Source organism: Galleria mellonella, unplaced genomic scaffold, assembly GCF_026898425.1.
Source record: "Galleria mellonella isolate WM207_F2 unplaced genomic scaffold, CSIRO_AGI_GalMel_v1 utg1432, whole genome shotgun sequence".
Lineage (NCBI taxonomy): Eukaryota > Metazoa > Arthropoda > Insecta > Lepidoptera > Pyralidae > Galleria > Galleria mellonella.
The window spans coordinates 128,790-246,320 of NW_026441998.1; the positions used below are offsets into that span (position 1 = coordinate 128,790).

Here is a 117,531-nt window from a genome sequence, read left to right on the forward strand (position 1 = left end):
AATATTGACTCATAGCAACGTGTGAATAAAAAAAAATGTGTTAATGACTTAGTACATTTCTTATTAATAATTTAAGATTTAAAAAAAAATAATTACCAATTTCAATCATGGGAAAACCTTACCTAACTTTGCCTTGATTTAAAAACTAAACTACTGAACCGATTTTGATAAAATTTCTATGGGACTAATCTAAGAGTATCCTTTCAGATAAAAAAAAAGATTTTCCAAATCAGTTTTTAACTGACAGGGTTATGAGGTAACAAATATTAAAAAAAAACTACAACCGAATTGGAGTCTATATTATATGCCATCTACGTATCACAAAATCCAGTGTTAAATAATAATTATGCAAAAAGAGATTTAAACATACCTTTTCCCATTATACTCGTACACATTTCATTCTTATAGAATATTTTTTTATATTTCCTTTTTCTATATCTTTTCTAATAATGCCTATTAGCTAGATTTATTAGTTTGATCGAAAATAAAACTCAGAAATCACATTATAAATATAAACAACCAGAAAATTAATTTCTTTTTATTTTACCGAGAAGATTATCTTACAAAACCAAGTATGTAATGTATACGAAAGAAATAATATACTTAATTTACTTTATTAATTGCCTAATCTATGGCATATCTACTTTAAAGGCGAAAATGTATATCAAATCAATATGACAACTAAATTCTTAAAATCCTCGAGCAAAATAATTCAATATTAATGATCTTTATGCTACTTACAGCTGAATTTATTTACCCATTCGTTACCTATGAAATTTATTACCTATTTATTTGTTCAATACAAATAATTTTATACAAAACAAAATTTACAAATACAATATTTCAAATTCAATAATGTCTAACTAAATACGAGTATATTCGGATTGTACATAATTCCTCGTGAGACTTATGCGATATAGCATATTTGTGAAGCAGTTAGACATAATTATGGGGACTAAAGATAACTTGGTGTTAAATGACCAGCCGAGTACTATTGACATTTGCAATAAATAAAGACACGTAAACTACGTGTTTTGGATTTTCATTTTCAGTTTCAGTCGCTCTCAGTCGTGAACCGATCGAAGGGAGCGATCCACGTTTTACGGTTCCGGTGTACAGCGCTACGAGTTTGCCGACCACATGAAAATGTTTCCGTGTACTTAATATAATATTTAATAAAATACATTCTATTTCATATTTAATAATACTTATTAATGTGCTTATACGAATAAAATAATATAGTGACATCAACTTTATTTTTAAAGACGCACTAATAATATTGAAAATTATTATTATAATAAAAATTATTACTTACTTACACAATGATTCTTCTGTGATTAATAAACAGATATTGAGATGAAGTGCTGAACATTATCTTTACACTTTATCTCTAAATCTGATACAGCATTACAATGAAAGGTAAGGACATCATTTATCATGACATCATTTTCTGATTTGGAAAAGTTTATAAAAATAGAATGTTTGAATATATTATTTTCATTTGGGTAAGTAATTACTGTTTTGGAAAGACAAAAAAAAAGTAAATTATTCTCTTAACTCTTCTATGACCGTTCTATGAAATAAATGTCTATTAATAAGACAATATACTCGTATACAATCCGTAAGAGTCAGAAAGTTTGCATCACACCTGACTTTTTACTATTAATAGGTATATAATGTTGTTACACCAGTAAAAATTGTAACTGAAAGTTCTATATAGTGCCACAGAATTCCTTTGTAATGCACCGAATTTACAGCTATGAAAAGCCTTTGATGTACCGCCACTACATTTGTGCGACTTCGGCAAGCCTTTGTGATACCGCTTCGGTAATTTTATTTTTTAATAGGTTTTTTTTAAATGGATGGTAATGGAATGGTAACCCCGCCTGCGCTAACGGTATACGCTGATGGAGCACCAGTAAGGGATGATAGGTGGCGATGAAAAGGCAAGTCAGTTAGCCTATCGTGATGAATTCACTTAAAATAGAACACGACAGTTTTCAGGGGGAATCGACCTGATAGAGTCTATTGCTAACAATGGGGCTACTAATCCCCATTTATAACAATCCATTATCCCCCTTTTTTATAGGTTGAAAATAGAATAGTAATCCCGTATGCGTTATTAGTATACTAGCGAGCCATCAGCGAATAGTGATAGGCGAGGATAAAGGCAGTTTAGACCCACCGTGACGAATTTTTTAAGAACTAATCACGCCGGTTTCCGGAAGAGACCGCTGTAAAGTCGATCTAATAGAGTATAATATTCAATAATGGGGATAAGGGATTATTATTAATAGGGAAGTTAGTCCCTATTGCTCTCAATATACCCTGTCAGATCAACCTCCACGCGATTCCTCCTGGAAACTATCGTAACCAATTTATTGTTGAATTTGTCACGATAGACTAATTGATCTGCCTTTTTATCCTCACCAATCGTCCCTCACAGGTGCTCCGCCAATGTACACCGATAGCACAGGCAAGGTTACCATTCCATTTTCATAAATAAAAAATTCTCACTACTAAAAATCTCCTTCACTCTTCGATATTCCTTATCATGATACCGTAGCCGCTTCGGCAAACCTTTATAATACCACTGCTATTTTATTAAACCTTTATGACACCGCTGTCGCTTCGACAATATTTGTAATGCGTCGCCGCTCAATACACAATAAATATGTCATGAAAAAATAATTTAAAAAATGCCAATGTACATACTTTTAATTTTATTATTAATTCTACTAAAATTATCTTACTATTATATTCTAATAAAATTATCTTAATTATCAACTCAGTTGGACAAAACTTAATTGCAGGTCAGGCATTTTAATATCGAATTCCAATCTGAACTTTTCCATTTTCAAATTCATGTCTGTATTATTTAAAAAAAAATATTGTCGTTTGCACTTGATAAGCCACGCGAACACCTTCACACGAGTAGTAGCAGTAATGATTGACACCACCTGCCTGTTACAATTTTTTTTTTATTTTTACAGTAATAGAACGACTTCTATTATTAAGTTTTGTGACTGCGGTGACTCCCGGCCCGCATTACCGACGTCGAAACAACTCTGATTATCTGGTGAATAAACTTTGTTCAGTCAGAGAACACATCCGAGGCCATTGCGAACCCACACATTTTAAACTCACCTGCCGAAAAGGATTCGCTGACGAATGGTTAAATGGAATCAAGTAAGTTAATTTTATCATTAATCAAATTTTTGTTTTGTTTTATTCTCTATAATCACAGTTGGTTATATATACGTATTATTAAACAAAAATAATGTATTATATTTTTCCTACTATCTACAATCATTAACAAAATGTAAGTTTAATACAAGTCACTTTTAAATGTGTAAATCTTTTACAAAATATTGATATGAGCTGATGATAATAATTTATTAAATTATAAATAAAAAGTAATGCGTAATTTATTCATTGATTTTTCTTACACTGATAGGAAAATATCTATTTTAGCTACCCAATGATTTAAACGCTTACCATCAGGTGGACCGTATGCTTCATTGCCACCTCAATAGTATAAAAAAAATCAATTTTTAAAGTAACTTGCATGAAACTTACATTAAAAGAACTTATTTTAAAGTCTAATATTACTAAATTTTAAAATTATAAATTTCTTATTTTACAATATTATCAGACTAGTTATAAAAAATACATTAATAATTTATTTTTTTATAATTTATGCACTTTTTATTTTATTTTTTTCTTCAATATTATTCTACTTTTGCGATTGTTGTTTTAATATAAATTTGACGTAAGTTACTTTAATTATTAATCAGTAGTAAAAAATGTAAATCTATTACATTTTTACTTAATTATCAAATTAGATTCATATAGCTTTAAGACTTTTATACTTTTGCCTTCAGGGAATAAGTCTTTTTTCACTATTAAAATTATTCTAAACCATATTGTTATTTAATTATAAAGTATTTATCTATTTATATTTACTAAGCAATTACGTAAATGTATGTATTATTGAAATACATAAAATAACAACTGTAAAAGCTGACGAGGGGAACTAAGCACAATTCAGTACTACAATTAAACATGGAAGATAAAAAGAATTCGAAAAAAGCCTGTAATAAAAAGCTTCGCTAGCATATAAAATAATTTTATTTTTATATATAAGTAAATAAAAATAAAATTATCGTTATCAGTATTAGGTTATGTTATTAAATGAATAGAAAAAATAAATTTTACCAATTAAAATAGATTTGTAAGCGATTTTAATTTTCATGAATAAGGGAGTGAGTTTATAATAATTTAAAAATTTAATTTTTTAAATTAAAAGTCTATCAAAATTTAATTCATAATACTCCTTAGATGATGATTACATTTGACTGTGATATCAAATTAAAAATTTGATTTTAACAAGACTTTCAGAAAATGATGTCTCAGAATCGAATATATTGTTTCACCCTCCATCATGTGATGTTCGCTTGTAAAAGACTTTTATATTAAGTTATTTTTATGTTATCAATTAAAATTTGTAGGTGTACCTTAATTCTTACTAATATTATAAAGGTACATATATAATATTATATAGGTATATATATATATATATATATATATATATATATATATATATATATATATATATATATATATATATATATATATATATATATATATATATATATATATATATATATAGTCGAAGTCGGTTAAAAGCTATTACTTACTGGTCCCTCGATATTGTATACCATTAGCGTAGGAGAATATATCATTCCATCTTCATTCATAAAAAAATATACACGTATATATGTTAATATATAATATACACTCGTATATTTAATAATACATCTCTTTATGATTTTTTTTTGTGTACATATTTTCATTTATTCATTCATTCACTTTATTTGCAGACACGAAATATCACATTTGCATGTAATTGAATGGCCTGGCAAATGTTTAAATGTAGGTCAAATTCAGGAGCATTTTCCTAACTTGAAAAGCTTGGAAATAATTAACAGCACAGTGCTACACTCTTTCAAAGAGAACTTTAAAGCAACAAGCAAAATAGAGGTAATAAAACATTTAGATATCACTGCGATAACATAAAACACTTTAATAGGACCTTTTTGTTATTATAAAAGACGAGGTTTTTCCAGGCAGAAAAACTTGTGACACTGCGACCTTTTGTGATGATGATCTTTTATATTCTATAGTGTGCCTTTTTTATGGTCATATTTAAAAAGCTTGAAATGAAAAATAACCTACAAAAGTCTTTATATTATACTAATACTATAAATGTTACTTTGTAAGAATGTTTGTATGTTTTTTACTCGGATAAAATATATCCTAATTTAATATTTTATATACTGATCCATGCGGGTGTAGTTGCGTAAAACAGTTAGCGAATGAAATTTTCAACTATAAATTAATACAAATATGAATCCTTAGAATCCTAAAACAGAAAAATTGTCTGTGAAGAAAAAAAATATATTTCTTTATATTTGCAGTGATTCTAAAATAATTCAAATTTTTTTTCATAAAAACTTATACTTAGAAACTGTCCTATACTGTACTAAAGGAATTTTTTACAGAATTTAACAGTACACGGACTAACATCACTATGGGAAATACCGCCAGAAATCGTCGAGAACATGAAAGAATTACGCATTATAGATCTCAGAGGTAATATGCTGAGACACATCAAGGCAGGACTGTTAAGAGGACCCAAATTACAGAGAGTATACTTAAGTGGTAAGACATTGATATTATTAATATTACTTAATAAAATACCAGCTTTTATCCCCGCTACTTCGTACGCTTAAATTTCAGTAATAGAAAACCAATGGAACTGACTACTTTTGAATAGCGTATCAAAATAAGACATATACCAGTTTTTAAGTTAGACCTACCGAATGACAAATAAAAACTATATCCAATTTGTCACTGTAGTATTTGCGTGATAACAACACTGGAACAAATAAACAGGCAGACAAAAATTCTACACGTTACTGTTTTAGTATTTTTTAATCTTAAGGCGAGACTTTGTGTGTTCTACCGCTTGTGTAATGAATTGTGTTCTAAGGAATTGTTTGAAATAAAAATGCGGTTTCAGAGGAGTTTTTTCCTGTAAATTCTCAGGTTGTGGAATTAACTCCCTGCCGAGGTTTCTCATAGAGAATACAGTAGGTATGGGATTCTTCAAAAAGGGTGTATTAAGGTTTCTTCAAGATTTGCAGCGTGCACGTGATATTCCACTAATATTACAGATACATAGGCTACAGTAAACGATTACAATCAGATGGGCATACAGACAAATCCAGAGACAGCATGGAATGCTTGTTTACCACCTTACAAATATAACAAAATCTATTAATCTTATTAAGATCCCCTCATAATAATCTTTCTTAAATATCTCCCATCTACAAACATCGTCTAGTTACAATCTTGTTATATTAGTAAGATAATGAAGTTTTCAATAGGTGAAAGAATTTTTAAAGTCTGTTAAGTATTTTTTGAGTTTATCCAAAACAAACAAAAAATCAAATCCTTTATCAAAAATCCAAATCAAATTAAAATATAGAAGTAGAAACATTTTATACAGGTAAGAAGGCAAACAATCATACGGTCCGCCTGATATATAAAATAGCCTACGGACATTTGTATTATCAAGAATATTGCGTATACGTTGCCATACCATGCACACTATTTACTCTTGGGAAAATCTCAGAATCAGAAAGCTCATTCCATAATCCTAAACACCCGTGAGGGAAAGCTTCTCTGAAACCAATTAAATTATTTGTATTTGTAACTTTAAAATTGCATAAAGATATAAAATTAAATTTATTCTTTCTTTAATAAGTAAGTTAACATTTACCACAGAGATATGTTTTTAAAAGTGGCCTGTAGTTGCAAGAAACTTTACTTACATGCCTGTGTTTCGGTTTGAAGAGTGATACATATATGACAATGAAATGACTAAATGGATAATATTGACCTGACAGGATATATTGTTAATAGTATTGCTACTTCCCCCCCCCCCCCCCCCCTCTGTATCGTAGATGTTATCGCCTGACCTCTTTAATGTCTTTGATGCTGTTCAATTAGTGCTTCAGACTTTTATAGAACAAGAAAAAAACGTGCTTACTTTGTTCTCAGACACTTGTTTCCCGCTGATGTATTTACAATGCCTACCTAGGTATATAGGTACCTAACGACTTTTTCTTAACTAAGCCACTATCACCAGCTGTTACCGGATTTCACAACTTTACCACTTAGCAAACTTATCCGAGTCTTGTTATAGATAAAATTATTCCTCAGGCACTTTCTTACTATGTAGGCACCTAGCAAACTGAAAAATGAAAAATATATTAATTTACCTTCGCGACTTCACTTATATTATGGCCTAACTAATATAAAATATAAGATATCTAATGATAAAGTAACTTAATGGGTTATGAACGCATTTTAAGTAGTGTAATAAATGATAACATTTGAAATGTTCGCACTCAGGTGTAAAAAAGTAACAACAATTTATTTTAAAGTTTTTTTATTTATCTTTCGATATTTAACACTGTATTGCAAAGTTATAATATTATGTAGCTGTAAATAACCTTCCACGAATTATAGATTAGTATTAGACGGATACACACACTAGGTAATTATGTAATTTCGGTTCAATGCGTTCAGAAATGTCCTTGAAATATTAAACTGAAAAGGAGGGTTCAAACATCAAATATTTGAGAGTACTGTGAGCTCTAATCTAGCCGTTACAACAAAACTTTTTATGTCAATTTAAATTTCCAACTAATTCACTAATTCACGGATGATGAAAAATATTTAGAAATTTCTTAGTCAAAGCGGTTTTAAAGCCAAAGTTAAAAGCAAGTCGTACGTAATATATGTGTGCGACTTACTTGCAGCAGTGAATATACGCACACAATTTGCTACGATAAATCTTTATAATCGCATTGTGCACTTCGCACCAGCGATATATTTTATTTAAATTAAATAGATATTTATTGTTAGATGACTACACTATTGTCCACATTGCACACAAAATACCTATTTTAACTCATCGTGGCAAGAACCAAACCTGATGTTTATTGAATTAATAACTAACAAACCGTTGTCCATTGTTAATTTTAAACTTTCGCGATTTTTACACATATTTTAAATACACAATCAGGACTTAAATATATAAAAAATATTACCTATGTACTTAAATACTAGCGGCGCTCACTTCAGTCCTGTCATCACCACGACGTGGTGCAACCCACATCGCAACGTCGGCTATGAAGAAGCAAGTATATATGTAGGTACTATTTACCTGTAAAAGGTTTTACATTACGTTAAGTCCCGATTGTGTATTTAAAATAATCGTTGTCCAATCTAAGCGAAACTATGTTCATAGTGTATGTACATACTTTCCTTGAATTAGTTATTATCACGAAAAATAAAAACATATATATATATATTTGAAAAAATGTAAATAATCAAATTGTATCATTTTATTCATTAATTTACGTGTGTTAAATGGCTCAAATAAAGTGTTTATCTATCTATCTATCTATTCAACAAAAAAACAAAATAATACAGCTATGGATAGGATCTATTAATCATACGAGTATAAGGGTCTTTATATTATGGATATCTATGTGAATCATATTTTTAAAAACCAATTTCAACCACAAACTTTGTATCTTTCACGCAACGGATGATTGAAAAATTTTTGACTCGAAATGGGAAAAGCATTGTTTAAAATCAGTCTTTAAATGCTCCGTTTACGTAAAAATAGTCATAACCGTCGAAACATAAGACCAAAAAGTTGTAATAAATAAAACATATTATCAATTACGCAATATTTAATACAGGGAATACCACAAAAAATTTCGCTTAAACAGTGCACTCATATAAAATATGACAGGAACTGCTTGTACAGAGAAATAGCACTTAAAATTAAGAATTATTCTACCTCACGTTGGACCATACCACTGTTCGCAAAAATATTGCTACTTACGTCAACAACAATTCTAAAACACGCGCCACGGTAACTAGCAACCATCCTAATAGAAACTATGACACAAACTCGACACAACACACCAATATAGCAAACTAATACAAACAAAGGGGTGGGATAGATATCCTTATAGCAGCAGTCAAATATTATCTTGTTAATGTTATAGTTTACATGTTTGAACTTAACAGAACTATAGAGCTAATAACTATGAAGCTCAAAAATTAAAGCGACACCTAAAATAATATCTATTTACTATACAATGGTACATACAACAACAGTATAGTTATTGACAAAACAAAAGCCGAAGTATAAGAATCAACACAATATACTAAAAATAAATACACACAATACAATACAATAAAGGAAATCAAATATCTGGATACAGACATAAGTTCAGAGCTCAACCGGAAAGGTATACTCGAAACACATTTTACTAAAAAAACAAACATGCAATGGCAAACAGCACGACTGCTATACAAAATGTTAATCGAATACGAAACCGAGACATACGGACTAAAAGCAACTGCGATTATAAAAACGAATAGATCAGTTCTCGGAAGAGCCGATATGACATCAACTCGAGAAAGCCATTAAGGATCAAAAAGTCAGTGACAAGGGGAAGACAGCCACCAAACGAGTAAAATTTTTAAAGATATGCTTCTACGGTCATATTTAAAAAGAGAGGCTTCACACAGCGATAAATTACAGTGCTAATAAACTAAAAATAGGAAGACTAATGTTCACTTGAAAAAATTCCTTTCACCGAGTCCTTAAATATTATGATAAATCACAAAATGAAAAAAACAACAACAACAACAACAAACCAGGGTCCAAACCAAACTTAAACAGGAGATAAGATAAATATTTTAGCTGCCAGAAAAGGATAAATTTGTTATCCTTTTCTGGCAGCTAAAATATTAAAACGTTTTAAATAAGAAAACGTCTTATCGACAAAATAGTACATACTGGAACACGTTAAAGTCACCTAGAAACCAACCGAAAATCAGAAACACCATACAACAACGAAACTACAGCTAAACTGCCCACCTTCATTCAATCTGCTTATCAATGCTCATTATTGACTGACTCCGTCTTTACCTAGTCGTCCTATACTGCCTTTTTAAGCTGAATATTCAATCGATTTTTTTAAATTCCGGCTCGCCTAACTGACTAAGCGATCTGTCCTTGCTATTGGATATAGGCTCGAAATATGGGAGATATTTCTATATATATATATATATATATATCTTCTTTTATCGAATGTCAAAGAATGAAATATATATATATATATATATATATATATATATATATATATATATATATATATATTTATATATATATATTTATATTATATATATTTATATGTTATATCGCAGGGCGCGCGGTCCAAGCAATCCAGCCACGCGCCCGGCTATCGACCAACCACGACTTCAGATCTGACAATGTTTGACGGTTAGGATTCCTTCAGTCATTTGTTTATTTGTTTATTTGCTTGAGCTTCCCTGCTATATATGTGCAGAATGCTACAAATGAGTCAATTACGATTTCTTTAGTTCGGTTTTTATTAACATAATATGGCGTTACCCTAACTATAACGCAGCAGCTTTCGTGCTCCAGTCACGGGGTTTAAAAAATTGGACAAACTTAGAGTACGTGATGCACTGTCTTTACTGATGAATTATTACATGGCCATTTATTGTTGTCTGTAATATGGAATCTTTGTAAATATACTACGTCACTACGTCCTTACTCGGCAGCTGTCCAAACTTTTTTTTTATATACGCCAGGATTGAACATTGAAGTACATACCTATATATAATAAGGATATATAGATTATAAATTCACAATTTCAATTTTGATTGTAGACAGTGATCAAATAATTAATTAATAATACGTTGTTTGCTCAGAGTTATGCCCGATCCAAGTTAAATTACAGTTATTCCATTTCATTCAGATTATTGATAAAAATATTTTACTCTTTGTTTCATCAATGTTTCATTGTTTGAACTTTTCGAGGACTGCTTATATTATACAAATGGTTTTAGATTTATAAAATTTTGTCGTGAAAAGTTGATTCATACAAAATATTTATTCAACACGTTTTAATTAATTGAATTACTATATTCTTTTTTAGAATTAGAAGACTTGACCATGTTCCACCAAAATTGTTGTCACTTTTTTTTAACGCAAACTTAGGTTATTTATTTATTCAGTGTTTCTTCTGCAACTTTACAGAATACTACACCACAGGTACGCAAATTAAAAATTCAACTCAACTACGGAGTTATCGAGAGGATTCTTTTATGACTTTCTCATGAAAATTTTATCTTGTCATTCCAAACGACTTGTGAAATGCTATTGACTATATTCTCTTCTTTGAAGATAAACTTACAGATTTGTGTAATGCTATCCCCATTATCATTTACTAGATGTAGCTGTAAATGAAAAAAGTATCGAGATACACTTTCTCAGAACTGTGAGTTCTGTGAAAATAGGTACATCGTTTTTACTGATTACGAGAACTCACACTTTCTTGTGTCTAATACCTTTCCCAGTACAGTCCAAGTACAGGCAGTACTTAACATATTTTTTTCTGTTTAATAATAAATATAGTAAATTACAAATTGTTGAAATGATTAAAATCATTGTATTGAGGTGTTGTTTTTTCTCTAATTTCGGGATTATATAGTGCTACATTAATAACTAACAAATTCGCTTAATCACGTGACTTCGTCCGCGTAATCAGGATATATTTATTGACTGGGTTAAAAAGTAACGTGTATCTTACTCAAATAGTACGCTATAGCCAGCAAACTTCATAATTTTTTATTAAAAAACCTATACAGATAAACTCACATAAAATAGAATTAGTAAGGATTATCTAACTGTCAATCAACAAATAGAATTAGAGAGTAATTGCCATAAGCCTATGAATCCTGTTCATCCAGAGACTACGAGTCATTTGGATGAGAGATTATCGTTACCTATTCTCTGACATACGGTTTCAGATTAATGATCAGACACGAATAAATTAATCTATGCCTACGATACTGGTCTTTGCGTTTGTTGTATCATGCATGCAATATAGTGACTGCTCCGATCTTGTGGATATGCATTAGCTGCATCAGATGAAGCTGAATATGTATCTGTTAAATAGGTACCTAAAATAAAGTGGTATCCCACAGCTATATAACAGCCTCGACAATATGGTTTCATACATCACGGTCCACGAAGTTATAACACTTTTAGTGGAATAGGTACTCCGAACAATAAATAATTTGTGACTGACACACTATCAATCATTAAAGTAATATATATATACCATGTACCTTAATAATATATAGCCGTTTGGTCCCGGCATAGAGCGGGCCACCCCTTCCTTTCCCGTGAATGTCGTAAGAGGCGACAAAGGGAATTTAATTGTGAAGAGATAGGCAGCAGCGTTCTAATTAAAACGTGCCAACCTGCCTGCCAAGCATGGCAACTAGTGGCAAAACCCACCAAGGGGAGTGCCTATATTTAGCAATGGACAGTTAACAGCTGATATGATGATGATGAAGAAATATTTATACCCCAATTTAAATCGTAGGACGAATATAGTTTACGATATGTAATATGAACTTAACATTTACTTTTAACATTATTGATTTGAGAAGGCTATACTCGGAGTTTTTTTGCGTGACGGAATCCGAAACGAAGATATCCGTAAAAAGCACCAAAGTATCCGATATAGCCCTAAGGATAAGTAAATTGAAATGGCAATGGACTAATCACATACCTCAAAGAACTGCCAACTGATGGGTAAGAAAGGCACTTGAATGGCGACTCCGTACGGGCAAATACAGTGTAGGACAAAACCCCTACTAGATGAAGTAACGATCTAAAATGCATTGTAGGGAGTCAGTGAACGCAAGTGGCTCAGGACTGTTACTTATGGCAGTCTATGGGCTATACCTATATTTAGCAGTGGACAGAAGAATTGCTGACATGATGATGATGATGATGATTATTGATGTAAACAACTCAAGTGTTTATGATTTGTATTGCAGACAACAAGTGGGATTGCTCTGACGGTGGCCTCGATTGGTTAGCAATGGAACGTGATAACAACACACTCAGAAAACGTATCATTGATTACTACGACTTGATGTGCCACCAACAACTTTATAGAGGGAAACCTCTTCACAAGGTCATGGATATTATTTGGGTAAGTCAATTAATCACTTAAGTTACTTTCTAATGTCAATCATTTGACGTGACAATGTTTGCCGAAAACGTTCGGGAAACCATTTAAGTGATAGCAATTAGGCAGTCGAAATTAATAAAAGCAACTACATGATACGAAGCTAAATGACGTAGTTTTGAAGTGAACTTTAAATATAATATAGATATACTAGTAAATGTTTATTATATCAAATAAGTTTCACGTAATTTTTAGCGTGTCTTATAATTGAACGACCCTTATCATAAAATACGGCACTGAAAATGATTTAACCGATAATATCAAAATACTTATATGTATGTACCTAGCAACCATCGACATTTATAGTCAGACATGCTACGATGAATATCTATTGTACCTACTCTGCTCAAGTCTTGTTCTACGAGAACTGTTTTTCCTTTTAATTTCACTACGGGACAGTTTTAAACGTATTTTTTTAAATGAGACTATAAATTAAAATTTTATTACATTATCATTACTATTACTTTTTTTTAATTTGTTTTATATCACTATTATTTACGTACATAATTACGATGTGAATATTATACTGTATGTAATTCCCCAGAAACCGCTAAGAAACAGGTAATGTATCGTGAAATTAATTCACAAAATAACAAATTTCTGGAACGTAGGTCATTGATTTTTAGAACCACGTGTAACAAAATAGTCATGTTTGGTTTAAATTTCCCTTATATTATGTTTAAACAAATAACGTCCCAAACTTGAGTAGTTTATTAAAAAAGACATAGAAAACAAATATGTATACATATATATGTACTAATCTTTACTAATATTATCAATAGAAAACGGCGATTTGATAGTATTACCTAATCGTTTTCTTGCGGACACTCTGGACATGTTCTAGCTAACTATTATCAGAGACCGAAAGTTACTTCCAATATGAGTAACTCTTTCATAGTTAGACAAACATCTGGGAATGAAAAAAAACAAGCAATCATAAATGTATGGATGTTATAATTATAGTTACATAAGGTATTTCTGTAAACGTTCTGATTGATAGTGGTTCTACTATATCGCTAATTTCATCGTCATTAATAAAGCACTTTAATAGCCTCTGTAAATCAGCATTTTGTAACCTTGTCAATAGAATTTAATGATGTTATTCTAAAAAAATATTTGTTTTAATGGCAACGGAGGATATGAATACTTCAGTCATATTAGAAACAGATGTATTAAACCGCAATTATATTATATATGTACAGTTCTTTCTTCAGAAATAAAGTTCACTCGATTCGCTTCGAAGTTCATGGTATCGTGAAAGACCATATGGACCCCTGATGTGTGTGCTTTGAGAGTAAGTCTCTTGTTTCATTCCATGTATTTTTTTAGTAGTGGAGATATTAATTTATGGAATTCACCCAAGCGAATAGTGATTTGTTGTTCCGACATAAAAAAGCTACCCTGTTCTGTTACTGTGGGTGTCATAATAAACGACTAAAGGAACTAAAAGTGAAGATAAAGGGAATGGCAGTAGCGTCTCTCTTAAATATCTCAAAAAGCCTAACTATGGTTACCAACCCGCCTGCCAAGCGTGGCAACTACTGACAAAACTCACCTTATGGGGAAGGTTTATGTTCAGTAGTGGACAGGTAACAGCTGAAATGATGCTGATGATAAATAGAGATTTAAATACAATTTTCATAGCATTCACTGCATCCTTACATATAACTAAATACTTGTTATATGTTATATTCAGTGTTCCACATGGTAATTGCCTTTAATTTAGGTCAACCTGCAAAAATGAATTATTTACAATTTTAATAACTATATGGTATTTATTATTCAATAGCATGAATCTACAACTTCATCCGTTCTCTAAATAATATACGTAAATGATACTAAAAATAAAAATACAAATATTTTACAACGTTATAATAAAATTAGAATCCAAATAAGTAAACAGAAAAACCATTGAATACCTCAACATTTTGAATAACATACAGACTACCATTTTATATACGTGTTTATATCATTAACAGCTATTTAGGTCAAGTGTGGTAAATTCCATGACACCATGTTATCGTAAATAATATGGCCACATCACAATATTATAAGTGGCAATAGCACTAAGTGGATAGATTTTGTTACTTTTTTCGTAAGTTTGTAACGACTTGTACAAAAATGTTTCCAATTTTTTGTTTCAATTTCGTAAATTGAAATCCAGTCAGTGTAAAAATGAAATAAATTAACGTCGCTTGTCAACTTATAAATCTACCCAAATAAATGAGTGATATGGGTTCGAATCGAAAATCTAATCCGAAATGTAATAAAAAATTTACCATCCGTCACGTACAACCTCATTGATATGATATTTCTAATAAAAATTTTGTATTCAAATTGCCGAAATGTGCCATCAATTTTCCTGTTCAAAGTATTATTGAAAATGACCGAAGTAAGTATTTAAAACAATAAAGCGCATAATCTATACTTACTTTCCCAAAGAGAGTTAACGTCAGGCAGGTGGCCGGTCGTAAAACTAAGTCAAATCTTTTTGTAATATGGAAAAAACATATTACAATAACCCTATATAATAATTGGTAAAATAATGGGAAGAAGAAGAATCTATACTTACTTAGATACTAATACTTTAAATGTGAAAATTAGTTTATCTGTATACTTGTTATCTCTTAGCCCTTTATCGACTCAACTAATCCTTACTTGGGATAAAGAACAACATAAGTATACTATTTGTCCCGGTAAATCAACATATATTCACGCGGACGAAGTCACAATTAAAAGCTAGTACGTTAAATAAATAGTAACTGACTGCAGAGTACTTAATTATATTTATTTATTATTTTATTTTGTAATTAAATTATTATAACTGTAATTATATATTATATTAACTAATATCAATTGTTTACTAACATTATTGTACTAAAATTTTGCATACCATTGTTTTGACAAAACACGCATGTACATAACATATTGCTAACATCTGTATCTTGTGTTTTTTGAGCAAATAAATTATTATTATTATATATTAAATAACGCTGACAAATGAACTAGAATTGAAAATTGCACTATCGCAAATAAAACATGCTTATTTGTACAATATCCATCAATACGTGCGTCTACATACTGGAATCGATATATGACACCAGTGCTGTTATATTCTACAGATCTGCAATAATATTGCCTACCGACTCACATCAAGTTGATGAGTGTGTGGCCTAATTATTATTATTATTTTTGTTAGACAGTTATGTCACTTATTCCGATTGCTTGGGTACCTGTCTCATTCGTGTTTCAACCGTGAAGCAATTGTGTTTGCATGGCTGTGTTTCGGGTTGAAGGGTGGGATACGGCGTGAATTTACTGAGTACAGAGGAATAACACCTGAGTCTTCAGGAATGGCACCGCATGGGGGTATCATGGGCGAAACAGTATACTCTGTTATGTCAATGGTACTGCTCATGTCTATAGGCGACGGTTACCTCTTTCCAGCAGGTGGACCGTCAGCTTGTTTTTCATTCTAAGTTGTAGAAAAAAAAATTCTGAGTCGATTTTGAGATTTTGATTTAAAATCAATCATTTTTTTTTCCCAAGTTGAGTGTATTAATTTTAGCATAATTGTATCGGTCGGTTTTCTTTGCGCAGTGAAATATACGATTACTTGTTAATATTAATAATTTAAGTAGCTCAAGGGTAGGCACATTGCTATGTGGTAATATTGTCTTAAGTTTGTCCGATTTTTAGTCTAGTAATCAAACCGCTAGAAGAAAAGATCGGCGCAAAATATTTATCGCATTTAATGAAGAGTAAGTATATTAGTTACTTAGGCTAGGTATTCGCAATAAAATTACGAAGACAATTTAGCTCAGGCGAGAATTAAACAGAATTAACTGACAACTGACAGTAACATATACAATGAACAAATCGTAAAGAACTTGAATAAACTACGTTACGTACAACTGTCATGAACATGTCTGTCATGAACTTTTCACGGGTGGTAGGTTCTATATACGGCTTTGAATGTTGTGATATCCAAATGATCATTAGAGAAATATATAAATATGAAAATAACGTATGTATACTAATATCACAAAAGGAAAGATTTTATTTTTTGTATTTTTGTCTGTTTTTAATGGATAAACTTAAAATACTAAACCAATTTTAGTAATTCTTTCATTCTTAATATTTATATTGCTCGTTGATAATGCAGTTTAAGAGATGGAAGTATTTAATATTTTCGTCTTTATATACCTACTTACTTATAAATTGATCAAATTCCCAGCACAAAATAGGTCCCTTTCTTTCCCGTGAGTGACGTAAGAACCGACTAAGGAAGGACGAGGAATGGATAGTAGCGTCCCTCTTAAAACATCTTTAAAGCCTGACTGCAGTTACCAATCCGTTTGTCAAGCGTGGCAATTACTGGCAAAACTCCCCCATGGGGGAAGCTTATGTTCAGCAGTGAATAGTTAAAGGCTAATATGATGATGATGATGATGATACTTATAAATTGTAGTATTTAATAATATAGGACCTATGTCCTATATAATTTAAATAAAAAAATAGAGATCCCTAAAAAAATTACAACAATGTAACCCAAGATATCAAGAATTTGCTTATTAAAGCGAATATACTCGTAAAATACTAGTTCATCTTTTTATCCTTCTACTCGTTCATAGTCTGGATATATCGGATCGCTAGTTATTTAATAATAGCAAATATCCGATAAGAACAATAAACAGTCCGGCACTCAATTTGATTATGATATTATTTTTATACTGTTTTTTATTATATACCTTTGTGGTATAAAAAAATCTATTCTAATGATATACAAGTACCATCATTAGAGTGTACTTATTATTTAAAAACTTTGCGCACTCATTGTTACCACTTTTTATATTTTTCTATTATCCATATTTTAGTATTATGTGGCTCCATAAGTGTATAATGATTTAAGAAAAAAGTGAAAAGTTTATAACCAAAATTTTAGATAATGGACAGTCAATATTATCTTAAGTGTATACATAGCTTTGTATTTTATTTACCAAGCACTATTTCTGATACGTATCTACATTATGTACGTAGATATCTTTAATACCCGAAATTCATTAAACGTCCTTTTGTCTCGTTATCTTTTTGTATTGTTTGACCATACTTATGCAAATGTCGTATTCTATTTTAGGATTTATTGCTTTTGCTGATTACCGTAAATGTTATCAACGTTCAAATTCATTGGAAAGATTTTTTAACGTTATCTTTCACATAAGACTGGTCATGAATCTTTGCTATTTTACGGCTAAAAAATAACGATATGTACAACTTACTCATGTTTTATATTACTATCTGTAACCATAGAAACCAAATTAAATCTATCGCTCTACCTCTACTTCATGCCCAGCCAATGAACAGCTGCATATCTATAGTTGGGTTTCATTTGAAAAAGATATGGCAGTGAAATTACAGGGTATAGAAGTACATTATCTTACAACACGATGCTTATGATTATGAATGATCGCAGTATATTCTGTTATGTCCATGGTGCTGTTCATCACTACAGATGACTCTTAACCACTTATCATCAGTGGACAGTCCCTTCAACGTGATTGCTAATTCTAGTTGCATACAAAAACCTATTTAAATCCATTAAATTTTAAAGTTTAAATTATTAAATTTGACTTAAATTATAAACAGAAAAATAAGTATAGTAAATTAGTACCTGTGGTATAATTTTTACAGGCTTGGTAGTATAGTGCTTTTTTTTTAATGGATGATAATGGAATAGTAACCTCGCCTGCGCTAACGGTATACACTGGCGAGGCACCAATGAGCGATAATATGTGAAGATCTAAAAACAGATGTTTTAGCCCATCAATGGATACGCTTGGAATTCAGCACGATGGTTTCCAAGGGATCCACATGAAGGTCGACCTGGTTGGGTATATTGCTAGCAATGGGAACCTTAGTCTCCACCATTAACAATCCCTTCCCCCCCCCCCTTCCAGTAGTATAGTACTATAGTGCACGCTGGTTCACCATCAGGTGAACGTAATGATCACATTACGATACTCAATACTTGCTTAATACAAACCTTTGTGGTTATAACTGTTTTTTTGTTTGTTTTAAAACCTAGCTGCGGTTGCCAACCCACCTGCCAAGCGTTACAACTACTGGCAAAACTTCCCCTTATAGGGAAGGCTTATGTTCAGCAGTGGACATATAATAATAAAAATAATAATGGTATGGATATGGTATACACCATTGTAACTAAATAATATATTAACACAGAAAATTCGGCATACATGTCCAATGCCATGCGCATGCACGATGACACACGTTGTTTCGGATGCAGCTGGTACGGTCATACCACTGATTACAGTCGACTGTGCTGGGAGAGAATTGAACCTGCCACCAGCGAATCTCCCGCCAAGTACTACCACACTGCGACTAGAAAACAATAAGGTAATAACACTACAATATTATTTGTTGTCTGAATGTGTTGATTATAATCAAAATTTTTTGAGTTTGACTTTTGTCGACAAAAGTCAGTTTCTTCTATAGTAAAAATTTCATCGATTGGTATCTTCATAAATTTCATTCGGATTGCATGATTAGAGTAAGCTTTAATATATTTTTATATGAATATGGAAAAAAGCTATTTATTTTTTTCTCTCGATTTCGTTAAATTTGCACCAAATCAGAGAAATACCCATTACGTAGATGTATGTACATAGCGAATTCTACAACTTACCTCATTATTTTCTTTTATCGTGACATCTTCAATAACTAAAAAAGGTTAAATATTTTTCGCATACTTTCAAAATAACGAACTGCAGTGAAAGAGATTAAAAGAAAGCATTATTTTATTATGGAAGCGGGTATAATAACATTAGCAAGAAAGCTACTAAAGTGAATAATGTACGTAATTGATAGTTTTCTTTCATTGAATATCACTATGTATTTATGATCTATATATTTATCTATACATATTTGTTTACCTGCACACTTACTACATCAATATGTCTAAGAAGTTGTAAGTAAGCACTATATACATACACTATGCATACTTACATTTATATTGACACAAGTCAGTGATATTTTTAGACAGTGGAAAACATTAGTAAACATTTCTAAGAACGCTTCGAACTAATATTACGTTCATATTGTATATATCTATACGTAAATGAGTTGCCATTTCGTCAGTAATATATTGTCTAAATTGTCTTAATAGTCTTAGTTTGAAAACTAGGCGATTAGTTTGATTGTGTGAACGTTATTACTCGTAAGCATACGTAAACATGACTTTTTAAAATAACACATTGGTAATGAAACGGTAATGAAACGTGAAATTGGTATTACAGTTCTAAAAATCATTATTAATAAACTACCTGATTACTATTAATGAATATTATTATATAAATTGATCTGTTATATTTATTTATTTACAATTGCTCTTTTAACAGTGACCATACAAATGTATCTGAATTTCCCATTAATCTCTAACAAAGTCGTAAGCACATTTATTTTTAAATTACATATTTTATCATTTTTAATTTCTTTATATCAGCCTACAACATAATTTTTAATAAAGATTGCTTAATATTACTTAAGTATCTTAGCCTCAGATATTAATAATAAATACGAGTATTAAATATTTTTAATAATAAGGAAGAAGCACAATGGGCAGCCGTGTCCCTAACAGCAATCTCTGTCATTATACTGAATCAAAATCCTTTTTTGAGAAATAAGAGGCGGGATATTGAAAGAAAGCTAATTTTACTCAAAGGAAACCTTCTTTTATTTTGAAATAAGAGCAACTCAATTAATTCACAGATTTAATAAAAAAAATCGCTCTGAGGCGGGAATCGACTTAACTAAAAATAAAATATTCTTTCTAAATTCTTTTAAATAAGTAATTCTATATTCTTGTACACTAGAAATGGGTAATATGTATCCACAGCCACAATATGTATCTGCATATTGGCATAATAACAAATGAATTAAATCACGGTTATCCAATATATAATACTGAAATAAAAAACTAACTGGTGTGAACAATATCGAAATAGGTGATGACCTTTTTACCACCATCAATGTCCAGAGGATCCCAATATATAGATATCGGAACAATACCGATATTAATCTTGCCTTTAGGAAACAATAATGTTCGTATAAATAATTTTTATACAATAACTAATTGAAGAAGAACGTACTACTCCATGGTCACTTATTGTCAATAAGTGACCATGGAATATTAAGTTCTCCTTAGTAGTTGTAGTGCTAAATTAACAATAATAAAATTATCTACTTAGCAGAAACGTTTCCCATTGCATAACATGCTAACTATTATGAAAACTCAAAACGAATAACTTTAAAATCGATCATTTCTAACAATAAATTTATACTTAAATAAATGTTATCTATTTATATAACAAACTAGCACTTTGCAATGAAAAAGTTTATATCTCGCAGTGGAATGTTAACAAATTATTCCGATAATAATGATTAACTGCAACTAACCTCAATTGTAACAAGCATTTTGCGGGAAATCAACCTACACAAATAATAATACTAACGTTATATCTATATATTTTAACTTTATGAACTAATTATTATTTCCTGAGCATTCTATCAATAGGTTCTATTAATAATACGTTGTTGTATGTGAATATTTCGCGGTGTAGTCCTGGCATGGTAAGGTAACAAAAGAGTGGCCCACACTCTTGTTCCCCGTGGGTCTCGTAAGAAGTGACTAAGGGAACTTAATGCTCGAGACATGGGCAACAAATCTTTAAACATCACCAAAGCCTAACTGTAGTTGCCAACCCGCCTGTCAAGCATAGCAACTATTGCAAACCGCCTTAATAAGGGGTGGGGGAAAAGGGATTATTAGTAGTGGAGACTAAGAATCCCATTGCTAGCAATATACCCAACCAGGTCGACCTCCACGCGGTTCCCTCTGGAAACCATCGTGACTAATTAATCATTTGAATTCGTCATGGTGGGCTAACTGACCTACATTTTCATCCTCACCATTCATTCCTCACTGGTGCCCCGCCAGCGTATACCGTAAGCGCAGGCAGGACAGCCATTCCATTTTTTTCATCCATCAAAAAAAGCCCCTTGATAAAAGTATGTTCAGCAGTGGACAATTAACTGCTGATAGGATGATGATATAATTGATACATTCATGTTTGCATGGCTGTGTTTCGATTTGAAGGGTGGGATATGGCAGTGAATTTACAGGGTACAGAGACATAACACCTTAGCCCTCAAGAATGGCAACGCATGGGGGGTATCATGGGCGAAACAGTATACTCTGTTATGTCCATGGTACTGAGCATGTCTATAGGCGACGGTTATCACTTTCCATTAGGTGGGCCGTCAGCTTGTTTGACATTCTAAGTTGCATAAAAAAAACATTAATGCACACACATATATTCTACTTATGTATGTACATTATAATTGTATGTATTTTAAAATACAATAACTGTTGTTTCACAGATTAATACTATAAGAAGTATAATCCAGAACCGCGAATACCAGAAACTGGCTGATCTATACCTGGATAACAACAGTATTTCTGCAGTTAAAGAGCTTGAGGGGTCCGAATGGTTCACGACATTCCGCGTACTCAGCCTGCGTGGAAACATGTTAAAACAAGTACCTATTTTTCTTTTAAATTTTTGACCAATAGGTATACAAACTACTGGTTTTTTATGGATGATAATGGAATGGTAACGCCGCCTGCGCTATCGGTATACGCTGGCGTCGCACCAGTGAGACATGATAGGCGAGGATAAAAGCATGTCAGATCATCATCGTGACGAGTTCCACAAGAATTAATCACGATAGTTTCCACGAGGAACCATGTAGAGGTTGACCTGATAGGGTACATTCCTAGCTATGGGGCCGTTAGACCCCATTACTGATAGTCCCTTCCCCCCACAAAGTACTGTTAGTAATGCGGACTACGAGTCCTACAGCTAGTTGTAAACCCGATCAGGTCGACGTCCACGTGGCCTCCCTGGAATCTATCATGCTGGTGTTATATTCCAGGTGTAATTATGTATTTATCACAATGGGCTAACGGACCTGTATTTTCATTCTCACCTATAATCCCTTACTGTTGCCCCGCCAGCTCATACCGTTAACAGCTTATACTTATACAGGCGGGATGATGTGTTATTATCCCTGAGGATTAAAAGATTATTTAATGAATGATAATGAAATGGTAATTTTTTATACAACTTAGAATGGCAAACAAGCTGACGGCCCACCTTATTGAAAGTGGTAACCGTCGCCTATAGACATGAGCAGTACCATTGATATAACTCCTAATAAATACATATTTAAATTTTCTACAGATTCCAGTATATGCTTTTGACAAAGCTTTTCAAGCAAACAATAATATAATGCACGTATTTCTGGGCCGTAATCCTTGGAGATGCGATTGTCATTTCATACCTCGGTTCCAAAGTCTACTCCTCAAATACAAGAGAGTCATTCGCGATTTGGCCGACATAAGATGTTCGAAATCTAGCGACAAGACAACATCTTTAATGCAGGTAATTTATAATACTTATTAAGTCTTAATCAAACTAAATTAATCCTATAAATAAATTATTTATTTATAGAATCACCAACATAGGATAAAGCGATGTATTGCTATATGTATATGTATATTTAAATATAGAGAGAGAGAGAGAGAATTCCAAGATTGTTATCGATCGTTAATTTGCGATAGTAGGTCTCTAAATGTTTTAGTCTAAGTTTTTAGTATACATAATTAATACTTTGAATAAAATAACAATATTATGTCCAAAGGCCGGACTAGTGACCTAATATAACGAATACCCAAGACTAAGGGTCATTTTTTGCTTCAGACGTATAAAAAAATAATTTATTCTCGTAATGCAATCCTATGTTTACATTTGTATTTCTAATTTACATAAATGTGTTCCAAAAATAGGTGCTGATATACATTTAAAATATTTGAATTTAGAACACAAATTCACTACGGAGTAGGTAGATATTACGCAGTATGCAATCTTTTGCTCCGATTTGAAAAAACGGGGATTCAATCGTCAAACAATGTATATGGGTCGACCACTTGAGTATACTCTAAATCTTGTCGATATTTTTTATAATAGGTACTTAGAATGACAAACAAGCTGAAGGCCCACCGGATAAAAAATTATAACCGACCCATCTTAAGTCCCATATAGATATGAACAGCACCATGTACATTACAGAATATATTATTATGCCCATAATACTCCCCCCCCCCCATGCGTTGTCATTCCTGACGATTACAAAAGGAATTGTGAAAACTACTTCAAAAATTATATAATATTGCATTGAAAGTAATCATCTAACATAAACTTCCTTTTTTTGGAAGACACTTCAAATTACATGCATCTACTTCTTCTGTATACAGCTTAACCTACCTAGGAAAATACACCACTGAAGGATGACATTGAAAATTTTAAAATCTCTCGGATTTCCGTGTATGGTTTAAACCTTTGATCTTCATTACAAACCAAGTTATCACCCTCAGTTTTAGCAAACTAATTATAACTGTAACCCACGTTCATTACGAAAGTATATTTGTACTTTATTAATCTACGCAGTATATAGTCCGCCTACGTAATAAATTCATTTTAAGTATCAAATATGAAACATATTTACTTATTTCAATATCATATTTAATAAGTATTGTAATTAATTTAATTTTGGCTGTTTAAAAATTGTACACTGCTGTATCTGCTGACATTGATGCTCCTTTCCACTTTGGGTTTGCTGGAAGAAAATTCTATCAGAGTTAAGCTCACCTTTGTACTTTTGTTTACCTCTGTCATATTTTTATAACTAATGTGTACAATAAAGTATTAATTAAAATAAATAAATAAGTATTAACAATAATGTTTGTCTAATACAAGTAGTTGCAAATGGATTTTAGGATGTGACGTTCTAATTTACTTGTACTTGTAAGATACTTGGATACTTAAATAAAACAAGTTACTTGGAAGGTTGCAGATGACAATATGAATATTTATTTAAAAACCAGTACCTTTAATACACAAAATTCATGTTGTTTACTTGAGATGCATCTATGTCGCTATCTAATATATGAAAGCCTTTGAGACACCGCCGAGTAAACAAGATCATTAATGTATGTTTCGGCCACAGACTCTGTAATGAGGTCGCTATATCTAGGTATCGCTATAGTATATATACTCGAACCCAAAAATTCGTAAATATGTCTGTTTATTGTTTTTTAACGATTTTCAATAGAAGGAATTTCTCAATTCGCCGTTAAGCCAACTATGACGATACCTTTTTCGAAAATTATCATATCATATCAGCCGTTTACTGTCCACTGCTGAACATCTTTCCCATAAGAAGAGTTTTGCTAGTAGTTGCTATGCTTGGCAGGCGGGTTGGCAACCGCAGGTAGACTTTTAAGATATTTTAAAAGGGACGCTGCTGCCCATGACTCTACCATTAAGTCCCTTGAGTCGTTTGTTTTGTTTAGTTAAAAATTCGGTATATAAAGACATTATACACGGTAAATATTAAACAGTTTAATGAAATGTTTTGTTAAAAAAGTTTATGTATTTAAAATATATTTTTATACTCTTATTTCAGATTAGCACTATGCCCCTCGGACATGTTTGCAGCAATAACGACATAGAGATGCCAATAAGTCCAATAAATATTGTCAATTTGGTTTTATTCGGCCTTATATTGCTGATCATGGGAAGGTTTTTTTATGACTGGCATAATTTCAAAACAACAGGAAAATTGCCTTGGTTGTCCTCCATTCTACCATAATGTATTTATTTGTGATAGACAGAAATAAGTAAACAATTGATTATTTTTTTTATTAAATTAAAATAATAATATAATTGAATTTTATTTTTATACTACTTAGAATGGAAAACAAGCTGACGGCCCACCTGATGCAAAGTGGTAACCGTCACCTATAGACATGAGCAGTACCGTGGACATAACAGAGTATACTGTTTCGCCTATGATACCTCCCATGCGTTGCCATTTCTGAGGATTCAGGTGTTATTCCTCTGTATCCAGTAAATTCACGCCATATCCCACCCTTCAAACCGAAACACAGCCATGCAAACACAACTGCTTCACGGTGAAACACGAATGGAACAGAGGTACCCAAACAATCGACTTTTGTAAAAAGTCTTCCTATATATATATATATATATATATATATATATGCTCGTTCGTGGCATTATATATATGTTCATGGTGGTATTGTTCGTGGGCCAGCGGGATGTCCGGGACTTCACTTTGGTTTTCAATTTGTTGTTTTTGAATTCGTTTGTTCATTAAGAGTTTATTTTATACATGTAAAGTTGATTTGGTCAATACGCAGACTTTTAGTTCTCTTTAATTTTCACATTTATTAGATTAGAAGTGGAATAGAATTTTAAAAATGCATCTATCCCGCTTCTTCTTTTGCCTATAAATGAGAAAAAGAATCTAAAACAATATTATTTTGACATGATTACCAAAAAAAAGTAAGTAATTTTAAGTTAAAACTAAAATTGCACTATATATATATATATATATATATATATATATATATATATATATATATATATATATATATATATATAGGTATATTTTTATTTATGCAACTAAGGTGACAGTCAAATTAATCATATCAGCTTTTCTTCCTTCTTGTGTTTAGCAATTTTAGTTTTAACTTAAAATTACTTACTTTTTTTTGGTAATCATGTCAAAATAATATTGTTTTAGATTCTTTTTCTCATTTATAGGCAAAAGAAGAAGAAGCGGGATAGATGCATTTTTAAAATTCTATCCCACTTCTAATCTAATAAATGTGAAAATTAAAGAGAACTAAAAGTCTGCGTATTGACCAAATCAACTTTACATGTATAAAATAAACTGTTAATGAACAAACGAATTCAAAAACAACAAATTGAAAACCAAAGTGAAGTCCCGGACATCCCGCTGGCCCACGAACAATACCACCATGAACATATATATAATGCCACGAAATTTATTATTATATATATATATATATATATATATATATATATATATATATATATATATATATATATATATATATATATATAAGTGCATATGTAATAATAATGTTACACTTCAACAGAAATGTCCCACACATCAAGAATTCCGATTGTAACTTTCTGACGAGATGACTTCGCAAAACGTGATTCAATGACCAACCCGGCTCAAGTGTTATAAGTTGCAATACTCATGCCATACCTATCTACTTGTTTAATCAATAAAATATTCTGATATTTTTATTCTAGCTTTTACCCGCGACTTCGTCCACGTGACCTAAATATGTATACTGACCAGGACAAAATGTAGCCTTATATCCTCCATCTAATATAGTTAGAGATGGGCAATCCACCTGGGTGGGTTTAAAGTCTGGTGGGTAAAAACCGGGTGTTTTGGGTTTATTGGGTTTAAACCCCATAAACACCCAAATTTTTGGGTGTTTATGATTTTGTACTTCATCATCGTCATCTCAGCCGCAAAACGTCCACTATACTGGACATAGACAATATTATTATGCAGCCTACAGAATAAAAAACTTTTAATTTGATTTTGAGTTTATTAAGAAAGAGATGAAAGTAAAATGTAAAACTACAGTCAATCACTGTCAGATTCAGAGTTATTACAAGCAATGAATTGTATAGGTTCGATAGGCTCTATTTCGTCTAAACTGTTATGTTCATTTACTTGCTCAATGAAAGCTTCTAAGGTATTTTCTTCATTAAACTGAATGTCCTCGCATTCAGCTTTATGTTTAAGATTCCAGTTATAACAAATGAATGAAATTTTTTCAGTTCTTTCAGTTGTAAGTCGATTTCTTTTGTTATTATGTATGTAGCCTTGGATACTAAAGGAACGCTCAGTGGCTGCCGAAGTACAGGGAGCTGATAGAATACGAATCGCTACTTTGCTTAACTCAGTGGAACCACAAATACCTTTCCACCATATTAGGGGCTCAATGCTATCTAATGAGCTCCATACAAATCCTCTGGCCCAAAAGTTTTCTTTAGCTTTATAACACGCCAAATCTGCCATTACATTTGACAAACTTAAGTGTTGGCTTAAATTGTAGATAAACTCCATACCCTTAAGTTCTTCCTCTTGAGTAAGTTCGACTCCTAGAGTCCTGGGGTCTAGAATATATGCTGCAAAATGTATTGGCCTCATTGCCATATTGCATCTTGAAGATACTGATGTTAGAATCTGCTGTTTGCTTTCTTCGCTCAATGTCGAAATCTCATTTAATGCAAAACGTATCTTAGCTTGTACATCTCTAAATGTAATGTATGTGCGATGCAAACGATTCTGGTCGCTCTCTAAGTAAAATATGCTTTCAGTGACTGGTTCCAAAATACTTATACATTCCCCTGTCTTCGTCCAGAAATCATCACTTAGAATTAAATCTTTAATATCTCTTGAAATTACCACATCTTCTCTAACTGTTAATATTTGCAAAGCTATCTTATTTGCTTTCAAACTTTTTAACGAAGTAACATGACTTCCCCATCTTGTAGCACAAGGCAATTTTAGTGTTTGTGTAGAATCTTCACCCTGCCTTGATTTTATCAACAAGGAACTTAATCGTTGACTCCTTTTAACAGTTTTTATTATATTTATGGCTTGCATAATAAACACAGTTACTTCTTGTATCTTTACAATATCTTGGCACAACAAGTTAAGGATATGTGCACAGCAACCGAGAGGAACAACATGTGGATATTTGAGTTTTGTTAATTCGAATGCCTTTTGTATATTTCTAGCGTTATCGCCAATAAGTACAAGAAACTTATTTGCTCCATACACTTTCATTACTTTTTCAACTTCTTGGCTAAGGTATTCACTAGTGTGAGGATTACTTTCTGTATTCAAACTTTTAACGTATGCAGGTTGAGGTTTTGATATAAGAAAGTTTATTATTCCTTCATTTCTTAAATTAGACCAGCCATCGCACTGAAGGTGTAAGTAACTACAAGCATTTAGTTCCTCATTTAACTCAAAACGCATTTCTCTATATATTTTATCTAAGTATTTTGTCGCTAAAGCTTTACGTGAAGGTATTTTAAATTTTGGTTGCAATTTTTCGAAAAATTGTATCCATAAGGGATGTTGCACCATCGATAATGGCGTCCCTGTTACAAATATAGCTCTCGCTAATTCTGTTTTTATATGATCATCGGTGTCTTGAAACTCAGCATTTATTGTAGTGTTAGCAGACGACGAGGGGCTTATAAAAGAATCATTTGTCTCTATCTCTGACAGTCCAGACATTTTGGTTTTGGACGAGCTATCTTTTATAAGTTTCATAGAGTCTTTTAATGTTTCTGGAGATTTTGGACAAGTGATAAGATGTTGAAGCATTTTGGCAGCATTACTGAATTTGTAGACCTTATTACAAAGCTTGCAAGAAACAGACTTGTTTGGTAAAGTACGGTAGTGCTCCCATATGCGTAAATCTTTAGGTCTCCCCATTGAACCTAAAAAAATGAACGATGATTAGTTGGTCTGACGAAAATTCAACAATAGAGTGCCTATTTTTTTACAATGATTATTTCTTGTTATTTACAATAAATTTATTAAAAAAATAATAAAATAAATACAAAAACCTTTGTAAAATTACATCTCCTCGGAGGATTAAACGCAGACGCTAGTTTATTATCGTATTGTTCTGTATTTTTCTCAGCAACTTCTTTAATTCGATTAGGTACTTACGCATATTATGTTAAAAATAAATATCTAGTACACATCTTAGGCTATCCACCATTATTATCCAATGACGACTCTCAGCTAACTATGCACTATCATCCAAAATAAACGTGTATGGAAAATTTTATCCCAGTCGGTTGAGGATTGAGGATAATTGCATCAACATACGAACATACCTACATACTTTTATTTACATAACGCAAGCTAAATAAAAGCTTGTAATAATACATCTAATTTTAAGTTAAAATTGTTAAGTGATCATGATATAATTGTATCATTCAAAAATCCACTTACCTTTAATTATTTCTTGTTAAGTATAAATATTATTTCAAATCTGCTCCCTTAATATGCACTTTTTTACTGCTTTTCCTACCTAACACGTTACCAGGAAGTCACGTTACCAGAGTCAGAGTAATAGTGAACACGTTTGACAGTGATTGTCGTCGCCTCATATTCAGCGTCGACGAATAGGGGAATACCCAGTCATAATGTATTGCATGCGTGGCGGTCTTACTTCAAATCCATAAACAAAGAGATAATTACAGAACTCGATACTAGATGGCGCTGTTTTTGTTTGAAGAAAGTTTGCGGGCTAAAATACATAGAATTTCATCAATGACTTTCACAAAGAACAACATTTCTGTTTTTTCTAAGTCCGTATCTCTTCCGTATATTTCATAAGATATAAGCTTGGGCTACATTGTTATGCAACGTGATTTTGTCGCTGTCTTGCTAGCAGGGTTGACAGATATACGATTTAAATCGTACTCATACTATTATTTGTCTATTTTTTAATGTACGATCGTAAAGATTATGATCGTAATTCGCACAAAAACATACGACTTTTTGGTTACCTGGCAACATTTTTATTATGAAACGAACATGCTCACATCATCAGTCACATGCAACAATTTATTGTATTTAAAATATATTTCCCCTTCACATCTGGCAGTCCTGCTTGCTAGAATATAGGTAAGTCAGCCACAGTTACTGACGATCGATATTTAAAGGGTATTGTTTTTGTGCTAAATATTTCATAAAAACGTTATTTAATACTTTGTGGATTATTAATTTAGTTGATAATCACTGGAAGTAAAATGGATGCTAATTTGAGAGATCAAGATCTTCGTATAAAACAGTTAATAAAAGAAAATCTACGTAAGTACTCTTTTTATACCTAGGTAGGTAAGGTATAATAAACACAAAAGGTACTTAGATCGCGTGTGTTCGAAGCATTTATTCTAATAAATTTAATTTAAAATTGTAGAAAGAAAAAAATGTCTGCCAAGCCGTAGCCGAAGCCGATCTCCAAATATATTTGGCGATAGTGAGACCCAGTGTCCAGATGATTTACCCAGCGTCGTCGCAACAAAGAAAAAAAACGAGGATAAAGTAAAAGAAAATTTACTGAAAGAAGAAACAAACTGTTCTAAATGCTTAATTTATGGAGAAGAGGATAAAAGAAATGAGTATTTCGGACTGTTAGTGGCTCAAGAATTTAAATATATACGGCCATGTGTGCGAACGAGGTGTTATGAAGAAATTTTAAAGTATCTACGGGAAGCAAAAGGCCAACATGTTGATCAACTGCAACATGAAAACACTGAAAATTAATTACTTTCATTTTATTATATATATATTTTTAAAATTTCCTGAAATATTATTAGTTAACGTTTTATTTAATATTGTAGAATTGATCAATACAATTTATAAAAATAATTTATTGGTATTACTTACATATTTTCAAAAAAATACGTAAAAACCTATTTTTTGGGTGATTATGGGAGTTTATGGGTGTTTATTGGGTTTTTACCAAAGCACCGGGTTTAAACCCGGTGCTTTGCCCATCTGTAAATATAGTACGTGTTAGAGGGAAAGGGATTGTTAGTAATGGAGAGAATCCTATTGCTAGCAATATACCCAACCAGGTCGACCTCCTCGCGGTTCTCCCTGCAAACTATCATGGTTAATTCCTGATGAATTCATCATGATGGGCTAACTGGCCTGTTTTCATTCTCATCTATCACCCTTCACTGGTGCTCCGCCAGCGTATCCCGTTAGCGCAGGCTGGGTTACCATACCATTTTCACCCATCAAAAAAAATATATATAGTACGTGTATACCAAATTTCATAATGATAGTTAAGCTATTTAATTCTATAATAAACAAACTCAATTTAATATTAATAACATTAGTAAGGATTAGTAAAGATTTTTCTTGCAACGACTGTAAAAGCACGAATTATTCAGATTTATTCTGACAATAACACGAACCTGAGAGTAGATTTTTAAAGAATGATAATTGAATGGTAACCCCGCCTGCGTTAACGATATACGCTAGCGGAACACCAGTGCGGGATGATAGGTGAAAATGAAAAAGCAGTTCAGTTAGTCCATCGTGATGAATATATCTGGAATTCAGCATGATAGTTTGCAAGGAGGACCATGTGGAAGTCAACTTGAGAGGGTATATTGCAAGCAATGGAACCGGTATATAGACTATATTACCAACAATCCTCTCCAACCTGAGAATATAAGATCAAACGATATTGATCTATACAATAGGTCCCTTTTTTGTGTGATGAGACTTACACTATGATTTTTGCAAAGATAAAGACGTGTATTTGCTTCAGTTATTTTATTGAAACTAAGTTCACAAGTTGTTGTGCGTTGTCTAACATCTATGATCAGGTAACACAGTATAAAGTTAGCCGTACAACAAGAGAAATAAAATTTGAATATGATTTAAACACAAACATACCGCCCACCAAAAGGGCGCAAGACCTTTTTAATACAAATATACAGTAATAACAAACATTTGAATCTAAATATATTAAAGTTTAAATTATTTTGACATAATTATAATGCAAATGTAAGATATGTACTTATAGGAATACACGTTCAACAAAAAAAAACTATAGAATACATTTGTACTAAAAAATAGAATTATACAATTGAATCATCCAATATTAACATCACTTATGTAATTAATCTTTAGTTTCAGGTAAGGTTCTTCTCTAAATCTTCAGTTACAGGTAAAAGACACAACTTATTTATAGATCGTTTCACAACGTTATTTCCACTCTTTACGCTATAAACTCTGGTGATACCATCTGCTCCTGGATGTTTATCAACGAGGCGTCCAAGTAACCATTTTCCAGGAAATAGATTTTCCGTTTTAATAAGTACTATCTAACCCCTTTCGAACTCATCTACTCTTTTTAACCACTTTGGGCGCTGCTGTAGTCTAGATAAATACTCCTGTTGCCAACTATGCTAGAAATCATTCAATAACTTTTGAGTGAAACGCCATCGTGATAAGTTACTCATAGACACGTCTATCAGACTCGGCGAAGGTGACTGGTGTTTCGCCAATTAAAAAATGCCCTGGTGTTAACACCTCTAGGCTGTCTATATCAGTGTCATCGATTGGGCACAAAGGGCGTGAATTAAGGCAAGCTTCTATTTGGCATAAAAAGGTTGTCATTTCATCAAATGTTCGATGAGAGGTCAATATACGCTTCATATGGTGTTTCAAGGATTTGATCCTTACCTCCCAAACCCCGCCAAAATTGGGGCTGTAAGCTGGAATAAAATGCCACTGGGTACCCTCTGCTATTAAAGTTTCTGCAATAGAAATTTTAAACTCAAGTGTGTCCAACTCTCTACGAACTCTTTATTCGCGCCAACAAAGTTGCGACCTTGATCACTCCACATATCACTGCTTTTTCCTCTTCGTGAAACAAATCGTCGAAATACACCAATAAAAGCTTCAGATGTTAGATCGCCTACAAGTTCTAAATGTATGGCTTTAGTAGCCATACATATGAATAATGCGATGTAACCTTTATTGGTCTTGGCTCCTCGACCCTTAGACATGAGAATATCATACGGACCTGCGAAGTCAACTCCGCTGTGTAAGAAATCTCTCGTATTTAATTCTGGTAATAACATACCTCTTGAAGCCACATCAGCTGGATTATCTGAAGATTGTACATGGAACCATTTTTACCGATATTGTCTAAAACGGTAACCACTCTATTTCTAACGAAAGTATGCCATCGTGAAGGATCTCCTTGCAACCATGACAATACTATAGTGGAATCTGTCCATGCATATGTTTGACTAACAGGTATACGTGTTGCTTCACTAATTTGTTTCAACAATTTAGACAATAGAACTGCGCCACATAATTCGAGTCGGGGAAGTGATATGGGCTTAACTGGTGCGACTCGAGCCTTGGCAGCAATTATACTGATCTTAAAATCTCCGTTTTCGCTTGGAACCTTCATCAGGTAAGCTACTGCTCCATATGCCTTTGTAGAAGCATCACAGTACCCATGTATTGTGACATTATTCATATTTGCCGTTGTGGTGTGTACCCAGCGATTTATTTTAATATTTTTAAGATGTACCAAGCTTTGTTTTATATTTAACCAATCCTTTTTTGTTTCAGGTTTAACTTCATCATCCCAACCAACTCCTTCCATCCATAAATTCTGAATCATTATTTTTTCAGGTAATATCGCCGGAGCCAGCCATCCGAGGGGATCGAACAGCCGTTGGATGTCAGCTAATATATTTCTTTTTGTTATTTTTACAGGTGGTGATGGAGCTGGCGATGGAAGACTAAGGTAATACTGCAGTGTGTCTTCGCCCATATCCCAAGTAAGTCCTAGTGTTCTTACTGTTCCCTGTACCTTGATATCTACCTTGATATTGGAACTTCTCTCTTACGATTGAAATTGTTGCAGAAATTCGGCATTATTGGAAGCCCATTTCTGTAAGGTAAAACCTCCCTTCTTTAGAATTGCAGCGACGTTCTTTGCTACATCGACGGCTTCGTATACAGTATCCTGTCCTGACATCAGGTCTTGCATATAGAAGTCTTGTTTTATTGTTTCAGCAGCGATAGAATGCTGCGCACCTTCGTCCTCAGCTAATTGATGGAGCGTTTTAACAGCTAAATAAGGTGCACAGGGTGCACAGGTACCAAACGTCACCCGAAGCAAACGATAATCTTGGATTGGGTTCGCAGAATTGTTACGCCATAAAATACGTTGGTAATCAGCGTCCATTTTTGAAACCATTATCTGGCGATACATTTTCTCAATATCCGCCACATAGCATACTTGTTTCAATCGCCATCTCATTACTAGATATCGAATATCTTCTTGCAACTGTGGTCCCACTAGCAATTCGTCATTGAGAGAAATATTGTTAGTACCTTTACAGGAAGCATCATAGACTACTCTAGTCTTCATTGTCGTTAAACTCGCTTCTTTCATTTGGTTGGAGCTTTGTGAATTCTTTGCAGTGGCATAATGTGTGAGTTCCGTTACACATTTTGCATTGTTTCACCGGCGCTGAAGAAATATAAAAAGATTTTGTTTTTTCTCTTGTCGTTATTGTAGAACTTGTAGACGGTGTAATTAGGTCCAACGTTCGAAATTTAGACTCTAGGAATGATTTTAAATCTTTCCAGCTAGGCAAGTCGTTAGGATTGTGTGTATGTGCATATTCTTCCCAAGTCTTATGTGACTCTGGGTCCAATTTCTGTACCACCAGAAATATAATTATTGGGTCCCAAGAGTCGGTAGGTATGTCTAAATTTTGCAAACTGTTCAAACATTCTGTAGTTGTATCAAGTAGTATTTTAATTGGATTTGCAGTTGGAGTGTTAATTTTCCTCTGTCCAGTTAATCTTTTTAGTAGAGAATTTACTATTAATCTTTTATTTCCATACCTCTGTTTTAAAATGTCCCATGCTTGTTCATAATTATTTTCAGTAATCTTCACATGTTTCAACAAGGATTCAGCTTCACCAGTGATACTCGACTTTAGGTAGTGCAGTTTTTGAACCATACTTAACGACGGGTTGTTGTGTACCAAAGATATAAATAAATCATAGTAACTGGTCCAGTCTTCATAATTACTGGAAAATTCCGGAAGCTGGATCCTAGGGAGCTACACTTGAACTTCAAATAGATTACTACTCGTGTTATGCGGCGTACTGGCTGTGGGTGACACGGTGTGTTTATTTGCGTTTTTTGCAGTAAAGTAGCCGTTTCTTCTAGTGCACTGAGTAGTTGAGGGCATGACATACTAATTTTGACACAAAATAACTTTTAATCCACTTCCAAAATCCTGTTTTTAAGCTCAGTAATTATGTTGTTTTAGTTTGTAACCACGTCACAAATTCAACATTGCTATTCATTAGATAAATAGCTATAGAAAAAAAGGTCGGCTGTGGAATGCGGGCACCTATTGTATTCGAAGCGGCCGGTTATTATTCACTCAATCGCGGCTCGTGGACCATATGATCTATATAATAGGTCCCTTTTTTGTGTGATGAGACTTACACTATGATTTTTGCAAAGATAAAGACGTGTATTTGCTTCAGTTATTTTATTGGAACTAAGTTCACAAGTGTTTGCGTTGTCTATGAAAAAGAAATAGTTCTTAATTTGAATATAGTTCTTCTATTGTTTTTTGCAGTTGTCTAAAATTGGTATCGAATATACGTTGATACGGAAATAATTCTTTATTGTATTATTTCGTAAAATCACAGGTTATGGGCTAGTTTTTGCGTTTCTGCGCGTAAAATAAATAAAATATAGTAAGAAATAAAAAAATATATTAAAAGTAAAAAGTAAAAGTAAAAAGAAAAATTTCAATCTGAAAATGGCCGTCGCTACAGCAGAAGAAATCCACCGAGTCACTATTTTAGATGATGTAACATCATTTCAGTTATGGAAATTCGAATTAAGGATTCTGCTGGAAGCGAAAGGATTGATACAATATATAGACAGCGTAAATATAAAACTAGAAAGCGAACAATCGAATAAAGATGCTTTGACTAAGCACATCATCCTTCAAACAGTATCGAAAAAATATAAAACACAACTATTTGATTGTACGACTGCTTATGAAATGTATAAAATACTAAGCGATTTATTCGAAGGATCGGAAGAACGAAAAAAGATGAGTTTGTTACAAGATTTCTACAATTATAAATTTGAAAATGATATGAAAATGGATAAAAATTTCTCAAGGCTTGAAAATTTGGTACATAGATTAAAACAACTAAAAATGCCCTTTGATGACGCGTTAGTAGAATCCAAAATATTAAACATATTTACGAATATTGACTCATACCAACCGTTTGTTACTGCGTGGGAAAGTACTCCTAGAGAAGAAAGAACGTTAAAGAATTTAAGATTGAGATTAGTAAAAGAAGAAGAAAGGAAGAAGGAGAGTGTGCAATCCCAAGTGGCCCTAGCTGCAGGAAATAAAGGTAGAATGCCGAAAAAAGAAGGTAATAATAGTCAGACAATAACCTCACAGTCTTCTAATAGGTGTTTTAAATGTAATAAGTTCGGTCATATAGCAAAATTTTGTAGAAATTCTTTATACTGTAAAATTTGTAAGAAAACTAACCACAAAGAGAAAGATTGTTTTTTTTAGAAAAAATAAGTACGATAATAATGTTGCTTTTTTATCCTCTAGCCGTAATACAATTAAAATGTCAGAAAGTTTTGTTCTCGACTCTGGTTGTACTGTACATATGGTCAATGACAAAACTTTACTTTCTAATATCAAACCTAAGACTATTGATGTTGGTATAGCTAAGAAAGATGTTAGTATGAAGTCAGAATATGTAGGTGATTTTATTGGAACTAAATGTGATGTAACAAATGTATTATGTGTGCCGGATCTTTCGCGTAATTTATTATCTGTTCCAGAGATTGTTAGGAATGGTGGTTCCGTTCTATTTAATAAACATGGTGTAGAGATTCGCAGTAATGCTAAAGTAATAACTGGTAAGAAAGAAGACTCAGGTTTATTTGTAGTTAAATTAGAAAAAGAAGTAAAAATAGAAGAACAAGTATATTTATTAAAGGAAAATGATAATTCTGCAGAAAATTGGCATAGAAAATTAGGACATCCAGGTGAGAATATTTTAAGAATTTTACCTAATGTAGCGGATGGTGTAAAAATAGAAAATAAGGAAGGTATGAAGGCAAGTTGTGAAGTATGTATAAAAGCTAAACAAACTAGACTGCCTTTCAATACCGTAAGAACTAGAGCCAGCAGAAAACTAGAAATATTACATACAGATGTATGTGGTCCTTTTGAGATGGAAACGTGGAATGGTAATAGATATTTCTTAACTGTTTTGGATGACTATAGCCATTACACTAAGGTTTTTCTACTAAAATTTAAAAGCGAGGTTCCTACTTGTTTAAAGAATTTTATTGCAGAAGCAGAACGTGAAACCAACTTGAAAGTTGTGACAGTTCGTTGTGACAATGGTGGTGAGTATACTTCAAATAATTTTAGAATGTATTGTAAGGAAAAAGGAATAAAACTAGATTACTCAATACCATATTGTCCTCAATTAAATGGTAAAGCCGAACGTTTAAATAGAACCTTAAATGAAAATATACGTTCATTGCTGTTTATGGCTGAAATGGAAAAAGAAATGTGGGGTGAAGCTCTTTATTGTAGCGTATATTTACTCAATAGACTACCAAGTGAGTCTATAAATAATAAAACTCCTTTCGAACTATGGAATGGAAAGCTACCAAATCTTTCGAATATTCGTGAATTTGGGTGTGATGCCTTCGCTAAAAAATTGCCATCAACTAAAAAATTGGAAACCAGAGCAATAAAATATAGGATGATCGGATATACAAATAACGGATACAGACTTTGGGACGACGTTAATAGAAAAGTTATAGTTGCGAGAGATATCACATTCGTAAGAAGAAATAGTAAAAATATAAACACCGAAATAATTACAAAACCAGAAACTATTAATGTAAAAGTCTATTCAAATAACCAAGATAATCAAATTAAAGAAGTAATACCACAAGAAGAAAAAGAGGCAGAGGAAAGAATTTTAGAAGAAACGGGACAAAAAGAGGCTGAAGAAACAATAATAACATCAAAAAGAACTAAAAAATTACCAGAAAAATACAAGGATTATGTTTTGCTTACTTACGAAGAAGCGTTGAAAAGTTCTGAAAAAGAACAATGGGAAAAGGCTATAGAAAGTGAACTGAATTCTTTAGAAGAAAATAATGTCTGGAAAATAGTAGATAAAACTGAGACCAAAGGACATAAAATACTTTCTAATAAATGGGTGTTCAGAATTAAAGAAAACGGAAAACATAAAGCCAGACTAGTAGTTAGAGGAAATGAACAACAAGAGGTAGATTATGATGATATATTTAGTCCAGTTGCATCTCAAAATGCTATTAAAACTTTGTTTGCTATAGCTGCAGCCAAGAACTACAAATTAATGACGTTCGATGTAAAAACAGCGTTTCTTAATGGAAATTTAAGGGAAGATGAGCAAGTTTTCATGAAAATTCCTAAGGGAGTACAATATGATTCAAAAAATAAAGTTTGTAAGTTATTGAAGTCATTATACGGACTTAGACAGTCTCCTAAAAGATGGTATGAAAAGTTCAATGAAAAAATAAAAGAATTAGGATTTAATCAATTAAAAAATGAGCCATGTATATATAAAAACCAAGATGCGTCAATTTTATTAGCTATTTATGTTGATGATGGAGTAGTAATTGGTAAAACAGAAGAATTAACACAATTGCTACGTAAATTGAATGAGAAATTTGAGATTACGTCTTATAATGAACCCTCTTTGTATCTAGGTATGGAGTTAAAAGTAAATGAAGTAGGTTGGCATTTGACTCAAACTGAATATACAAAAACACTTTTAAAAAAGTTTCATATGGATAAATGTAAACCAGTTCCCACACCCGTAGGAGAGGGTGAAATAGAGTCAGATCCATTTAGAGTACTATGGAGAAAAAAATCAAATTATCCTTATAGAGAAGCCGTAGGAAGTCTCTTGTATTTATCGACCAGAACTCGGCCAGATATAGCATTTGCTGTTAGTAAAGCTAGTAGGTGTATGGAGAATCCTGAAAAGAAGGATATAATTGCCATAAAAAGAATTTTTAGATATCTTTCTGGTACTTTAGAAGAAGGTTTGTGCTACAAATTCGGTTCAGATCTAAAACTTACCGCTTTCTGTGATTCAGATTATGCGAGCGATCTTAAAACAAGGCGTAGTACAACGGGCTATGTTTTAATGATGTCAGGTGGTCCTATTTCATGGTGCTCTAGACGACAGCCAATTGTATCGTTGTCTTCTACAGAAGCAGAATTTATATCTGCAGCTGAATGTTGTAAGGAGGCTATGTTTATAAAATCTCTTCTTAAAGATCTGAATATTGATATAAAACTTTCATTTCATATTGACAATCAGAGCGCTATTGCATTAATTAAAAATGGTGTGTTTAATAAGAGGTCCAAGCACATAGACGTTCGTTATCATTATATACACGAGTTGTATCAAAATAATGAATTTAGCATTACCTATTGTCCAACAGAAATACAAATTGCAGATATATTTACAAAAGCATTAAAAAAAATAAAATTTAACAAACATAAAAGTTTATTGATCTCAAGTATTTGCTAAGTTTGTTATTTAATATTGTTTTTTGTCATTATAGTAATGTTACTTCTTATATATAATAATACTTGTATTAAGTTGTGCTAATTCGTAAAAAGTTAAACTGTCATGTGAAAAGTGTGAGATTTATTGTAATAGTAAAATGTATGTTTATCTGTTATAATTTTCACGTAAACGTAAAAATTAGGAGAGGGTGAAAAAGAAATAGTTCTTAATTTGAATATAGTTCTTCTATTGTTTTTTTGCAGTTGTCTAAAATTGGTATCGAATATACGTTGATACGGAAATAATTCTTTATTGTATTATTTCGTAAAATCACAGTCTAATATCTATGATCAGGTAACACAGTATGAAGTTAGCCGTACAACAAGAGAAATAAAATTTGAATATGATTTAAACACAAACAGATATCTTTGTAACAATTCAGATATGTGTACATACTACTAAATGCATAGATAAGTTATAATAGGTACATTATTATTTCTTTACTACGAGAATGCTTTGCTGTTCGCGAATTGCTAAATTAAAACAAAACCGGTCAAATGTGAGTTGTATTCACACGCCGGTTGCGTACATAAAATAATCTGTAAATAGATTATATTTTACTTAGACAAAAAAAAATTGAATTATGTGTATAGGAAATTTTTACTTGGATATGTAGATATGAGATAAATAACCTTATTTTATTTTTATATGAAACAGACACTTTATAATAATTATTATAATTGTTAGTAGTAATTTCTTATTTTACGACATAGCCTAAATGTGGCTAAATGTGCCACACCATAATACATGAAGACAATACTGAAAATGAGATACAGATATCCCATAGCTGAGTTATATAGGGAAAGCAAAATTATTGGCCCATAGATCAGTATTGGGGTTCAGTAATTATGAAAGTTTATTAAAGAAACGAGTCTTTCAGTTACCATTGCCAGTGATTCGAACGGTTTTCGCTAAGCGTTTTAGCCTATGTATAAAATAACTCTACAATACAATAACTAAATCAATTAATATCATGAAGTGTTCTTTTGCTAAGGCCAGGATAAGGAGAAAGGAGTGGTTACAAAACCTGAATTACGATGAATACGAGAAACTGCTTCATACTACATGCTAATATAAGCCTCAAAGTTATAGAGTTTTTACCGGATATATTAATGTTATTATTGTATTGTGTTATTTGTAGTAATTCCATTATAATTATTATGTAAATGCACATAGTATGTATATATTTATATAGAATATATATTATATTTTTCACGTCATAATTCAATGTTTGAAGAAGTACTGAATCTTTATTACTTTCATCGTTATTTATATTAGATTTTTTTACAGTAGATCCAAATGTACTAAAATTGGGCATAATTATTGGTATCGGTTGACAATCTTCTCCAGTAAAGTGAAGATATCTTAGCAAATTTTATAAGTATAATTTTTTTTTCTGTTCTTTATGTTGTGGCGTATATATATATTGTATATATAACAAACCTTTATAAATACCTTTTGAATTTCTGTAGAAAAATAAATTTTAAATAACAGAGCGCATGCGAAGTTGCGCGCGCAGTATAAAATTTAGAAATTGTCATTCTTTTTAAAAAATATATAGACGTTTGAATATTGAATTAAATATTTTACTTATTCATTTCCCATAATGTTATTATTCAAAACATTTGTATTTCAATGTTTAATCTTGAAATCAAACTTGTTTTTTTTTAATGGATGATAATAGAATGGTAGCCACGCCTGCGCTAACACTGACGGGGCACCAGTGATGATAGGTGACGATGAAAGTGACGAATTCCACTACGATTAACCACGACGACTTTCAGGAATAACCGCGCGGAGGTCGACCTGACAAGATGTATTGGTAACAATAGGTCAACTAGACCCCATTACTAACAATCCTTTCCCCCCAATACTTATATACTGATAACAAATGTTTGAAAATGTAAATAAGGAAGTGAGTAAACAATATTAACTTATATGTAATGAAATATTTATGACTGAAGAGTACACATATTATTGGAAGAGTCATAACATAACACTGTGTGATAATTATTATTCTTCTTCTTTTTGGCCTTAGCACCGACTTCAAACAGATTATTTCCTTTCAATTAAAATCTAATATTAGTGGGAGGGAGCCTTTGTACAAGTCATTTGCTTAGACACCTCTGTCTCATTTGTGTTTCTACCGTGAAGCAGTTGTGTTTGCATGGCTGTGTTTTGATTTGAAGGGTGGGATATGGCAGTGAATTTACAGGGTACAGAGAAATAACATCTGAGTCCTCAGGAATGGCAACGCATGGCCTCGTTTGCTAGTTTAGTTGTTTAGTTACTTATTTACATAAAAAAGAAATTAGTTTATTTAGTTTTTGTTATTTTTTTTTAAATAAGTTCAATTTTTTTGGTGATAATCGATATATATATATATATATATATATATATATATATATATATATATATATATATATATATATATATGTATGTATATATAAGTTTTATAAATGTTTTTTTTATTAATTTCCACTACAATATATGTGTACAAATTTGAAATCGATATTATTAATAGAGCATTAGTAACAGAAACAAATACTATAGCCCTGTGTCCGAACGGACGAACGCATGGCATACGGACAAAATCCCACCTTTGTCCATTTTAACGCGAAACCTTGACGACGCATTTATAACACGCACGCAATAAACTTTAAACCTGTTGCTGAATAGCGGACCAATAACTCAATTGCATTTGACTTTGACTATATTTACTCTTTTTGTGTGTAATCGTCTGGCACACCGTACTCCATTACTGCATGCATACAAACAACTGATCAACTGAAACAACCAACATTATAGCATCATAGAAGGTACAGTTCAGACGTACGCTGCGTCCACAGACTGACAGTGTTCGAAACGATTGCGTTGTTGATTGTGGTGTTTTTTGTTGTGACTTTTGTGAAACTGTTTGTAAAAAATTATTAACTGTTAATTATTTTGTGATTAAGGTTGATTACAACTTATTTAAAAAAGTGTACAGGTAAGAAATAATTCAATATGCAAATTTTATTTTGCAATAGAAAAAAAAGTATATACGAGGTCTGTCCGGAAAGTTCGTATAAAAGTGTTCTGGAATGCGAGAAAGAGGAGTGGGGAGGCCAGGTAAGCGCAGGACCCCTTCCTTATGTCCCTAACAATGCTTCAGTTCTGGTCTGACCGCCGTGCGGTGCGAACTGGCTTGTCACGCCATCTGTGAAGTTACCTCTTAACGAAACCCCGTCGGCATGGAGCCCGCTTCCGTTGAAGAGCAGCGCGTCGTAATCAAGTTTCTCTCGAAACTCGGCAAGAATGGCCGTGAAATTTTTGCCGATCTAATTCGATAAGACATCCGGGGAACCACGAACAAAAAAATCAAGAAAATCCCGCTCAAATGTCAAGACAATGTTGATTGTTTTTTTCGATGTTCGGGGGATTGTCCATATTCGTCCCTCCAGGCCAGACAGTTGATGGAAAATTCTACGTCGATGTGCTCAGACGCCTCAAAGCTCGTGTGGCACGAGTTCGTCCAGAATTGGCGCGAGAGGGGCGTTGGATTCTTCACCACGACAATGCCCCTGCCCACACCTCTCTTGTTGTCCGTGAGTTTTTGAGTAAAAATTCCATTACGGTGACCGAACACCCCCCCTATGCGCCGGATTTGGCCCCGTGTGACTTCTTCTTGTTCCCAAAAACCAAATTGGTACTTCGGGGGCGGCATTTGGGGGACATAAATGAGATAAAAAAAGCTACGACGGGGCAGCTGAGAAACCTACAACCAGAGGACTTTCAAGGAGCCTTCTCACAGTGGAAACGGCGTTGGCACAAGTGCATTATGTCACAGGGGGAGTACTTTGAAGGGGATAAAATTGATTTACCTGAATAATTGTAAAATAAAATTTTTAAAAAACTTTTATACGTACTTTCCGGACAAACCTCGTAAATTAACGACAAAATAAATTACCCACAAAATTAATAAGTATTTAGTCGTAAATATTAACTACCAATAATACACAAATAATATCTACACACAAAATTATTGTTATAGCCTTGAGGTTTCCAGAATAATATTTTTTTATATTTCTATAACAATTCTGACCAAATTCAGCAGCAGTTAATTCTCTGAATGAACTAATATTACGATTAATAGTAGCGATACATATATAAATATTATTATTAAAGGTATCTCACTCGTTTATAAATGCTTAGCTTAAAAATTAAATATGAATAAATAATTAATGATATTGTTAATTTTTTTTTATACAACTTAGAATAGCAAACAAGCTGACGGCCCACCTGATGGAAAGTGGTAACCGTCGCCTATAGACATGGGCAGTACCATGGACATAACAGAGTATACTGTTTCGCCCATGATACCCTCCCATGCGTTGCCATTGCTGAGAACTCAGATGTTATTCCTCTATACCCTGTAAATTCACGCCATATCCCACCCTTCAAAACGATACACAGCCATGCAAACATAACTGCTTTACGGTTGAAACACGAATGGGACAGTGGTACCCAAGCAAACGACTTTTGTACGAAGTCTCTCTCTGGTAAAATAATAAAATAATTAATAAGTTTAAAAAATGCAAATAATTAAATAATAAACGGACTGTTTTAAACTCCTTCAGAATAGGTACTTACTTGTTTTTTATAGATTCTAATAGAATGATGACCCCGCCTGTGCTGTCGGTATACACTGGCGGGGCAGCAGTGAGGGATGATTGGTGAAAATGAAAAGTCAGGTCAGTTAGCCCATCGTTACAAATTCAACGGTAAATTAGTTACGATACTTTCCAGGGGGAACCGCGTGGAGATCGACCTGTTATATATATATAACAGTTCCGTCAACAAAAATCTCCGTTGAACGTGTTCATTATGACCTCTTTTTCTCCTCAACCGATAAAGAACGACTTATTTCGTTTGGAAATCATTAAGCTTTATGACTAAACTTTCGCTTCAATTGGCTACATGTTATCGGAGGAAAGGGATTGTTAGTAATGCGGACTACCATTTCCATTGATAGCAATATACCCTGTAAGGTCGACCCCCACGTGGTTACCCCTGGAAACCATCATGCTAAATTCCTGATGTACTTATTACAATAGACTAACTGAACTGCTTTTTCATCCCTCACTGGTGCCCTGCCAGCGTATAGGTACTGTTTTTTTTTTATACAACATAGAATGGCAAACAAGCTGACGGCCCACCTGATGTAAAGTGGTAACCGTCGCCTATAGACATGAGCAGTACCATGGACATAACAGAGTATACTGTTTCGCCCATGATACCCCCCATGCGTTACCATTTCTGAGGACTCAGGTGTTATTCCTCTGTACCCAGTAAATTCACGCCATATCCCACCCTTCAAACCGATACACAGCCATGCAAACACAACTGCTTCACGGTTGAAACACGAATGGGACAGAGGTACCCAAGCAATCGACTTTTGCACAAAGTCTCCCTCTGGTTTTCTTTTAATAGGTGATTAGGGAATGGTTACCCCGCCTGCGCTATCAATATACACTAGCGGGGTACCAGTGAAACATAATAGGTGAGGATGGAGTAGGTCAATTAGCCCATCGTTGATCAATTGACCTGATATTGCTAGCAATGGGGCTGTAAAACCGCATTACTAACGATTCCTTTCCCCACAGCGTATACCATTAACACGGGCGGAGTTACAATTCCATCGTCATCAATTTAAAAAAAAGATCACATGTCAGTTGCAACTTGGATTAACTGCGGTTTAACCAGAAGTCCACTTCCCTTATTTTAGAAGTTCCCTTATTTTAGAAACTAAACCGATGGTTTTTAGACATGACAAAATGTACTGTTACCGCCCATAGTTTCTTTTACACTACATCCTAAAAAAAAGGCTATGGCGATGAATATCCCCGTCAATGCTTATTTCTACCTGCGTTTATTCGCCACATGGGGCATATAAAAAGCTGGTGGTCGTGGAATCGTCTTGGGACCGTGGGAGTCTCCCAGTGAATTCATAGTGTTGTATTGTGGTAGTTATACCAAGTATATTTCAATTAGTAGTGATAATAGGATCACGATATTGTAAACCTAACACTAATTCTGCTAGTGCTGACTCAGTTCAAAGCATAGAACTTATTATTAATTGATTATTATTGTTTTATATTTATTTGAATAGTTTAAGCAACTTGTCTATTGTTAATTACCAAACATTATAGATATTGCAACCACGTGTTTCATTTCTAAAAGTACTATTTATAAAAAAAATCCATACAGCAAAAAAGAAGCGGGTGTTATGGGGCAGGGTTTTAACACAGTTGGTGTTTTTGAAATGACTAGACTCGTAGAGTATTCTGAATTGAACTATTTTTATTATTACAAATCGTCCATATATATAGTAGAGATATCTTAATTACTATTTACAATTACAATAGTCAAATACTTCCATTGAAAGAGTGACAACAAATACAGATAATAACTTACTAATGGAAACTTGGATGAGATAGACAAATATACAAATATGAATATTAAACAATATAATGATTTCGATATCAAATGGACAAATACAAATATACAAATAGGAATGTCAAATATTATAATGATTAGGTCGTAGGCTGACTCATGGTCTTAGGTCACGTACTCTTAATATATGTAACACGGGTTATCAATTTTATGTTGTATTTTTTACTTCATTATGCAGTATTTTTGCAAATTCTAGGTCGATTATGATAATTCTTTTTGCAAGCAATAGAATTTTCCGTAAATTCATGAATGTTTCTGGTATTAGATTTTTATTATTTTCTCAATCCTTGCAAATATAAATAAGTACATATAACTTATTTTTTTTAAATGAATTTCTTTTCAATGAATCGTGGCCGCAAATCAAAGTCACTGTTAAAAACTAATATTCTATAAACACATCAAAGAAACTTAAACAAGACCTTTGCTGAATTAACAAAAAAATTTTTTTGTTCATTTATGCTCGAGTACTATTAGTGGACATAATTGCACAAAAACAGGCCTAGACTCGATCACTATTTGGAAAAATGAACTTTAGTATGGGGTAATGTGTTGTTGTAAAACTTTTCTTTGTTAATTAAAACTTAACTAATATCATAAAGAAGAGAAATTTTACTTGTAATAGAGAAGTTCAAAAATACTTAACTGATTTAAAAAATCCTTACCAAAAACATTGATTTTGCAACGATTTTATAATTTATTTATCGTAACAAAGACTTATTAGTCATAGCATAACAGTCATAACATAACAATGAGCACCCACGAGGTTTCTTAGAAACCGACGCCTCTGATTCAAAATAAAAAGTTCTATTATATTCATTATTAAGCCAATTTACACAGTTTTATCTTTTAAATACTCAATAACTGGATAAAAGCATTTTTAAGGAAAAATTAAACAACCTTGCTTTAAATCTTTTTATCAGAAGATCCTTTATTTCCGGATGAACCTTATTGTAGACTCGCCATTGAGTCGCTACATAGCAGCATTCAAATATTTCGCTTACGTTTTGCGGGGAATACCCCAACTGTATTGTATGAATCGATGAATGAATGAACTCTTTATTAATCCTTTCAAAGAATGATACAGATTGTAAAGATTAACAATATGTACACAAACAAAGTACTAAATTTATTATTATTATTTCAACCGTTAACTGTCTACTGCTGGACATAAGCCTTCCTCATAAGGGGAGTTTTGCCAGCAGTTTCAACACTTGGCAGGCAGGTTGGCAACCGCAGTTAAGCTTTTAATGATGTTTAAGAGGGACACTGCTGCCCGTCCCTCACCCTCCCTTAGTCAACTCTTACGACATCCACGAGAAAGGAAGGGGTGACCTATTATATGCCGGGACCACAGGGGAAGTACTTAATTACATACACTTAATTATATAAAAGCAAGATAAAGAGGCAACAATAGGCGGCTTAATCGCTAAATAGTGATCTCTTTCAGGCAAGCTTAGGATGGAGAGGAATTGTTGTATTTTACGTCACTTTTATTTTGTTTTCATTATCAGTTTTCGTATAGTATTCGTATAGTATAGTCATATAGTCACTTGTATGTTATGTAACGTTGACGTCAGAAAAATGTTATGGAACGTTGACGTCAGAAAAATGTTATGGCGCTTTAAATGGGGGGGGGGGGGGAATTTAATTGCCGGGTAGCTATTATATCGACTAGGTCTTTGGCGTCGTAATTACGTATACCCCTTTCATCTAATAACGGAGATACGAGGGTCGCACTTTGATGAGCTGTCAGTTTAACTCGTAGAGATTGGTATCGTTCTGGCCGCTCTCCAAGCTCTAATTCCTCCGAAGGGTTAGAATATAGCCACTCATCGGCCAACTGCCACCGACCAATCAAATGCGTCCGTGACCCACGTGACCAATAGTCAACATGCGCGAATTGCACTAAGCCGCACACCAAGCAAGCCAGCAAGGGAATTCATCCCCACCCTACAACCACTCCCGCTACAATAACGACATGGCGCAAGCGTCTGCTGCAAGTGCAATGCACCGGCAAGCGCCACAACAATCGATACCCTTGCGCCACGTTGTCACGCAGCTGAATTTCCTACCTTTGGCTCTCCTTCCGGTAACTACGATTGCAGCTAATATAGGTAGAACATTAATGGCCTCTGCCAAAGCCGCCACTGAACGTAGTACCAAACTACCAACTCGGCGCTAACGACGTAATAGCGCTCGCAATAGAAAGCATAGGAATTGGCCAATGGTAACTTTAATACCCTTTCTGGAATTCGCAATTCATTTACGACGTAGAGGTGGGCCAACTCATTCTTGCTCAACGTATCGAGCTGGGCGTAGAAGATGCAGCCGGAACGCCCGCGGCGCACGGGAATACCTCTCACTAGCTGCAATGCAAAATTTAGTTCCTTTAGAGCTCCGATTATAGTCACGGTCTGAATATCCGCAGAAAATCCCTGCATGTGGGAAGTTCAGAAGTCGGGCTGTAATAATACCAACAGGTCATCATACTACCATAATACCAAATTTTCGGCACTACTTTCGACCAGGTATTTTTAGATGATACGAAGTAACTTTTCCGCATACATTATTTCCACACGAAAGGGAATCCCGTGCCGAATGGGTGAATGCGGGGCGCCTCACCCAATATCGAGTTAGCTGCGAAAAATGTTGTTAGCTAATCTAGATATTGCGAAAGCTTCTGATCTGATGTGGCATAAAGCACTGCTCTCAAAATTACGTTCACTTACCTGCAAAATTGTGCAGTTGGGTCGCCAGTTTTCTCAAGAAACGAAACATTAAGGTCGTAATCGACGGAGCATGCTCTGATTTAAAAGCTGTGAATGCTGGTGTCCCGCAAGGCTGTGTACTATCCCTTCTGTTTCTTCTGCATATCAAAGATATGTTATAGATCAATAATATTCATTGCTATGCGGATGACAATACAGGGGATGCATTATATACCGGTCATGCAAACATCTTACGAGCACATACCGATAAATGCCGGAATAGACTTGTGTCTGAAATAGAAACTTCACTCGATCAAGTTTCGATCTAGGGTGAACACAATCTTGTTCAGGTTAACTCTAAGAAAACAAATCTACGCAATCACCGCAAAAAATGACGCCGTTTGTCGTATTTTCTCACTTTCAAAACACTACCCTTGATAATAAGTCGAGTCTATGGATCCTTGGCGTATATCAACGCCAAGGAGAAGGAAGATCAGCAACGTCTGAAGGAGAAGGCTAAGATGGTCTCTAAAAAATTAGGAGTGCTCAATAGAGTGAGACGGTATTTCACGCCGGATCACCGCTTGCCATTGTATAAAGCTCAAGTTAAGCCACATATTAAATACTATTCTCACCTATGGGCAGAAGCGCTACAATAATAGCTTCTTCCTTTGGGCCATATTTAAAGTCGGGCGACTCGAATTAATAATGATCAGTGTCTTACTATCTGACTCGACCCACTGAAACAGCGCAGAGATGTTGCATCTCTATGCATCTTTTACCGAATTTATCATGAGTGTGAGGAGTGTTCTGAGGAATTCTTCGGATTTATACCTGCTGCTGATTTACACCACCGTACAACCCGCCACAAACCAAAGTTCTATCCGAATGATTGGAGGTCCTCTACCGTCCGTTTTTCAAAGCACTTTCTTCCACGCACAACAACGCTTTAGAATCAACTTCCAGTAGTAATATTTTCGAACCGATACAACATCATAACCTTCAAGAAAAGATCATATTCCTTTTTAAAAGGCCAGCAGCATATCTGCAATGCCTGTGATGTTGCGGATGCTTATGGGTGAATATAGTCACTTACCATCAAATGAGCCGCATGCTTGTTTACTCCCTGTATTATAAAAAAAAAGTACACATCCAATTAGGGAGGCATTCCTCGTTTATGAGCGCGTATTCCCTTGCCTAGCGAGCTGCTCGACATCCATATCGGGAGCGCCGTTGTTAATGCCTACTCTCGCCGATCTTGAGGCTGAGTAAAAAAGCTTTAGCGTCCTATTTTTGCCACCTCTGATAGGCGACGTAGACGCCGGAGATGGGGGAGTATGCCGTTTTAATGGAACGAACTGTATGCAGTCCCTACTAATTGTCACCACGCCAACTGAAATATTGTGTTCAATGAGGGCGGGCGACGCGCCCTTCTTGATGGTGGGGCACAGTAGAAAGGTCCCAACTCTGATGCCGGGACAATACAGGACTTTGTCAGGTCTATTAAGTCCCGACTAACTATAATTTATAGCAATGGCTTATGCTTACGGTTTATTAGCAGAGTCGGGTTGTTGAAGGGAGAGGTCAGAGTGAGGAGATAGTTTGCCCCTTCCCCCCCCCCCCCCACTTTGGAGCGTCCCTGATGAACAACACGGAAAAGCAAGAGAATGGAAAACGACACAATCCTGTAAATCTGTGTACTGTACAAGTTGGCCACCCAAACGGACATGCCAAGAAGGCGTACCCCAAATGCTTATCGACTGCGCTCTATGGCAAGTTATCGATGATATACTAACTTCCCCGGAGACAACCAGCTGTATGCTAACGACGTAGCCTATATTGCGTTGTCCTTATCACCAAAGCATGCAACCTGTAGGGACAGCCTGTAGGGACTAGTCTGCTCTAGTCATTGCAATTGATTTATTTTATTGATTCGTTTTAATTCTATACTATATACTTTAATTTTTGTAATCTGATACTGTGTAATAGTTTGTATTAACATAAATTCATTATTTATATAATTAAACTTTTTGAAAAAAGCAGCAGGTGGATTTCTTGCCTGTACTTCTTGACTAAAATTGCGTTCCAAAGGGGCGATAATAAAAACAATACTATTTGAAAATGCTCAAATCTAAGTTTACTTAAATAAAAATATTTTTTTAATACTTTCCTTAATACTCGACATCCTATCCCGGTGGCTGAACTCCTGGAAATTATCGGCGGGCTAGCTACAATCATGATAAAATGAATATAGTATATCGTAGTAGAATATAGAATATAGTCTATTATCACTACAATCATGATAAAATGTATATAGGGTAACCTAGGATTACAAAAATAAATGTACAAATACACTTTTATTTCTTTTTCACCTTTAAATAATAGTTATCATACTTACATAATGATGAATCATAAGCTATTGTACCTATTATTATTTACTTTACTACTTTAATAAAGTAGACTTTAGAAAATAATATTTTTTAACTCTTATCTGTATGCAGATAGATATCTGTATAACACTATCGCGGAGTGAAGACTAATATATAAATATATGAAGAATGTACATGACAATCTACCACTACACTCTCCATACATATTTATAATATTTCGTAGAGTAATAAGAACAATAAACTTCGTAAAAAAATGTATCACAGTTTAACATATATTTTCTTTTGTTTACAGGTCTCATGAAAAAGAAAAATTATATTCAACATGGGCACAGGTATAAAGCAAATTTAAATATGGTCCTTATAAAACCTACTAGATATATCAACATTATATTTTTCTCCCATATCCTTCGTGGTAACACATTCTAATAACTTGAACCATTACTACATCAAAAAGTAACACAAATAAACATACTGACACGTTTATAATATTAGTAAGAATATAAAGAATTAATTAGCATACCTGGTATTCATGCGGTAACAATGGTTAATAAAAAATCATAAATATAAACAAACTATTATAATAAATGCCTAAGTGTATATGTACACCGTAGTAATAATATAAATATTTTTGTTGCAGATTATACTATATTCAATCATATGGCAAAATATGATTTTACAGCACCTATTGATGTGGAATATTTTGAAGAAAATGATGAGGGAATACAAAATACAAACAAAACTTATGATGGTGATGTAATATTTGTTAGCGAGTTAAAGACTAATGAAAGTGAAAACCATGGGAATAATACAAATGCATTACAGACTAATAATACAAGAGAACCTAATAAAAATATTAATTGTGATACAACAAACGAAATTAATTCTGAAAAAGATGTTCCACAGTGCAACTTAGTTGTTACTGATAAGACTTCGGTACCTACAATACAAGATACGGAACATGTACAAATGACTAATAGCTTTTTATCCAATCCAATAGACAGTATGGGGACTAAAACTACTGACCCATTAAATATAGTTTCTGAATGTTTATTATTTATTACGGATAGTTACGGTAGTCATTTGAAAATAAGATATGATAAACAAAGTACACCATCTATGATTGAGCAATCAATGAATCATTATTTACGAATTAAAAACCATTTTTTCAAAATTTGCTATGACATAGTCATTACTAAAATTGTACCACAAGAAAATAATTACGCTTTTATACAAACTTTCTTAAATAAAACACTTCCATCCACCATTAGCAAAAACGATAATTATAAAACTTTATACTTGAAAGCTATCTTTCGGGAAATGATATATTGGGCAAAATACAGAAAATACTTAATTGATTCGTACCGTAAAAATAATCCATCTGTATTAGTACAACAATTAAATAGTCCACCAATGACGGCAAATTTTAGAAGTCCAAGTACAATTCAACCTCAGCAAACAAATACTACTGGACCAAATTTACGTTCATCCTGCATATTTACATCTGGGCCACCTGGAAGAGAAGTCAGTATTAATGTTATACAAGGGACATTCTCAAATAAAAATGCACAATTGGTTCCAACCAACACTTTATCTACAAACAATGGAACAAATACAGACTATCAATCTCAATATACATTAAACAATTTTCGTACTTCAAATAGGCTAGAACACACAGAAGGTATGGCCTCCGGTAACTATCAAAGTAATAGCCATGTTAATACCACAAACACGTTAATTCGTGGAGCTCCACCTGATTATTACAGTGCTATAAATCGGAATAATCGACGTAATATGTATTTGAACGTTGGTACCATAATGGAAAAAAATATTTATAATGACAGAGGTATTATAAGACGTCACGATAGATTTAACGAAACTCCTCAAAAGTCACCAGACTGTAACAATAGCAGTTTTGTTGTCCAATATCCAGCAAAAAGAGCCCGACATTCTTCACTGTACAGCGATGTAAGACCCATTAATATGGATAATGTACTAGAAAATAATGCGAGACTACGTAACGTACAAACTGCTCCTCCAAGATATGAAATGAATTTTCAATATACTCAAACACAAAATAGTAACAGCATTAATGGCATTCAATACGAATATCAGCATAATGTTAGTTCCAATTCTGCTGGAGTTGTGAATAATGAAATAAGTAAATCGAATTGCAACACCACCGAAAGTAGAGTGGTAAGGTTTTATATTTAATATATTACTACTAAAACCAAATAAATTCCGAGGTATTCACTAAGTTTAATTAGTAACCTAATATTATATGAATTTGCTCTGACCTATGGATTCACTCAGCTGGTCCATTCTCCAACAAGAATACCAGATATAGAGAACCATACAAGCTCCTTGCTGGACCTTCTGCTGACAACACACCCGGATGGATACACTGTCAGAGTGGATGCGCCAAATGGCTCATCCGACCATTGTCTTATCCGGGCTAATGTCCCCAACACTCGACATGATCCACTCCGTCCTATTGGACGACGTCGCGTGTGGCACTATAAGTCAGCAGACTGGGATGGATTGCGAGAATTTTATGCATCGTACCCGTGGAAGCAGCTCTGTTTTGCATCACATGATCCTAACAACTGCGCAATTGCCGTTAGCAAGGCTATCATTGAAGGCATGAAGCTATTTATCCCTAAGCCGCTAGTGGCAATGGGATCGAAGAAGCATCCGTGGTTTAACCGGTCTTGTAAGAAAGCCAGATTTGCTCAGCAAGCTGCATACAGGGCTTGGACTACGGCTCGCACTAACTCTGATCCTGGAATCACTGATCCTGCTTCGAGGTACAGTAAGAGAGTAATTGCCAGAGCCAAATTTGAATTTGTGGGCAGAATTGGTAGGCGACTATCAAACTTTCTTTCTGGTAACCGTGCTTTCTGGTCGCTTGCTAAAGCTGCCCAAGGAAACTTTTATCAGTCGTCTTTTCCACCACTTCGGAAACCGAATGGTAACTTGGCCTACAGTGCTAAAGAGAAAGCCGACTTATTTGGCATTCTCTTTGACGATCTCATACTCCAAAGGGCAATTTCCTTCGACAGGGAAAACCACCCTTGTACATCCTATACCTAAAAAGGGCGATAAGTCGGACCCTTCAAATTACAGACCAATTGCGATCGCTTCCCTTCTCTCTAAGGTGATGGAGCGTATAGTTAACGCACAGCTGTAAAAATACCTAGAAGATTACGATTTATTTAGTGACCGGCAATATGGCTTTCGCCATAGTCGCTCAACTGGTGACCTCTTGGTATATCTTACGCACCGATGGGCATCAGCCATTGAGAGTCAAGGTGAGGCGCTCGCTGTCGGTCTTGATATTGCAAAGGCATTTGACCGAGTCTGGCATCGGGGTCTTCTATCGAAATTGCCCTACTATGGACTTCCCGACAGCCTCTGTAAATAGGTCGCCAGTTTTTTGTCCGGCAGACGCATAAAAACCGTTGTAGATGGTTGCTGCTCCGATAGCATGGATATTAACGCTGGTGTCCCGCAGGGCTCTGTGCTGTCCCCAACGCTGTTTCTGCTGCATATTAATGATATGTTAACCTTCGGTAACATTCACTGTTATGCGGATGATAGCACCAGGGATGCCCTTTATACGGATCGTACCAATGTCTCCCGTTCCATCGTGGAGAACAATCGTGAACAGCTTGTGTCTGAAATCGAGAGAACATTAACTGGAGTCTCTGATTGGGTACGACAAAACTTGGTCCAATTTAACCCCTCTAAGACAAGCTTGCACGTTCACCGCTAAGAAAACCCCATTTGCAAGACACGTCTCTTAACATCTCTAATAGCATTGGGATCCTTGGTGTCGACATCTCTAGTGACGTACAGTTCCGTGGCCACCTCGAAAATAAGGTGAAGCTGGCATCCAAAAAACTCGGTGTGCTTAACAGAGCGAAGCATTACTTCACGCCGCTTTGCTTTAATACTTTACAAATCGCAAATCCGGCCCCATATGGAGTATTGCTGTCACTTATGGGCGGGAGCACCTAGATACCAGCTTGAACCCTTCGACTCAGTGCAACGACGAGCTATGAGAATTGTCGATGATCCCAGACTTGCAAGCGGTATCGAATCCTTAAGTCTTAGGAGAGATTTTGCCTCACTCTGCGTGTTCTACCGCTTATACAACGGATTGTGCTCAGAGGAATTATTCAATATGATGCCTACAGGCACTTTCTATCATCGTACGGCTCGCCATCGACAGGGAGTTCACCCTCATACCTTACAGCCTAAATGATCGCGTACAACGCGGTTTCAGAGATGCTTTCTCCCACGAACACTCAGGTTATGGAATGAGCTCCCTGCCGAGGTTTTCCCAAGAGACTACCGCGTGGTGTTCTTCAAAAGTGGGGTAAAGCGGTTTCTTCAGGGTCGGCAACGCGCGCGTAATAATACCTTTGGTATTGCAGGCGTTCATAGGCTACGGTAACCACTTACCATCAGGTGGGCCGTATGCTTGTTTGCCACCTCAGTGGTATAAAAAAAATTTATTTTACTTTAGAATAAAAAAGAAATATAAATTAAATAAAATAATGTTCACTTTACAGAATACTCTGCTCAATCTAGAAGAACAAACAGAAAATTTATACGTTGACAAAGAAAAATGTTGCGTCTGTAAATCGTTAACAAAAACAAAGTGTTCCATCTGCTACAATGTATATTATTGCAGTCTAGACTGTCAGGTATATTTATATTTTTATTATTAATTGTATTTTGTTTGTTACTTCGTACACATGGATTTTAGAAGTAGAAAAATCAATAAAATAGACTACTTCTAGATTACGTATCAAGATAAAACATATATCAAATTTTAAGTTAGCATTTTACCAGAGGGAGACTTTGTACAAAAGTCGATTGCTTGGGTACCTCTGTTCCATTCGTGTTTCAACCGTGAAGCAGTTGTGTTTGCGTAGCTGTGTTTCGGTTTAAAGGAGGGGATATGGCGTGAATTTACTAGGTACAGAGGAATAACACCTGATTGCCCAGGAATGGCAACGCATGGGGGGTATCATGGGCGAAACAGTATAGTCTGTTATGTCCATGGTACTGCTCATGTCTATAGGCGACGGTTACCACTTTCCATCATGTGGGCCGTCAGCTTATTTGCCATTCTAAGTTGTATAAAAAAAACTCAAAACACAGTTGTAAAAACTGCATCCCATTTGGTTCGGAAGTTCTTGCATGATGCTGGAGCAAACAAACAGACAGACAAAAAGTTTTAAAAAATTGTTTTGACTTCTGTTGGTTATAAATAAACCTTACGAGTACATAGATTTTCTTAAATATAATATATTTAATATGATAGGAAGAATGGTAATAATGATGATAGATTTTTATGATATACCTAAATTGTAACTTTTTTTAGCGTTCTCACTGGACTTCACACGAATCAAGTTGCCAGAAATAGAAGAAGAAGATCAATCAATTTAACCAAAGTTAATTAGTATAAAATATTTTTAATTACTTCGTATTTGACTTTTTACCTCCTTGCTAGGATACCTAATAAACAAAATTAACGTAGATTTTATAATATATTATAACACCTATCCGGAAAACAGTATTCAATTAAACAAAAACAATTTGCCAATCAATGATACATATAAATAAATACAAGCAGTATATTTTACTTAAATCAGTTCATTATTTTTTGCATAAAAAACAATAAATATCCATTCATTTTAATTTAGGAGGATATGTCCTAATTTACTTGTATACAGTACTTGAATACCTACTTAAATAATACAAGTTCCTTTAAAGATTGTTATTGATAGATTGAACAGTTATTTAGAAATCCATTCCCTTTCATACACGAAATTTGTATTGATTGCTTGATATGCAAATGCGTTTCTTAAGAAATGAAACCAAATAGTCCTGGTACCGAAATCCCCGGTTCTTGTTTTTTACTTTTTGGAAATTCCCGTTTCTTTGGAGCAGCCACCAGGATTTACGGTACTTTCGGGAATGAAAATGATTAATTTTATTCAGTTCAATTCACAATAATAACATAGAATTTGGCAAATAACGTGTATATGACCTACTAACAGCTTAGTAGATGTAAAAACCAACATTTTATGTTCATCACGCTATTCCATCTTGCCAGCTCGTGGTTCCTTTACAGCCTGAGTTCCTTTCATTACTCGTATTTATGATAGGATTTTAGTTCTGGTCATAATAATTAGCAAAACAAAAACGGTGAGGTGTCTGGAGGCTCTTATCGGTGTATCTGTGTTTCTTCCTCTGAGACAGTTAAAGACGAGTCAAATCTCTACGTATCGTCGCGTCATCTATTTGTCTCACTGCAACGTCTCCTTAAATTTTCACAAAACTTCATAAAATTATCATGACAGAAATGTTAGGAATTATTGTTAAATTTGATGTGGACTTCAAATTTTTAGAGGAATTCGCCGCAATCTCAATGTAGTCCACCTGATTTAAAAGCTGCACCAGTAGTCCATCTTTTGCTAGTGAAAACACTAACAAAGACTGGAGAGTGTATGTACATCAAGTTGGATATTTATTTTAGCTGTCTCCGTTACCTAAAGGATTCATCTTTTCTTGTTCTGTGAGCGCTCGTAAACTTGAAAGCAAAATCCTGCATATACGATTACTTTTATTAGTTTCTTCGTGGTGACAATGAGAAAAGTATATTGTAGAGAACCACAATCAATCGACCTTGTAATTTCAATACTCATATCCACCGTTTAGATTAATTTATGCTGTACGGACTATGCAAGTAGAATCGTCAATGTTATCACTTTGATTTAAAGTCTGGTTTCCATCGTTACTAATATTTCAGATATTATCATCATCGACTATGAACTCTCCTTGTTGGGTCTTGATGGTAAGTGATTCAAACGAATACGAGATCTTAGTCAAGATTCCTTTAGGGAAGCAAAGATCTAGGCTAAGCTTTAGGGGAGCTAAGATCACTGTCTGGTCATTACTACTGTGTTGTATCCGCCTTCCAACAAAACTCAACCTTGAGAGCATTGCATATGGCATTACGCGTCTACAAATCAAGATGTTATGCGAAAATATGTTATTTATTAGAGACGTTGCTTAAAGGATCAGTATCAAATTGTTAGGAAGATTCTCTCTAAAGAAAGCAACTGTCTATGGTGCAATAGGAAATGTGTTGATAGTGTTCCGACAAAAAATTTGACTCACCGTGCGACTACGGCGACACTTTTTACTGACTCAGCGCTCTTAAGACTTAGGTAAGCGAATCGTATGTGTTTATCTAATAGTGTTTACGATACATTTATTATATTTACATTATCATAATTGCTTTATTTAGTTTCTTGTCATTACAATTCTAACGTTATAACCCTTCATATAGTGTAGATGGAAGGCGCAAATTTTGACATTAGTCGTGAAAGAATTCATATGGAAGATGATCTTGAGTTAACTTTGCTTGGCGATAATTTAATTGAAATACCATTAGAATAGCATTTAGGGACAAATAGTGACGATAGTGACATAATAGTAGTTAAAAAAAAATTAAGAATTTAATTATTGAATCTGATTCAAAGGACTAAGATACAGAAGATGCAGCAATGCATGGAGTGGCTTTACGGGAAGCGACATTCCCTACAAAAAATCAACTTTTCAACAGTAAATAAAGTACCAGGGCTACAAGTTTTCAACATCGAAGAACCACTACAATTTTTTAAGCTGTATTTCACGGAAGATTAGGTCGACTAAATTGTGTCAGAAATCAATAGTTACGCCAAGAACAAATTAAGAAACAAAACTCTTTCCAAAAATTCTATACGGCATACATAGCGCGATATAAATAAGGATTTTTGGGTCTTTATCGATGTAATCTTTAATATGGGTGTGATATACTCATTAAAGTTTAGACTGCAAGCTCCCCGCTCCAGGCCTCTCCTTTGGGTGACGTCCAGGAGGATGGTCACATGAGTCGCATTGTGACATATTATTGTTTATTCTTTCCTATACTTATCTACCATACCAAATTCCAAAATACCATTTTTTTCTAATGTGTTCTCTAGAAGATTCAACTATTTTTTTTTATGTAACATAAAATGGCACACAAGCTAAACGGCCCATCTGATGGAAAATAGTAACCGTCGCCTATAGACATGAGCAGTACCATGGACATAATAGAGTATACTGTTTCTCCCATGATACCTCCCATGCGTTGCCATTCCTGAGGACTCAGGTGTTATTCCTCTGTACACTATAAATTCACTGCCATATCCCACCCTTCAAACCGAAATACGAATAAACAAACGAATGGTAACAAATACCTTAAAAGTAGGTAATCTCGCCATTATCGGCGATCAATTTAGGGACCCGACAACAGGACCGCCGTTGATTTTTGCTCTGCCATCGATATACGGTGTCTCGATTGCCAACAGTAGTATTATTCTTAAAACTGTAATTATTAGCATGTAATAGTTAATTATGCTCTGTAAGAACAGTTTATATGTACCGAAAATCCCGGGATTTCCCGGTTTCTGCAAAGGCTGGTACCGAAAATCCCGTTTCTCCGAAATAGGTCCAGAGGGCCTACCATGAAATATTTTCTGAAATTTCGGGGACGAACGAAACAGAAAATTGATGTTAAAATTTCATTTTTTAAAAATTAAAAATGTTTTCATTCTTTACACAGAAATATGTTACAATTAAATGTTTTACATTTATGAATCGGTACGGAAATTGAGCCCAAAAATGGAACTGTCATGGTCGAACTTCTCTTGAGGCTTTAGTATTTATATGAATAGGTGAGTTTATCGGAGAGGGGAATTCTCGAGGTCATTAATGATAACATGATGCATATATTTTAAATATACAATCAATTTGCGAATACAGATAAATATATACTCATCACGTTTCGTAATAAATAATTCTAATTTACTGTAGAAAGGTTAATATGACACCAATATGGAAAATCATTATGCTTGCAAAAAGAATCATTATAAACGATACAGAACTGGCGAAAATCTGTATAATAAAGTAAAAATAAATTACTAACGAGAACCCGCTTCTTTTTGGCATATGGTGAATTATTATTATTTGTTTTAGTAATAAAAAAGGTGTTTAGGCACTCGGCTTTTCTTAAAAGATCTTTTACATTTATATTTATTGTTTGTTAGAATATCACCCACTTCAGTACATCCTTTCGTTTCGCCTTTAGTAACACTTCTTATAATATTCCAACTGATTAGAACAGGTAATTTTGTAGTAGTATGACATATATTTTTTGTATTTACATCTTTTCATAAACATTACTTATAGGTGTAATAATAAACAATAATAGACTTGTTAGTCATTACTTATCAACTTTAATCAATATATCATAGTTATCAATAATTTAGAAATAGAGAAAAGACTTTTATTTTTTATAATGCGTCACAACATAACGTCATACACAATTGTAAATAATATCGTTTTATCTACTTCATAACATAACAGTACCCTTAATTCTTACGAATGAATTACAGAAAATAAAGTAACATGTATCATCGCCTTTTGTATATATTTTAGTATGCTCTTTATTGCATAAATATTATGCGTCATTTTAAAACACGCCTATTTGTGACAACGGTCTTATGTATCTTAAGATTCTACTAAAAAAGTACAAAGGAACCCTTATGTTGTTTTATGTTTCGGGGAATGATTACTAACTTCTTAGTAATGGTTCCTTATCAGGTCGATCTTCAAAAAGTGAACAAGAGTATTCACCCTTATGTTCGTTTTCATTCTCACCTATCATCCCTCACTGGTGCCCCGCCAGCGTATAATGTTTCGGGGAATGATTACTAACATTGTCATTACTACTATTAATGCGAACTCACACAGTCCCATTATCACTAAAAAGCAATATACCTTATCAGGACCCCGATCGACCTTCGTTTATTTATAATGTGTATGTCCCCAGGTGAAACTAGTGCTGACTGTAACTTCCATCTTTGATTGAACCGTGAAATGAACACTTGTGCTTATTGTAATGATTATGATATATGAAATTGTAATTTAGTTCTAAACCACGATAGGCTTGTTATATATATATATATATATATATATATATATATATATATATATATATATATATATATATATATATATATATATATATATATATATATATATATAACTGTCTTCGTTTTCATTCTCACAGTAGAAACTATCATCCCTCACTGGTGCCCCGTAAAATCCAGCGTATAACATGAGCGCAGGTACCTAATAATCGTAAATGGGAGGAGGGACGTTAGCTAATCCATTGTCATTACCATACTCATACATTATCATACCATTATCATCCATTAAAAAAAACCCTTGTTGGCAAATAAAAAAAAAAATCGAAACACCGCGTGCCGATGAACAAACAGTGAGCTTTTAAGTTGTTTTGTTTCTTTTTTTAACAACGGCTGTCTAAGCAAATCCTGTTGTCGGATCCCCATTTGAATTGGACCCCGATAATGGCGTGGGAGATTTTTTAAACTACAGAAACAATGATTATATATATATATATATATATATATATATATATATATATATATATATATATATATATATATATATATATATATATATATATATATATATATATATATATATATATATATATATATATTTATAATGTGTACGTCCCAGGTGAAACTAGTGCTGACTGTAACTTCTTTGTTTTGGGGTTTAGGGGCATTCTTTGATTGAACCGTGAAATGAACACTTGTGCTTATTGTAATGATTATGATATATGAAATTGTAATTTAGTTAAGGACTAAATCATCTAATTCAATGTTTTAATCATGTAGACTTGTATATATATATATATATATATATATATATATATATATATATATATATATATATATATATATATATATATATTATTTATAAAAATAGTACTTTACCTCCAAAACACTCGTCTAATATATATATATATATATATATATATATATATATATATATATATATATATATATATATATATATATATATATATATATATATATATATATATATATATATATATATATATATATATATATACACTCGTCTCTAGTATCTAATACCCTTCAAATCGAAATACAGCCATGCAAACACAACTGCTTCACAGTAGAAACATGAATGGGACAGAGGTGCCCAAGGAAACAACTTTTGCACAAAATCTCCCTCTGGTAAAATCATATGTTATGAATAAAAAATATTATATTCTAGTATACTCGTACTATAAATACATTGGGAGGTTTCTAATTTACACTGAATCCAACTTTATTTGGAAAGCTATACACCTATAGGTACCTAATAATCGTAACTGGGAGGAAAGGGATCGTTAGCAATAGAGTATAACAGCCCTATTGCTAGCAATATGCCTTATTAGGTCGACCTCCAGTTGGTTCCCCCTAGAAACCATCGTGAACAATTCTTGTTGAATTCTTGTTGAATGAATCACGATGGGCTAACTGACCTACTTCATCCTCACCTATCTTCCTTCACTGGTGCCCCGCCGGTGTATACCGATAGCGCGGGTGGGGTTACCATTCCATTGTCATCCATTAAAAAAAAATCATAACTTCTAACAATAGCTCTTTCTTATCAAATAAAAAAAAAAATACCCAACATCCTTATCTTTCAGTTCAGGCAATGCTTTGGATCGTATTATTTTTATGAACAAACAGTTTACATGAGTTCTTTTATTCTTAGTTGTTTTGTTTCTTTTTTATTTTTGTTTTGTATGTGTCTGCACTGCATCTTTTCTGATTTCTGATCTGTCTAAGCAAATCCAAAAAAATTTGCAATATAGAGCACTTAATTATTCTCATGAATCATCAATGAATCATCCTTTACTGTCATTTGAATTGTTATCTACCGAGTTGTTTTAGATAAGGTGGCCGTGGGCGGCTATTATAAAAATAATTCATTCTCATACCTCCAAAATCACATTGTAATGGGCAAGGTAGATTTCTAATATTGACCTCCCTCGAATACCAACTCACATTATATTATAATCTTATATATTCAACAATATTATTACCATCGTCAAGTCTACAATGTTACATAATTATTTCAAACGCACATAATAAATTCACACAGTTCTTTTATCGATAAAGCACATTAAGGAGCATAGTACCTACCTACTCATATTACACTTCAATTTGCTGACGAAAGTATCGGGTGACATTCACAACGTTTCAAAGAATTGTTTATAATACTTATAGGAACACATACGTATTACAATGAATGACATTGATACTTACATATATTCCTTATTTAAAAAATCTGTTCGTGGAAGAGTAGGTAAGGAACTCAAGTGTAAGAACAAATGATTTGTCGTCTTTACAATACCTATTACTTTTATTGACTGTACCATAAACGAACAGTCAAAACATTAGTTACTAGTCAAAATACCGTAAAAAATATTCTATTTAACGTACTTTCTACCTTATTTATAATATAAAAACGTCAAACTTCCAATAAACCCATTTAGCTATTGAACAAAGATTTCGGAATGTTATTAGCTATAGAATTCTTTTGTCTATTTCTTTTGTATTAATTTGATAGAATGTGTGATAGTTAACTTTGTGATAGTTAATATGTATTTGTAGGTTTTAGTTTCTTTGAATGTCGTCTAAAAACAAACCCCCTTAGGGTTTGTATTTAGACGACATATAGTACTTTCCATCATACTAGAGGTAGGTAGTTGTTAGTAATAAAATGCAGCTAGTAACCTCATTAGTATTAATAGTCAGATCAACCTCCACACCTTTAGGGATTGCAATCCGGTGTCATTTTCAATCCGATCGAAACTGGCCTAGACCTGCCGAGTTCGGTAGAATTAAACAAGTTTTTTTTAAAAATATGGTTTATTACATAGGTAGTTTTTTAAAATATAATAATAACATTATTAATAATAACATTTATTTATTGGAACCATAAAAACAAATTACAAAAGTAGAGTAGTGTACGATAACAGCCACATAAGTTAAAACAACTGTGTCGTGACTGTCATCATCACATCTGACGTTAACTGTCCACTACTGAACATGGGCCTTCCCCTTGGGGGGTTTTGCCAGTAGTTGTCACGCTTGGTTAACGGGCTGGCAATCACAGTTAGCCTTTAGACAGTTAAGTTATAAAAATATAAATATATATAAAATCAACTTATTTTCGATGATATAATTTAACAAATAAACAAAAATTTAATACAGTGTGGGTACGGTAACTTGTAAATATGTTCGGTCGGCCACTAGTAACATTGATGAGTTTAATATGACTCGGGTTTTTTTAATTGAAGGTAATGGAAATCGACCTGCACTAACGGTATTCACTGGCGGGGCACCAGTGAGGAATTACTGATAAGAATGACAAGACAGGTCTTTTTTTTTAATGAATGATAATTGAGTGATCACTCTGCCTGTGCTAACGGTATACGCTGGCGGGGCACCAGTAAGAGATAATAAGTCAAGTTTTTTAAAATGATACAAAAATTTAATTTTAAGTAACTAAGAATATAACAAAGGCTTAGAATTAATGACATAAATACAAGAAGTCATCTAGTATCAGTTTAAAAACATTTCAATTTTACTCTTCATAAATGATTACAAAGATTGTTAAAATGAACAGATTGAAGTCAATCCCATTCTTTTAGTATTAAAAATCATTCTCTGTGTAGTTTATTTCTTTTTACAAATTACTTTTTTCATCTTCTGTGTAGTTTCCATTTTTTTCCTTTTTTAATTGATAAAAAATTTACCTGCTTAAAAAAGTCCACCGATTTTCGATAGATCAATCTATTAATCGTCATTAAATCATAAATTTTATGGATTATGTAGTGGTCCAAATTGACTACATAGAAACATACAAACATACTATTAAATCGAATTTTTCTATCTTTGGGTCGGAAATACACTATGAAATGACAAATACACCTTCGTATATGTCAATCCATCAGTCAAATTTTAGTAATCTAAGTTTAATAATTGTCAGTCAGTCATTCAAATTTATCTATTTTTCTTTTGCGTTCATCAGTTTATTTCGCGGTAAAAGCTTTAAAAATTGTTTTCCTTTTTAATTGATGAGCATACTATCAATCATAACCAAATATTAATAATTTAGATAACTTATAATCAATAACGTTTGGTTGACAATATAAAATATATCATACAGCGTCCAAGATATTGCAAAAATGACTTATAAACTATCAGAAGGCTCCCTCGAGGTATGTCGGTTTTCTATTTCATGTACCTACTTATGTTAAATAAAAACATTAATTAATGTTTTATCGAAACTTGCATAAATAGTAAATCTGTAATTAAAATTATATGAATAATATGGATTTATAGAAAACAATATTTACTGTCACCTAACCCTGCGCTATCAATGGGGCTAATAGTCCCATTACTATAAATCCCTCACACTCGCAATGCGTATGTTAAACCAAATTGCTATTCCTTGCCTTTCAGCGATATATAGTATATTATATATATTGTTTTAGCTTCTTTTGCTTTATTTATATATATATATATATATATATATATATATATATATATATATATATAATCTTCTCTGGAAATTGTCATGATTAATTCTTAAATATGTCATAATGGCCTTTGCTTGATTGCCCTGCTTTTATCTTAAATGATCATCTTCCACTGGTACCCCACCAGCATATACTGATAGCACAGGCAGAATTACCATTCCATTTTCACCCATAAAGAAAAACCATGTGAAATCAAGTTGATGAAATACATTCCATCAGGTCAACCTTCACATAGAAACCATCATTATACAAACATATACCAATTATGTAAACTGAGTTACCATTCTATCATCATCTTCAAATAAAATAGTATCTATTCTAACCTTGACATTGGTGGAAAATTACCATTGTCTTATATACTACAGTGGAATACTACAAATTAAAGAATAAAGTCCGTTACAAAAAATATCTTCAATTTTTCTTTATTATTGTGTGAAGGAAGAAAACTTACTACTTTTTTAAGTTTTAATGTATACCCAAATAATAAATTTTACATGAAAATATTAAGTCTTAAAACAGATTAGATATATTATTAGTTAAAGTTTTAAACAAGTTGCCTGTGAATGTTATTTTTTTATGTTTATTATACAACTTGCAGGAGGTTTACAATTGATATTCTTTAACTATGTTATATTATTTACTTATTTTTAAATTTATTATACTGAATTAGGCAGTGATATGGACTTCCAAAACAACAGTTACAGAAGTCCATATCAATAAGCTTAATTAATTACAATTAAACAAAATAATAGACTAACTAATAATTCTAAATTGTTTTTATTCATTATTTTTGTAATTACTATGATTTACTTCTATGTGGGTCCCATTTTGCCATGATTGTTTTTTTTTTTATACAGTGACATCTATTTGTATAATATTTCCATCTATTCATCTATATAACATTTCTCTTTATAGGTAATCATGACAGGAGGTCATTATGACAAACCAGTAATGCAGGTGTTAGGAAGTAAAAAAATACAAGGCAGTGGTGCTAATGAAAGATTCAGATTACTGGTATCTGATGGTAAACACTCCCACAGCTTTGCAATGCTCGCAACACAATTAAATGATAAACTGATTACAGGAGAACTCTCAGACTATTCTGTTGTACAAATAGATCGATTTGTTACATCATTACTAAAAGACACTGGCAAAGGAGAAAAGTAAGTTTTGTTTTGTTGAAGAAAAGACTTTTCTTTAGTTTGCTTTTTTTAATACTAAAGCTGTGTATTTTTTAATGAGTGAAAATACAATGGTATGACATGAATAATATCGGATGACCTGTAGCTAAATGGAGTGACAACTCACAAAAATTGGTGGCAATAATTAGCAGTGATGAGCCGAAGATCATGCTCAGTGGCATGCCTTGGGGAGTCTTATGTCCAGCAGTGGACTGCAGTAGACTGATATTGCAGACATTGATGTCCCTGCCTGTAGTTTAACTAAGGATGTAAATCTTTAAAAGAAATTTTCTCTTTCAGGAGAGTAATGATAATATTAGATGTTACAATTATTGCTCCTGGTGGGGAAGTGGGTAGGAAACTTGGTAGTCCACAGACTTTGAGCGAATCATCAACACCATCAGCCATATCTAAACCAGCCATGCAACCAGTACCAAAACAAAGTCCAATAAAGCCACAAATGATGCAGCGCGCCACACCAGCACCAGGTCTTGATTCCAGTCTCCTCTCCAGTCAAATGACGCATCCCATTGCAAGTCTCAGCCCTTATCAAAATAAGTAAGTTAAATTCATAGTTCAGTGTTATTAATATTATTGATAATTTTAATTAAATTAAATACATTCTTATAGTATATTTAATAAAAAAAATCATTTACTTATATTTTTTTAACTAAATAAACATCATATTGTTATAAATGGGAATTGAGATGAACTATCATTTTTTTAAGGTGGGTAATAAAAGCACGCGTCATGAACAAATCAGCTATACGAACCTGGAGCAATGCCAGAGGGGAGGGAAAATTGTTCAGCATGGACCTATGTGATGAAAGTGGCGAAATCAGAGCAACCGCCTTCAAAAATGAATGCGACAAATTCTATGATATGATACAGGTACATATTTTAATGCCAAATGGAAGAGACTGACCAGAAATGATATAGTCAAGGATAGAATGACTCACACACTCCTCTTATTCCTAGGATTCCTAAGTGACAAGAAAATATAAGTCAGTCTAAGGAAACTTAAAAGAAAAGCCTATATGTATGCAGACTGGGTGTGGTAATAGTTAGCTAAAATCCTAAAATACTGTTCAGAACAAAAATTAATGCGAATTAGCAAATCAGTAAAGAACGTTAATTTTTAGGGACCAGTTATAATATTTGTGTGTGTGTGTGTGTGTGTGTGTGTGTGTATATATATATGTTTATGAAACATGTATATAACTAGTCTTAGTTGCCTCTAACAACACCTATGAATAAGAATGTGTGATACACTATTCATACTATATTACCTCTGGTTTTCTTCTCTATTTTTATTATAAAAAGGCTTCATTAGCCTTGGTGCTGCAACTAGTTGTGGTTCGATAATGGGTTCGATTCTGAGGTGCAACTTTTCTAAACCTATTTATATAATAAAATACTATTTAAATATATATAACCTAATGTTTTAACTTGATAGTTTCGTGACACTACTGTTTTATGGACCATTATACATATATGTATAGATATATTATTGTGCTAAATTAATGTAAATCTATTAGAAAATTTAAATCAAAATTTTTCTGTTATAAAATTTGCAATATTTTTTTTTCTTTTACATTTATAATAGTTTGAAAAATGTTATGTATATAAGATTTTTATACCAACAGGTAGATAAAGTATACTACATAAGTCGTTGCACGCTGAAAACGGCCAACAAGCAATTCACCAGCCTAAAGAATGACTATGAGATGTCATTCACCAATGATACAGTGGTTGTAGAGTGTCAGGAAGATAGTGGCTCAGTGCCCACCATTAAATACGATTTTGTGCCAATTAATGAAATTGCTACTAAAAATCCAGACACTTTACTTGGTAAGTATAATATAGCAACCTGTAGTGTATTTCAGAAACTATGTACCTATGTTGTCAATAATGAAATTTAAAGATAAAATTTAAACAACTATAAGAGAACAACCAAACAAATGTTTCCGATATTTTTTCTTACACCTCTTTATATATGTATGGGTAATAAAATGAAAACTCTTGTTTTTCCTTGCTGCAAAATAATGCGATTTTTTTCTGTAAGGATGCAATATAAACGTGCTTTGTTATTAAAAATTTTTAATTGAATTTTCAATCATACTTTGGCGCCATGTTAACATGTCAACACAAATTTAATAGTCAAAATTGTGCAGTCTTATTTACTACTACATACATAAATAGCATTCTTTGCACTGTTAGTGTGGGGCACTTATTTAATATAAAAAAAAACTTTTTTTTCACACCGAAGTTATTTATTTATATTTTTTATATATTTTTATATTTATTTATATTTTTTACACAGTTAAAGTGTACTGTTAACTGTACACTTTAACTAATTTGAAAGTTCACTAGACTCGCGACGCGTGAGACACTTAGTTCAGGGTTTTATTGAACCTGGATGATAAATGTAACTATTTAATTTTACTGGCCAGATCGGCAGGCAGAAACCAGGTCCGTAGCTGGGCAGTAATTTGGCTAGCTAAATTACGACTGACTGATTTAGAGTTTGTATTAGTTTATACAGGCATAATACTGCTGATTTAAATGGAAATAAATGATATTGCTATTCAGCAATAATATATCTAAATGCTAGGATTGTAACAGTACCTATGTTTTACGATAATTTTTCACGGTTTTGGCACAATTCGGGGTGTTTCAAGGGACTTTGGTATATTCGAAATTTTTGTTATCTGAACCAGCCATTATCCCAATAATTTCGGATACACGAGACTTTACTACATTTAAATGTACTAATTTTTTTAAATAATGATTTACCATCTGTTATAATGAAAATGCCTTAATATTAATTAAAAAAATACTTGAAACACTAAAAATGCTCTTTCACAAATTTTATAGATTTTTTTTGTACAACTTAGAATGGAAAACAAGCTGACCACCTACCTGATGGAAAGTGGTAACCGTCGCTTATAGATATGAGCAGTATCATGGACATAACAGAGTATACTGTTTCGCCCATGATACCCCCCAATTAACACAATTAATTGCATACTGTATATAGATTCTAAACTCTACCAATCGCTTTACAAAGTAAACATTGTAATAGCGTGGTGGAATAATGTAAGATATTAAATTTGTATTTTATATTTTTTTAGATGTAATAGGAGTATGCAAATCAGCAGCTGATGTTCAAGAACTAACTGCTAGAAGTACAGGGAAGCTGCTAAAAAAACGCGAAGTCACCCTCGTCGACTCTTCTGGAGGTGCAGTAAGTATTGAAAACTTTTTTAACAACCAAACAAAGAAGGATCTCGATTAATTTTAATTTTTTGTTACTATGTTACCCTTTAGCAAGTGTTAATCAATGTGCAACTAAACTTTAATGATTTTATATTTTTAGATTATTCTAACACTATGGGGAAATGATGCCGAAAAATTTGATGGAAGTAGCAACCCTGTTGTTTCTGCAAAGGTATGGCAACTATTTCATTTACTTATTGCTTTTTCACAATAATACCTTCTGACTTGTCAGTACAAATCCTATACCGAGCGCATATAATTTGTACAGTGCAAATCAAAAAGGAAGGACTTGTTGAATTATCAAAAGGAAGTAAGGAACATATCAGTCCTATAAAAAAATACCCTTCTCACAAAGTTAAAATATATTTGCCACTAAATAATCTAGAAGATAAAAAAAACCTAAAAAAAATCATTTTGACATCTCCAGGGCGCCCGACTGACAGAATTCAATGGCAGTAAATCTCTGTCGTGTTTATCGAGTACAATGCTACGCCTCAACCCCGACCTGCCTGAAGCTCACAAATTACGAGGATGGTATGATAATGGTGGAGCCAACATGGAGGTCGTTAACATATCTGCTAGGTAATTTAAATGTTGGTTAATTTTAAACTTTCTCGTTATTGCCACATAATATTCTAAATACACTATCAAAACTTAACACGACGCAACTACAGGTAAATAGTACCTACGTATGTGACTTTTATTGCCTACGTTTCGATGTGAATTAATGTAACATGCAATTATTTCCAATTTTTAAAACTTAAAGATCGATCTTCTATTAGTTTGCAGTAATAAAAATTAATTCCACTTGCATTTTTTCTAATATGACCAAACATTTTTAAACGACTGCAGAAAAAAATAACAGATTTTTAATTTATATAGTTTTTTTTTTTTATAACTTATCACTTTTCTGTAAAACAAAATCTTAATTTTGCAAATTGATAAATAATTTAAATGGTTTTCAGGTCGGGAGTATACAGCGGCGGTAGCAACGAATGGTTAACATTCTCAGAAGCGGAGGCCCGTCAACTCGGCTCTGGTGATAAAGGCGACTTTTACAACTTACTCGGCGTCCTCACATTCACATTCTCAGAAAACGCTCTGTATAAAGCGTGTCCGCAAGAACAGTGTAACAAAAAAGTTGTGGACCAAGACAATGGCTCCTACAGATGTGAAAAATGTAATCGAGAGTACCCGAATTTTAAGCATAGACTACTGTTAGGCGTAAGTATTATAAATATTACGTATATATTTTTTTACTACTGTAAATTTTAGATATATGATTAGAAATTCAGGTTTTTTTTTTTCCTAATATTAAAAGACGAAGGATATGTTTGTTTGTAATGGATAAAATCAAAAAAGGATTCGACCGATTTTAAAATTTCTTTTACCTATAAAAAGTTATGTTATCAGAGCACAAAAAAGCCTACATATTCTTTTCAAGAAAAATTAGAGATGCCTACCAAAATTACAGTAATATAACCCGAGGTATTAAAAATTCGCCCATTACAGCTAATAGAAAATACTATGTACTATATAAAATACTATATGATATAAAATACTCTTCATCCAAAGATTGCCTGGAAGAGATCGCTTTTAGCGATAAGATCGCCCATTGTTTTCTTACTGTTATTATTTCTGTAATTGTTTCTATTTATAATAAGTGTACTATCGTAATCTTTTGGAAAAAACAATAAAGAGTGTTTGTCTATGTTTTCTATATATTCGTGCGAAGCCGAGGTGGATCAGTTTAATTATATATCTGCATTTTGTTAGGCAAACGTATCAGACCCGACTGGTGACCAGCGCATAACAGCGTTCAACGAAACCGCAGAATCGATGCTCGGCAAGTCCGCCGCCGAGGTTGGCCAGATGTTCGACTACGACAAGAACGCATATAACCAAATGTTCGAGGATGTCAAATTCAAGACATTCATATTCAAGTTCCGAACTAAAATGGAAACTTACAATGTATGTATTCATTAGAGCCTTCTACAGTATTTTGATTTATATACGTCCACAACGTGTGCATAGCACCCGTTAGCATAAAGAAAAAATGTTGTTATTGCATAACATTAAGAATAACAATACCATACAGTACTAGAGAAACCATGCCTCTATTGGAGATTATATACATAATAAGAAAATATTATATTTATTTATTCTCATTCATCATCATTTCAACTGTTAATTGTCCACTGCTGAACATATGCCATCCACTATTGGAGGTTTTGCCTGTAGTTGCCATGCTTGACATTCAGGTTGGCAACTACAGTTAGACTTTGGTGATGTTTTAAAAAAGACGCTACTACCCATCCTTCGACCATTAAGTTCACTTTATTCATCTCTTACGACACTGACGGGAAAAGAAAGGGTGGTCCATTCTAAGCCGAGACCACACAACATAGAATTGACTTTTTCATACATATATATATGTATTGTTTATAAATTAATATAAATTTATTAAAGCAGCTACTATTTTCAATAATTTAAAAACAAAAATATATTTTGTCTATACTTAGATATTAATCAATATTTATTTATATTTTAAAATTTAACCATATAATATCAATTTATCCCACATGCTTAATCTTACATACTAATAAGTCGATTTACATACACGTGTATAAAAAAAGTTGACTTGTTTTTGGCGAAGCGTTTGTATAGACACTTATCTATATAATCTAAGTTCACGGCCTTAAACTTGTTTTTCCTTATGTAACACTACTTATTTTGTTTTCTTAGGATGAAGCTCGTCTTAAAACTACTGTAATGAGCGCGCAGCCTATTGATTATAAAGAAGCCAACTCGAGACTAATCAAAAGCATCAAGTCTATAACAGGAGTGGAAGTGTAAAATTTTTTATTTTGTACATTTTTGGAATATACAAAAAATGTTGTCTTATTCGAAACCTCATACTTAAACATTGAAACTTTTCACGTTCAAAATAGTTGTTTCTGAGAACATATTTGAATTTAAAAGTCAAATGTCGATTGAATAAAATTAAGCGATTATGTATGCGATTTGTTGATTTTGATCTTTTTTTTTTTTATAAATTATAAATGTGAATTATACTATTACATCACAATATTCATACGCGCCAAACACGCTTTGTTTGTCATGACGTATCCAAATGTAACATTCAGGTATCAACTTAAATGTTACATCTGAAGAACCATTTCTCTAATCCTTTCTCTAAAATTGATATCACTACGAAATTTTTATTGTAAGGATCAATATAAACTAATTTACTCATAGATTCAAGACAAAAATATTATAATTGTAGTTTATGATGGTCCATAAAGCAGTTTCAATAAATAATTAAATTAAAATATTAAATTAAGAAATAGGTTTAAAGAAATGGCGCTTCAGAATCAGCTCTATTACCCATCACAAATAGTTATAACAACGGTTGGCAATTAATATAAAACATTTTAAAAACCATGTATTATACAACAATTGTAATTGTGCAACGTAATTATTAATAAAAATAAAATGAATAATTGTTTCACTAATTTAACTGCCTGGATTTACCAGATTAATATTTTCGTATTTTTAAATACCTACAAACCTATCGTGACCACGACGTAGTGCAATTCACGTCGGAACGTAGACAATAAAGAAGCAGATATGTAGGTACTATATACCTGTAAAAGCTTTTTCAATGCGTTAAGCCTCGATTATATATTTAAGAATATGTGTAAATAACCCAAGGTTTAAAATTAATATTTTCGTACCTGTACCGCCCCTGTCATATTTATGCGACAAAGATTTTCATATGGGTATATAATATATAAAGCGTATAATAGACAGAAGAAAAAATAAGAAAAGTGTACAATATTTAAAAATTAAGCATTAGAAGTACGACGAACAACTATCAAGCCGTACTTAAATATATTTTCATAAATTGATACGTGAAAATATATACTGTTTTGAATTTGAATATACGAGTACAATCTTTGAGATAGTTCACTCTGCTATATAAATAAGACTAAAATACCAATTACTTAATTTCTACTTTAGAAAAACAATTGAACACATTTTGCACTCAGAAATATTGTCAATGACATCTAAATATGATGGCTAAATTTTAGCCATTAACTATAATTATATTAAAATTATGAATAATATATTGTATTATTTTTAAAATTGATGGGAATCAATACTTTTATAATGATTTACTATTTATAATTTAAACAATGTTCTCAAATATTATAGATTAATATTCTGAGCATTTGGACTGTAAATAAAACAAATGTTTTTCACTAGGTACTTTATTCAATCTCATTGATATGACTCATAATTTGGCTAAAATGGACATTTTATAGGTGTACTCGAGCAATATCAAAGCGATTTATACGTAATGTAAACCTAAATTATGTTTATTTATTAGAACTTAGATATGAAAATAGTACACTTGGTACAGGAAACATAGTTTCTATGAAAATGATTAAAAAATATTTATTTATAAATGTCAGTTTAAAAAATATGTTAACAGACCTATTTAGAATGTTGTTTACTATTACAGACAATAATCGTACAAAATCATTAGTAGTGTCGTAACAAATAAATCCATTCTCATAAAACACTTTGAGTCACAAATTCGGACTCACACACTCAATTTGAAACAACATTGCTTTCAACATGGAATAATACAATTTATCACTGCCACACACAATTTATAAGCGTTCTTAGAGCTTATCTCAAAACCTAATCCTAATAGATTTAGGAAATCGGGAGTATCTTGTTTTATAAAATATATGACTTATATTTTGCAAAATTACAATTACGGAATCTACACGAGAGTATATTAAAAAAAAGTAATCGATCTCAACTATCAAATATTAAAAAAAAACCTTTTGAACTCTGTATAAAACACTAGCTTGTAGCTGCAACTTCGTCCGGTTAACTAGGTTCTACCATGAAATGAAATTCCGAAATTTCGAGTTCAATTTCGTGTTTTTGTTCGTATCAAAATCGACTCAGTAAATGGAGCTTAACATTTTGTTCATTATAAATCCTAATAGTCCAAAGGAACGATATTTTAACATATTTAATAGTTTTAAATAGCATGTATTATGTAATTTTATATATTTTATACTTCATGGTAAGCCCTTAGGATATGTTCACTGGTAGAAATAAAAAGGAAGCCATATAATACATCAAATTTTATAGTAATTGATTAAGACGCTATAAAGTAACAAACTCACTTTCACACATATAAGCAAGAATATCTTTTATCATCTCTGTAAATGACACATGAAATAATTGACTAGACGCCATTGAATTGCTCGAGTACGAATCGTGAAGGTGCATAAAAACAAGTAGCTAATGTCACTCGTTAATTACAAGGGATACCATTTCTATAGTGTACACTTATAATAAATACATATAATACAACATCGGTATAACAAATGATGACTTACAACGAAATTAATGGGTATGTTAGTTACATGGCAGTGTAATTAGTTACAAATAGACATTTCACATTTAGAGATGAAACATCAGATCATTATCGTCAAATAGAATGCTTAATATTAATTATATAAGTGTGTTAATTATGTAGGTGTCGCATTAAAAAATAATAGTTATAAATAATTTATTATAGAGGAACTTCCAATGATTTAATATAAAAAATAAATAATCTCTAAATTGAGATAAAATTATGTTCTTATAATGTTATGGTCTACTAAAGCAATATAATAAAATGATGATCTAATCATATTTACATCTGATTATTTTGTTCTTAACTGAATGGGAAAACCAAATGTGAGTTCTGTTATTGGATTCAGTTAATGGATAGGTAATTCCTATGGTTTGTGTACATGCTTTTTGAAACCTGCATGCATCTTTAAATGTGAATGCTGTAATTGAAACATAGCTAATTAGTTGCATATGTTAAAAAAAATATTCATACAATTATAAATATAACTAAACCTAGTTGGCCTTGTACTTAATCATACAATAAATAAGATGACCATAATGCTTGACTAATGACTAATAATTGTTAGAAAACACTAAATTGACAAAATTCCAACATGCTTATTAGGAGAAATTTAATATCTATGAGATTTGCAATTTTATAAGTTTCAAATTAAGTCTTTATTAAAATAAATTGCTTATCAATAAATATAAGAGGCCGTTGCGTTGTGAGTTACCAGACCTGCATATAGCCACCAAACTATCACAAACATTTGTTTTATATTATTATACGAAATTAAAGCCATAACCAAGAGATTATAAAGGTGGTTACTTACGAATAGTGAGATAAAATTTAATCTATTTCTTCCTTTAATTGTACAATCATTAACTGAAGACATCGGATATCATTCTAACATTGCTCTTAAATTATCTTTATAATGATAATTGTAACATTAAGATTACACTTATAATAAACATTACCACTGTAATAATTATAACACTTTATGATAATTCATCGCTTTCTTCTTTTACTTTTACATAAATATTAAGAAAATATTGAGTTAATTTAAATGACAGTCAATTCCAAAAAAGATTTACAGTAGTAAATTATTCACATTTATTTTCTGCAAGTATAACTTTCAACTAATTGGAATGAGATTCTATAATATCACCGTAAAAATACAAAATAATTTTTCAATTGGAATCGTAATTTATTTCCATGTACACATAGACAATCATAATATTATGATGTATAAATATTAATAAAATAGATTTTACACAAACGCGAGTGTATCGCACTAAAAGGTAACTTTTAATAAAAACATACATTTAATTCCTTTATATACGTCAATAGGCATAGCCTTTAATCTCATGATCGCATTCCATAGTATGCAAAGAGCCAACGATACGACGGGACTGTAACTGGTAGCAAGCCGCTACGAGCACACGAGCGCATCCACGTCGTACCACATAGCACTAGTCGCGCACAAACACTACACAAGTTTATTACAAAACACAAGTCAGTAAGTGATACAGAGAGGTTCGAGCGAGCGGAAGGAGTCCGAATCTCGCCAGTCGCCTGCCCGAGTAGCCGCGCGACACGCGCCACACGCAACACGCCGTGCGCCACACGCGACACGCCATGCGCCACACGCAACACGCCGTGCGCAACACGCAACACGTCACGCGCCACACCACACCACACCACACCACACGCACACACCAAACGCCACGGATTGTGCAACAGATGCCTCCGGAGTTTTAGCTCCGATACTTACAGCGAGAATAAATAAAAGCGAATAAATTAAAGTAACGCTCTTTGGAACGGATTACGTTCGAGGTACGATAGTACGAACGAGTAACAGAACGTGTTCCGCCCATCGCGGGAGCGAAGCGCGCGCGCTTACACACGAAACGATAACTTATAATAAACTTAAAATTAAAGCGTTCGATAACAAAATGTTTGGCCCCAACATAAGCATTAATAGTAATTCATCCATATAATTTACAAAAATAATTTTACACTTTTTTATAACACCACATTATATATTTTCCTGCGCCCGTCTAATTTAATTTTGGTCATAGCAATATATAATTGCTAATAAAGAAATAATTTGTCAGTCTCAAAATGGCAACAAGATTCCCACAAACTTACTCATGTAAATGAAACCAATCAACCGGTTATAATAACTTAAATTCAATAAACGGCATAAAGTACTGAATGTTTACGCTATCTGTGCAAGTAGGATCTCATTCGGTACCTTTCGATCACAACCTTATCGTTAAAATCGATCAACACAAGTAGCATTTGTAGGAAAGCAATGCAACGTTAATATGTTCAAATTTTCGATTTCAAAACGATAGCGCTCCGTATTTCTACATCTAAACCGGTCCCGGTACTATAGCCGACGTCGAGTCTAGCGTATATAATCGACCGTGGAATCTAGACTACTCTTTCGTACTGATGCTATTGGACCGGACGCGAAATCGCGAGGGATTCGCTACCTCGGTACAATTAGCCGAGCTTAGTACCGAAAACCGACTACAAACTTGTCACAACGAAAGAGCCAGGATCGGCATGAGTTCGCTAGACGTAGAAGACGGGAACGCGGTCGACCGGAGGGGCCGCGTGGGGCGCGTGGGGCGCGTGTGGTGCGGATCGAGGGGGGGGCGTGGGGCGCGGGGCGGCGCGTTCAGCGGCGCGCTCACGGCACCAGGTCGGGCAGGCGCCCGCGGCCCTAGGGGCGCCCGCCGCCCTCCGCCTGCACCACCTGCGCCGCACAACCCACCATTAGTCACACGCCTCACTCCGCTCTGCACTACAAATCTACTAGAATGTTTTTAAAGGGATGGGGAAACGCGAGCAGAAATGGAGAGTGCAAAAATGGCGAAATCTCACCAAGCCACTTCTATATGAAATAAGAATAGATACTTAAATCTAAAGGAGAACAATTATTTAAAAAAAAAAATGAAACTATTATCAAATACTTTATATTATATAATACTCAATTAATTAAACTAGGAATAGACTTTTGTTAAAAAAAGAAACGATAATTAAATTGAAAAATAAATCGACGTGTGATAGTGATAGTTTATTTATTTGAATCGGTTCCTATCGTATTGACTCACTTTCCGTTCCTTGTAGTAGAGCTCCTCGCTCTCCTTGTCGCAGAGTAGAAGCACGACGGCGCCGAAGAGGAAGATGGCGGCGCCCCACCCGACACCGTACGCCCACCCGAACTCCCAAACTGACCGGTTGCCTATACAAATCAAATAAAATTTTTAAAAACCCTGAGTACATATATACTTAACATTATATAAAAACGTGAGAATTTTTACACGTAATAAAATTAAACAGTAGTTTTCATAGAATCGTAGCATAAATAATGCGACAGAATCTTTTTTTAATTTTCTCGTTTCTGTCTCTGTATGTTATGTATATCTTTATGTGTTAACGTAAGAAACAATTTTCAGAATATGTTATAGTAAATATGAATAATAAATTTAAAAATATTTAACGTCTTACTGTTAATGTAATACGCACCTCCGAAATAAACAATTTCGTAATTCATTCCATTCTATTCTAAACGACACGTTTAGAATATTTGCATATACTCGTAGTTGGAAAAAGATGTAAAGGGAAAGAACTTACCCAAATTTAGCTCCGCGGCAAAACACACAGGGTAGATAACTAGTGCTATTAAAATGCACATCACTGGAAAAGAAAAGTATTTTATAAATATATCGTTACTTTACTTGAAAATTTATTCCGGGTTTGATTTTATATTACCAGTTTCAGTATTGGTTTGAGTGCTAAGATTTGAAACTTAGCTCTATCAATTAAATGAATCTTCAACAAACAACAAATATGACATCGCTATAGTGTTGAGAAAAAAAAACCATCTAAAATATCAACGATTTCGAATTATCAATTGCAAATGATAAAATACAGTTTTGATCTGTTGTCAATAAATCTATTTATGAAGCCCTTCTGCTAGCAACACGTTATTCGCACAATCGTATTATTTTAATTGAGTATATAATAGTATTGTTAATCCAATATCCCAAGACAATGGAACGCATGCAGTATATTAACCGTTTTAGTGCCATTGATTTTTACTCATATCTACTTAAAAAATACTAAAGAAATCTTTGTCGTCATTGTTTGATGTCATTTACCCATGTCTCTAAAAAAACTGTATCTCCTCCAAAAATTATCTAATTTTAATATTTTTTCTACAGCGAGCTAAACAACAAATGATTTCACGAGCGCTATGGCGTTCGTGACACTTTTAGTTACAATGCGCACGAGCGCGATGGTGCTCCTCGGCACTCAAACGGTTAAATATTAAAGATACTTACAAGCAAGCGCCATGGCGAGCACCGCAAACCGGTAATACCGAAATTTGGTGCGGTGGTCAGCAGCACGGAGCCCAAGTCCGGTCAACAGCGCGCCGCACACGTCCGCCGCCAGCGTCGCCACGCACAATCCCGCCGCGGCCCTGCAATAATAACACGGAACATATTTTTACAATTACAATTATTATATAAGGTGGACATAACTAGATTTCCTACTTCACACGACATACAGAGCCGACTTTAGCCTACCAGACGCCGCAGGACAACTCATATTACCCCTACGGCGAAAACAAGGACGCCAGAAGTCTAGTGAGCCGAATGCTAGAAGGATCCATCAATTGATAGACAGTTACAATAGTGCCTTTCACCTTTTGAAGCTTGAAACCTGCACGCCTACATATCGCGTCTCTTCCTAAGACTGGTTTTGACCTATAGACATGAACATCAGAAAATACAGGTGAGCTCGTGGCACCCCTGATGCGTTGCCATTCTTGAATAATTTTACTACTATACCTAGGGTATAAAAGTGAAATTATTCAAACACGATACCTTTAACAAACAGTCACGCAAGCACTGCCGCTTTGTAAAAAAAAAAAAAAAACAATAAAATTAAATAACCCTTTCCAAATTATTTCCCTATTTCCCTGCAAAAAAAGACTCGAAATCTTTCAGCCATCCAGCCTTTTCAAATATCTGTCGGGCCGTATTCTTTATCGACAGTCTCATTGAATACAAAATGAAGCCTGCTACAGTTAAAAAAAATTGATTATAACTTACTTAATATAAGGCGCTGGTCTCGCAGCATAGCAGCCAGGCTGCGCGGTAATATCAAAGGGTAGAGGCGTGGGCGCTTCAGGATCTATGCAGTGCATGAAGAGCCCCTGTCGCCATCCGGCGGCCATCAGCCAGTCCGCTGAGGCCAGCCCCAGCACCATAAGGATCACAACCAACAACCCGCATATCAGTGCAATCACCTGGAATAATATAGTAGTTTTTTATAATTAAATATATACACTGAAAGTTTTAAAACAATTGACGGAACGACATCGAAGAACGGACAATGGGAAAAGGGGAAAGGGATTATTAGTAATGGAGACTGAGAATCCCATTACTAACAATATACCCAACCAGGTCGACCTCCATGAGGTTCGCCCTGGAAATTATCATGGTTAATTTCTAATGAATTCATCATAATGGGCTAACTGGCCTATTTTCATTCTCATCTATCACCCTTCACTGGTGCCCCGCAGGCGTATATCGTTAGCGCAATTTTATTTTCACCATAAAAAAACCATTGGGGAATAAAAGTGCTCCAGTAGCATACAGAGAAATGTAATCGACCAACCTGTAATACCTCCACCTACCAATAGGTAGATGGAGCGACAACCTTAAATGTTAAAAGCATCACGTTCATCTCTTCAGCAAAAAAAGTTATAATATTTTTTTATTACTTTATCAATTGTCTTATTATAAGTTATTACTTGTACTTTCATTTAGAATTCCATACGTCGAAATGCAAAATGATGACTTTTGCTCATCCGTTTGTCTGACCATCTATTATAATGATAATAATATCATAATATTTTTTATTTTATTAAGGACAGATAAAGTAGAAAGTTGTTTGTATCAAGAAGGTACCTACGAAGAACATCAATCAATTTAATCGGAATGGTCTATCCGTTTGCATACATATATATATAATTTATGTTCTCCTATCAATTGTTTACATTATCTGTGCTGTACAACGGCTTTAAGTTCAAACTGTTGAATCTATCTATAATAAACAAATGATTAGTACATTGTATAGACATCAATTAAATAAAACCTATTTACAATTCATGGTAGATAAATTATTCCATTATTCAAAACTCGCAATCAACATCATCATCATCATATGAGCCTTTAACTGTCCACTGCTGAACATAAGCCTCGACCTTCGAGGATATACAATCAACATACTATAGAATATTTCAGCTGAAAAAATTCGATCATAAATCTACTTTCATAAACTAAGTAGTTACATAAATTCGTGATGAAGCTACAGTCATACGTTATTTTATTACCCCTAAGTTCAAAATGATTAATAAAATCATTTCTTAGCGAGTTAGTTAACGCCTATATTTTTTATCTACATCTACGCATTTTCACTGAATATTTTTTATAAGTCAACAAACTTAAACTGCCTGAATACTTTTACGTGTAGTCGAAACAGTTTCAAGTATTTAATTTAATAATTATTAATAAGTAATTTAAATATAGCAAGTGTTATGCACCTCTGACTTTGATAAATAAATTATTACAACTCTCAACTCTCAACCGCAACGCTGCGCCGAACATCCGAAATTGTTTACAATTCTGATCAATTGAACACGATGGCAACACTAGTGCCTACAGAGAGGGAAAGAAAAGCAGCAAAGCCGAGGCGAATGTCTCGAGGTGAAGCACAGGGGGGCGCGGTCATCGATCGCAGTCCCCGTCGGCACTTGGGGGACGCAAGGCAACATCAGCTGTTCGGCGAGGCGTCGCGTCTCTGCTTCACGTCTGGTTCGCACTACAGAATAAAATAGGTAGTCTAAGTACCTACATAATAAACGCACATTGTTATCGATCTTGGAGAAAACCGCAGCTATTATAGTCAAGACTAGACCTCCGTTCATAACTGAATGAAAGCAATGTTGCTTGAACGAACATAACGTTACCAAATTAATGAAAAATGTTTTATAAAAACGTCGTTTAACGTTTCTACATAATAAAATATTTTAAAATAAAAAACTGACCACGCTATAAATATTGTAGTATCTTCAAATCTAAAGCCTTGAAAGTTGAATTTACATCAAATTTTAATTATTTAATGGCGCGTACAGACAGACCAAACGGACGCTAATATTCAACTTTTATTTGATGTTGGTTGCTACATGGTCATTGACTTTCAAAACATTCTAATACATCTGGCGGCGAGTTCAAGAAAACGAGTGATGGTGAACATAAATACAGACAACACTCTCTCTCCTGCTTTAACTAAACATTCGTTATTCTTCAGCGCCCATCCACACCGCCCGCCTCCAATCAAATGATTTGACATCTGTGTAGTTTGCTAACAAACGATCACCGACGCGAAACAAGATCTCACCAATAAAAGCCTTCGTGACATTCTTTTGCTTATATGCAGCATAAGAGAATTTGTAGAAAGAATAAGTTTTTACATTTAATAAGTTATCAAATATTAATGGGCATAATTTAACTGATTTTCGTATCGCAAATCAGTTCAACATTGTCATAATCACATTAATTAATTTTTTTAAAAGATTTTAAGTAAATTAGGAACTGTCAGAATTTAAATAAACGATTCTAAAGCTTCAATGGTTTTTCACGTACAAAAGCCTCTAGTCCCAAATTCTAATATGAGGTTGCCAACACGTGAATAGTAGCGATTGATTACCGATAATACTTGGTCATTCAGTCTACAAATCTGCCATAAAACTGTATGAAATAGAATCAAGTTTCTTTACACAACTAGAGAGTTCTATCTGTAATAAATACTATAGGTTAAAGACTAATCGAGCAATGAACTGTAGGCATTCTGTGATTATTTACAATCAAACAACGAACTGTACACACGGGATCTGTTTTCAGACAAATGTCTATAAAATGTTTGGAGTTAAAACTAAGAATAATATAAGAATAAATTATGGAGTTAGTTTTTTTTTTTTTTCAGTTAAGTTTATATAGAGATAAAACGAAGAATGAACTAAGAATATTAGTTAAAAGTATTGTGTGCGTACGTATACAAGTTTCTGCCGCGTAATCTCAGTAAATATGATGCTACACAAATTAAATTATATACTTATTTCTGCCGCGAAGCAACAATACATGTAGTCAAAGATATAGTAAAGTACGTACTACGTAGGTAACTCAACTACACAAGAGACAAAAAAGTAATTGTTGTTATTCCTTTATCCATGTTTCATAGCCTGAGCAGAAGAGCGACATTCTGTCTGCGGAGAGATTTCCTTTATGTTTACCTCATCATCCTATGCTTTTAAGACCGACAAAAGACAATCATCGTAAATTTTAGTCCGGTCACAATAAAACTCTTCAATTTAAAGAGTTCATGTAACAAGAGAACATGCAATTGAATGTCACAACGTACATATACAATACAATTTCCGTCAATGAAATTATAATAAAAAAGTAGTTCCGTAACATTCATTTCTTTAACCGACGCTACTGTTACGTATTGCTAACAGCACAGTTCTCTCTATAAATTGACTATACTGAAACTATCACTTTCGATCATGTAGGCATTACAGAATTTACAAGCAGTCTCATCAGATAGTCTGGATTTGCCAGTAGTATAAAAAAAACATTCATATGGTTTATTTCATTGTTATAATATTTCACCTACTACTACTTGTATTATAAAAGCGAAAGTTTATGAGTATGCATGTATAGACTATAGATAAATGTTACTCTTTCACGCAAAAACTGTTAAATGCAAATTAATTAAATTTGGTACACGAATAAGCAATATCGTAACTTAGTACATACATACAGGATACTTTTAATACAGATTTACGCGCGCGAAACTACGGTAAATAGATAATTCTTTATCATTTATATGAAATAATTTGTGTACAATATTCTCTATATATTACCAATACTACACTGCAAGCCGGAAGCATTAACTAAAAGAGGGATATGTCGTTCATTGAATTACGTATAATGCGTTCACGTGCAGAGCTATTTGTTGACCATTGTGATGTGAGGGGTCAACTTATTTCTATTCATAGCTATATGTACCTATGTATAAGAAAGACGTAGAAAAGTAGTTCATCTATTATATTTCTACGCATTAAATATTTTTAAAGGGTCATTAACTATTTTCATACTGGCATTACGTCATTTAGAGAAATCAAAGTTGAGAAAGAGAGAGATAGAGATTTTTGATGATGATGTTGCTCTATTTTATACGAGTATGAATTACTTGTCTAAAAAAAACAATAAATAGTATTAAAATGAAATGAAAGAAATTAATAATTCAATCACATTCAAATAAAAATGTTTACATATTTCATTTTAATTTATGAACAAAATTTTATTTAGTCCCAGAAAAATGTGTCGCTTCTCAAATTTAAGTTGTCTTTTTTTTAACTCTCCTCAAATGTTGCCACCCAAAAATCGTTCTGGAAAGAGATAAACGAGAAGATATCCGTCGAACCATCACGCAAACTAAGTTACATAACGTGATGTTATAATACCCACAACTTTGTCCTCATAAATTGAGAGATGACGTCATAGAACCCGTGTTCATCCTTGAGCTTTATACAATCTTTTTGGCAAATTTCTTTCAAACCCATTCATCCATTGAAACGTAACAGACAGATTTACTTTCGTCGCCGATATCATTTTCTATTTTGCGCTTCCGTATTTACAATAAGTATTAGTGAAGATCTTTCTATTTACGCTTTCGAAGTATTATATAAACGTAAAAAAAAATTACATAAATTTTCAAACTATTTATCATCATGATATTAGCCGTTATCTGTTCATTGCAGAATATAGGTCTCCCCCACAATATTTTGCAAGTGTTTGCCACGCTTGGTAGCCGAGTTGACAACTGCAATTAGGCTTTTGGTTATAAGAGGGATTTTATGCCGGAACCATACAGCAGTCTATAATTTTACTCTGAGAAAAAAAGTAGAGATTGCAATCGTAACAATTTTAACGCGAAAGACTAATTAACAATTATACAGGAATTATCAAAATCGGTTTAGAATTTACCAAAATATCGCTTAACACATCTACAAAAATACAGACGAATTGAAACCCTATTGAAAATCGTTTATAAAGAAGCATTACGTAATCCACATAGGTCAATTCATCAATTCAATTTTCATTTAACACAACAGAAGCAATCTGGTTTAGTCCTACAGAGATTTCCAAATAAAACGCAAAAATCATGCTTCATGGTTCATTAAAATTTCTGAACACTATGGACTATATAACTATAAGTAAACATTATCAAAGAGGACATTGAGTACAAAACATTTATAAATGCACATGTGAACATCTTGGCCACCGTTTTAAGTGAACCTACAAAAGAAAACGATATCGTATCGGACTTTACTTGACCGTAAAATATAAAAAAAAAAACGATGCCGATACTTCCTTGGAAGGACAGACCAGTGCAAATAATACGCTTATGTATGACGGCCCACCTGAGGGAAAGTAGTAACCGTCGCCTATAGACATGAGCAGTACCATGGACATAACAGAGTATACTGTTTCGCCCATGATATCCTCCATGCGTTGCCATTCCTGAGGATTCAGGTGTTATTCCTCTGTACCCAGTAAGATCACGCCATATCCCACCCTTCAAACCGAAACATAGCCATGAAACACAACTGCTTCACAGTAGAAACACGAATGGGACAGAGGTACCCAAGCAATCGACTTTTGTACAAAATCTCCCTTTGGTGAGTTATATTGATATTGATATACACCAGAATAATTGGGACAAAATTATCGAAATATGTTTAGAAATGGTGAAAAAATCGCGTAACACATCCATAAAAAATACAGGCGAATTGAGAACCTCTTCCTTTTCGAGGTCGTTTATAAAGAAAGCATTACGTAATCCGCATAGGTACAGTCAATCCAATTTCCGTTTTATACAAACGAAGCAATCTGGTTTAGTTGCTCTAAATACCGGGTGGGGAACGCTTCAATACATTTGAACGTTAAATTCAATTATAAAGTAAAGGTTTATTACTTTTTTACGCGCGAGTCTATCTAGATATTTTGCCGCCACGAGGAAATCGCCTTCCGCACAGAATAATTTACAGTTTTAGTGCAAAACTTAAAAAAATTAGAGAATCCATAGCTTATAACTATAGTTCTTGGTAATAATTAAATTAGGATAAAATTATCCCTCATATAAAAATCTATACAATTTTATCCCAATTCATACCTTACCATCGTAAGATAGAACATATTATGTTCTAATTTACCAAATATAGTTAAAATCCGATCAATATTAAAATGTGCTTTGTAACGTAGTAAGTAACGATTATCCAATTTTTTGTTTTTTTTTTTACATTTTGAACAGTAGTAAAAAATCGGAGATTGTTAATATTATTCAAGCAGCAATCACAATATCATGACTTAACACATCGCATGCGAAGTATATCGTACAGTACATTATACACTATCACACTAATAATAAATTGTAATAAATATCTCAAAATTATTTAAAAAATGTAATGAAAATTCTTAATTTTTCTTTTTTTACATAAATTATTGTCGACATTACATAATTATTATTAATATTAAAATATTAATTAATATATTACATAATTTCCTGAAATACAGATCTCTGATCTAGTTTAGGGTCCAGTCTCCCACAAGTTTTACAGACCATTGTAATTATACACACATATACAGTTGTATTTTTTCTGTATTTTCTGTAATCATATAGTTCAGTATCACGGAGCATCACTACTGAGAATTCAAGTTAATTCTCTTATGCCTTCATATGACTTTTTTTTATAATAATAAAATGATATTCTTCACTATCGGCTCATACTGATGAAGTATATACTAGTGAAAGAGGGGTAAAGAGAGTTAATACAGAGGTCTAAAAGCTCCATTACTAGCAATATACCTATAATAATATTGGAAACCATCGTGATTAATTCTTATTAAATTCGTCACATTGGGCCAACTGACTTCATTCTCACTTATCTTTACTCACTGGCGACCCGAATAGCGCAAGCGGGGCTACCATTTAATTTTCACCCAATAAAAAAAAACTAATGAGAGATAATAGTAAAAATTAAGTCAGATCATTTGGCCTATTATGGCGAATTTACTAGGACAACGACGGTTTCCAAGGGGCACTCTGACGTCGACTTAATTTGACTTACTAGAACATACCTTTCCCCCCTATAAGAGGTAATTCCCTTAAAAAATAATCAACCAAACATTCTCGATATGCACCTGGGCTATCTGGTTGGCAGGCATTTCGTCTGGTTCCGTTGCAAATTGTGGCGGTGGTGGTAACACAGGTGGAGGGAGGGCGCGCGGGTTTGAGCGGTGCCCGCCCGGGCCAGCGCCCGCGCGCCCCTGCATGCGCTTGCTACCGAACCGCCACCACACCACCACACTAGGCACTTCACTAGATACCCACACCCACTCAACACATCACACGTTCTATTAACGACAGTACAGATATATATATCTCTAATTCACTCAAACGATTTAGTCTGATCACTAGAAGACTCAATGGAACGTTAATGGGGTTGCTGTTTCGATTAGGTCCTATAAACGAGTGTATTGATTTTATAATTGAAAACTTGTACTCATTACAGTTCGTAAATGTAGTAATAATTTCAAAGCGCTATTACGCTGTATAGGTGTGCATTGAAAACTGAAAATACTTTGTTACTTTGCGTCGCCTTTAATAATACGCTTAATGAACCGACACCATAAACAAAAGCCTGCTTTTGTTGAAATTGGAATTCTGCCCTATTCATTTATCCTGCCTGAACTATTTACCGAGTATACCTACCCACCTACCATACGAGGTATTGTTACTATTCACGCTCTAAAAAACACGTATAGGTGCAGTGTGTAAAGAAGTCTTGTTGGAATTAACATATTGTGATGTAGACAAATAACGTAGTTATAAATAAAAAAATGAATGTAAGAAAATAATAAAAGACGCTTTTTTCTGGAAGATAATAAAAAACAGAAAGTAGGATCCAAACAATCAATCATTAAATCATTAAATCGTCTCAATTATTTTTTCTTCTCTTTTAAAACATATTTTTGTTTTTTAAAATATTTTTTATTTTAATATTATTTAGGTAGTAATGAAGAATAATGTAGTAAACAATTAAGAAAATCGTTTAAGGTGTTGGTGAAAATAAAATTACCAATTACACGGAAGATTACGACTACCCTTTCTGTGTAGTTTCTGTATTTGGGTCAGAGCAGAGTAATTGTGCACTGTGGGGGAGAGACCGGCATCAAATGAGGTCGCCGCTGGCGTCACTACGGCGTTGGACAAAAATTAGGTGTGTTGTGTATCCGTATAGGCATATATGCACAGAAATATGCGAGACACGCAATAACAATACTTAAGCGATACCGTCATACGCTTTGGGTGGGTGAAATTTGTGATAATAAATAGTGATAATAAATATTAACTTATTAACTTTAAAAAAAGCATTTTAGAATAGAATATGATTTTTACGAAAAATTATTATTCTGAAAAAACATTTTAAGTTTAAGTAACTTTTGTCCTTATATTTTAGTGTCACACTTAAGAAGATATGTAAGTGATACACCAAATATAGAAGAATACCAGAAACGATAATTTTCAATTTCAATTGTTTATTAAACAACAGTTGTTCGCTCACAACAATAAGAAACAGTGATGTACAAATAAACAGTAACGGATAAAAAGAATCAATACATCAATTATATAAAAAAAAACAAACACAAACAGTTTACACAAGAAAAGTTTGTTTTAATGTTATCATGTGTATAGCAGCAGCACCGGAAGGTATCAGCGAAGAAATATAAATAATCTTTAATAAACGAAAGAATCTTCAACGTCACTCCGAATGGATATAATGCGTCACACACAACACACCCAGAAAACTTATAAATAGAAAGGTACTCCAAACAAAACCTATAAATGAGATTTAATTTTATTTAATAATAATAAGGTACGGTACAAAACATATACCTACTTTATTCAAATTACTTTTCTGAATACAACATTAAATTCAAAATTAACGAGATTGTATTCACAACAAGATCGAATTTATTTTACTACATACATTTTTCTTTTACAGAAAAAAAAAAAAAATCTAGTATTATCCAAGTTAAAAATAAAAAGAGACCTAGGTGAAGTCTTTTTGTATATTGCATTTAATAATGCACAATAGTCACAATCATCTACGATTTGTGGGTGAGTGATTGAGAGTGAAGAAAACTACTAAATCGATTTTAAAAATTATTTCACTAATAGAAAACTACTACTATCCCTAAGTAACACAAACTATTATCTACGACGAAACATTCCCACGGGAACAGGCGATAATACAAATTGCTAGTTAATATTTTCGTAATTTCAATAGAAAGATAAACTTTGTAAATTGAATATTATATTTATTATTCTGTCCACGTTTTATACTATGAATAACAACATACAATTTACAAAAAATAAGTAGCGTAATGCGTAATTTTATTACCTATTTTTTATTGACTCTTTTTACGGTAATAAACATTTAAGGTAACTTAGACTGTTTTAAACAAAATAATAGGTAAAATTAAAATATGTAAATAGTTAAATGTTTTTATAATTTTATATCAAAACATTACAAAGATTTTACTGAAATGTTTTAAGTATGTTTACGTTTTATCCAAAATTTACTTTAATTAATATAAAAATTTTGAAGTGATAGAATATGATTATATATCATACCTATCCACATTACGAATTATATAATTTTTAAGGTAAATAAATTACAATCTACTATTTACCTTAAAGTAATAAAATACCTTACTCGTACATATGAATTCTAATTATTATATTTATGTACATAAAATTATTACTACATAGAACTATAATATTTTGCGCCCCAATTTTTTTGATCTCGTTTGTGAGAATTGCGCATTGGGTCGCGCCGGTTTTCTGTTCCCACAAAAAATCACCTTAACAATTATTGTACTTCATTAACACATTATCAGTAAGAAAAAATTGAAAGAAAGCTTTCTTGCAAATTTCTGCAATAATTACAAGAGGAATATACAGGATAATCGGGTCTGAGAAGGTAGTGATAGGAGGGATACACGCAAAGGGCGGGCGGGCCTAGTTAGCTGGGCGGTCGGACCGGGCGATACGGCGCCTGACGCGGGACTGCCGCCCGCCCTCCGAACCTCGGGTGCCTCGCATCTGCCGCCCTCCCTCACGCCAACAAAACACAGATTACAGAGACACATTTAATAGCCAAACGCTACTTAAACTTCGATCGTACTACACAACACAAACACGAAATTGCTTAGCGTTCCACACTGTCACTTTTATGTACTTTTTTATTTGTTTTTATTGAACAAAGCAATATAGCGGTAATTCTAGTTACATCGACCAATTAAAGTCCTCTACTCTTTTGGCAGTCACACCTGAGTGATCTGCAGAGATGGTGGTTGCGATTGGCGTCGCGGCGGACGACGGGGATGTTGCCTGCACCAGCCGCCCATAGCCCGAAGACGCCGCGAACAGCTCGCCTTCGAAGGAATGGAGCACCATTTGTGAGACTCCCGCGCCCCAAAAGTAGTAGTCATTCTATCTCCTGGTTTGGACATATCGTAAACTATCTTTGGACTCTCCACAGTCTCGACACCCGGTGTAATGCGATATTTCGCTCCCGAAATAGCTTTCTTGATTTCGTTGAGAGCACGCAATGCGGCATTTTCTTCTTTTCCGTCTATTGCAGTCTCCCTCGGAACTGCTGTGAGTCGACCCGGAGGCGGCTGACCCACGGGAACGTCACCCTGACGACGTGTGAGCCGCTTCAACTTATTGAGTATTGTCTCAGGGGGGTCTGTATTTGTTCCGACAGTGCATAATCGAGGCCTACTGTGTTCGGGTTCGTCTGGCATCGATAAAGGGACGTATGTTTGTGGAGGCAGCGTAGCTGCTCGCCTAGGGATAGGTTCATCTTGCAAATACGTGATATGCAGAGTACTAATACTAAGCGGCTGCTGAGGTGGAGGCCACAGGTCTCTCGTGGGCGGTACGGGCGAAGGACGCTCTCCTAACATCCGACGAGCAAACTCGCCTGGTTGCCAAAGATAACTTGCTGTCAAGTTCCCGTGTGTTTGCATCACGACACCAATCTTTACTAACGTGAGACTCGCTATTACTAATCCAATACAGGCTTCGTGCACTTAAGGGTATTCGCACAGATGTCGAGTAAAGCCTGTTAAAATTGGATCACGGCTGTTGAATATTTAATAAACAGTAATAGCTAGTAATCCATTTTGGTATTCAATAGCGTTATATAAATATAATATACCTATTTTAAAGTAGATTTTTAGATATTTATTTTGTCTAAAAATGTATTTTTATTAGTCTTGAAATTTAGTACAAAATATTGCTTTTTATTTAGGTAGTCGAAAGCATGAATTCCAGTGCCTAAAAATCATCATACTCTATAAATTAAAGAAACTGACCATGTATAACGGCTTGGTAATATGTTTCCCTCCTCATATATAAAGAAACCTGTACCAAGCAGTATCATATTAATGGATTATAATGATGACGATACATGTAGACAAATTTATTTATAGGTAAACACTAATACATTCAAGGAATTTACTTATGTATTGGAATTTACTTGTGTATGTATGACAGTAATATTTAAATTTTGTTGCTGAATTCACGGTAAGTTTGTATCTTTCAATAATCAATCAAAGCCGTGGTATGCAGGTAGTCCTTAACAATTATTAATACCAAAGCTAGTTTGTTGCCTCTTCATTTAATTGCTTTCATTGGAGATTAAAACACAGACAATATACACTAAATATAAAACAGCTAACTCAAATAAACCATATTTATATACTGTTTGGTACACAGAATTAAATATGATGAAACATTAACGCCATTTTTATTGGTTCGATAAAATTTTATTGTATTAGTTGCAAAAATTACATATAAAGATAGTTAAGTATCAAGCTTGTAAAATTTACTGCTTTTGTTGATTTCATTTAAAATTCATTCAAATTAAGGGTCTATTATGACCCTTTTTTATTGGGAAAAAAATATATCAAAATAGAACAAAACAAGGTGTCAGTTCTTTAGTCTACTACTACATCACATACTATTCCTAAGATGCCAAAATAAATGCCGTATCACACTACATCTTGTTTTCACCTATTTTCCCCACAAATGCCATTTATAAAATGCCATAATTACATTTTTGGATGGTAATTTCTTATTTTATAGCTTATGCAATGATTTACATATTTTTACATTGACACATTCCCATTTTTATATTTACAATGAAAAATAACTGAAATAATTTTTATACCAATAAACTACTCATTAAATAAATTTTATTCTGTTTTCATCCTCATATTCATTCAACCTTTTTAATATGATGTACAATGACAACACCCAAAGTAAAAGAAAGTCTCTTTATCAATATTTTGTAAAACCAAGCAAAACCTAATTGGAAACTCATTATATTAAATACTCACCTTTTAGGTAGATGATATTATAATGACAAAGAAAAACTTACCTTAAGTGGTCGTGTGATAGTCACAGTTTCAATCATAGTAGTGGATGCCATGGTATATGATTATTATCCTGAAATCAAGATATTATATTATACAAAAGAAGCAATGGAAAATAGAGAATCTCTACAACTTTAAATCTGCCTTTTGCACATTTTACTTTTGTTATGTCCATGGTACTGCTCATGTCTATAGGCGACAGTTACCACTTTCTATCAGGTGGGCCGTCAGCTTGTTTGCCATTCTAAGTTGTAAATAAAAAATTTACTGGTCAATAAAGTTTAAATAATAATAATAAACATTAACTAGTAATATAGAATGTAATTTAGTCTAGAATTCAAATGTTTCAGAAGATTGTCTTTTTTAACAATTGAAGAATTTATGCAGAATTTAAAATCATCTTCATAATAACTCACATCCACGTATTATCATCACACTGCTCACCATTGACAGTAAATTTATCAACACACGCTTGAACCTAAATAATACCATACAGTGGTTTCAGAAGGGTTTTCTCATCTGAACACACAGACTGAAATGAGCTCACTACTGAAGTTTTTCTAGTATGGGGTTCTTCATAAGGTGACAACCCTGGTTTGCAGGCATCCATATGCTACATAACTGTTTACAACCAGACAGGCTGTATGCTTGTTTGCCACCTTCACAAAAAAAGCATAGATGCCAAACATAAGGCTCATGCCCAAAAGAGATTTTCATAATATTAAGAAAATAATAAACAAGACTGAAATACATGATGATTAACTACTACCTATTAAGGGTAAAAAATATGTAAACAGTGCATGAAATTTTTCATGCAGATCAGTGCCATGTAAAAGTATATTGTTCATCAAAGTAAAACTAAAATTCAAAAATATTTTATCATACAAAAATACCTTGTTCACAAAGTCATTTACATTCAAACAAATTTTTATGTCTCTACCAGCCTAACAGCAGTTGGCACAATAATAAATAACAATCTTATTTCTTTATATTTTATTAAGAAATATGTAGATGTTGGATTATTGGAATTAAATGTAAAATCGTACAATAATCTCTGATGACTACCACTATGGACTATATATTTACTTCTTCAACATATATGTACTAACTCGACAATGAATCACAGCGATTCAAGGTTTTTGTTTCTGTAGTGCTGTAGATTGTATACTTATCATACACATTACATCCATCCCTCATTTATTTAATGGAAACAAAAAATATTAATAGTCTCTAACTTCATTAAAGACTGTTATAATATTGCAGAGATTATTTTTATTTTAAAATATTAGAAGTACAATAATTTATTACTCACATAAATGTCACCGACAATAACTCAAGAGTGTCTACAAATTTACTGATCTAATAATTTGCTAGTCAGTATCGTAGATCAAAATATACCAACGTAACTATATATAATTTATAAATTTATAATTACACTGATAAATAGACATCACAAACAGAAGAAAGAAAACAATTCATTGACGATGAAGCTCTTCCAAACACATCCCAGACTAAAACTGTCATAACATAAATGTCACTAATTGACTGATTGTCTGACAGTCCAATACGGAAGATCTTTCTCTTTACATAGAATAATAAAATACAAAGTAAGGAATACACAATACCAATACTTAAAAAAGTTAATTTGATTGCTAATAGCGCTGTTTGTTATTTACAAATAGCGCTACTAACAATCAAATACAACAAATAAAATATTAATTCAAACTCAGTTCTTAAATTGCACTACAAGGCAGCACCAATAGTCCCTTACTAGTTATACGTTATAAAGTTTTAACATTTAAATAATGCAAAATATATCAAAAACTAAAAGATTATAATTAACAACAAATAACAAGCAATATTCAGCTATTGTAAATATATTATATTTTAGTAGGAAATGCACCTTCTACTTAATTTTCTGCTTGCCTCGTAGTTGATTGGTAGAGAACGCCATTAGGTATTAAGTTTGCTATATGAACACTTACAATATTATATAATTGTGCATTGAAGTTTAAATACATAAATATGCTATTTATTTTTATCAACGTATTTTAGATACCAAAGATTAACTATTGTGAAAAAAGATTAAGAAATGTATAAACACAAATTTATTATACTTTGTATTTAAAGCCGTAAGAACAAGAAATTAAAAAGAAAACCATACGATTGATTGGTTATCTGTAGAGGTACCGCGCTTGCTTGCTGCTTCGCGGCTCGCTCACCTTTGCTTTCTTTCGACGTAAGCCGGTTATTGTATTTTACTATTCTAAATATCATTGGCGCGAAATAAATACTTCCATTGTTATAATTGTGAGATGGCTGGTGTTAAATCATTAGCAGTGAGGGGCATACGAAGTTTTGGTCCCGAGGAAGTTGATGAACAACGTATAATATTTGATAAACCTTTGACTCTAATACTGGGACAAAATGGTTGTGGTAAAACGACCATTATTGAATGTTTACGCTATGCTATCACTGGACAAATGCCACCGGGCAGTCGCAATGAATGCTTTGTACATGATCCTAAAGTTAATAGGAGCACTGAAGTCATGGCTCAAGTAAAACTAAAGGTAACAAACATTTTTAATGTCGGTAATAAGAAAAATTGAAGGTTTCTAACCTTAAAATGAGAAAATTATCATAATAAATAAACATTACACACTTAGTTTAAAAAATCTGTATATGTATAAATAATAAATTTTCTTCATATTGTGACATTGCAGCTAGACTACCACTATAATAATAACATTATTTATCTGTTATTAAACAAAACTTTTAAATAGTATACAACAGTTTATTTCTCTACCGACTTGTTTTAAATAATACAACAAAATTTGATTGATATGAGTTATTTAAATATTTTTAATTTGAATTATGTGCTTTTGCTTACACCCAATTGAATCTATAATTTATAATATCTTGAGGTTCTACATAAAATTCTGATTCATTGAACAATTAATTGTTTTTACATTCTACAACTGAAGTTTACAGTTATCAACCTGTTTTTGACTGTATTATTATAGATATTCATTGTTCTATTATGTATGTTTTAAAGTAATTAATATATATCACTGTCTGATTTTGCTTTTTAAAGAGCCACAATTGTGGTGCTGTTCATAAAAAATATTTATTTTATTTTTAGACTACTTAGCAATGTATACAATAATAATTCTACTTTGTACTTGTGGTTTTCTCAAGTAGGAAACCAATGAAATAGTGGTCTATTTCATTAATTTACCTTGTCTTGTGTAAAATATGCATCAGTTCTTAAGTTAAACCTTCAGGAACACAACTGTTAACACTGCAACCTTTTATTAAGCCAAACAGGCAAACAAATTTTTTTTTTCTATTTTTGCTCTACCTTTTATATCAATTTTTCTTAAATATCTATGTATGCATATTGTCCATATCTTTTTTCAGATTATGAATGCTAAAGATAAACAACTTGAGGTAACAAGGTCGATGCGAGTAACTGCTTTGCATAAAAAGAAATCAAAATTTCAAACTTTAGATTCATTCCTGTCTATAATAGATGATGAAGGCAAAACAAAAGATATATCATCAAGATGTGCTGATTTGGATTTTGTGATGTTTGAAGAACTTGGTACATTTTTTTTACATTTAAACTTCCTTTGACACTAGTCAATACACAAATTCTATTGAACAAAATAATATACTGGAGTTAGTTCAATTTAAAAACCTCTAACTTTGTCACCTCATAAAATATAAGTGTTACATTTTCTAGAATTTTTAAATATTTTTTGTTGTAGATCTACAAAATTGATGTTTTGAGTATTAGAAGACATGTAATAAATTTAGGATTGTATTAAAAATTTGGATCCCCACTTTGTTGTGATATGTTAGTATATTTTGCTTCATTTGCTTATTTCACTAAAATAAGAGAAGGCTCAAAATTTGATATGAAACTTAAATCACACACACTCTCCCTATTAATAACATTTTCAAATCCCATTCCCCTTTTTTACATTTCTATAATTAATACCTTTTTATATTGCATTTTTAGGTGTTTCAAAAGCCATCCTAAATTCGGTTATATTCTGTCATCAAGAAGATTCTAGTTGGCCTTTAGATGAAGGGAAAAAGGTCAAGGAGCGATTTGATGAAATATTTGATGCTGACAAGTATAGTGATTGCTTTGACCGTCTAAGAAAAATTAGGAAAGATTATGCCCAGTCCCTTAAATTACTTGGTAAGTAAATGGTGACATACTATATTTGTATTTTAAATTTCTCAGTGATTATTAAAATTTCATTTCTCAATTAGATTACTGAATATTATTAATTTTTCTGTGATCTGTTCAAATCTGTGAATAATTTCTATAAAATTTTCTACTGATAATTTGTTAATAAGTAAATGAGTATTTATATGACAGAACAAGAAGTGGCTCATTTGACTGACAAGAAAGAAGACTTGGACAAAAGGAAGTTGGATATGGTCAATACTGAGTCCAAAATATCTGAAAATGAACTCAAGATTTCTGAAATGGCACAAGAACTCAAACCCATCACTGAAAAAATAAAAGCTATCCAGACTTTAGAGAAGAATTTGGCTACATTTGAAGCAAATAAAGAAAAAATAAAAGCGAGGTTTCATTTTATTCAAATATTCTTTATATATTATAATTTATTAATTAATTTTTAATTTAACAACATTCTTTTTTGTGATTGTTATTCTCTTTTTTACTTCAAGACATATATAGTAATAAAACCTTTCCTAGTTTCTATACAGTCTATGCAAATGCAATATTTTGACAACTATTGCTATTTTGGATAAATCAACCTACTTAACCAAATAGATAAAAATAGAGGTATTAGGTGACTAACAATTGCAGTAAATGAAAAACAATATAGTCTTAAATGTATCAAAATAAAGATTTCAGTTCTTAAAGCTTATATAAATTATAAACTACCTATTTGTTATTGTAAATAAAAGTTATTTTGTATTATAAAAAATTACAGATTAGATCACTGTCAAACTCAAGAGGAAGAATTGAAAAAAGCTATAAAAAATATTTTTGATGGAACTACACCTGAATTACAAGAAAAAATTGGTAGGTATTATCTAATATTTTAATTATTTGTAGTAGTTCATGTGAAAATATAAGTATATGAAAATTATGAAAATCTTTTTGTAGCTAACTATGCAACAGCGCATAAACAAAAACAAAAAGAACTTGATGAATCATACAAAAAAAACTTTAGTTTTAATAAAGAAGAAGAAAAAATTGCAAATGAAAAAACATCAAATGAAATTAAATTGAACAAACTGATTATGCTTGAGGGTCAAAATCAAGAGAAAATTGATAAAAGAAACAAAATGGTAGTGGAAACTGCTAAACTTGCTGAAATTGATGGTGTAGCAGAGGTAGAGACAAATGAAGATGCTGATAAACTTATACAAGAAATAACAAACAAAATTAAAAGCTTGAAACAGGACCTTAATGAACTGAAATCAGTAGCTGATGGCGAAGAAAAGAAAATGCAAGTGTTAGTTGATGAAAGTAGGGATGCACTTTCGCGTCATAAACAGAAAATTTCTAGTAAAGAATCTGAAATTAATAAGAATAAAAGGGAAGCCAATAAACTCGATAGAGAAATTTCCGATGCAAATGAATCAAAGGTGAAATTGGAAGCTTTAGAAGCAAAAGTAAATGCTGCTGAGGAAGAATACCAACAAGCAATAAATGAACTGAATCCTGAAGAATGCCAACAGGAAATTGATGATGACAACAAAGCTGTTGATACACATGATAAGGAAATTGAAGATTTAGATGATAAGGTCAGTAACTAAATAATTTAATAGCAGCTTTGGTATGAATACTGTTAAACTAAACTAGGTTTGGAACTAAATTTATTTATATATTTAATGTGTTGTCAATTTGTTCATTTATTTTAATAATTGTTATGAATTGTTTAGGTTTATTAAAGTATAAAATATTGTTATAGTAGTAAATGTTTCAAAAACTTAAAATGTGAAAAAAACTGAGAATACTTGCCACTGTTTATGTATAATAATATTTTTATAGATAACAAAATTACAAAAGCACAATGAAAAGGTAAAAGAAAGAGACATGATTGAAGGTTCATTGAAACAAAAAGAGAAACAATCATTAGTGTTGAAGAATAAACACAAGTCGGCAATCACAGAACTTCTGGGTGAAATGCCAGAAAAGGACTTTGCAATCTCCATAAATAAGTATGAGAATGATATACGCAATGAAGTAGATACCATGAAGCAAAAATTGAAGGATCAGCAATTAGAGGTAAAGTATTTACATCATCTAAATAAAAATCTATCTAAACGAAATTCATATGCATAGAATATCATTTTACATTTACAAATTAACCAGAGTAAAATCTAAGTAAAATCTATTATTCTATAATCTAATTTTGTCTATTATACTTTGTGTAATGTACTCATATATGCACTTGCGTGCAATTTAAAAATCTTTCCTTAATGATCCATTTTTATTTTTCGAAATAAATGTATAAAATATAATTATATCCCCGTCTGTCGTTATCGGTATATGCTGGCGAAGTGCTAGTAAGAGACTACTGAGTCGAATTCATCGGGAATTATCAAGGATTATTTACCAGGGATTTCGCCATGTGGTCCTGGCATAGAATAGGCCACCTCTTCTTTTACTGTGGGTGTCATTAGAGCCGACTAAGGGAACTTAATGGTTGAGGGATGGGCAGCAATGTCCCTCTTAAGACATCACTAAAAGCTAACCTGCCTCCCAAGCGTAACAACTAGTAGCAAATAGCAATTACATTACTACAGGAGTGGGGACTGGCCCTTTAAAAAAGGCTTATATGTACTCTTATACATTTAGTTAGATTAATAAAAAAGAAAATCTTTTAATTTCCATATTATTTAATACAGCAAAAAAGCCTGGAAACAGAACGCAAACATGTACGGGAGACATTGAACGAACGTCGCAGCGAACTAACCAATGCAGAGGACCAGATATATCAAGCTTGTGGTACTCAGTCTTATACAGCTACATTAGAAAAGATTACAAACACAGTGGAGAAATTACAGGTATAATTATTATAATTTAATAATACGATTTTTAATATATCTCCTGCACGCAAATAAAATTACTATTTTGCTTAACAAGGATATGATTTACCAGAGGGAGACTTTGTACAAAAGTCGATTGCTTGGGTACCTCTGTCCCACTCGTGTGTTTTTAGCGTTGATTCAATAAATAAATTGTAGTAATATATATTATATACAAGACTAGACGAATTATATACCCTTAACTACTATATTTCACAATACTAAAATAGTATTTAGTACTAAATTTAAATATTCTGTAATTATAATAAAAAAATATGTTTAGTTTTTAAGTAAGTTTAAACTGACTTTAGCAATACTCGTAGATATAACAATGAAATACGCAAACGTTCAAATAAGTATAAATATTTAATTTCGAATTGTTCCGAAAAATAAAATCAACCAGCCAAAGATGAAAAGCAAATATAGCTCGTAACCTCAAAGGGATTAAGGGGTTAATTTATATTGTGGCGGTATAATAAAAATGATATAAATATATATTCGTGATATTATGTACATACAATTATATAACTTATGTATATCTATATGGATAATTACAATAACAATTTATTATCTTCACGCCGGATCTCTTATGGAGTAACCAATGAAAACCGGATACAAAAGAAAACCTCTATCTTAACATACATGATACATATCTAGAGGGAGACTTTGTACAAAAGTCGATACCTCTGTCCCATTCGTGTTTCAACCGTGAAGCAGTTGTGTTTGCATGGCTGTGTTTCGTTTTGAAGGGTGGGATATGGCGCGAATTTACTGGGTACAGAGGAATAACACCTGAGTCCTCAGGAATGGCAACGCATTATCATTGGCGAAACAGTATACTCTGTTATGTCCGTGATACTTCTCATGTGTATAGGCAACGGTTACCACTTTCCATCAGGTGGGCCGTCAGCATGTTTGCCATTCTAAGTTGTATAAAAAAAAAAAAATGAGTATATATTGTGACAGTTTTGCACATTTATTTGGGTTGCCACTTTAGAGTCATATATTGAACTGGCTGTTTTACCCCATAGACCTAAACCATATTAACAGCATATATTCCACATATATTGTAAACACTAACATAAATAGAAAATTAGAGTTAAGTAGTTAACAAAATTCTCTCCCAGTAAATGTTCCTGTGGGAATGGAGTTTCTCTGAATTTCTCTAGTTGACTATCAAACTCATATTTATTACAGGATGAACAAAATGTTCTTCAGTCTTCAATTTTCATAATAACTAAATACAAAGGACAACTCAAGGACAATAACTGTTGCCCACTATGCAACCGTGGGTTTGAGACTGAATCTGAGGTATGTACATTGATACAGGAGACTTTTGTAAAATTAGTAATTACAAATATACTAGCTTTAGCCCATAAGAAATCATTGAATTCCTAGATGGCATATTCGGATAAAACATACACCAGTTTTTAACTTAGACCTTAAAGACTATAACTTTGAAAACCACGTTCAATTTGGTGCAGTTACAATATTTAATTAAAAAAAAATATTGTTTTTGCTTCTATTGCTTTTATTAAGAACCCACATATAAATTTTAAATATCTTCCATATACAAACATCGTCTAGTTACAATTTATCTATATATAATTATATACTATATTTTTATTCAATATTTAGATTACCGATCTCATATCGCAAATGACAACGCAAGTAATGAATGTACCAGCCAAGCTGGAAAAAGTCACTGAAGAGTTACAAAAAGCGTCTGCGAAGAAGGATGAATTAATAAGCATGAAATCACTTAACGAAAGGATTATCACACTGAAGGAAACTGATATTCCGCAGTTAGAGACTCGACTGAAAGACATCGAACAGGTATTTACGCCACTGTATTTTAATACCTGCCGTGTGATACCGGTAGAATTAGCTACCTCATCCTTTCCCATACATGTCGTAATAGAATTTAATGCTCAAGAGATCAAAAGCAACTCCCGTTTAAAACGTCACCAAAGCGAAACTAACCGCAGTATTCGCTAATCTGCTTGCCAAGTACTACTAGCAAAACTCCCAAGTGGGAAACCTACCTTCACCAGTGGACAGTTAATACGTGTTAATACAATACATATATAATTATAATAATGCAGTTGATTCTGTACAATTTCTACTTTCTTTTTTTTTTTTTTAATTGGATAATTTAACGTTAAGAATGTTACTGACCATTAAGAACTAAACTAGTTCTGGCTGAAATCAATTATAAATTTAATTCGTCTACTGTTGTTTAAAATAATAGTTTATTTGTAATATCAAATTTGTAATTGTTATTGACATTATACTAGTACTATTGTATTGTTTGTGATTATTCCACAATAACAAAGCGAACCTTTGTCATTGAATTACAGAAAATATCGAGCTTATCCCAGTCATCAGAAGAATTATCAAATAAACTCATTGAGCCGGAACAAAAGTTGCAAACTGCAAAACTGCTTCAAGGGGAAATGCCATTACTTGACAGATGCAATCAAGACATAAAGTCTATTTCTAATATGGTAAGTAACATACAGACATTGTAGTGTTTTATTATACTTATTTTCATACTAGATTATTTACTAGATAGTATAAAAATACGAGAACTAAAAGTATCAGTCATCTATTTTCGTAATTTCCACATCTCATACATACACATTTGCTCTGGAGACTTCAAGTTTTGCCTTGAACAGTTTTCAAAGGGATTAAAAAACTGTTAATCATAAAAATATATATTTAAAAAATTACAGTTGGAGACTGCGCAAGCACAATGTGCGGATTTAGGTTTCAATATGACTTTGGAAGATGCAAATGCAAAAAAGATAGATCTAAGACAAAAAATTTCAACACTGAAAGCTCGAGTCAAGACAAGCCAAAGAAAGCTAAATGCACACACTAAAAAAATACAAACTATGGCCGACAAAAAGAATAAGTTAAAGGAACAATGCCTCAATGTGCAGAAAAAGGTTATAATTTTTATTTTTATTAATTCTATTTTCGTTCTATGTACCATATTATATATTCTTTTAATAATTCTATATAGGTATTTTATGTACTGATATTATTCAAGTTATTTACACGTTTACATAAAAAAAAAAACCTAAATTAACTGCCTGTATGAATTATTGTGATCGTATTCTTAAAATCGAGAAAAAAATATATTTAAACTGTAAGATTTCGAGAAACTACTAATCGCAAAATATTATTATTAAAATAATAAAACGTCATATTAACATTAGGTTCAAGAAATAGTGAACCTGCAAGAGAAAAAGAAGCAGATAGAAGCTGATGCAGAAAAATTTTTAGAGGAGTTAAAGGAACTTCAAGAGTCTATCGCGCCTTTGGAAGCTAATCTCAAGGAAAAGGAAGCTGCGAAAAATGAAACTGTAAAAAAACACAGGTAATTTACGTTTAATTACAAAAGAATAAAAAAAATATCAGTAGTAATAATCTCACTAAATTAATTAAATATGGAAGACAGATGTAGGAAATAGGCTATGAAACATTGGGAATCAAAAGTTGATTGATGAAGGATGTTTAAAAAATAATCCTTACTAATGTTATTATACTTATTATATTACTAGCTATTATACTTTCTCGTTACTTCGTACACGTGCATTTCAAAGGTAGGAAAACCAATAACATAAACCGTTACTAGATGGCGTGTCAAAATAAAATATACACCAATTAAGTTAAAGCTTCAAGAATACGACTGTGAAACCCGCATTTAATTGGGTGCAGAAATTTTTGCAAGATGCCGGAACAAACATACAAATAGAAAAATTTCTAAAAATTGTTGTTTTAGCATCTATTAGTATTATTAAAACCCCTCATATTAATTTCTTTGAGATGTGCAAAATATTAAAAAAAATGAATTTTATTATATTAATAAGATGTGAAAGTCAATTTGTTTGTTTGTTATTTTTGACACGTTAAGGTTAATCTCTTAAGACGCCATTTACTCTGAAATTTGGTATATAGGTGCTGTATGGAATGGAGAAGGACATAGGCAAACTTTTTATCCCGTTCAATGAACGTAACTCAGTCACGCGGACGCAGTCGCGGATAAGCTAATAAATGAATAATTAAAATAAAATGTGTTTTTGTACTTTTTTAGAGATATTGTCGACACCAAGAATAATTACATAGTAAAAGTGGTAAATGAGTTTGATAAAGTTAAGACTATACTCTCTGAAATAAAACAACACAAAGATAGAAATATTCCTCGTGAAATGGAGAAGATAAAAGAAGCCAACGACAAGCTTATGGAGAAACAAAAGCAAATCATGATCGACAGAGATGAACTGACAAAAAAGATTGATAGTTTGAAAGATGAAATTGCCAAACAAGAGGTAAGTAGTAGCTATTGTTATGTCCTACTCTATTATACTTATACAATTTTTCACATTCACTACAATAAGAAAAGAATCTTATTGATATATTATAAATGGGAAAGTTTGTAAGGATAGATGGATGTGTGTCAACTGAAAGAATCGAAGTAAAATTTGGTATATGGATAGGTTTAGCATATAGGATATTTTATATACTAATTTACATTACCTGTATGTGTATACAAAATAAACATATTTTTATTTAAGTAACCTTAATTATAAGCATTTTTGAATAGTTTTTTTTTTTTATATCTGGCACCCAGTGATTTATTTTAAATGTATAATTTGCCGTAAAATTTAGTTTTTATTTATGTTATTTTTATTATTAAAATTAATAATTTTAGATCTACAAACGAGATCTAGACGACAATTTAAAATTGCGAAAAACCCAAGAAGAGATCGGGAATTGTCACAAGGAGGAAGAAAAGAACAATGAGAGAATGAGTGGTGTGAATATGGACACATTGTCAGAAAAGGAATCATTAATAACTAAACAGACGAAATTGTTCCGTGAAAAGGCACAAATTGAGGGGAGTTTGAGTGAACAACAGGTATGTAAAATGAGTGGTTTACTTTAAGTTTCTCGTTAACTTTTTGATGACGAAACACACCGATAACCAAATCAATCTTAGTAATGATGATAGGTTCATCTTTAACCATATTGGATTCAAATATATTCGGTGAAATATATAAATATATTGAGTGTTATTTTCACCACAACAGCAGAAAATGACAGATGCCTCTGACAACACCATAAGGGATTGTAGTCATGAGCTTATTTATTATTTACTTTGACATGATATTACGTTCGTCAGAGTAATTTATAAACATACAAAAAAGGGCTTTCGTCACAGTTAATATGTATTTTTTATATTAAATTTTATTTACAGGATAGATTGAGACAAATTAAACTAGAAGTAAAAAAACTTCAAAATAAAGATATAGAAAGAAAGTATAGAGAGAAGTACTATGAATTCAACGTCACTAAAGCCATGGATAAAGACATCAGGGATTACTCAGTCGCGCTGGAGAAATGTCTAATGGAATTCCATAAAGAAAAAATGGAAAACATTAATCTCATCATCAGGTACATTCAAACAGAAAATAAATTAATTTTAAATTACATATTTGTTTAACATAGTTATGTCACACTATTTATACAAAATTATAGAAGATTTGAATGTCTATCAATGATAAGCTGATGCAATTTGTATCATTAATTTTCTCGCCTCACCGTAAATCCATCACATTATATATCTAAATTAAATTCAATTAATTTTCCACCAGTAGTTTTTAACGGTAATTAAAAAACTTGAAAAATCTCGGAATACATTTTTTAATTATTAAAAAAAAACAATGATAAAACAAGAACGTCAAATACCAAGTATGAAGATTTACAACGACTACCTCTAAACATCATCATTATCATCATATCAGATTACCTCAAAATGTGCTTTGATTTTATGTCGATTCTGTACATTGCGCAGCGCGAGACTCGTTTAGTAACTCCTATTCATTCTTCTAAATTCTATTCCTATTCTTTCACTATCCAAGCTATCCGTCTCTGGAACCTCCTCTTTGGGAGGTCGTTTTGTAAAATCTCATTTCCTATCTCTCTAATTAGATTTGACGTTTACTATGTGTGATTTATCTTGATCTATTTAGTATATTTATGTTTATGTATTATTATTTATATTATATATATGTATGTTTATGTATTATTATTTATATTATATATGTATGTTTATTTAGGTTATGTAATCTTATTTTTATATTTAGAATTTTTTGCATTTTGTCTGATTCCTTTTATGCATTTACTGTGTCTGATTTGGCCATCTACCTTTCTCTCTGTACTTATCCATTCTTTATGCCAGGTTGTCTGTAAGTTACCTTTTGTATATGCACGTTCTGTATAAATACTCCTTGTATACATCTTTACTGTGCGCAATAAAGAGTTTATTATTATTATTATTATAAGCGCTACTTTTCTCGCACCAACTCACTCACTTTTCCAATGAATATAAAACTTATTTTTTAATTACTTAAAAAAAAAACTGATGAAACAAAAACGTCAAGTACCAAGTATGAAGATTTACAACGATTACCTCTAAACATCCATCATTATGATCATATCAGCCTCTAACTGTCCACGACACCCACGGGAGGCTTTGGAGGAAGAACTGGGCCCTCCTTTAATTGGCCTATTTTAAGCATCCAACACTAGGTGAATAAATTTCCCGGCACTAGAGTGGTCGGGTCGAGTCTCACACGTACAACGGCCCAAATGAAAGCCTTAATGCGGAAATGGGAGTTAAATTTACATTAAAGTGATCGGAAGCAAATTCATGATTTAGAATACGCCTGTATTTACTTAATTTATTTAGCAGATCGGAAATTATGCAAATTGGATATTTCATACTAAGTGGTCTAAACTAAGAACAATGCAGTTTGTGCAACTGTTTGTCATTTGTTTTCTCTTTAAAATCTAGTTAATAAAAACCATATCGTTTGTTTTTCAGAGAGATGTGGCGAAAAATATATAGAGGAAACGATATTGATTATATTGAAATAAAAACCGAAAGTAGTATGACTGCTGATTCGGATCGCCGCAAATATGACTACAGGTAAAATATCGAATATTTTGTTTCTCATTCCACTTATAACAATACATTTCTTATCTATGTAAAATTATTTTAAATTTATAATTAATTAATGTGTTACAGAGTGGTGCAATGTAAGAACAATGTAGAAATTGATATGCGTGGCAGATGTAGTGCAGGACAAAAAGTTTTAGCGTGTCTTATTATAAGATTGGCACTTGCCGAGACATTCAGTTCCAGGTAAATTTATGCATTCACGTGTAATAACGTATAAAAACAAATTATTTACATACTAGCTGTTGCTCGCGACTTCGTCCGCGTTTCCGTCGTTTTTCGTAAAATAAGTAGCCTATGTCCTTCCTCACGGTTCAGTGGTATTGATGTAACAGACACATTTTCCTTCACTGCTCTGCTCTTGTTGATCGTAGCGTGATGAAAAATATACTATAACTTGCCCAGGAGTATGAAGTATAATTGTACCAAGTTTCGTTAAAATCCGTCGAGTAGTTTTTGTTTCTATAACGAACATACAGACAGACAGACAAAAATTTTACTGATTGCATTTTTGGCATCAGTATCGATCTCTAATCATCCCCTGATAGTTATTTTAGAAATATATTTCATGTACAGAATTGACCTCTCTACAGATTTATTATAAGTATAGATTATGACAGATGTGTTTGTACGGTCATTCCTATAATCTTTAAGCATAATATTTTATCGTCTCTAGTATAGTTACTAGGCGCATCGGTAATTGGACACGCAAATCGATAAACACTAGTTTCGTCAATATCTTCTTGTGTCATGTTCATCAACTTGCATGTTAAAACCGCAGAGTCACAATCGAATTACGTAAAATAATAGAATCAATCCCATTAATGTGCTGAGAATCGCCAACAAATTCATCTGTTTTATACTTCGGAATCGTTAGCTTGTAAAGGATTCTATTTGTAATGTGGAAACAAAAATAACTAATTATTATTTTTGTTTCTTTTTTCATAGATTCGGAATCTTAGCCTTGGATGAGCCTACAACAAATTTGGACCAAGAGAACATCAGGAGCCTTTGTTCAGCGCTTGGCGAAATAGTACAAGAGCGAATGACACAGAAAAACTTCATGTTCATCATCATCACACATGACAGGGAGTTTATTGAATCTCTTGGTAACATCGACAAAGTGTCGCATTATTATGAAGTGTCTAGAAATGATGAAGGCAAATCCAGAATTAAAAGGATTCGATTCTCATAAATGTAGTGTTTAATTACAACTTTATAAAAAGCAGCCATTCCTTACAGTTAGATGTATTTTCTCTAGTAAGTGTTAAGAAGGCTGTGCCTTACAGAATAACAGAATACATTATTATCTTGATTATCTTATAAGAAATTTATCATTAAATTTTTTTTACGCAATTACACGCTTTTTTATTTGTTTAGATTGATAAGCGGATTATTGAGAACAAATGTTACAAGTAATATTACTATAGACTTCTTTTATATATGTTATGCTTATTGAAATTTTTTATAGTTTTTTTTTTTTTTTTGTTATTTTTATTGCACTTCACTATACACACAGATAGTATATTCCAGTTATACAATAATACTGTCTATTCAAAGGCGTATTTGAGTGGATGCCGGGCCCAACTCAAAATTGTCTGATGCGTACCCCTGGACGTGAACAAATCTTTTAATTATAGCAAAGACTTCTAAAATTACCTAATGTGCTTTCTCAGGGGAAAGGGATTGTTAGTAATAGGGTTTAACTGACCCATTGCTAGCAGTACATCTTATCAGGTCGACCTCCACGCGGTCCCCCCTAAAAATCGTGGTTAATTGAATCGAGGATGAAATTCCAGGTCAGCCCATCGTGATGAATACACCTGGAATTCAGAACGTTGTTTTCCAGGGGGGACCATGTGGAGAATGACCTGATAGAGTGTATCGCTAGCAATGGGACTGGTAATTCGCATTACTAACAATCCCTTTCTCCCCAATCAACAATAATATTATGAGTACTTTTAATTCTTAATTTGATTTACATGAAGACCTCGATCTGGATTAACCCTACTATTAAAAATTGTATATTAACTAATGGGATGAAAATGAAATGGTAACTTCTTGGTATGCACTAGCTGATACCAGTAAATGGTAATATATGATGAAGATTGGTCAGTGAGCCTATCGTGAGGAATTAATCACAATAATTTCAGGGGAGGCCGCGTGGTAATCGACTGACAGAGTATATTATTAACAATGTGAACTAACTTCATTGTTAACAAACTCTTTCCTCCTTATATAACCTGTCAGGTCGACCTCCCCCTTCAGCGAAATATGTGCAAATCGAATTAACCCTATTAATTTAATAGTGAAATAAATCAAGGTGATATAATTCATATTCAAAATTAAAGAAAAATTGGTTAAAAAATAAATTTGACAGCTATGTTTTTTTTTTCTGCAATGGACATTTAAAAGGTATCCAGACACGATAAACTTAAAGTGAAATTGTTCTTTTGTATAATTTTTGGGCATTCAATGTTATGATGGCAATTTCCACCATTATGTAAAGAAGGGTTAATCATAACGGAATCAGAAGTTCTAAATGTCTATTTATCTCACAACAGCCTCAGAAATATAAAGTAGTTAAACAAAATTACAGATCGAAAAAAAAACGAATAAACAATACAATTATTAAATTTAATAAAAAAATCCATAAACAAAACAATTGGTTTATAAATACATCCAATTTGAAGCCAATTCCATATAGTATAATTATGCATAGAGACAATACAATGTAGAATTATTAAAACATGGATATAAATTAACTAACTGATTGGTGCTCCTATTATACCATTTAGTCGCTCACAGATGGCCATCTGGTCTATATAAAGAATTTTACTTTCTTGCAAAACGGTCAACGTGATTCCTAACAACTCTGCAATCTGTGTGGATGGAAAAGACTGCGCCAAACATTTAATGATGTAAGGCACTAAGTCTTCACAAAAACACACACAGAATAAAACAAAGTTTTGTCTCTCTATGTCTGTAAAACTCTGTTGTTCCTTATGATAAAATGCTAATAAAATCTGAACTGCTTTCTCTAGTGATTTTCTGAAACCAGTATATACTTCTTTAACGATATTTAATGGGGCAGTGATTCTTAGTGAATTCAAAACTGTTAACAGTCCATTACAATACTCTGCTAAAGGATAATAGTCAAGTAGGTTCTCTGGTGGTCCAGGTGCCATGTTCTCATTTACAGGTCTTTGTACATTCTTTATACTGGATACCTTATACGACCGCATTTGCTTATCTAATTGATTAACAGCTCTTTCCAAGCCACTGTGTAGTTGCAGCAAAATATTATTGCGGAATAAAGGTGTTAATACACATCTCATGTCAGCACCTACTCTTCCAAATGATAAACACAAAAACATGCATTGATTTAATAAGGACTCAAAGCTCGATTCATCCTCTCTCAACAAATCTTGGTTCAACATTTGGGCCAAGGTTTCTACCTGAAATAAGAAAATTCATCATCATTATTATACTTGATAGTAGGATCGATATTAGGACGCGATTTCTGTTAACCTATTTCTAAAATTTTAATTTCCATTTGATTTTACAATGGTATTTATTCTAAGAACTATGAACTAAATTTTCTACAAGATTTTAATTCAAATTATAAAATTATGATGGTCTAAAAATCAGTAACTTCGAAATTATCAAATACAAATATTAAGAAATAGGTTTAGAGAAACGGCGCTACAAAATCGACCGTATTGACAAACCTTATATTGATAAAGCTTGACGTTTTACCAAGAAATTATTTAGTCATGAAGTACCATAAATTACCTTAATATTATAGGATATTTTATTATTCTTATATTTATTAGATGTATTGATACTTGTAAAAAATAAATATTTGTTGGGTGGCTGTAAAATCATTCAATATCCCAGAATTTTTTTATCATGCAACTTAGAATAGTAAACAAACTGAAGGCCTACCTGATGGAAAATGGTATATTTTGCCTATAGAGAGCTCCATGAATATCACAGAATACTTTGTAACTTTCATGACATCCAATGTACTAAGACTGTGTGTCTGTACCCTGTAACTTTACTGCCAGATCTCATTATCTAAATCTTAAATTCTAAGCTATATTACACAAGTTTATTCTCACTTATAAAGCATCTTTTAAAAAAGACCTCTAATTTTTTTCAAAGTAAAGTCGAAAATTGTCATTGGCAAAGATTTTCAATGCCATCTGGCACTAGAAAATATTAGCATCGTATATGATATAAAAAAAGAGAATGCTAATCTAATAATAAAAAAAAAATATCATTATTATGACAAATAACAAAAATACTCAAAAACTTGTTTAAACTTTGCTATCTAATATGATATGTGATTACCTTTTCTTTCAGCCAACATGACAGTGCACTTGTTCCATTTAACTCTTCATCTTTTATTTTAGAATCTTGCGTATCTGATAGAAATATTGATTTATGCTGAGTCAATACATTGAAAAGGTGGATTCTATGCAATTCCACTATTTTTCTCAATAATTTCTCAGGTGCTGCAAAAAAATAGTATTAAGTAGACTACTTACTACTGCTTATGTTTAAATTTTAATTAAAAAATTATTATTATATACATAGTTATAAAAAGTTATATTTCTTTTGCATTGCCAGCCATTGTTTTACTGACTCTACTTGGTATCTATGGTGCCAAAATCTGAGCAAACAATAAGAAATTCAATATACTACTGCTATATCAAACATAATTTCAAATTATAAGGATATCAATCAAAACCATACTTAAGGGAGGCTGGGTGGGCTGTGCATACACCCTGGTATCCAAGCAAAGCTTTGCCTGAGAGTTCATGTACAACCTTTTGTAAGAGACCAAGTCCCTCCTAGAAAATAATCTTAAATATGCTAATACTTTCATTTATCATAAAAGGTAAGTGAATCAAGTAAAAAGGAATGTAATGTTATAGTTGAATAATCATGTAATTAAAAGACTCACATTCTGTACTCTTTGCATCCTCCAAAGCTTTATCAAACCATGCATTTCTTGCCTTTAAAAAATGTAAATGTAATCCATCAGACGTAAATATATTATTTTTATTCCCTGCTACATACTGTAACCCATTTTCCTCATCATCTGTTGCTCTGTATACTGTATTTGCTCTGCGAAGATAACCTAAAATCTGAAGTATTACAAATTTAATAATTTATAAAAAGATATTTGTTATAAATTGAAGGATTACAAAGAACCTTACTTGCAAACATTGAGGTAAAGGTAAGTCATAACGAAGTTGATTAAATAAGTGATATAAAGTTTCAAACCATAGTGTCATTATCTCTGAAGTTGTATTCTGAAAATATAAATTATATAATTATACTCCAATTTGTCTAATTATAATACTGTTGTTTAAATTAAAAGAAAATTATGACAAAATCATTAAATTACATAAAAAATCCTAGAACCTAAAAGTGTCATAGATACACTTAAAGTATTTTATATTAATTTTTTTTATAAATAGTGTTTATTTTGTAATAATCTAAAGATTAGCCTGAAAATTTTATAAATATTTCTATTCCACATACTTGTACAATGGGTATCTCAGAGTATCTTTTAGATAAATTGCGAACAAAAGTAAATATGTCCAATGCACTCTCATAGTCTTCAGCATTGAGAGCTTCTCGCATAAGAGATGGCAGTTCTAGGAGTTCCAACATTTTATCTACTTGGTTACGAATACCACTGTACTGGCTGAAATAAAATGAGAAAATTACATTCTCATGGAACCTATTTTTAGTTATTTTTCTTATAAAAACTATTTGCTATATATTTTAGTTACCTTTTCTCTTTAACAATATTTCCTACCATCTGTGAAAAACCTTCACATTCTTGCAAAAAACTAGGTGTTGTACTTAAAAATAAGTCCAATGACTCTTTTGATTTTCCTAGATCTTTCATAATTGTTTTTGATATCTCTGCTGTCTCAACAAAAGTTTTGTAATTAGTAAAAGCAAGTTCCTGTGTTTGCTCTGTTAACTGTTTCATTTCTTCAGTTAACCTTTCTGGTTCCTTGCGAATGTGCTCCCAGTTCTGAGAACCTAATTTTTTTATATAATCAGTGATTTCTCCAAAATTTTCGAGCTGTTCTGTAATGAATAAATTATAATGTCTAGTGTGGATTATAAAAACTATATGGAGACGATACCTCCATTGCATAACGGAGAACAACAGTTTAAGATTCCTTCGAAAATAAAATGAATTACCTGTTGTATTATCAGGAAACAATAAATGGCACAATTCTTTTAGTTCTTGAGCCATTTCAACAGTTATGAAAATATAAACATAAAAAAACTATCATTTATTTTTTTGTTTTCAATCGATTTCAATAAAGGAACTCTAACTTGATTGGACTGTATTTTTTATACTGGGTATAGTATCTGTATATATATCAGTCTTTAATATTATTTAGAAATTTTAAAACTTTAATCCGAAAAAGAATTTTGTTTAAACATTAACACTATGATAATATGATTGACATAACGAATTGTCCGCCTGACATCTTATGGACGTCTTTAATGACGTGAATCGTTTATGTCATCTGACCAAAAAGTGACAATCTAAGTCATTGTAAGTCCTTGTTCTTAGTTCTAACTAGCCTTTATACCACGAGTCTCCAAACTATAGCTTGCGACTCAAATTCGGCCTGCCAGTGCCCGCGACAGGCTAGGTCTTATCGTTGTTATTATTGCTTAGGTCGCGCACTTTGCAACTATTTCCTAAAAACATAGTTAAGGTCAGAAAAATCAAAACCATTTTGGCCTATAGGATGTAATTGAAAAATCATTATGACCCTAAGACTTCAATGTTTGGAAACCCCTACTTTAGACGATTCTGACGAAACGTAATCTGTTGTCGGTCTGCTATAATAATAATTCTTATTTTTTTATATATAATTGTGTTCTTCGATTTGATCTACCTCTAAAAATACACGTATCTCCTAAACTAATACGTAACTATGTTACTTTAAGTCTATGCTTAGACATGTCTTTTCCCATAGGTAAAAGTTTTGCCCACATCCTAAGTTGATCACTGATACGAAGCAATTTCTTTTTGTGTTAGATGTAATAATAGATGCATGCTTGAATCTAATGACTTGATTATTTATAAATCCTATATTGTGTACTGCCTATTCATACATATTTTAAAATGATGTCCAACGCTACCTATTGCCAAATGTGCTGCATTAATTACGAGAACTAGCGGCCCCATTACTAGCTATATATCCTATTTGGTCAACCTTCAACTGTCTTTTTCCTAGTGTACATTCATAATCAGGATTATATTTAGCTCTATTATTATTATAGGTATAAAATCAAGTCATAATGAGTCGGTATTGCTTTATTTATTGGTACATTTTAATACATCTGTGAATTATAAACAAGCAAACAGTAGTATAGCATTGTAGATCCTCGTATAAAATTCGAACGCTGTATTGCTATTGCTGATGTTATTATTACATAGATTAGATTATGATAACTGCACTTTATTTTGCCACGGGATTAGCGCTCATGCACCAGGTACTTTATGATAACAAAGAAATATTTATCGAAAATTGCTGACATGTGATTTGTTTCATACATTTCGGAAATGATATGAAAATTATAATCATGACAATATAAATAAACGTCAATGATACTACAAGATTTTATAGTATGTATATATATATATATATATATATATATATAATGTTTAAATAACTACAATGTAGTTGAATGACTACAGCGTATTCAAAATGGTTCTATTAGTTTAAAATAAATCATGACCAAATAAATAGTTTCCTTTTAAAATTTATTTCTCGAGTTTATTTACAGTTACTATAAAATTACATTTCTAAAATTATTTTAAAATTATTCCATGATACGAAGTTTTTCATTACCTATTCAGGTGTACTATAGAGATCACTTTAACGAGAAAATTATTAATAATAACTACAATGACGTAACATCCGCTTCTTTAATATAGGTATCGTTATTCACTGGCCATGAGCATTATGGCACAAGGATATCTTGGTTAACGTATTCATCCTTACATATAATGTATTCGATACATGTTCATTGCACAGGTGACGAAAATTAAAGGATCTCAAAATAGTATTTGCACCAAACAAAAAAAAAAAAAAAAACAAAAATGATCAGAATCTATTAACTATATATACTTATGTACAATTTTATATCTAGATTAAACAACATCATTGAAACTAATAGATAAATCAGTCCATTAGTAAAATACAATAATACCCATTTGCATTTAGTTATACAAATAAAACTCAAAAGATGTCATCGAAATTATTATAAAATTATAGAATTTACAGGAAATACAAGAAACAAAGTATGAGTTTGTATTCAGTGTTTAGCCTCAAAGTGACCCACTGTCCTTATTAAAAATTACACAAGTAATTATTTACAACAATTGACAACCATTATAGATCACCTACAATCTTATTATAAACATAAGTAGACAGTCATTAACAATAATACAAAATTATTTAACTATCACACGTGTATAAAGATATGGCCGTAATAACCAAGTCTGTATCACACACACTGATAACACTTTCACATCTACATTTAAATTTCATCTAAATTAATACATACATAGTAACATTATTATACTTATTAGAAGTTATTCACTTCAACTGAATTAGAAACTATAGCATGATCATTACAACATATGTAATTAGATTTCTTCAAATTCCATTCTGGAATAATAAAATTCCTATGATTTATATTTATTAAAGGACTGCAAATAATTTAACAATCATCATAACTGTCACTAGAGATTCATCAATGAAAAAAGAATAAAACTATTAATGTTGTGATGTACTCATACAGATGTTTTTTGAAATTCATCGATGGATCCATATTATACTACTTTATATATTTCATTTCATTCATCTTCATTATACTACACATACCACTATCAGTAAAGTATACTGATACTTTACGAAGACACTTTGAAGTTCAATAAAATGCATAAATATTGACAGCTACGTATGAAGAAGTAATTGGCATATTTTAGTAACACTAGTGCTGTGATGTAATCCACACTCATCCATTCTATTCAGCACCGATACTTGGCAATTTAATTAAAAATATGCCAATTTTAAAAATCAAGGTATATTTAATAAATTTGGTATGTTTAGTAAAGTAGTAGTAGTCTGGATTATTTTTCGAAATAACAGCGT

The 117,531-nt window shown here is 32.6% G+C and overlaps 6 protein-coding genes and 1 long non-coding RNA gene across 13 annotated transcripts; 3 read left to right on the forward strand and 4 right to left on the reverse strand.

The window, feature by feature from the left end:
• The first annotated feature begins 1,048 nt into the window (after positions 1–1,048).
• LOC113513729 (protein singed wings 2) lies at positions 1,049–26,080 on the forward strand. 2 transcript variants are annotated; one of them, XM_052891734.1, is made up of 9 exons: positions 1,052–1,419; positions 2,994–3,189; positions 4,884–5,043; positions 5,565–5,724; positions 13,039–13,196; positions 19,473–19,646; positions 22,689–22,847; positions 23,552–23,752; positions 25,836–26,078. In XM_052891734.1, the coding sequence occupies exons 1-9, from the start codon at positions 1,413–1,415 to the stop codon at positions 26,019–26,021; spliced, it is 1,401 nt and encodes a 466-aa protein (XP_052747694.1). In that variant the 5' UTR covers positions 1,052–1,412; the 3' UTR covers positions 26,022–26,078. The 2 variants fall into 2 exon arrangements, with proteins under 2 accessions (XP_052747695.1, XP_052747694.1); XM_052891735.1 differs by lacking the exon at positions 19,473–19,646 and having other exon boundaries at positions 1,049–1,419; positions 25,836–26,080.
• Positions 26,081–27,818: 1,738 nt separating this feature from the next.
• On the reverse strand, positions 27,819–30,406 carry LOC128200000 (uncharacterized). The gene is made up of 2 exons (XM_052891754.1): positions 30,264–30,406; positions 27,819–29,740 (listed from the first exon to the last, which is right to left on the reverse strand). Exon 2 carries the CDS (start codon positions 29,733–29,735, stop codon positions 27,864–27,866), a length of 1,872 nt encoding a protein of 623 aa, XP_052747714.1. The 5' UTR covers positions 29,736–29,740; positions 30,264–30,406; the 3' UTR covers positions 27,819–27,863.
• A 12,939-nt stretch (positions 30,407–43,345) lies between these two features.
• Positions 43,346–74,654, forward strand: LOC113520523 (replication protein A 70 kDa DNA-binding subunit). Of its 4 annotated transcripts, XM_052891747.1 has the most exons (15): positions 43,346–43,509; positions 45,166–45,253; positions 52,406–52,445; positions 52,751–54,306; positions 56,688–56,822; positions 67,568–67,815; positions 68,134–68,391; positions 68,562–68,724; positions 69,480–69,684; positions 70,968–71,080; positions 71,213–71,284; positions 71,540–71,694; positions 72,078–72,336; positions 72,889–73,083; positions 73,858–74,654. In XM_052891747.1, exons 3-15 carry the CDS (start codon positions 52,436–52,438, stop codon positions 73,966–73,968), a joined length of 3,480 nt encoding a protein of 1,159 aa, XP_052747707.1. In that variant the 5' UTR covers positions 43,346–43,509; positions 45,166–45,253; positions 52,406–52,435; the 3' UTR covers positions 73,969–74,654. The 4 variants fall into 4 exon arrangements, with proteins under 4 accessions (XP_052747707.1, XP_052747706.1, XP_052747708.1 ...); XM_052891746.1 differs by lacking the exon at positions 45,166–45,253; XM_052891748.1 differs by lacking the exon at positions 45,166–45,253 and having other exon boundaries at positions 52,751–52,861.
• LOC128199999 (uncharacterized) lies at positions 57,671–60,738 on the reverse strand. Its single transcript, XR_008252481.1, has 3 exons — positions 60,640–60,738; positions 60,414–60,541; positions 57,671–59,149 (listed from the first exon to the last, which is right to left on the reverse strand). It is a non-coding gene; the product is annotated as an uncharacterized LOC128199999 (long non-coding RNA).
• Positions 74,655–75,370: 716 nt separating the features above from the next.
• Positions 75,371–95,734, reverse strand: LOC113520744 (transmembrane protein 47). Of its 3 annotated transcripts, none has more exons than XM_052891752.1 (7): positions 95,513–95,734; positions 94,206–94,273; positions 81,670–81,866; positions 80,896–81,035; positions 80,186–80,248; positions 79,663–79,793; positions 75,371–79,304 (listed from the first exon to the last, which is right to left on the reverse strand). In XM_052891752.1, the coding sequence occupies exons 2-7, from the start codon at positions 94,254–94,256 to the stop codon at positions 79,272–79,274; spliced, it is 615 nt and encodes a 204-aa protein (XP_052747712.1). In that variant the 5' UTR covers positions 94,257–94,273; positions 95,513–95,734; the 3' UTR covers positions 75,371–79,271. The 3 variants fall into 3 exon arrangements, with proteins under 3 accessions (XP_052747712.1, XP_052747711.1, XP_052747710.1); XM_052891751.1 differs by lacking the exons at positions 94,206–94,273; positions 95,513–95,734 and adding exons at positions 88,891–89,211; positions 91,447–92,079; XM_052891750.1 differs by lacking the exons at positions 94,206–94,273; positions 95,513–95,734 and adding an exon at positions 92,086–92,952.
• Positions 95,735–96,378: 644 nt separating this feature from the next.
• On the forward strand, positions 96,379–109,672 carry LOC113520478 (DNA repair protein RAD50). Its single transcript, XM_052891720.1, has 19 exons — positions 96,379–96,770; positions 97,621–97,804; positions 98,225–98,410; positions 98,594–98,807; positions 99,180–99,271; positions 99,356–99,999; positions 100,247–100,483; positions 101,107–101,265; positions 102,484–102,597; positions 102,925–103,122; positions 103,647–103,793; positions 104,022–104,237; positions 104,511–104,671; positions 105,389–105,623; positions 106,007–106,213; positions 106,553–106,749; positions 108,182–108,286; positions 108,386–108,502; positions 109,265–109,672. Exons 1-19 carry the CDS (start codon positions 96,516–96,518, stop codon positions 109,509–109,511), a joined length of 3,915 nt encoding a protein of 1,304 aa, XP_052747680.1. The 5' UTR covers positions 96,379–96,515; the 3' UTR covers positions 109,512–109,672.
• Positions 109,673–110,934: 1,262 nt separating this feature from the next.
• On the reverse strand, positions 110,935–114,834 carry LOC113513576 (conserved oligomeric Golgi complex subunit 8). Its single transcript, XM_026897566.3, has 7 exons — positions 114,551–114,834; positions 114,127–114,433; positions 113,873–114,038; positions 113,545–113,640; positions 113,289–113,472; positions 112,673–112,836; positions 110,935–111,774 (listed from the first exon to the last, which is right to left on the reverse strand). The coding sequence occupies exons 1-7, from the start codon at positions 114,603–114,605 to the stop codon at positions 111,082–111,084; spliced, it is 1,665 nt and encodes a 554-aa protein (XP_026753367.2). The 5' UTR covers positions 114,606–114,834; the 3' UTR covers positions 110,935–111,081.
• Positions 114,835–117,531: the final 2,697 nt, after the last annotated feature.

Coding starts and splice junctions, on each gene's coding strand:
- LOC113513729 (XM_052891734.1), top strand. Junction 22,848..23,551: donor GTGGAAACATGTTAAAACAA/GTACCTATTTTT, acceptor AATTTTCTACAG/ATTCCAGTATATGCTTTTGA. Junction 23,753..25,835: donor AGACAACATCTTTAATGCAG/GTAATTTATAAT, acceptor CTCTTATTTCAG/ATTAGCACTATGCCCCTCGG.
- LOC128200000 (XM_052891754.1), bottom strand. CDS start 29,735: ATGGGGAGACCTAAAGATTTACGCATATGGGAGCACTACCGTACTTTA.
- LOC113520523 (XM_052891747.1), top strand. Junction 68,392..68,561: donor CTCAGCCCTTATCAAAATAA/GTAAGTTAAATT, acceptor CATTTTTTTAAG/GTGGGTAATAAAAGCACGCG. Junction 68,725..69,479: donor AATTCTATGATATGATACAG/GTACATATTTTA, acceptor TTATACCAACAG/GTAGATAAAGTATACTACAT.
- LOC113520744 (XM_052891750.1), bottom strand. CDS start 92,790: ATGCAAACACACGGGAACTTGACAGCAAGTTATCTTTGGCAACCAGGC. Junction 81,867..92,085: donor CATCTCTGCAGATCACTCAG/GTGTGACTGCCA, acceptor ATATTATTCCAG/GTGATTGCACTGATATGCGG. Junction 80,249..80,895: donor GCTCGCCATGGCGCTTGCTT/GTAAGTATCTTT, acceptor TTTCTTTTCCAG/TGATGTGCATTTTAATAGCA.
- LOC113520478 (XM_052891720.1), top strand. CDS start 96,516: ATGGCTGGTGTTAAATCATTAGCAGTGAGGGGCATACGAAGTTTTGGT. Junction 98,808..99,179: donor AAAGAAAAAATAAAAGCGAG/GTTTCATTTTAT, acceptor AAAAAATTACAG/ATTAGATCACTGTCAAACTC. Junction 104,238..104,510: donor GCCTCAATGTGCAGAAAAAG/GTTATAATTTTT, acceptor TATTAACATTAG/GTTCAAGAAATAGTGAACCT.
- LOC113513576 (XM_026897566.3), bottom strand. CDS start 114,605: ATGGCTCAAGAACTAAAAGAATTGTGCCATTTATTGTTTCCTGATAAT. Junction 114,039..114,126: donor AATATTGTTAAAGAGAAAAG/GTAACTAAAATA, acceptor ATTTTATTTCAG/CCAGTACAGTGGTATTCGTA. Junction 111,775..112,672: donor CATGTTGGCTGAAAGAAAAG/GTAATCACATAT, acceptor TTCTTATTTCAG/GTAGAAACCTTGGCCCAAAT.